General features: G+C 40.5%; 6 protein-coding genes and 1 pseudogene across 7 annotated transcripts; 2 read left to right on the forward strand and 5 right to left on the reverse strand.

Moving 5' to 3' along the window:
* Positions 1–5,544: 5,544 nt before the first annotated feature.
* LOC147327124 (lysosomal alpha-mannosidase-like) lies at positions 5,545–17,003 on the forward strand (annotated as a pseudogene). The gene is made up of 20 exons (XR_015130000.1): positions 5,545–5,655; positions 6,417–6,519; positions 7,501–7,671; positions 7,748–7,941; positions 8,378–8,510; positions 8,616–8,761; positions 9,299–9,498; positions 9,629–9,749; positions 10,246–10,325; positions 10,655–10,764; positions 10,930–11,073; positions 11,660–11,997; positions 12,202–12,320; positions 12,785–12,886; positions 13,079–13,166; positions 13,277–13,357; positions 13,463–13,687; positions 14,862–15,011; positions 15,153–15,255; positions 16,297–17,003. The product of XR_015130000.1 is annotated as a lysosomal alpha-mannosidase-like (transcript).
* A 6,587-nt stretch (positions 17,004–23,590) lies between these two features.
* LOC147327125 (kinesin-like protein KIF1B) lies at positions 23,591–27,707 on the reverse strand. Its single transcript, XM_086297362.1, has 5 exons — positions 27,695–27,707; positions 27,289–27,397; positions 27,104–27,170; positions 26,872–26,956; positions 23,591–24,015 (listed from the first exon to the last, which is right to left on the reverse strand). The coding sequence occupies exons 1-5, from the start codon at positions 27,705–27,707 to the stop codon at positions 23,780–23,782; spliced, it is 510 nt and encodes a 169-aa protein (XP_086153488.1). The 3' UTR covers positions 23,591–23,779.
* Positions 27,708–31,303: 3,596 nt separating this feature from the next.
* LOC147327126 (glutathione synthetase-like) lies at positions 31,304–33,756 on the forward strand. Its single transcript, XM_086297475.1, has 4 exons — positions 31,304–31,330; positions 32,123–32,317; positions 32,461–32,542; positions 33,545–33,756. Exons 1-4 carry the CDS (start codon positions 31,304–31,306, stop codon positions 33,562–33,564), a joined length of 324 nt encoding a protein of 107 aa, XP_086153601.1. The 3' UTR covers positions 33,565–33,756.
* A 5,755-nt stretch (positions 33,757–39,511) lies between these two features.
* Positions 39,512–45,014, reverse strand: LOC147327127 (B-cell receptor CD22-like; the record flags this gene model as incomplete). The annotated part of the gene is made up of 8 exons (XM_086297363.1): positions 39,512–41,038; positions 41,167–41,224; positions 41,345–41,432; positions 41,521–41,781; positions 41,882–42,142; positions 42,808–43,068; positions 44,257–44,517; positions 44,600–45,014. Coding segments are annotated over 8 exons (1,710 nt in total), but the record flags the coding sequence as incomplete, so codon positions are not given.
* Positions 45,015–61,265: 16,251 nt separating this feature from the next.
* LOC147327128 (hemicentin-1-like) lies at positions 61,266–87,486 on the reverse strand. Its single transcript, XM_086297364.1, has 21 exons — positions 87,311–87,486; positions 87,128–87,207; positions 85,879–86,232; positions 85,584–85,793; positions 85,199–85,459; positions 84,334–84,591; positions 83,959–84,219; positions 83,559–83,819; positions 82,452–82,715; positions 81,356–81,616; positions 81,128–81,209; positions 80,973–81,036; positions 78,951–79,011; positions 69,559–69,888; positions 67,030–67,245; positions 66,610–66,870; positions 64,525–64,785; positions 64,168–64,446; positions 61,759–61,837; positions 61,612–61,672; positions 61,266–61,454 (listed from the first exon to the last, which is right to left on the reverse strand). Exons 2-21 carry the CDS (start codon positions 87,186–87,188, stop codon positions 61,266–61,268), a joined length of 4,074 nt encoding a protein of 1,357 aa, XP_086153490.1. The 5' UTR covers positions 87,189–87,207; positions 87,311–87,486.
* A 2,187-nt stretch (positions 87,487–89,673) lies between these two features.
* On the reverse strand, positions 89,674–113,246 carry LOC147327129 (basement membrane-specific heparan sulfate proteoglycan core protein-like). The gene is made up of 22 exons (XM_086294765.1): positions 113,174–113,246; positions 110,764–111,117; positions 110,391–110,600; positions 110,022–110,282; positions 109,286–109,546; positions 108,728–108,988; positions 108,097–108,354; positions 106,956–107,216; positions 106,476–106,730; positions 103,387–103,647; positions 102,906–103,163; positions 102,352–102,612; positions 101,489–101,743; positions 100,956–101,216; positions 100,478–100,735; positions 99,954–100,214; positions 99,539–99,793; positions 98,257–98,517; positions 96,956–97,213; positions 96,403–96,663; positions 91,572–91,832; positions 89,674–90,569 (listed from the first exon to the last, which is right to left on the reverse strand). Exons 1-22 carry the CDS (start codon positions 113,244–113,246, stop codon positions 90,544–90,546), a joined length of 5,331 nt encoding a protein of 1,776 aa, XP_086150891.1. The 3' UTR covers positions 89,674–90,543.
* Positions 113,247–117,874: 4,628 nt separating this feature from the next.
* LOC147327130 (cell adhesion molecule CEACAM5-like) lies at positions 117,875–124,544 on the reverse strand. The gene is made up of 13 exons (XM_086297365.1): positions 124,472–124,544; positions 123,392–123,745; positions 123,019–123,228; positions 122,650–122,910; positions 121,750–122,010; positions 121,285–121,545; positions 120,462–120,716; positions 119,443–119,703; positions 118,992–119,252; positions 118,576–118,657; positions 118,412–118,475; positions 118,051–118,220; positions 117,875–117,968 (listed from the first exon to the last, which is right to left on the reverse strand). The coding sequence occupies exons 1-13, from the start codon at positions 124,542–124,544 to the stop codon at positions 117,875–117,877; spliced, it is 2,607 nt and encodes an 868-aa protein (XP_086153491.1).
* Positions 124,545–138,116: the final 13,572 nt, after the last annotated feature.

Genomic DNA, 138,116 nt, shown 5'->3' on the forward strand with positions numbered 1-138,116 from the left:
CACTTAATATAAACACTGTATGTTTATTTGAAAATTAAGAATTAAAAACACTCCTTGTAATGCCAACTTTTGTTTTCAAATATAAATAAAGTATATCAACTAACATACTGGACACTGTTCTGCTGAACAACACACATATTACCAATATTGTAGCTGGTGTTTTTTAGTAATTTATTATTTTATTTGTCATACAATTTAAAACATTAATAACCTTTTCAATAAAACAAAGTATCAGATGTAATTATTCTGAAACTAAGTCTAAGCTTCCCATAACTTTTTATTGCAAGTTACATTACTGACATAATAAACATAAAATGTTTGTATTGTTCATCCACAAGTCCAGTCTCTGGCTCAAACAACACAGAAGCTTGGTGTGTTTGTTTCTCAGTCCAGGCATTACTGCTTGAATGCCTGTCATGAATTTAGGTAATTCAAATGCAATTGCCTAAAGAAAGTCTTTTACATTGTCCCAACTTCCCTTAAGTACAGTGGCTGGAGATGCAATGAAAGTAAAGAAGAGAAAACAATGTACAACGAGGGAAAAAAATAACCAACTATATACATGGTGTATGCGTAAGAAACATTGAAACAGAAACATTGTGGGTGTATACAAGGACAGTTATATAATAAAATAAATAGGGGTGAAATGGTAAATGGCCTGTATTTGTATAGCGCTTTTCTAGTCCCTAAGGACCCCAAAGCGCTTTACACATCCAGTCATCCACCCATTCACACACTGGTGATGGCAAGCTACATTGTAGCCACAGCCACCCTGGGGCGCACTGACAGAGGCGAGGCTGCCGGACACTGGCGCCACCGGGCCTTCTGACCACCACCAGTAGGCAACAGATGAAGTGTCTCGCCCAAGGACACAACGACCGCACCTGTCCAAGCCAGGGCTCGAACCAGCAAACTTCCGATTACAAGGCGACCTCCCAACTCTTGAGCCACGATCGTTGGCTGGATGGAGTGGCTATGGTCGTTTAGGGTGGTAATGCCACTGAGATACCACTGAGACCAAAATATTGCACAGGACCATAAATATTGCACACACTAAAGATATGGCACATGAGCCAAAAATATTGCACAAAACATGGAAAGATAAGATAAGATAAGATAAGATAACCTTTATTAGTCCCACACGTGGGAAATTTGTTTTGTCACAGCAGGAAGTGGACAGTGCAAAAGTTATGAGGCAAAAATTAGAATACAATAAGAATAAATACAGTACACAACTGTACAGAATAGAATAAAATAAAATACTATATACAGTAGAATAAAATAAAATAAATATACAATAAGATAAAAATAGAATACAAATACAAATACTATATACAACTGAGTAAAAATACAACGATGACAGAAAGGATTATTGCACTTAGTATTATTGCATATGTATGGATGTGTGTGCTTGATCAGTTAAAGTCTTTATTATGGAGTCTGACAGCAGTGGGGAGGAAAGACCTGCGAAATCTCTCCGTCCCACACCGTGGGTGCCGCAGTCTCCCACTGAAGGAGCTGCTCAGTGCTGTCACAGTCTGCTGCATGGGGTGGGAGATGTTGTCCATCAGGGATGACAGCTTAGCCGCCGTTCTCCTGTCACTCACCACCTCCACTGGGTCCAGAGGGCATCCTAGAACAGAGCTGGCCCTTCGGATCACCCTGTTCAGTCTCTTCCTGTCCCCAGCAGAGATGCTGCCGCCCCAGCAGACCACGCCATAAAAGATAGCAGAAGCCACAACAGAGTCATAGAATTTCTTCAGGAGTGGGCCCTCCACTCCAAACGACCTGAGTCTCCGCAGCAGGTACAGCCTGCTCTGCCCTTTCCTGTAGAGGGCGTCTGAGTTATGAGTCCAGTCCAGTCTATTGTTCAGATGAACACCAAGGTACCTGTAGCTGTCCACAGCCTCAATGTCCATACCTTGGATGTTCAGTGGTTGCAGTGGAGAATGCTTGTGCCTGCGGAAGTCTACCACCAGTTCCTTGGTTTTACTGGCGTTGATCTGGAGGTAGTTCAGCTGGCACCAGTCCACAAAGTCTTGGGTCAGACCTCTGTACTCCTTGTCGTCCCCATCAGTGATGAGGCCGACTATTGCAGAGTCATCAGAGAACTTCTGCAGGAAGCACTGGGTGGAATTGTGGGAGAAGTCTGCAGTGTAGATGGTGAAGAGGAACGGAGCCAGAACCGTTCCCTGTGGGGCCCCCGTACTGCAGACGACCCTGTCCGACACAAAGCCCTGAGTCCTCACATACTGTGGTCGGTCGGTGAGGTAGTCCAGGATCCAGGTAGTGAGGTGATGGTCCACTCCAGAGTTCACCAGCTTGTCCTTTAGAACCGAGGGAAGAATGGTGTTGAAGGCACTGGAGAAATCAAAGAACATGATTCTCACAGTGCTTCCAGCGGTCTCCAGGTGAGCGAGGGAACGATGTAGGAGGTGAATGACGGCATCATCCGCTCCAATGCCAGGCTGGTAGGCAAACTGAAGTGGGTCCAGTGATGAGCTTATTAGGCGCCGAAGCTGAGCCAGGACCAACCGCTCCAGGGTCTTCATCAGGTGGGATGTCAGAGCCACCGGCCTGTAGCTGTTGAGGTCCTTGGGGCGTGAAGTCTTTGGCACTGGTACAACACAGGAGGTCCAGGAAAGACTGAGATATTGCACATAGCTAATCAATAGCAGCATCAGAGTGGATGCACTGGGGAAGTCAGTTCATACTTTTAGTTTGCATTAAGAGTTCTGACAGCCCATGGGAAGAAGCTGTTCTTATTTTCTTCAATCAGTAATGAATAGTAAGATGTTCTAGCTTTATGGAGGGCTTTTTTAATAAAGCAGGCTAAATGATGATCTACTACATTTTTGCACACCATTTCATCTCCAGCTTACGAGTTATCTGTTAAATGTTCAGTTTCTATGTCGTATGTTAAAACAAGATCTAGAGTGTGATTAAAGTGGTGGGGGGGTTATTTTACTTTTTGAGAGAAGCCAGTTGAATCTGGTAACAGATTACACAGTGTCATTTTGAGCAGTACAAATAATAAAACATTTTAACTGTCAGATAATTTCAAATGCAACAAACATCAGTATCATTATTTCATATTCTGTATAGTTTTTCATATTTATATCCTGTTCATAGCCTGTACATAGCTTGTACTCACTACAGCCTGTACATACTTATAGTTATAGAATATTCACAACATACTTCATACCGTGTACATTATAACATACCATAATAGACCAATTTCTGTAATATACTTACATATCTATATTATTGCTATTATATATTGTAATATATCTATATCACTAAAGCACTTCTGGATGGATGCAAACTGCATTTCGTTGCCCTGTGCATGTGCAATGACAATAAAGTTGAATTCTAATTCTAATTCTAAACACGAGCCCCACCCCACCCCCCACCCCCATCCCTATGTGATTGTGGAATATATATGCAGATGATGTTGTTTTGGTCCTGTCAAATCCTGAGCGATCTGTTCCTGTACTATTAGATCTGGTGAGGTTGTTTGTTATACAATTAACTGGTAGAAGAGTGAGTTTGTGGTTTTAACTGCAAACCTGGATGTTGATTTCTTGAAAACTTTGCTTTTTAAAATTACAGACAATAATAATTAAATGCACTTAAGAACAGGACGCAGCAACACTACATATGAGCGGGTGGAGGGAGGTTTGGGGTCTTCACTCACCCCCATTCTGTTAACCGTCTGGGCAGGGGGACTGGGAGGAGGTGCTGGCCGTCAGATTGGGGTCTGAGATGCGGGGCCTCCCTGCTTTTTGCGGTTTGCTTTCCTCCATCCCAGAGAGAAGGGTTACATCTCCTGGGTCCGGTTTGCCCCTCTGAGGGCGGAGGTACCTGGACCTGAGATATAGAGTTAGACTCTTTGTGTCTGTCTCCACGTCGGGTGAGTTTGTGTATATGGGGGTGGGAATGCACCGTCTGTGTCTATATGTCAGCTTGGGTCTTAGACTCCACCTCTCTGGGAACATCTCAGGCTCTCTGAGGTTTGGAGGCCTATCTTCCCTCACTGCACTCCCTGCCAGTGGCTGATGCCCTCAGACATTGGTGTGTTGGTGGTTCTTGGTGTCTGGTGCTGAGCGCCCATGTATGTGCCGACTCACTCCTGGTGGCCGATTGGCAGGGCCTGGCGCCCGTGGCCCGGCTGGGCCCCTTCCAGGAGGTGGGGTGCACTCAGGCCTCTAGCCTCTGGGCCTGAGGCCTAATTCTCTCTGGCAATTGGGCAGATCCCGCAGGCACGCCACTGCAACTCCCTCTGGCCTCTGCTCTGTGGCTGCTGGGTGATCTCTCATTTAGGGCTCTCCTCAGCTCTTCCCAGGAGGGTGGCACGGTTGCCCCCCTGGTGGTCCTCCTTGGGTCCTCGTATTCTGGGGCCTCTGGATGTCTGGGGCCTGGATCTCCTCCATACATGCTTCATGCCCTGGGGGACGGGGCTATGGCTCCCCACACTCCCTAGCAGATCGTTACATGGAGAAACCTTTTGAATACAAGCATGCTGATCCACACAGGTGTGCACACAGGCGGACACACGGGTTTTCACAGACACAAACCTTTCTTGGCTGCTACCTCAAAGCACATTGTGCGCTGTCGATCTTGCGTACCTTTCTTCTCCCCTCTATTTTTCTTTCTCCCCCTCTCTTTCTTTCATTCTTTCTCCCTGTCTTATCACCCAGTCATGTCTGTCCTGTCTGTTACAACCGGAAATCAAATCAAATAAATACATATTTATAATTTAAAAAGAAAGAAAGAAAGAAAATTACAGACAGACTTAAATACCTTGGTGTTCTTTTGCCCAATGATCCTAAATTGATCTTTAAGTTGAATTATCTTGAACAAGTTGAAAAAACTGTAAAAGGACATTGAGAAATGGAGGGCTCTCCCTGTTTGCATGATGAGTCGCATAAATGCAATCAAAATGGTTTCTCTCCCTAAATTCTTATGTCTGTTTTTAAACGTACCTATCTTTTTGAATAAGCAATTTTTCAAATGATCGAGTCAGTAGTATTACCATTTGTTTGGGGCTATAAAAATCATAGGATATCAAAAGTTCATCTATCTAAGTCTAAACTTGAGGGTGGATTTAGTCTGCCATGTTTTTAGTTTTATTATTGGGCTGCAAATGCTAGAACTCTTGCTTAGTGTCAGGAAGGGTACAAAAAGGTCATGTCTGCAAATTAATTGATATATATTTAACTAACTTAATTTTTACCTTTCTTTGTTTATTATCACTGTTCTGTTTATTATCATATAAACAGTACAGTGATTACATACATTATATACAGTGATATATATATATAAAAAAAATACATATATATATATATATATATATATATATATATATATATATATATATATTTATATGTGTGTGTGTGTGTGTGTGTGTGTGTGTGTGTGTGTGTGTCCAGAAGAGCGCATTCCGCGGTTTGTCGCTTACTTTTCCCCAGTGCCTTCAAGTCAGATGCGGTAGACAGGGTGACGGTCACGTGACCCACCTCAACATAAACAGATGTCACATGATTTTCGGGTTGTTTTCCAACATGGCGGGCAGCTCTCCTGTTTATCCTCAGCGTGGTTTTAAGTTTTCCTCTCGGCGAGAAGAAAACAGACGTTCCAACCTGCGGATACGAGGTTAGCTACTTTATGTCGCGCTTTTGTATTTTATTTACATGTGTTAGGGTTAAGGTACATGTCAAAAAGCTCAGTGGAGCTGTTAGCGCTACTTTCTGTTTCACTCACATGACTGTGCTCACATACATTGAAGTGCTGGTGTTGTGCCAAAAAAGTGCCCGCCTGCCAAAAACTGATTTCCAATGTCTACCTGTGTTTTTATGTGTAATATCTTTACCTATGTTGGCAAATAGACTTCGGTCAACAGGCTTTACAAAGGGGCTAGATATAACATTTTAAAGTTACATCTTTTTCAACTCTGTCTTATTGCACTTACATTACAACCAATTCCATCATTTTTTTCCACTTAAAATATGTTTACAGAACTATTGTTAGATGTCTTTCAATATCTGCTGTCCTCTTGGCCAGATTCTTCTTTAAAACACGTTTTTAATGTCAACAAGCTTCTTTTAACTACATAAATAAAGGATATATAAAAGTCACTGCCAAAAACTGATTACAGCTTCTACTTTGTTACAGGAATGTTGTTTGTGGCTCAAGATGACTTGTATCATTCATGAGGGATACATTTGATATAGGTTTCACATATTATAGACTAACAAGTTATGTATAGCAGTTTAAATGCGAGCAATCCTTTTTTGGTAAATACCAGAAATCAGTTTTTGGCAGACGATCACTTTTTGGAGTGAATATTTGTCGACATTATGACTCTTCCGACAGAGCAGTACAGCTGTATTCATAGAGTGTGTGTCTGTGTGCAGTCATGTCATGCCACCAAGCCGGGCATGTTGAATGTCCACCTGGTCCCGCACACACATGATGACGTTGGCTGGCTCAAGACTGTGGACCAGTACTACTATGGAGGTCAGTGTGACACATACAGAAAAAACACTGTGAAGCTATTAGCCAACCTCCTGCTCTGTGTTTACTCTCACACTCGCACAAGAGACCAAGGAAGACAACAGAGGGGCAGCTGTGCCACTGTCCCAGAAAGAGCTGAGGAGAGTCCCAGATGAGGGCTCACTCAGCAGCTGCGGAGCAGAAGCCAGGGGGAGTTGCAGTGACGCGCCCGGGAGCTCCGCCGGCAGCCAGCTGCGCCAGAGTGACCGAGCCCCAGGCCGAGAGGCCGAGGGCACCCCACCCCCGAAGTGGCCCGAGCTACTGTTGAAATGTATCAGAAGACGATATTAAAACACCTTTGTTTCATTTTATACTCTGTCGTGTATTTCACGCTGCCTCATAATGTACTGTTTACTGCAACAGTTTACTTCTTCATTGCTTTAGAGTTTTATGCTTTTAGTGCAATTGATTGTCGAGCTTGCTTATTTTAATGTCACATGTTGTTTATAGTAAGTTGTAAGGCCAGGTGTTGTGCAGGTGACCATCATCTGGTGGTGGTCAGAGGGCCCGGTGGCGCCAGTGTCCGGCAGCCTCGCCTCTGTCAGTGTGCCCCAGGGCAGCTGTGGCTACAATGTAGCTTGCCATCGCCAGTGTGTGAATGTGTGTGTGAATGGGTGAATGACTGAATGTAGTGTGAAGCGCTTTGGGGTCCTTAGGGACTAGAAAAGCGCTATACAAATGCAGGCCATTTACCATCTGATATTGATTTCCAGTCTGGGTTAATATGTAAGCAGAACTCATCTGCACTGAGGGTGGTTTGTTTGGGCATATGCATGAATGCAGATGAGCACATATACTTTCTTGCTGTTAAGATACGTTAGTGCAAATAAATATTTTTCAAACTGTGACACACAGCAACTAAATTCTGACCACTTCTTGAAGCATTGACTGTGTTACAAAATAACGTCTCTTTTGTCCTAAATCTGTGCACATTTGTGTGCGTAGATCGTAATGACATCCAGCACGCTGGTCAGTACATCCTGGACTCAGTTGTGGATCAGTTGTTGAAGAATCAAGACAGGAGGTTCATCTATGTGGAGACGGCCTTTTTCTACCGCTGGTGGAAGAGTCAGAGCTCCAGCGTGCAGCAGACAGTCAAACAGCTGGTTAATGAAGGTAAATACCCATTCAGTACTATACAGCTGCGTTAAGTGTTTCAGTGCATCCTTACCAAAAGCTGCTCCTCCCGCAGGCCGTCTGGAATTTGTGAATGGTGGTTGGTGTATGAGCGACGAGGCTGCCACACACTACAGCGCCGTCATTGACCAGATGACCATTGGTCTGAGGTTCCTTAATGAGACTTTTGGAGCCTTTGGCCGTCCCCGCGTCACCTGGCACATCGACCCCTTTGGCCACGCCCGGGAACACGCCTCCATGTTTGCACAGGTAGCATAGCTCTTTATGTTTATTCTTCGAGTTTTGCACGAGTCACACTTCAGAATTGCTCAGCTCATTCACTGTCACACTTTCAAACGTTGGCCATGTTTAATATCAGCAGTATAGGGCAGAATAGAAGGATGAGCATAATTGGTCACCTTAAGGAAGGCCTGATTTCTAGTGAGACTTAAAATGGGAGAATTTATCAGTTAAAGAAGAGAGTTGAGGCTAATTAGAGTTAGAAGGTTGCACTCACGTCGAAAAAGACTCTCCGTTTTCTCATTACAAATTTTTGGCTGTATCGTCATTATCAGATTTGCTGCTCTGCAATGAATCAAATGGGCTTATTTCCAGAATGCTGCATTATTACATGAAGGCACAATTTAGTTCACTGGCTTTCCATTTGAATTTCCTTTAACCATTAACTTTCTGTCTTTTGCTGCAGATGGGATTCGATGGCTTCTTCTTTGGTCGTCTAGACTATCAAGACCGGGCTCGCAGGATGAGGAATAAGGAGCAGGAGCTTCTATGGAGAGCCTCCGACAGCCTCACTCCTCCAATGGCTGACCTCTTTACTGGTATGCAAAGTTTCTTTCTTCATCCCTTTATGTTAATGACTTCTGGACTCAGCAACAGGACGGTGTCACATTATTTTTTAACCGTTTGCCCCCGTTAACCAACAGGGATCCTTCCTAATGGCTACAACCCTCCTGAGGGCTTCTGTTGGGACCAGCTCTGCAGTGACCCGCCTATCAGAGACGATCCTGATCTTGAAGACTATAATGTTGATGATGTGGTGGGACGCTTCCTCGTCATCGCCAACAGTCAGGTTGGACACAACTCCACACTGGCGCACAGAGACACTGATTTATCAGTCACGTGGTGTTCTTAACACCGCATGTTTAACTAACACTATGAAAAAAATGCTCATGTTAAATCAAAAGACATCAAACAACGCTTTCTGATTTAGAAAAAGAGGAAGCAGAAGGGATGCTGTGCTTTTTATCCCAGCCCATATACAGCTGTGACTAGCTAACATGACATGTAAAATTTCAGTAGGAACCTCTTGTTTCAAGTAATGTCAGCATATCTTCATGCAGGTCCCCATAAATCTTTTCTCAACCTGTCTGGTTTTATTTTATGAACCTGTCATGATCATAATAATAAAGACATCTACAGATAGTGTAATGCAATGTCCTCCTTTAATAATCCACATTCACCACTTTAGCCATCATATAAATGTGCTTTGAATAGTGTGAGGTGTGTGTGATTGAAGAGATGTGTGAATTGTTTAATTTCACTCTTCCCTTTTCTTCCTTTTTGTTTAGTTTAATCTGTTAAGCATTATTTCCTCTTCCTTTTTTAGTCTACGGTCTATAAGACCAACCACATCATCATGACCATGGGCTCAGACTTTCAATATGAGAATGCCAACCTGTGGTACAAGAACCTGGACAAGCTGATCCACTATGTAAATGCCCGGCAGGCAAATGGCAGCAAAGTCAACGTGCTCTACTCTACACCGTCCTGTTACCTGCAGGAGCTGCACCGAGCAAACCTCACCTGGTACTGTGAACTTTAAAGGGGCAGGATAATGTTTTCTTGTTCTAGCAGCACTGTTGGTGTTAAACTCTATTGTAAAAAGTGTCGTCTTGTGCATTTTAATGTCAGCTAAATCCATTGGTTTTCTATCCAGGCCATTGAAGACAGATGATTTCTTCCCCTATGCAGACGACGCTCATGATTTCTGGACTGGCTACTTTACAAGCAGACCAGCGCTGAAGCGATATGAGAGGATCAGCAACAGCAACCTGCAGGTACTCTGAGATTTACTTTGTGCGGGGCGATTTTACAGTGTGCTCGGCATTACACTTTGTGTCGACGACATCACAACATTCAAACTTCTGCTTTTCTAGAATTACCTCTGTAACTGTAAGTCCTGTCCCACTACTTTAGAGCTTTCAGAAAAATTTAATTGTTTTAGTGTAGATGGTAGTTTGCATGCTAACATTCAAACTTTAAGAATGTTAGCATGACATATGCTAGATAAGTATAACATTGTCACATTACACTAACAAGCTTTAAATTTTGTTCTGTGAAAACAAAGTTTATCTAACTCTTAACATGAACTGTAAGCAAATAAATGCTAATATATAGCATGAAGCACACTGTTAGCTGGCACTTAATAAAGCTATCACTGGTATCCTGCGTCTATAGAACTACCTTAAGATGTGGAAATATAGGTTTAATGGTGGAAAATTTATACCTGTGTGACTTTTTAAATTGTGTTTACATTTTTTTCCCTCTTAATAGACTTGTAACCAGCTGGAGGTATTTGGTGGTCCAGCTTCCAGGAAAAGGACCCTTTGGGGAAGGTGAAAGCCAGACCATGAGTAAGATTTGATTGAATCTTTTTTGTGTCTCCTTAGTGGGTTCTGCATAGGCATACTGTAGGTACTCTGGCTTCCTGCCACAGTCTAAAGATTTACGTATTAGGTTAACATGTAATAGCATGACCATAAATGGTTGACTGTCTTCAAGTGCTACTCCTGTGATGGACCTGTCCAGGATGTAGGAGAGCTGGGATGGGCTCCAGCCTCCCCACAACAGTGAATTGGTGAACCGGTAGAGAATATGGATACCCTTTAAAAGTTGTATTTGTGTTACTAAGACCAATTGGATGTCAGACAAGAGATTGAGTGACGGCTGCTTTCATTGGTAGAGAAAGCCATGGCTGTGGCTCAGCACCATGACGCTGTGTCGGGCACAGAAAAGCAACACGTAGCAAATGACTACGCCAGGAAGCTTGCTAACGGCTGGCAACACTGTCGGGTACTCCAGGCTTCACAGTACATTATCTTACCCAACAGAAGTTACTTGTGCTAAATTTGTCATTTTCTGTACAGGAAAATATATTATCATGTCTTTAGCAGAAAGTGTTCTTCAGTCCAAACTTTCTTGCACAGGTTTCTTGTCTAACTGTTGTCTCTCTTTCAGGTTTTAGTCAGTAACAGTCTGGCTGCTCTCAGCGGCTTGTCTGCTGAGCGAATCTACTGTGATAACCTCAACGGCCTTCATGATGTGATGTTCTTCTACTTCCCTGGCCGCTGTGTCTGTTGTAGCGTCCTGATGACACTCAGTTTGTGCTCCAGTGGATGATGAGAGTCAAACCTTAAATACTCACCCGTGAGCATTTGTTTACAGTACACATCAACTTTAAATGTCCCCCTTTACTGGTGTAAATCTCACAGTCTAAGAAGGCTAACCTGCCATAACCTCCCAGGTGAACCTAATGTGATGGTCCACCCAGTTAATGTGATCAGTGAAACCTGCGGTCAGCTGAAACGGAAGAAGTCACTTGGATGAGTGACGAAATGTTTCTCCCACTGAAAACTCTACGTCCAGATGAACAGAATTAATTTTTAAAAGTTCCTTACCTGGATGACTGACGATACATCAAGACATTTGAACAGCAAGTGGGTAGAGTCACAGCTGCGTGCCCGAGTCACTATCCTGTCTGAAAGTGAGCATTTAAAATCTGAAGGTTTGGCTCATAAGTCTTACTTGTACATGTACTGATCCTGTCATTTAAACCATGTTTAACAACCATCCACCGGTAACATAATAAAAAAACCCACAATATGTCATCTTAAATGTAATTCTGAACACTCTGACCCTCTGAGATTTATCCTCGGAACAAACAGTGTATTCAAGGTGTACAGCCTAAAAAACCTGGGCTACAGTTATTGTAAATACATTCTGTGTAATTACAGATAAGACTGAATGCTCACGCTGCCTTTCTCTCGCTTGTCTTTTTGTCTGTCATTCAGTTCTCAATGTGTACAACCCTCTCGCTCGGCCCGTCACTTGGCCCGTCAGGCTGCCGGTCAATGGAACAGCGTACAGCGTGTCAGATGCTAGTGGCAAAGCGGTGGACTGCCAGGTCAGTATGTGTGCCAGCAGCAAGTATGAGAGAGCAGGCAGCCTTCTGGAGCCTACATCTTCAGACCCAACTCTTCCACACCTTTCGTCATCAGCCGGACGGCCAAGACGGAGATCATTAAGGTAGAGATGTTTGCTCGTATCCAGACGTAGATTCCTCATAGCAAAGCTTTGTTTTTACACTGTTATTCAGTTTACTTCTAAATTATAGGCTGCTGTCATTTTATATGTGTGGGTGTCAGAATGAACATGCCAACATGTTTTACCTCCCTGTTTAGAGGCTAATATGCAGCGTCTAATTTTGTACTGCAATGCTCTCATCCTCAGACGTCAGTGGTGCAGGAGGTGAGGCAGTGGTTTGCTCCCTGGGTGTCTCAGGTGGTTCGTCTCTATGCTGACAGCAGAGCTCTGGAGCTCGAGTGGACTGTGGGACCTGTGCCGATAGAGTGAGTTTAACACGTGCACACTACATATGTAATGGAGATGTTTTTAGAGATAAGTGGTTGTTGAAATTTCTGTTCTCTTCAACCTTTCTAAAAGCTCAGTGCCTTAATGTCAACTGATCTTTCAGGGGAGAAAAACCTCATATGGGGCAATATTGTAGCAGAGCTTTGCCCTTCTAAATATTTCCTCATATCATAGCAAGTGATTGGCTTAGATCGCCGTTATCTTTTTCCCCATGTCAGATTATAAATTCATGGAAAGAGAGAATTTTAGACCATAAGATTCCATGCACACCCACTGGGGAATAGATTTAGCTCATAATTTCAGGTCTATTTTAGCCATTTATTTATTTTTTTATTTGTGAGCGAGAGAAATAAATTCAAGGAAAAGTGAGGAATCTTTGCCAAAATGCTCCCCACACCACCCACCTTTAACCCACGTCACACTTGCTGTCTTGACCTTTCAGTGACAGCCTGGGGAAGGAGGTGATCACTCGTCTGGACACCAGCATCAAAACCTCTGAATATTTCTACACTGATTCCAACGGCAGAGAAGTTCTGCAGAGGAAGTAAGAGTTTGCTTTTTGTTTTTTGATGATGGAAAATGCATTTTAACCTTTTAAAGTTGTTGCAGTTGTTTTGGATGGTATTTTACAGATTATATACAAAGTAAGACAGCTGTACAGTTATGTGATAGTTTTACATTAAAAGAATCCAATTCTGTACACTTAGTGTGTGTGTGTCCCGTCCCCCCCAAACAGGAAAGACTTCTGGCCCACCTGGAACCTGAAACAGTCAGAGCCCATTGCTGGAAACTACTACCCAATCAACTCTTGTGCTTATATCAAGGTTTGTGTGTTTGTTAGCTTCCATTTGGAGAGACAAGCAACAAAGAGCATTCACTGTCAGTTCATTGAATTATCACAAGTGATGTTTTCCTTTCACTTGTGTGTCTTCAGGATGATGTGGACCAACTCACTGTGGTAACGGATCGCTCTCAGGGTGGAGGCAGCATCCAGAATGGTTCACTGGAGATCATGGTGAGGCAAAAAGTCGTAGCTCATCACCATTAGCATGTTGACCCCATCTAAGCGCACACAAGGAGTTCTTATTAAAGTCTCTCTATCCAACCTCCTCACCCTCAGCTCCACCACCGGCTGCTCCACTATGATTTCCGTGGTGTTGGTGAACCTCTCAACGAGATCTCTGGCATCTTCCCAGACGGGCTGGTGGTCCGCGGCCGCCTCCTGCTCACCCTCGATCCCCTGCCGACTGCTGCCGACACGCACCGCCCCCTCGCAGAGGGGATGGTGTTGCAGCCGCTGCTTACGTTTACTGCTGGAGATCTGAAGCCAAACACTCAGCTGGAGGTATGTAAATGATAAACGGACTGGTACTTGTATAGTGCCTTTCTACTCATTCACCCAATCACATGCACATTCGTACAGTACTTGTACAAATACTGCATGTATTTTAAAGACATGTTATTAACACACTTCACTAATCGGGTTTCAGAAGTCACGGTGATCAGAATCAGAATCAGAATCAGAATACTTTATTCATCCCGAGGGAAATTAGGGGTTACAGCAGGCAGCACGCTAATGGCGCATGCGCACTCACAAAGGAACCTTCTGACCAACTTTACACAAACATCACATTGGGCAGACATGTCAGAAGGTAGGCTGATAGGAAAAAAACAACGAAAATACACTACATGAGGTAAGAGGAGGAGAAAAAAAACTCCACTCAGACTGAGCTCCTAGTGGGAGAACAGTTTGATAAAAGAAAAAACACCTCAGCACAAAAGCACATGACTATCAATACACCATAGAAACACGAGACAAGCAACAGGGGCGGGTAAAGGGTAAGAGAGAGCCGGCGTAGACAGCGCATCCGGTCCTGCAGCATCTGTGCTGGTCCAGTTGACTGCTATCATCCCCGGTAGGGCACAAGCATCGAAGGCGTTGGAAAGGGAGGGGGGATGAGTGAGTGCTTATCAGTGTAAGTGTGTGTGTGTGCGTGTCCATAGTTTAGCTGGGACAGTGTCCTTCGGCCTATCAGGCTAAGTAAACAGTGTGATCTGTGTTTGAAATATTAGCAGTGCAAGAACCAGCTGGCCTCCATCTTGCAGGTTCCTGTTCAAACACCTTAAACTCCTGTATGTAAGCTTAAGAAAAGCTTTGTACAGTGCTGTGACCTGCACTGTACAAACTGCAGGCTGTTCCTGTGAGAGTCTGCTGCTTGTTTTGAGTCATTGTCTCCAACTGTCTATGCTGCTGGTTATAACCCATTTCTGTCCTGCTGTGTACATATTTGCATTTTTTAGACATGGTTTCACTCGCTCTCAGGGGAACTGAGCTAAGCTGTGTTGCCTTTAGTGGCAACTGCTGCTGACATGTTTTCAGAGCCAGTAATTGGTCGAAATTCATATCAACTTTATGTAGTAATTTTATAGAAAATGTGGTTGGAATACATTAAATAATCTTTTTTTTTTTTTTTTTTTAAAGGCATGGTTTCTGTGAGTGAGGGGTCTTTGTCTTTTAGTTCTCAGGGCTCCTGGCTGCACTGCCCCCTGCTGTCCACCTGCTGACACTCAGTCAGTGGGATGAAGACTCAGTGCTGCTGAGACTGGAGCATCAGTACCAGAGCTCAGAGAGCAAAGTGAGCTCTCAGCCAGTCACAGTCAACCTGCAGGTCAGACATTCAGAAACAATTTAAACCTTGTTACACTCAAACCGACCGTACGGTCATCTGTCATTCAGTCGTTTCTCGTTTGCAATGCAGTGGAATGTCGTTTTGCTGTAACTAATCCCATCGTCTTTCCTGTCTGTGCAGAAGCTGTTTTCAACTCTGGAGGTTCTGGGTGTGGCTGAGTTGAACCTGTCGGCCAATCAGTGGAAAGATGAAATGAAACGTTTTGACTGGACTCCTGAGAAAGGTACAGGACACCAGTGTTGTGTCAGTTAGTTCACCACTGCAGTTTTGAACGTCACCCTAGATTCAAAGCTGGATGTGTTCTCCAGTCTGACTCGATTTAAACTTGGCTAAATTTCAATGAATGTCGTCTCCTCGGGCGTTTTTTAATATGGATTCCAACTCAGCTGCTTTGAGCTTTGTGCATTTTGGAGGTCGGTGGTAAAATCTCAGAGACCAGGTATGAACTTCTGTGGAAATCACTTTGGTTCGTTGTCAGATCAAAGTGAAAATAATTTAATAGATTAAATGATGCGTGTTCTGTGCACTCGTAGCTGCAGTTCCAGCTGTGTGAAAGAAATGTAGCAGCAGCAAAATAAAGTATATAAACATTTACACATTTTCTGCATCACCAACTGAATACATTTATAATCCAGTGACAATGAAGTGCACAGTCTGCGCTTCAGTCAGTGTTCTTTTTTTTTTTTTTTTTTTTTAATGTATGGCTTCAATACGAAACTTATTTGCAAACATATACGGCACTTAACATAATTCAGTAATCCGTTATTCTGGCTTTGTAGTACACTGCTCTTCAATCACACTTCCATAGTGAGGATTCCCTGATATTTGCAGATTTTGGCCTTTGTTTACTGTTGTCACAATTTCATTACATTATTTATAATATTTTATATAGTAATATAAAGACTGGCAACATCTGGATTTTTCAACATCTGGCAGGTGACCATGCACTGAAGGAGCGCTGGGCTGATAGAAATCTGCTGATGCCTTTTAAATCTCTGATTGTAGTCATCGACTTAACAGTTTCCCTGCAGGTGCTAATTAAGCCAGCAGGGAGCCATAAAGAGTCATAAACAGATTGATATGCTTCATAATGTAATGTATACTACAAGGTGTTTCTGGAGCTCAACATGTTATTTTGTTCCTTGTGAGGAGACTTGGTTGCTGGTCACTGACCCGTGTCACTGCTGGTGTGTTTAAAGATTAACCAACCAAAAACACTTTGCGTCGTTTGTGGTTGTGCTCACATAATGTGTCTGTTTTCCAGGAGAAAAGCCGCTGCTGAAGACATTTCAAGACCCGTCCACGTGGGAGTGACCTTAAGGCCAATGGAGATCCGAACGTTCCTTCTCAAAGTCAACCTTAGATAGCCAATCACACATGAGATTTTATAGGATGAATTATCGTATATTGACATTCCTGTGGCTTGTTTACGTTGCTGGTTTAATAAAGTGAGGATTTTTAGGGGGAAAAAAGATGAATGAGAAGTTGTATTCACGCTGCCTACGACTTAAAATCGGATCACAGCTGTAGCCCGGACTGACCTGGGCAAAAGTCATTTCAGGATGCCTTCAGTCTTTGATACAGAATGTCTGAATAAGATTGAATTTGTTAAAGCTGCCTTTAACATTTTTGAGAACATTTATATTTGTGGGGTTTTTTTGTGCTGTTGCAGTAACAGAATATCGTCTCCCACAAAGTGATATGTGCAATAAAGTATAATCTTTGCATTTCTGCCATGTTGTGTATACTTAGATTTTTCTACTTACCAAGAAGCAGCTAATAATAAAAATCAATCCTCCCTTACTGTCCTGCCCTCGTGTTTGTGCCACAAATCTTGTGTATAATCAGTGAAGCAGCATTTAACTTCTGATAATCTGACATTAGAACAGATGTTGTGCTGTTGCTGCTGCAGACCTTTTCCAGTGACAGTTATCTGTTCCTGCTGTCTCCAGCGTGTCTTCAACCACGCAGCGATGTGAAGCCTCGGATGATCAAAAACGTTTTTTTCCCTGAAAGACAAAAATAAAGAAATACTCATGAAAGCTGTTTGATTCTGATGTAGTAACGTCTGAACAGCCAGCAGTATGTTTTGGCTGTGGCTGCCGAGGCAGCGCTCAGCTTCTCTCTGGCAGGAAACCAGCAGTGTGTGGCGACCTGCCAAAGCAACCTATGGAGAAGACTAATTCGTCAGCACGAGTCTGCCGTTTCATTTTCCGCCCAGGACATCGAGACTTTACGGGACTAATTAGTATTTAGGTAATTGCCTGCCTTTAATTCAGAGGGACTTGTGTGTGCCAACAGTATGATAAAGAACCCGACGTGCTGAAGCGATCCTCACCTGCAGCAACTCCGTCAGCTGCTGCAACAGTAACGATGCTTTCTGCTCTTCCTCTCACTTTACTGTGCTGTGCACAAACATAGTTCTAAATGTTAAGCAGGCAGAAACCCTTTTCACGTACTCCTAGTTTGTGAGAAAATAATTTATTTATGTTTTTTGTTTCTTTTAAACAACAGTCACCTCATGACGTTTTACATGGCAAGGTAAAGATCCTACAGCAATACAGAGAAAACCCCTCTGAGCAGAACCATGCCTGGGGTGGGCAGCCTTTTGCACAGATGGCCTCTTAGCTTTAAATGCCCAGCAGCCACAAGAACAGCATCATTTTGGTCTCCACCAAGTCATTACCAAAATGTTATGCTATGTTCACCAGCTAGTCACCATCTTCACCTTCAGTTGAGTGGGATGCAGGTAAAAGCGCTATTTAAGAGTTTTTAATGTTAAAAAAAATGGTGTATTTAGGTTGTGTTTAGTAAATCTGACCTGTTTGAACTTCTTGCAGGGGAAGGTCTTGAGCTGAGAAGAGTCTGTGATCTGGTTCTTTCTCTTGTTCTGGAACTTTTTCCTCTTGTCTTGCAGGTCAGCAGAGATTCCACCACTGAAGGAGAGAACAAATGAGGAGAAAGATTAACAGGAAACCAGAGAAAAGAGAATAAAAAAATAAATAAGTGGAGATGATAGAAGGAGCAACATGTGCAAGAAACAAAGAACACTGGAAGAACATGGACACAGCTTTTTTTTTCTCTCCAAAGAGAAACTCAGGACTACTTTAAGTAACTAAACTAATTCAGGGTATTTAAGGTTTGGGGTTTTTTCCTACGAGGGCAATCTCAAAAGTAAGGTCACCTATCGTTTTAGAAATATTTACATCATTTTAAAGGTTGAAGAATTATTTATTTTTCTACATAATCACCATTTCACTCGCTGCATTTTTGCAGATGCTGTGGCAGTTTTACAATGCCCATGTCGTACCCGCTTGCTGGCGCCACACAATCACCTTCTGGACAAATATTCTTTCAACTTTAGGAACAGGTGAGAGTCACTGTTGGAGGCGTGGTCCTGCTCCTGAAATTCCGATACATAATCTCCAATAACTGGCTAAAAGAGTTCACTTCCAAATTTTAGGTCGTAGGTCTTGGAAAATTCTTATTATTATTATTAACTTGTAATTTAAATTTTGATTGAAAATGTACCGAAAACCACTACTTTAAGTGAAAGCCAATTTTAAGATAAAAGTAATGGATTTAATAGATAAAACAAATTGAATTTTCTTTGTGGTCTTGAGTCAGTATCATGAGGTTTGAGTGTGCTCTTGTGGCCTCTGGTGTTGCAGCTACAGATTTTCATTCCCAGTGCTCACTTTATTATCCATTCATCAGTGGATTCCCATTCATTTTCTATGGTGGTCCTTTTGACCGGGAACACCACAGATGTAACAAGGTTGATTAAAACATACAAAATTCAATGAAAGCGGTGATCATCACGTTTATATGTTCAAGTGCATAGTGTCCAGGATATCATCATCATCATCATCATCATCATCATCATCATCGTTTATTGATATAGCACTTTAAAAAATGCGCCAGGCAGACCAAAGTGCTGAACAATACAGAAACAAAGAAAAGCAAAACAGAGTATAAAATAATAAGGAAGGATGTCAGTTTCCCGCCGAGGTAAAAGCCAATCTGGACTTAAAGACCTGCACTGAAGACGCTGGTCTAATATGAAGAGGAAGGTTGTTCCAAAGCATCGGAGCCCAGGATATCATAATACCTTGAGGCAATCACATGTAAAACACAATATTTATGAGTGTTTTAAGTTGTAAATCATTCAGATTTGACCCAAACATGACAGGAAGGCTAGCAATCTAGGGAAACAGAACAAAGGAGCACACAGCATTGAGAGTGGATGTGACAAATGACAAGCAGCGACTCGGATAATAAACAAACACCTGGTAATGAGGGAAGGAAGTGGCACAAAATACAAAGCAACAGAGACAAGAGACCATTGAAATAAAACAGGAAATGACAAACACAGAGACACAAACACAAACCTAATGACTAAGCAAATAACTAGCATTTAAAATAAGAGAGACTAAAGAAAAGACACTGATAAACAAAAGTCCATAAATGCTGTCAGGAAAAGCAGGACTCAACTGCAGGACTTCTTAATCAAATCAAAGACAGTGAGATTATTTACAAGGTGCAATAAAAACAGTTTCATAATGTGACATCCACATTTGTGTTAATCCCACTCTAACGCCCACACCGGCTCGGACAGTCTCGGTCGTTGTGTCCTTGGACAAGACACTTCACCTACCGCCTACTGGTGATGGCCAGAGGGGCCGATGGCGCGATATGGCAGCCTGGCTTCTGTCAGTCTGCCAAAGGGCAGCTGTGGCTACAACTGTAGCTGCCTCCACCAGTGTGTGAATGTGAGAGTGAATGAATAGTGGAATTGTAAAGTGCTTTGAGGGTCTCCAAAAAGCACTATATAAATGCAATCCATTATCATTATTATTAAACTCTCTCTGCAACTTTACCCCCAAATATTTACAAAGAGGTGTCTGTGCTGTCTTCAAAACTGCTTCACAGGTTTCCTGGACAGAAAGGAGAACATCTTCCAAAGAACAAAACGGTCTTTAACTTGTGAAACAGGGTTTCACCAGTGTTTGTCATACAACAATCATATGGACAATGACAAATAGAGAACTAGAAATTAATCCTCTCAAAGCCCAGGGACCATGGCATGGTTTTCCAACAATGTTATTGTTCCATCAGCTTTAATATATGATCCTGAAGCCTACATTTCCGGTCTCGCGTTCACTTCTTTTAACACATTAAGAAGATTACAGATAAGCATTGAAGCAATTAATTTGTATTGATAATTTTTAATAATCAAATTATTTGAACATCAATGGCACTGCTTGCTTGAGAGTAATCAGAATCTCTTGCAACATCGCCTCTTCTTAGAAAGCCATCCTTCTAGGTGTCACTTCTGGTTACAGCGTTTATGGGTCTTTGAGTTTAGTTCCTTTTCTGACTCTGAGTTTATTTATATTTCTGGTTCATGATTTCTTGCCTGTCTCACCTTGTGAGGCTCTGTCATGTTCTGTGCATATGTTTAACCACTCATATCTCTGTTAATTCGATATTCACCTGTCGTGGCAGCTCCCCTCTATGTCATGCTTTTTAATCAGGGCTAGTTTTTAGAGGTCTGGACAGTTAACCCCAAGGGACTGTTAATTTAAAAGACGGGAGTAACCTGTAGGTGCTATTTGCACTAAACTAACTGAATACTCAGAGTTATCCTTTTACTGTTTAACAGTGGGTTAAACAAGTGAATGTCCACAATTTCGACTTTAATTGCAGGAGATTATTTTAAAGCAGTTTTGGAGGAGAAAAGCAAAAGCAGAATCAACAACAACAACAACAACAACAACAATAATAACGATTAGCTTGAGGTTGGAGATGAGCCTGTGTTTTATCTCAGTGTTCCATGTTAAAACCAGTCTAACCACCATATCACCATCTCTCTATTTCTTTTAACACTAATAATTCCATTACATTTTAACATTCAGTCACATATGAAAGGGTTTCACTTCACATTTCATTAAATTCAGATTCATTAGCACACTCACTTTAGCATAATCCCTTTTAATCCAAATACACTTTCCTATTAAAGTTCTGTGTTTCTCAATCACAGTTTACTCAGTACTTTCTTTTTGCTTTTTGCTAAATCATATAGTGTCAAACCCCGCCTCTCATCCTATGACAAAAGGGATATGTTGGAAGAGAATGGATGGATATAGTTTTAAAGTCAGACGTTCAGAGATCAAAGTACCCTGTGTCTGCTCTCATTCCTTTTCTTACACACACACACACACACACACACACACACACACACACACACACACACACACACACACACACACACACACGAGCATAATTAACTAAAGGTAAAATCACATATAAATCATAATTCTGGGTTTAGCCATTACACACGATTCTTCTCATTCACAATCATGTCAAGATGATAATAGATTGGTGACACAGTTTTTTGTGTGTGCAGACATGTTCCATCATGTCTACATACAAAAAAAATCTTGACATTACAACAGACATATTCACTATTTAGACTTCATTTCTCTGTTGACGTATTGATCAGACTTCTCAATCATCCAGGTAAGGAAATCCCAAAAAGTGTCATGGCTGGGGCAGCAGTCGTGTTGTGTATCGAGAAAAGGATCCAAAATGCAGGTACTGGCTGGGGTGCGAGTGAAACAAAGAAACAAACAAGTGATAAAGAGGCAAAAACACAGGAAGAGCAGAGCAGGGAGCAAACAAACCTAAACTGAGGGAAACTAAAGAACTAATCTGAAACCAAACACACTCAGCTCAGTCTCCAGTGTCAGCTGGAGAGATGCGAAATGTGAGTGAGGCATCTTAATATAAAGAACACAAATGAAGTTCTTTAAGAGTAATGAGTTAAGAGTATCTATGAGAGTTAACAGTATCTATCCATCGATACAAAATGCATGTATTTTTTTTTGTCCAAAACTTTCAAAGTAATACTTTTTAGGGTTATAGGAGTGATTTTGATTTGACTTTTTTACATGTTTCCTAGATGGTCCAAGGCTTCCCACTGTGTCAGTGAGCCCCTCTGCTGAGATAGTGGAGGGCAGTTCAATCACTCTGACCTGTAGCAGTGATGCTAACCCAGCAGCTAACTACACCTTGTACAAGGAGGATGGAAATTTACCGAAAGCATTTGGACAGAACTTCACCGTCACCAAGTTCAGACCTGAACACAGTGGGCATTATTACTGTGAAGCCCAGAACAAGCTGGGACGTCATAACTCCACCTTACAGCAGACCATTGTGCCAGGTAATCATTTATATTTACATACTGGATACACTCAGAAAGGAGTGCAGTTAAAAAGTCAGGCACAATCTACATTCATGCACTATGGCTAATTATTGGATGGCACTAGAATTTATAATAACAGATCACCTTCAAAATACCTCAGCACAGATAGAACTGTATTACTACCTAAATGTACACATGTACAAGTATTTATTTTGCCAAAACGTTTCCCCTTCAGTGTTGTATGGACTCATAGTGTTGCTACAGATAATTAAACCAGAGCTGATTTTAAATACGTTGCTCTTTTGAATCTACACTAATCCATCATCATCTTTAAAAGCATATGTTTGTATGGTGTCTGTCCTGTGAGGGCCAAATATCTCAAAATAATCATTAATGAGTTCAGAAAACCAGGCCTGCAACTTGATTTACAAAGATAATTTAAATATATTAAAAATAAAATACTGGCTGCACCTGTAACTGTTCAACTTGCCTGTGTGGTTAAACAGAATATGGCAGGAGTCCCACTGTCTGCTGTCAAGGCTTTCCTTATTCATGTGCTAAAGAGTCCTAAGAATCAACATTGTAACTTATCTATCACGATGACAAGAACCATGTTTATTGCTAATGCTAGTCCTGTTTCCATGCAAAAAGCAGATTGTAACTGATCTCAGAATACTGAAAGCAGAGCCAGTGACATTTTAACCTCCTGTTAAAAACCAGGGATTTATCCATAATGCCCATGTGCACCCAGCCAGATAAAGCTGCAGGCCACTCAGCTTGAAGTGATTTTTAATCGAATGCAGACGAGGCTATGAAATTAAGATGTGCTACAGTTTTCAGTGGAATAAGGGGCGCGCCCAGTTAACCCTGTTTTCAGAGACAATAGCCAACTGCTGCCACTGTTTATTGTAGGCTTTTTAATTTACAGTATAAAGTGCATTGAGACAACTGAAATGAGACCTCTAAAAGTTGATTCTGTTCATCTGGACGTAGCGTTTTGTGGGAGAAATGTTTCGTCACTCATCCAAGTGACTTCTTCAGTCTCAGCTGACTACAGGTTTCCCCAACCTTATAAACAGTACATTTGCATAATGACTGAAACCAGCCCACTGAAGGAACAATGGGCTGGGAGGTCAGTTCTTTAATCTTAATTATGCAAACTCTCATGACCATTCATCAACAACCACTGACCAAAACCCACTGATCAATGGCCATGAATACCATTCACAGAGATTTGGGGAATGGCTGCAATCACAGCATTGTAAGATGCTGACAGATGAACCCTTAGGCCCCCTCCTCGATTCAGAGATGGTCTTTTCCTTTTCATGTAAATGTCCTCCTTGACTCCGCGCTCAAACCAGTGTTCCTCCCTGTCCAGGATGTTACATCCTCATCATTGAAAGAGTGTCCACTGGCCTGTAGGTGTAAATAGACTGCAGAGTCCTGGCCTGACGAGGTAGCTCTTCCGTGTTCGCCAGAGGTTGTTTGGTTTCCCCGATGTATAAATCCTTGCAATCCTCCTGGCACTTAACAGCGTACACTATGTTAATCTGTTTGTGTCGGGGGACCCGATCCTTGGGGTGGACCAATTCTTTTTGGCACAGCGTGTTTTGGGATTTACTGTATATCTTTCCCAGGACTTTGTCCACAGAACCAGTGTTGATAGCTCTTGACTCGGTGGACCTCGGGGGATTTTTTTCTGTAAAATATCATTGAGCTCTGTACAGCTGACAACCTCAGTCTCTGCACAGTGAAGAGAGGGTGATTCACCAGGTTCTAGAAAAAAGGGACAATTAGTTCAGCTTAAAGCACTTTTTTAAAAAATGATGCAGATTTGTATTTTATGCAGAAAGAAATAAAATGGTCTGAGCTCACGATTTGTCGATTTATCGATAAAAATTGATTCTGGCTTGGATAACGTGATATCGATTCATTAAAATCCTGAATCGATTTTTTAATATTAATTTATTTTGCCCAAAACGCCAGAATCTCAGGTTAAACCTCACAAAATTTCAAGAACCACCAAACAGCTAAAACAGTAAATGAGAGCAGGTACACGGATTCTACACAAAGACGTAAACACACAGCGCGGACCCGCGGATCAGAATCAGTGAGATGTCGCCTTTCTCACCTGACGGCACGGACACGGTCGGGGCTGAAAGGCGACAGCTCCTGATTCCGATGTTTCGGCGGCTCCGCACTTTGTGTTTACACCCTTTTTGCGCTGATTCTAAAGCTGTTAGTTTGATCTCTCTCCAAACAATATTGACCGAACCACCTCCAGCTGAACGTCAGCAAGACCAAGGAGCTGGTGGTGGACTTCAGAAGGGGTCAGCACAGAGACTACAAGCCCATCATCATCAATGGAGCTCCAGTGGAGAGGGTGCAGTCCTTCAAGTATCTTGGTTTCCACATCTCCTCAGACCTGACATGGGCTGCCCACATTCAGGTCCAGACCAAAAAGGCTAGGCAGCGCCTGTATCACCTACGACAACTGAGGAAGTTCAGGGTCTCTCCAAAGATCCTCAGGATTTTCTATACAGGCGCTGTGGAGAGCATCCTCACACAGAACATGACATCGTGGTTTGGGAACAGCTGTGTGAAGGACCAAAAAGCTCTCCAGAGAGTGATCCGTACAGCAGAACGCTGCTGCAGGATTGCTCTCCCCCCGCTTCAGGACACCTACACCAGGAGATGCCGGACTAGAGCAGCGCAGATACTGAAGGACCCGTCCCATCCTGGCAACAAACTGTTCCAACTTCTGCAATCTGGTAGAAGGTTCCGCATCTTCCGGGCAAGGACAGAGAGACTCAAGAGGAGCTTCTATCCCCAAGCCATCCGTGCCCTAAACACACACACCCGCCCTCTCACATCATCTATAATTGACTGAGACAGGACTCTTCCAGACACTCTAAACCCAGGCACAATGTACATTTCAAATTCCTTTAATTTTAAATATGTTTATATTGTCTATCCTGTAAAATAGTCAGATGTCTATTCATATTAATGTACAGAATTCACCTGCTTGCTGCTACTACTGCACATTCACCCAGTGTATATACTATATGTATGTACATATATATATATATAATGTTCTTCCTCTACACCCCCCCCCCCCAATTTTTGCACATGTCGAGGAGCGTGTCAGGCTACATTTCACTGTGTGTTATACTTGTATAACTATGCATGTGACAAATAAAGAACCTTGAACCTTGAACCAGCAGCAAAAGAAGATCCAAACTAAGCTTCACAAAAACATCGTCATGAATTCACTCTGACTTTTGCTGTTTTGCTTCCACCACACTTCATGCACAGCTCTCTCTCTCTCTCTCTCTCTCTCACACACACACACAGTACACTTCAAGAACAGTTTCCAGTCCAAAAATCTGTTTTCTACATTATTCGCTTGCTTGTTACGCACAAGTCTACCGTTGTTTACAGGCTGTCGGCTGATGTTTTTTTTCCTTTTACTTACTTCCGAAAAGAAAACCTAATTTCTGCTGTTCAATAGGCTTCTGAACAAATGTAAACTTTTTAAAATTATGCAAAATGCTGTGTCTGTAATAAAACCGTTGTAACTTCAGAGGTAATGTTCATGTGTTGATTAATGGTTTTCTTTCGTTTTTGATGTACTGCAGAATATTTTTATAAAATCCCAGGCCAGGAAAATCACCTTCTGTGTTTTATCTTCAGCTACTTCGACACAAAGGCATCTGCTGTGATGCTCACATGTTTGACAAAGTCTTGCGAGTGTCAGCTTCCTTTTTATAGATACAAAAAATATGTAAATGTACTGATCTGAATTATAATATTTCTGACTGTCTGAGGCAAAATTTCCCAGATTTAAATCGAATCTAATTGAATCAAAACGTGGATCGAATTGATTCGGGACCTTGTGAATCTGAATCGATTCTAGAAATCAGTGACGATACCCAGCCCTAGTTACACTGTTCCTGTTATTAACAGCAGGGGGCACTATCAACCACAGACTGAGAGCCAGACACGCTCTGCTGGTGCCTCATTGGCCTCATTTCTACAGAGGAAAGACTCTATAGTGAGAAACAGCTTAGGGGGAAAATGCTGATCTGGAGACGTCTGAGTGTTACAGAGGATATACATAGCACTGTGGTTCAGTGTCACACAATCACAAACAAATACAGCAAAGTACTAAAAAGGGTGCTGCCTCCAAAGATTGCTTTTACTGGTTTGGAGCTTAGGAGGCTTAATAACAACAGGCATGAATGAAGACAGATCAGAACAGCTGTTTGATCACAGCATCCAGTACCAACACAATCATCCACACTCAAGAGCCTGTTGGCTTCAGAGTCAGCAGCTGAATGTCTAAAATATCAAATGTCATTTTTGGTCCATCAGCTACAGCATGAACTGCTTAAAGTGAGAAGCAGCCTAAAGCCCGACAGATTCATCTTTCCAGACTGAAAAAATCTCAGAGTGAACCGAGTGTTGCGTTTTCAGTGTGATCTCACAAAGTCAAGTCCCTTTAATGATGTTCTGTCCTGTCTTCCTCTATCAAAAGCACACAAACACTATAAAACATTGTTTCTGTGCTTTGGGTTTTTGTTTTCTACACAGAGGTATAGTACGACTAGACCCTAAAGGTAGGCTGCTCACCTACAACGAGCTCATGAACATCTTTCCAATGGAGCTCGCTGCCCTTCTCGTGGATGAGGGTCACTGTCATCCTCCGCTGGATCCCCTGCAGCAAACATAACAGGAGCTCAGGATCACAGTGAGCACAGCTAGAGAAACATTACGCTTTAAAAGAAGATATTCAACTGTGTACAAAGGAAGCAGTTACCACTGTGTGAGTAATAAGGAAACAACATGTGCACCAATCCTGTACCTGGTGCAGCAGGTAGGTACCATGACAGGGCAGGCCTCCACTGTGATCCACGATGGCTGGGATGTACCTGTGCATGGAGGGAGGAGGTGACACAACATCCCAACTTATAATGTTCTTCCTGGAGATAATTTTTATGGTTCCTTTAAAGCTTGTGCGTGAATATAACACTCCAGGTGGATAGTCACTCTCCAGTGGGCTCCAGCTCGCTGATCTCAAACCAGACCAGCAGGTCGTACTTGCTGACACACTGACCCAGGTTGGATTTGGTGTTGGTGTTCAACTTGGTGGCTGCAACTGACACACACACACACACACAGCTCAACGTTAACAACTGGGAATTTGTCTGAATTTAAGAGAAGATGAATAAAAGTGAGGAGTATTTACTTCATGCTTTGGGTGACTAAATGGAGGATGGATAGGTGACATGAAAACACTACTGACCCTTTATACTGAGCCAATAGCTCACACACTTCTATTAAATCTGTCTGTAGAGCCAGTAATCACAGAGGATAGATACTGGAAGCAAACTGAAATGTTAGGAGGAACTAAATCACACATTACAACACCAATGGCAGCACCCTGCTGTCTCACACATCAGGATCATGGTCCTGTTGAAACGGGCTAATCGCTAAAGCTCACAGTTGCATTCGTCTATACTCAATATGATCGAAAAAACAATTTTAACAAACAATTAAAAAAAGAACAAGTAAAAGATCTACTATAGCCAAAAGAAGGCCATTTACAGACTATAGCGCTGTGAAAAAGTATTTGCCTCCTTTCTGATTTCGTATCTTATTCCATATTTGTCACACTTACACGTTTCAGATCAATCCATTTATAACATTAGACAACAATGTCTAATATTAAACGGCAGTTTTCAAGGGCAAAAAGCTATCCAAACATACACGGTCCTATATGAAAAAGTAATCTCAATGTCACCTCTGACACCAACAACTGCAGCAAGCGTTTGGTGCTAGAGGTCACATTTGGACTCTGGACCTCTTTGGAGTGTGCACATGATCTCATTACTGTCTAAAAATCCAAGGAGTGCTGAACCATTGAAAAATACACAGTAACAGGTGTGCAGCAACAAGCCGCTAACACAGTGTGTGTATGCTAGCGGCTAATCTAGCAAACAAATGAACAGAGTGCTTTTAGGTGTTGCACAAGGATACGATGATAAGCTGTGTGTCTTTTTTGTAATGACCTGCTTGAATTTACCTTAATCCAAGGAGTGGTCAGTGTGGGGAAATCTGCCATGAGCAGATAAAGTGGATGAGTGGGACTAGGTAGGTGTGCCGAAAAGAGGCAACAAAGCTGAAGCTGAAGAGTGTGGTGAGAACATAGTGGCGCCGCCAGCAGGTTTCCGGGTGTTGTGCCAAAAAGTGATTGCCTGCCAAAAAGTGATTTCCAATGTTTCCGTGTATTTTTTATGTGTAATATCTTTACGTATGTTGGTAAATAGACTTCGGTGAACAGCGTTTACAAAGGGGTTATATATAGAATTAAAAGATTATCTGTTTTTTCAAGTATCTTTATAACTCTGTGTTATTGTACTCACATTATAACCAATCCGGTCCTTTTCCCCCACTTACAATATTTTTACAGAACTATTGTAATATTTGCTGCCATTTCTGCTGTCTTACTCTTACAAAAGACATTTTTAATGTTAATGAGATTTTTTTTAACTGCATAAATAAAGGTTCTATAAAAGTCGCTGCCAAAAACTGATTGCGGCTTCTACCTTGTTACACGAATGTTGTTTGTGGCTCAATATGACTTTGTGTCATCCATGAGGGATGCATTTGACATATGTTTCACATATTATAGGCCAACAAGTTACTTATAGCAGTTTAAATACGAGCAATCAGTTTTTGGCAAATACCGGAAATCAGTTTTTGGCAGACAATCACTTTTTGGCACAACACTGGCTAGCAGGAAGACTTTGGCAGTAACACCTACAACATTGGCAGTCCCATTTTGTGAAAGCCAATAAAAAATAGCTAGGTTTCCTTGTGTCATTTGTGTGGAACAATACTGCACAAGAAGCTAAATAGATTTAGAAAAACGAAAAAAAAATTGTTGAAGAACAAAAGATAAATGTCCTTTTTTTTATAGCATTAACTGGCCGGCTGTGTGGTGCGCAGCGTTAAGAGGCCAGCATTCAGACCCCAGAGTTTAACGACCAAGTTCGAGTCTCTGACGGTTCGTCTGCTACTGCAGGGTAGGCCGAGCGAAAGACGAAGCTCCGGGCTCCTCCTTTTTTTCGCTTTTTTAAATTCACATTTATTTCGATTTATTTAGATTTCAAGCCACAAGTAAAAGCTCAGGGAAACACTTTTAAGGTACCCTATATATGTCCTTTCACATCTTATCACTTCATACAGTGGGCCAGTCTACACCTGCTACTTCCTGCACAAGCTTTTATCACACACGACCCACTGTTTACAGGTAAGAAATCCAGCAAACATCTGCCTGCTATACAGGTGAAAATAGAGCAACAGGACCGCTGAGTCTTTCATTTTATTTATTTTCTGCTGTGTTTCACTTGCATTTATTTGAAAGACTGAGTGTAAACACACACACAAAAAAATATTTTATGTGCTGGAATGTGCAGAAAATAGGTTTAAATGTTAAACAAATTTCTTCTAGTCAGAATGTTGCATATAATTACATTTTTGCTTGATGCATAAAGTTAAAAGATTAAAACTAATAAAACAAGTTTTAAAAACAGACTTTTCCATTTGATTACATTTTGTATGATGGATTATGCAGAAAAAGTAGAATTGGGCTGAAAGATCTATCGTTTTATCACCTATTCAGGTTGTAAATCATGTTTTTAAAAAGTAACTAAGTAATTAATTACTTTTGAAAATAAGTAATCAGTAACAAAACGGGATTACTTTTTGGGGGAAGTAATCAGTAATAGTTACTGGTTTACTTTTTTCAAGTAATTTGACCAATACTGCTAGTTAAGTTACTACCATAGTTAATACAGTTACGGGTAACATGACAGTGCTAACCCATAACCCCGAACTCTGTAATACTGTAAATGATGAGTGATTTAAGTTAACACTAAACATTAAACAGTGTCTCCTGAACATTTATAATCAGGTGTGAGTCTGGCTGCATTGACTTTTGAAGATGCAAATTTAGCATGATGGCTGATGGTGCGTTTATTTTTTTTAAAGTATGTTTATTGAGATTTTTTGATATAAGAAAAAAAAGACCCCCCCCCCCCCCAAAAAAAAGAAGAAACAAGCAAAAAACCCAATAAAACAAAACAGACAACACAACAGCACGGGCAAAAACACACAGATAAAGCAAAATATTATGCAGCAACAACAAAAATACTACTTAAGCACCGGCAATAAACAGAAATAAAATGCCACACATCAAAGAAATGACTAAGTTTGTCCGCTGATGTGTACCTAATCCTCTCCACGTGCAACAGAGCAGTCAGTTCTGTTAGCCACATTTTGAATTGAGCTACAATATCCGACTTCCAGAGAGTCAAGATCATTTTCTTAGCAATTACCATTCCGAACAAAAATGTAGTTTGTGCAGCAGAGCTGAGGTGTAAAAGGGAAGAGGAAGATCCAAACAATGCAGTTATTGGGTCCGGCTCTAATGTGCAATTGTAGATATCAGAAAAACATTTAAAACTGTCCAACCAATAGTTATGCAATTTGGGGCAAGTCCAAAATAAATGAGTGAGAGAGGCTTCTCCAAGTTTACAACGATCATATGTGGGACTAATAGAAGGAAAAATGATGGCGTTTTTGTTGCTGAAGACAGCAAAATGTCTGCATTTGTTGACACTTTACAGAAGGCAGTGAAAAATGCAAGTTTAGGTGATTTTGTTTTTCATTTTGGTTAATTTGACATAATAGTTTTTACTATAGTAACCAAACGACTGTCTTCTGCAAGATGACTACTGTTAAATTAGAGTAAATGGAAAATCTTGTCATTTACTTTATAATTCTTGCTATTTTTTTATATTTGTTACATGTCATAGACATGGGGAAAAGGCACATGTGGGGATTCCCAGTGGACAGCAGCACGAGAGACTTCAAGGAAGGCCTCCAAACTGGATGAAGAGGAGATGGAGGTCGCTGTGTGTCGACATGGATTAATGTGTCTTTTGTGTCACTTTCACTTCAGGGACGGCAAACTGTGGTGTATTTCAGGAACGGTTACATGCCTGACAACTACACTTCTGAACAGGTCCAACTTTTGATTTGCACTCAGAATGACTACATCAAAGAGTTTAGTTAAAAACACTAAATTGAAACCTGCAGACTTGCTTAAAGTGATTCGTATTCATGAGAAACTGGAGCGTCATTATCATTGAGTTTATTTCTTTCCCTGCTAAGCAACACCAAGTCTAGCCCTGATTGGCTGATATAAGTGACCACAGACCTGTCGCTGTGTCAGTTTGAATGGGTGATTAGAGACCAGCACATGTTTGTTGCTGCTCCATGTTTTCTGCAACATTGTGTGTAGTTACTGCAGCTGTGTGTGCATTCTGCTGGCAGGAACAGGAAACAAGTGAAAGAAAACTGGCGAGCATCCTGGAAGGAAAACTTAATCGGACATAACAAGTTAAAACAGTTTGCAAGTTTCAAGCCAAATTGCTGAATCTACCGTCCAGGTTCTCCTTGATAGCGTGACTCTGTGTTGTTCTCCTTCATTCTTCTGTCTCTGTCTGTCAAATCTCAGCGTATTATAAACCAACTGTTGTCACCCTCTGCTGCTCAGTGTGCTGGCTGTTTTCTCAGGAATCTCAACCACGAGAAAGTTTATACGAACGAAGCTAAAAAACCTGTGACAGTTTGTGAAACGTCATTAGCAGCAGTGAAATAAGATTCCAAAAGTTAGTGAAATGATAGAGGCTCTTTTATGCTGGAAAAATTGTTCTAGCACAAAGTGGCCCAATAAACGGAATTTTTTTAATACAGAAATACATCTAATGATAAAAAGACAAGCAGAGAATTCATTGTCTGTTTTCAATTGCAGAGCTGGGATGCTCGTCTCCTCATGGAGCGCTCTCGAGCTGTGAAGTGTCCAGATATCAGCGCTCACCTGGCTGGTACCAAGAAGGTTCAGCAAGTGCTCCCCAGACCTGGAGTCCTGGACAGATTCTTCCCAGACCAGCCTCAAGCTGTGCAGCAGATCCGAGCGACATTGGCTGACCTTAACACTCTAGACACGGTGAGAAAAAGGGCACGTTTTTTTCATTGTTTGGAAAATTTGCCATTAGATAATCCTCACCTGGGTGTTGCTGTTCAGTGTAAGCAATATCATTTGCATTTTATTCCTCTGATTTATTTCTCTGTGGTTGCGCGCGTCTACAGGGTCCAGAGAGGGACAAAACAGTATCAGTGGCCTTGTCAGCAGCAGAACGGTTTGTCTTGAAGTCTCAGCGAGAAGGAGGAGGTACAGCGGGGGGATAGAAGCATCTTTAAAAATGTTGAAAACTTCTGTTTATTGCTCACCATTTATTAAACTAGGGAAGTTTAAGCAGTGCATGTGTGGATCTGCACACACATGCAGCATTTGCTTGCATTCCATGTATGAGCCAGTCAAAACAGTGACGACACATACATGACTGCCTGCTGTTTTGCGTTACTTTGTATCTACTGTGATTCATGCATGCTGTACTGTGACTGAGATAATAGTGTATATGAGACACACTTGACAACAACATTGATCAGGATGTGAAAAAGCTACCAGATACAAGTTGTCAGCAGGTTATGGCTGACTAACCACCCTGCCTTACATCACTCTGGGCTAATACTGTAAAAAGCAATCATTAGTTTTCTTTGTAATATCAGATCATTTGTTTTGATAAATACATAGTCCAGTATCAGGGTTCATATGAGCTATTTTAGCAGTAATTTCACACCTCCACTATGATAGTATTTAGCTGTTAATCATGTTAGCAAGGAAGCTCGGGTTTGCAATTCATTCTTAATTTAGCCACGCTGCATGAATTTGGATGATACGATTTTTGAAAATGGCAGTTTCATTTATGGGGCGTATATAAAATCGTAGTTCTTAGGCTGGCTTTTAAGGAAGGAAAAAGGTATGTATCAGTTGGCTGGGAAGAAAGATGGAGGTGGAAAGGATGTGCGAGCTATGGGACAAAGTTGCTGAGACTAGGTTAAAAAGAGGTGAGGATCAGTGAGCAGGAATGTGGCTTTGTGCTGAAAAGAGCACAACAGATTGTCTGGAGAGAAGGTGAAGGAAAGTCAGCTGAAGCAAGACAGTTTGTGGAGTTTGTGTTGGACTGTATGTTATGCTGGGAGCCTGGGGATTAGTGGACTTTGATTCCAAGTTAATACTAGCTAGTGTTTCTCACTGGTTTTTGGGTGGTGGAGTAAAAGGGATTGGTTGGTGGCTGTTTCTAATGTTAGCCTTTTCTTGGTTTTCTTACAGGCAGGGTAAAGACATGGTGATGAATGAGTGTGTGGGCCGTCTGCTGAGGACCAAGAGCTCAGGACAGTCAGACGGGGGCGTCGCAGCAGGAGTCACCGTGCTCGACAATCCTCTGCTGTTCTGAGATGTCACACTCCTGCCTGCACATACAAACCACAGTGAAGTCAAAGTTCCACCTGCACCTCCACCTGTTCTTGCAAAAGCATGAAAACTGACAGAGGTGAGACAGCAGAAAAGTCTTTGTTTATTTTTGTAATAAGTTAAGGAATTAAGTTAAGAAGAGTGATTAAATAAATAGTTTCTTGCATTTTTGATTTAATGATTGTGTTTAGGATTATTTCAGAAACATGTTTAGAGGATCTTTGTAAGCCTGTATTTACTTTAAAAGAAGGGAAGCACTTCTTCATTCTACAGAAAAGGTGACACATTACAGATGAGTTCATAAAACGTGTCTCTGTCACTCTTTCAAGGCTCTGTCACTTTTTCTTTTTTACTTGAACAGCATGGTAACGTAGGCCTAGGCTGCCATCTTGTGGCAGTGTGTTGTTACTACAACATATGAAATTGTGTTTCTATTGGAAATATAATTCAGCACCACTGAGCCGCTCTCTCAGTTACAAACTGAACCTGTTTTTTAGACATAAATCACTAAGTACAGTGAAGCTTTTGGTTTTGTAAAAGTGTTTCTTATTCTAAATGCATGTTGATTTTTATAAGGGTGAAGAGCAGTTAGCAGTGCATTCACGGACATCTTTAAACTATTAATTGAAGAATCTTTGGTCATGATGGCATGAACTAGAAACGTGCGCTCCAGGTGAGACTGCACAGAAGAACAAGTGTCCTTAAACTGCATCAACTGATGACTTCTTACAATTTTATTCCACTGTGTGTTTTTATCATTGAACGTTTCTGTCTTCAGGTTTCTCTCAGATCAAGATTGAATGTGATGACAAGGGTGATGGATGGTGTGACATGTGCTGCTGGCCCACAGAACCAGGTGAGTATGCTGTCCATGTGCTCTGCAACAATGAGGACATCCAACACTCTCAGTTAAGATTAGTTTTCATGATTGTTGCCTCAAGACCTGAGATCATGGTGGTGGGCTTGTGATGGACACACTTTTCATGGCTGAAACCTCTCCTGTAGAGGCTAAGCCTAGGCTTGAAGCCACTGGGGTGTTCGTTGGCGGGGTGACGCGATGTGCCTCATCTTGTCCTTCAGATTCTTTATTTCCAGGATTTAACAGCAGCGCAGCGGTCACAAACTGTTTGCTTCCTCCCGATCAACAACACAGCTGCCGCTAATTACGTGTGTCTACCTTAAATATCTATTATATATATATATAATATCTTAAATATATATTGAAATAAACTGAATAGCGTTTAGAGGATAAAATGCCTGTGTTCATGAGAAGCTGAGTATCGCACTAGAGAGGAAATCGTAGGACGGAAGGCTGAAAGAAACACATGATTTTTGTAAAAAGGTGGCAAAGGTTAGAAGTAAAAATGGTTAATTTGTTTTTGATTTCTTTTACTAAAATAAGTGGTTATTTTTATTTTCATATACGCATTGCAAATGTGCTCATAATGAGTTGGCACTCAGTCTTTAGAAGGTCATAAGCTTCGTTCGGCGTGATGGTCCGGACTGATATATTGCAGGTATTGACTTTGAGTGCAGAGGGCTAAATGCAAACACGCTTACACACACATAGATTATGATTAGAATAAGTCCCTGGGCCAGAGAGTCCTGAACATTCTGAATATTCTAAACCAATCACTCGAGGAACAATGAATAACAACATTGGATTATTAAGGCTAGGCAGAGAGGTGTTTTGGTTTTCTGCCTTACAGAGAAAGGAACTGACACCAGACGAGGTCACGGAGATATGAGGATCCTTCGCAGCAGAGATAGACGTGGAGACTGCCGAGACAGCAACTGGGGCCAAGGGTCATGCAGTTTGGGCTCTAGTTAGTCACCTCAAAAGGATGGATCCCATAAACACAGCAATAACCATGAAGGGGTTGGCAAAAAACCAGGAACACCAGACCAACGAGGTTCGAGAGGCTCTTGATAAAAAGGGGGACACGGCTGTGACCCCAGAATACACAGATCGTTGTTTGAAAATCGGGGCAGAATAATCCCCTGATCTGTGCAACGACTGAAGGGTGGTCTAACCCCTGAGGTCGAAGAAAGAAGAGCAGAGAATCACTCGACTGGAAGACACTGATAGCTGCAGCAATAAAGTAAAGGTTAAAAGCTCCTTGGACAGAGGTTCTAGTCTGAGTACGTTTGAAAGGTACAAGGTGGCACCAAAATGAGGTTGGGGAAACTGGAGCACCAAGATAAAGCTGTGGGAGAACTGGAGAGCGATGGGAGTGTCATAGTTTTTCTTGCATCTGAACTGCACAATCACAGAGGTCGTCCAATATGGTCCACTCGTTAAACGGGGACACAGGGCCTCAGGACTAAGAAGAAGAAATGGACCTCGCAAACCTGGATGCTAGGGTGTAAGTGATCACTTTTAAAAGAGATCAAAGGGGGACTGTGATATTATTATATTATCTTATGCCACGTTATGCCCCTGATTAATGATTGTGAAGCTATTATGTAGTTTTAGTTTGCATTATTCTCCTGAATTAGAAGAAGGTGAAACTACATGGAGTGCAGAATTATTAGGCAAGTTGTATTTGAGGAATAATTTTATTATTGAACAACAACCATGTTCTCAATGAACCCAAAAAACTCATTAATATCAAAGCTGAATGTTTTTGGAAGTAGTTTTTAGTTTGTTTTTAGTTTTAGCTATTTTAGGGGGATATCTGTGTGTGCAGGTGACTATTACTGTGCATAATTATTAGGCAACTTAACAAAAAACAAATATATACCCATTTCAATTATTTATTTTTACCAGTGAAACCAATATAACATCTCCACATTCACAAATATACATTTCTGACATTCAAAAACAAAACAAAAACAAATCAGCGACCAATATAGCCACCTTTCTTTGCAAGGACACTCAAAAGCCTGCCATCCATGGATTCTGTCAGTGTTTTGATCTGTTCACCATCAACATTGCGTGCAGCAGCAACCACAGCCTCCCAGACACTGTTCAGAGAGGTGTACTGTTTTCCCTCCTTGTAAATCTCACATTTGATGATGGACCACAGGTTCTCAATGGGGTTTGTTAAGGTTCAAAATATTGGGGATGGAGACAAGAGAAAAAACCACAATAACAACACTGGTCCGGCCGGGTTGAGTCAAACGATGATTTAATGATCACACACGTGGGAGATGGACACTGATGCAGACAGCCTCAAAATCTCAAAATGGTGGAGCATTGCTCAAACTTTTATAGCCTCTGGTGCCTCCACCTTATCATAAAAAGCCTAAACATTCACATGCTCTCTCTCACACAGCGCCTGAGCTACGACCTTGGCTCCCTGTTTATCTGCTCCTGCTGAAATGGGGCAGAAAACTCCAGCACACTCTATTCTCTTCTACTCAGACAAATTAGACAATAACCTTCTGCGAACAGTATTTCTTATAACTCAGCAATATAATGCATCATAAAACAATATCATTCATTCACAACAAGTCAGCAATTTAATGTAATGCAAATCAGTTTAACTAATGCAATAGTTATCAGCTTCTTCTAATTCAGGAGAATAATGCAAACTAAAACTACATAATAATTCACAATCTTTAATTAGGGGTATAACATGGCATAAAATAATATAATTTTACAGGTTCAGATCAGGTGAACAAGGAGGCCATGTCATTAGTTTCTCTTCTTTTATACCCTTTCTTGCCAGCCACGCTGTGGAGTACTTGGACGCGTGTGATGGAGCATTGTCCTGCATGAAAATCATGTTTTTCTTGAAGGATGCAGACTTCTTCCTGTACCACTGCTTGAAGAAGGTGTCTTCCAGAAACTGGCAGTAGGACTGGGAGTTGAGCTTGACTCCATCCTCAACCCGAAAAGGCCCCACAAGCTCATCTTTGATGATACCAGCCCAAACCAGTACTCCACCTCCACCTTGCTGGCGTCTGAGTCGGACTGGAGCTCTCTGCCCTTTACCAATCCAGCCACGGGCCCATCCATCTGGCCCATCAAGACTCACTCTCATTTCATCAGTCCATAAAACCTTAGAAAAACCAGTCTTGAGATATTTCTTGGCCCAGTCTTGACGTTTCAGCTTGTGTGTCTTGTTCAGTGGTGGTCGTCTTTCAGCCTTTCTTACCTTGGCCATGTCTCTGAGTATTGCACACCTTGTGCTTTTGGGCACTCCAGTGATGTTGCAGCTCTGAAATATGGCCAAACTGGTGGCAAGTGGCATCTTGGCAGCTGCACGCTTGACTTTTCTCAGTTCATGGGCAGTTATTTTGCGCCTTGGTTTTTCCACACGCTTCTTGCGACCCTGTTGACTATTTTGAATGAAACGCTTGATTGTTCGATGATCACGCTTCAGAAGCTTTGCAATTTTGAGACTGCTGCATCCCTCTGCAAGATATCTCACTATTTTTGACTTTTCTGAACCTGTCAAGTCCTTCTTTTGACCCATTTTGCCAAAGGAAAGGACGTTGCCTAATAATTATGCACACCTGATATAGGGTGTTGATGTCATTAGACCACACCCCTTCTCATTACAGAGATGCACATCACCTAATATGCTTAATTGGTAGTAGGCTTTCGAGCCTATACAGCTTGGAGTAAGACAACATGCATGAAGAGGATGATGTGGACAAAATACTAATTTGCCTAATAATTCTGCACTCTCGAAAGGATTTTACATAACAACAGACTTTGGCACACAAAGAACAAAACAGAGCTTAGAGAGGTGGCAGCTTTTATACACAACTGGAAACCTCAGGACAGTCTCATAGGCATCGCTACTGTTCTTCTGTGGAAAAACTCCACAATAGCCTTTACCTTGTCCACGGTTGTTTTCCCTACCTTCAGGGAATCTTTAAATCATCAGGTTTAATGTATGTGCCAGACATGGATGGTGAGTCCGCTTCAGAATTTTTTATGGCTTTGGTGATGTTTGCAGCATTATCACTCACACAGTACACCACTTTGTCCTGTCTTGCCACTCATTTGCCACTCTTAATAGCTCCTGTACCAGGTTTTCTGCAGTGTTTCTGTCAGTGAAGTCAAAGCAGTCCAGCTGGAAAGATGTCATCTTGTAAATTTCAATAAAGTGGCAAGTGACAGGCATGAAAGAGCAGGTGGTTCTAGAGGTCCAGCAGTCAGTTGTCAGGCAAACTGATGGAAGTTTTTTCACCCTGTCTTGCTATAATGCACGTTCTGTGTCATATAGTTTTGGGATTATTGTTAGGGACGGTGTTTTTCTACTAGGTAGAGTGTACATGGGATTTAAGCCCTTTAAAAGTTCTAAAATGGACAATGCTATGAAAATAGATCTAATGATTTCATCCTGTCATGGGTTGAGTCCGATAAGTATGATGATCTAAAGGCAGATACACAAAGGCTGACTGGAATGAACTAAAAGCAAGTCATTTATTTGGCTGATTGCACAAATATATACATGAAAAAAATGAAAACTATTAACTACTAAAACCAAAACTTGAACCCACATTCAGCATAAGGTGCCCTGGAGAAGATACGCAGGCATTCTGACATAAGATATGGGGGACAGTGAAAATGTATACACAGACGGCTAATTAGGGGAAGTGAAACGAGCTGGAGAGAACAAGACACAGGTGGACTAAATCACAAGAGATGAGACAAACAAAGCAAAGCACAAGGACAACGACTCTCAAAGCAAAACAGGGAGTTACATAACTAAATGAAACATGAATGAAGAGGAAAGGACACCCTCAGGGAGGAATTAACACTAATGAGCCATGTGGACTTATTAAAGGACCCAAAACGCAGGCAAAGAACAGCTGATATGAGTGAATGTTTATTTTCAAAGTGGCAAAATGACACCAACAGGGAGATTAACGCAGACGAACCGGCAACATGCAGAAGAACACACAGCAGTAATCAAGGGATGGGAGACACGCCTGGGAGAAATCACAGCTGACGAGACAGAGGAAACGTAAACTGAACACACTCACATGAGATAGAGACCTTCAGAATAAAACAGGAAACTAGCAGGCACAGAGAACCAGACAAGACACTGAACTTAGACAGATTCACGAGCAGACACAGTGACACCATGGACAGACAGAGGGGACACAGGCAGGCATGAAACAAAACCCTAACACATAGCAAACCTAAACAAAAGACAGAATAAACAAGAACAAGAAATATAAAGAAACACAAAACACTAAGTCGTCAGACTCAGGACCATGACAAAAATAGCTGAGAACTGAAAAAAAAAACAGCACTGGTGACAGTGTTGAGATGTGAGGAGACAGGAGCTTCATCTTAATATTATTTCTTTGGAACCATTTTTATTTTACATGTTTAGCCCTGTTTAATATATCAAAGATATATCAGAGATTTTATTCAAGAAGTGCTTATGGAGGAAATATACAAATATATGTGATTTAATGCAAATAGAGTGATCAGATAAACATCAGAGCTGGATGACTATACCTGCTACAGCATTAGGTTATCACCTCTCTTCTGATTGACATCAACTATTTTATGCAACAAATGTATATGAATTTATAATTTACATCTGCACAAAGCCTCGCTGGTTTCAAAAATGTACATAGCACACAGTGTCTCTGGATAAATTAATCTTTCTGTTGACAAAACAGAAGGATTCAGAAGAAAAAAATACATGTAAACTGTATTTGTCTTTAATATAGGAGAATGCAATCTGAAAATAAACGTTAGATCAATCTAAAGCTAAATTGAAAAAAAGAAAACTTTCTACAAACCTTCACCCTGCATTTAGAGAAAACCGAAATGATGCTACAACTTCAGTTGAAGAAGTTGCTGTTGTTTACAAGGAGGGGAGATACATGGTGTGAGTTTGATGTAAAAAAGACTTTACATTTTGTATTTACAAAAACATCAGAAGTATACAACAGAAGGCTGAAACTGTTTCCCACAGTTTATCTCACAGTTTAACAGCAAACAAAAGCTCACTGATCTAAAGGGCAAATAAAGTAGAAAGCAAAACGTCTTACAAATATCTCATTAGCTCTGTGAAGCATCACATCATCATGCGGTAGCAATAAAATTAATACAAAATTTGTTTTGAAATGTGTTGCTAAATTTAAGAAAAAGAAAAAAGCTTAAGTTTAATGTGTCCACTTCATTCCCGCCTCACCTCAGTCTCCTGTACTACTTTAGGGATGACAATTCTCTCTTTAAATCATTTTTAATCTGGTTCAACAAGTAAATAATATTTACGAGGTACATGGATTTCAGTTCATTATGTTTCTTCCATGCAGGACTCTCAGCTAGTTGGACTTCACTCCAGATCTTCCTGCACCTTCTTGTCTGTCTGTGCTTGCTGCGAAGGCCTTTAAGGCTGAAAGGTTCTCATAAACAGAATGAGAATCTAACTGATGGAGAGACATTAAAATAATGATAAGACTAAAAGAGCTTCTTTAAACATATATTGCATTGTGGTAAAATTATTACTGGCTCTAATTCATATTGCAAAAACTGTCTGTTGTGTAGCACTTCTTACCTGGATCATATCAGCAGGTCCACCTGCTCCAGTATGTAAGTTTGCCTGTTTCTTCTTCCTGGATAAATTCCAATAACAAATCAATTTTTATTGAAACTGAATCAGCAGCTTTAAAGATAAAGTTGGGGGGAAAAGAAAAGTAATGGAACTGATGATTTTATATATACATATATATTACCTTATCTGTATACTCAACAAAAACAAAGGAATCAGCATCAGAACCACCAGACTCAACCTGATGATGTTCGCGATTATTACTGATTTCACTAAAAAGAAGACAAACAAACAGGATGCAAGTCTGAGCTGCACATCTAGTTTCACAGATCATTCAACTGTGAGGAGCATCAAACTGACCTGCCACAACATCCAGCTGTAAGATGGAGTTCTGATGTCCTCTTGAGTTCTGGGCAACACAGTAATAACTCCCACTGTGTTCAGGTTGGATGTCAGTGATGGTGAAGTTCTGTCCTGATGCCTTTGGTGACTCATCATCCTCCTTGTACCAGGTGTAATTAGCTGCTGGGTTAGCATCACTGCTACAGGTCAGAGTGACTGAACTGCCCTCCACTATCTCAGCAGAGGGGCTCACTGACACAGAGGGAAGTCTCGGAGGATCTAGTAAACAGTAAATTAAACACTGTGTAAATTTATATTCAAATTCTGTTAAGATTCTTAAAAAGTATTTTGAACGTTTAGACTGACAAAAAACACTCACATTGTACATCCACTGATAGAGAGGTAGAGTTGGCCTCTCCATGCACATTCTCAGACTTGCAGGAATAATCCCCACTGTCCTCCAACCTGATGGAGATAAAGTGATAAACACCCTGTTGTCCTACTGACAGTACTTTGTTGTCTTTGTACCAGGTGTAATTAGCTGCTGGGTTAGCATCACTGCTGCAGATCAGATTTACAGGGCTGCCTTCCACTATCTCATCAGAGGGACTCACTGATAGAGACAGAAACTTTGGAGCATCTGAAAGAGAAGGTAAAGACACAGAGAGTTTGCCTGTCCATTGATGACTTAAGCATGTTCATGTAGTGTGATCGTTGGATTAGGTAATTGGATTTACATAATCCTTTGGTTGCCAATCAGGTCTCTCTCGTGACATGTAAGAGTCTAATTTCTGTCCTTCAACCACTCAAATCAATACAAAGGATGTAAATATAGGAAAGTCTTCTACTTATCATTCTGAAAGTCAAATGAAACCAAACCCAACCAAAAGAAACCTACAGATTCAACCAGAATCACAAAAAATATGTTCAAAGCAGAAACAAATCTGTGCTGTTGTGGAGGGTTTTGTGGCATTCAGACAATTACAGTACCACCCATCCATCCATCCATCCATCCATCCATCCATCCATCCATCCATCCATCCTCTTATCTTTGTAAGGGTCACGGAGGGGCTGGAGCCTATGCCAGCTGCCATAGGGCAGGAGGCAGGTGTTGCAGGGACAGACAGATAGCCATTCACACTCACAATCACACCTATGGACAATTTAGAATGACCAGACCCAACCCCACTAACTGCATGTCTTACTGATGGTTTACATCTCAGGGATGTATATCCAGAAGCCATTTGGAATCCAGAGTGCTTTACTGAAGCTGCACAGTGAACAACTAACCATGTTTTTACTTACATTTTACATCAAGAAGTTTGTTCCTAGACGTCTTCATCCCCAGCTTGTTTCTGGCTTTACAGTAATACACTCCAGAGTCAGAGGACTGAATGGAGCTGAACCCAAGCTGGAAGCTCTCACTGAGAGGTTTGCGATCATTGTTCTTGTACCAGGTGTAGTTAGCTGCTGGGTTAGCATCACTGCTACAGGTCAGAGTCACTGAACTGCCCTCCACTATCTCAGCAAAGGGACTCACTGACACAGAGGGAAGCTTTGGAGCATCTGGAGGAGGAAACATGAACATATTTAATGTTTAATTACACATTATGATTGAGTTTTCATAGTAGAAGATAAAACTACATGCCCCGCCCAATAACACTACAGCTCACATTAAACAAACACTCATGGGTCATTCTTTAATGCTTTCTTTAGACCAAAGATGGTCTGAATCTCCTGATTTATGAGCCCCAGAGTTAGGTTTGAAAATGGGTCTGACGATTTTATCCAGCAGTGAATATATCATTCGCTAACACGTGGAGATCAGGCACATTACTATGAAAAAGTATTTGCCCCCTTACAGATTTCTTTTTAAAAATGTTACTAATTTATCACACCTCTAGAACTTTTGAATAAAGATATCACTTGAATCGATAGCTGGATAGCTTTTAAACCCTAACCTAAACCAGGGGTGGGCAACTCCAGGCCTCGAGGACCAGTGTCCTGCATGTTTTAATTGTAGTCTTGATCTAACACAGCTGATTCAGATGGTTAAAGGGTTAAATGAAATGAAATCAATTAAAACACTATTTAAAAGCTGCATTTTGCATTCGTCTAATGGTAAAATGTGTTTGATGACCACAAACAAACAAGTGGCAAAAATGCAAAATAAGAAATCAAGGAGGCAGATATTTTACATAAATATTACAAGCAGCAAATCCAAACTCTGTCACATGTGCTCAGTGTGAATTCTCGTCAGGTCTCATCACCAGTGGTGGACCTGCCAGTTCTGGTGTTATCTTATTAAAGCCAGTGCATCTGCACAGTGCTAGGCTGTGATTACAAGTCTGACTAAAGGATTTCCTACTCCACCCTGATGCAGTCTGTTTCTGACAGTTTGTCCGTTAACATAAACATGCACGTGAGTATTTCACTCAGGTTCATTTTATAGCTCTCTGGCAATGTTGGTCCTCTTCCTCCAGACACTCTTTGATGCTCTTTTATCACCTTCATCTCATGCATCCATCAGATACGAGAACACTAACATGAAGGATTCACAGAGGTTGCTTTTTCCTAAATGTACCAAAGTCCCTGCAGTTTGACTTTGTGTTAATTGAGCAGTACATGTCTTTAAGCCAATAGAATAAAGTGAATAAAATAATAATCTACTGAAGCTACTGAATGAACTACAGTACCAGAATATCAATATATGAAGAAATGTATTTTTTAAAATATTAATGGTCTTTTACACACAATTCACAATGATGATGTTGTGTCCAGTCCTTTTTGTCCCCAGGTCGTTTACAGCTGTGCAGTAATACTCTCCAGCATCAGAAGACTGAATGGAGCTGAAGATGAGCTGGGAGTCTTTACTGAGAGGTTTCTGATCATCCTCCTTGTACCAGGTGTAATTAGCTGCTGGCTTAGCATCACTGCTACAGGTCAGAGTCACAGAGCTGCCCTCCACTATCTCACCCGAGAGAGTCACTGACACAGAGTGGCGTATTGGAGCATCTGGAGGAAGAAAAAACCCATAAACATGTGTAATGCAACAGTTACAGATACATAGAAACATCAATGTTAATTTTTTTTTTACCTGTAACAAGCAAAGTGACTCCAGGAGAGCCAGTATAACGTCCACTACGATAGTTTGTCTCAAACCTGAACTTGTATTGAGCTGAGTCGCTCTCTCTCAGGTCTGTGATTCTCAGAGTGCTGTTGTTCCGAAAAAAATAATACTCCACTCGAGCGTCATAGTTTGGATCAGTTTTTAGATCCACAGGTACATCTTGTTGCAATTTAGTAAACCATAATCTTTTCTGAACTTCAATAGTTTCATTATTTATTCTGGGTGGGTATGTGTAGGTGCAGCGTATCTCCACCGATGATCCTTTTACAGCACAGATCTGAGTAGAAGTGTAAGTCACTCCCCAGCCATTCTGACTCTGTACCACTGTAACACAGAGCACATCAGAAAACACAATAACACATGTGCTATTGTATCTGGAGTAAATGAATTTGTTTTAGTGCAATGACAGCAGAATTCCAAAATGGTTTTGCATCGGTTGATCAACATTTTGTGTTATTATATCACTGACTCACTTGTCATTTCAACCACCTGTTTGTTTTCAGAGCAAAAAGATCAAATGGTCTTATCTGTAGACATACAGTACCTGACACAGAAAGCAGCACGATAAAAACTCCTCTGAGTGCTGCAGTTAAACTCATAGCCGCTCCTGTCATCTGTCTGTGTGACTTCAGAGAAGAAAAGAAATGTTAGCAGGTAAATAATGTATCCAGGAATTAGACACATCAAAAAACAATTCTCACTCTGTCTCTTAAGATGCCTTTCTGATGTGGTCTGCAGGCAGAAAACTGAGTTCAGGTTAGTAAAAGCGCCCTTCCTTCCTTTTCACACCTCTAATACACGCAGTGATGCAAATGTGTCAGTTTTTCATTGTCACAATTCAATCCTAATTTATAATATGTGTGAGAACATAATAAAAGTTCATGTGTCTGGTTTGTTAGGAGTAAACTAATAATAAAACAGCTTTTTAAAAATTATTATTTATTTTGTGTTTTCTGTTTTTTTGCACTCAGATACCTTTGTGGGTTTCTGCTCTCTAAGTCACTAATAAAAGCCACAACACGCAGCGACTGGCACCCACCATCACATCCGGTTTAGTTGAGTTATTTTTTTACTTTGAACAACCAACACTGCAGAAATGCATGTGACCAAAACAATTCAGTAAAACCATACAGCCTGTGTGTGGGCTTCCTCTTCTGTCTTTATTTTAAGACAATTTATGTCTTTAAAAGACTTTTTACAGTAGCTCTCTTTAGAAGGCTTCACTGAGAGGTCTGAGAGGGTCATGCTGTTCTGTAATGCATGAGGGTTAAAACTACTCATAAGCATAAGATGTATAAATGGATCTTGTAGCTATATGCCACAGTGGCTGATGAAGAGGTGATCATTGTGATCAACATATCACAAAAAGGTTAATTTGAGAAAATCTAAATTAGCTGTATGTAAGCGGCAATACATGAAAAACCACAGGACCCATCATACAAGCTGGTTTAGAGGTGATTCTTACAAAAAAACATGTCTATGCAAACTCCCAAACCCTAACAACACAACTGCTTTAAGAATTAAACTTTTATCCCACCAGATTTTAATACTTACAGTTAAAATTGTACTCCTCTCTCACTTTATCTCTCACTTCGACCGCCATTGTTACAAGAACAAAATTCTCCAGTATGGATCGCAATGAATCCTGGGATAGGGTGGGCCATAAAGGATACACCCAAACCATCCTTCAAATCCAGGGAAATGGTGGATGCATTTGTGGGCCGCATTTGGATCAGCCTTCGAATTTGGGCAGCCTTCATCACCTGACTGTGATTTAATCAGCCTACAAATGCAGTTTCTGAAGGATGCCTCTGAATTTGGACACAGCCACTGTGGAACCATCCTTTCTTCTACTCAGCAGCGTACCAAGATCCTGCGTGATGAACCAAAGATTTTGAATTTTCATTTATTAGTCCATAATACCTTCTTCCAGTCTTCAGTAGTCCAATGTGTTATCCCAGGCAAGCCTCTTAGGTAGAGCAGGTCATTTGACAATGAGAAGGTTGTTTTTGATTGACTGGCTTCTCCAGTCTGCATGCCAAAGTATCCTTGGGCATGATACTGAACGTCAGGTTACTCCCTGATGTCTTTACAGCGGGGTGGCTGTAGCTCAGGTGGCAGAGCAGGTCAGCCACTAATCAGAATGGTCGGTGGTTCGATCCCAGGCTGCCTCCTGGCGGCATGCCAAATATCCTTGGGCAAGATACTAACTCTGTGTTTGCCTACTGGTGGTGGTCAGAGGGCCCGGTGGCGCCAGTGTCCGGCAGCCTCGCCTCTGTCAGTGCACCCCAGGGTGGCTGTGGCTACAATGTAGCTTGCCATCGTGAATGTGTGTGTGAATGGGTGAATGACTGAATGTAGTGTGAAGCGCTTTGGGGTCCTTAGGGACTAGAAAAGCGCTATACAAATGCAGGTCATTTATCAGAGCATGAATGTGATTGTTTGATAGAAAACTTGTTTTTCTTATTTTTTATGTCCATCCATCCATTCACTTCCGCTTATCCTTTTCAGGGTCGCGGGGGGCGCTGGAGCCTATCCCAGTTGTCATAGGGCGAGAGGCGGGGTACACCCTGGACAGGTCGCCAGTCTGTCGCAGGGCCAACACACAGGGACAGACAACCATTCGCACTCACATTCATTCACACATTCACACCTAGTGGCAATTTGGATTATCCAATTAACCTATCCCCACAAGCTGCATGTCTTGTGTTTTTATTATTATTTAGTTTTCTTTATAGAACATTGTAGTGCCTTAGGGAGGGGGGCCACTAACCCAAAGTCTCATGGGACGTTCATGCAGACATTCATGAGTAGAGTCACAGTGTTAATAAGAGCTATTTCAGTTATCCTGTGTGCATTTATCATTGCTATTGTTAATTTGTCATGTGAATTGCAGCTATTTGTTTAGTACTGAGTAATGGCCATCATGACTGAGACTGCTGTGCCATTTAATGATCTGTGGTCACTGTTGCTGATTGGGGGTGTTATGCTAATAGAGCTGCATTCCTGTAGTTGAGCAGTTAATGAAACAGCAGGACTGCAAATAAAGATTGAGATATCTGTTTACTCACCACAATAACTTTATTATTTTTATTGTATGATGATCACCTGTAGCAGCAGGCGCTTCAGTTCACAATGCAACAGATCACTAGTATGATAATGGTACTATAAACTGTGCGCGTGGTTTTCAAATGTGGATCAAAGAGCAAAGAGCTGCATCAACAAGGGAGCTTAAAAGAGGCTGAAACTGTTGTGTTGGTGATAAACATCAGATATTTATCACCAACTCAACAGTACAGATTAAATCAGGAAGTTCATTTTTTCTTGTATTGGCTCGTTGTGCGCATGAAAGCTGTGAAGAGGAAGTAAGCTGACATATTTCAGAAGTGTGATTTCTGTCTTTTGCCTGCACACCAGAGCGTAAACGACTCTTTAGAGATGATGATCTTCCCTTCACCTTTGAAATGGTAAATGGCCTGTATTTGTATAGCGCTTTACTTAGACCCTAAGGACCCCAAAGCACTTTACACATTCAGTAATCAACCTATTCACACACAGGTGATGGCAAGCTACATTGGAGCCACCCTGGGGCGCACTGACATAGGTGAGGCTGCAGGACACTGGCGCCACGACCACCACCAGTAGGCAACGGGTGAAGTGTCTTGCCCAAGGATACAACGACCGAGACGGTCGTTGTATCGAACGGGGCTCGAACTGACAACTTTCCGATTACAATACGAACTCCCAAAAATCTTGAGCCACGATCGCCCAAAGTAGAATTGTTTATTAGTGTGTACATGTGGTCACATTATTTACTTGCTGCCATGTTTTACTGCTTCTGAAGTCACATAGACAGATGACCGGAGCATTATGAGTTTAACTGAGTGCAGTGGGAGGATTTGTTTTGGTCCTTCTCTCTGTATCGAGTGCAGTATGTCTGCATTTAGCTTCAGAAATGAAGGAAATGTGGACAGTTTAATTAATTTTATGAACATGCACCAGAGGTGACATTTTTGTTACCTATTCCGTTGCTGTAAATAGTTTGTCACGCCTTAAGTCTATTATTGGTTTCCTGTGGTTTTCACACTGACAGAAACTCAACATGAACCTGACTGCAGTGTGATCAGAGTGGAAACTAACAAATGCATTAACAGTCTGTTCCTGTTCTACTTATTAAACTGCATCACAGGATAATTATTGTTATCTACAAGCACCAGGTTCCGTATGGACATATTTCTGTTTGATAGCACACACCGATAACTCAGACTTACCAAACACATCAGTACAGTGAGAGTTATTATTGTGAAGCCAAGAACAGCAGAAGATGTCATTACTGCACCCTACATCTGTTTGCTTTAGCAGGTGAGCCATAAACTCTCAGGATCTGATCAAATCATTATAAATATTCACACACTTTTTGTAACTGTGTTAAGAAAAGAAACTCCATTATATCGTATGTTGATAGAATAGAATAGAAATAGAATGTCACGTACAAGTACAAGGCAAAGAATTGCAGTTTGCATCCAGCCAGAAGGTGCTTTAGCCATGATATAGATATATTACAGAAATTATAGGTATGAAGGTACAAAATATGGGTCTATTATGGGTATGTTACAATGTACACGGTATGAAGTATGTTATGAATATGCTATGACTATAAGTATGTACAGGCTGTAGTGAGTGTTCAAGCTATATACAGGCTATGAACAGCATATAAATATGAAAACTCTACAGAAATATGAACTATGCAAGTCATAAACTGTTCTAAAAAGTTGTAGAAGTATAATTATCGTATTGTACAGAATGATTGTTGATACAGCATTTACAGTAGTGCAGTTGATGGCACCAAACACATAAATGATCACTCTATAAATTAATCTCTTAACCTAATCTTTCTGCTTGGACGTATCTCCTGTTTGTTTCCTGTATGGAAACCTGTACTAATGATCAATATCATCAGACTGACTCTGGTGGTCCTGAAGCTGATTCTTCTAGAACCCTACACCTCTTCTCGCAGTCTGAGATCTTCTAGGCAAAGGCTGTTAATGGTCCCACAAACTCATTTTTCTGATTTCTGTTTTTACACCGCGTTCCAAATTATTATGCAGATGATATTTTTCTCTGATTTCCCTAAATATTTGATGCAAATGACAGTCAGCATAATATTTGAGTATAATTCAAATCTCCAAAAGTTGATTCTGTTCATCTGAACGTAGCGTTTTGTGGGAGAAACGTTTCGTCACTCATCCGAGTGACTTCTTCAGTCTCAGCTGACTGCAGGTTTCCCCAAATCTTATAAACAGTTGTTGCGTTCTTAGTCTAGGCGAGTATTGAATGCAACAAGAAGTTGGCCCACTCCCACTCCACCAAAGCAAGAACACAAACAACAATGTCTTTTTAAAGTGCTAAGCAGCCATTTATTTTCTTCAGCAGTGAGCAGTGCCAAAAATAACAAACAAAACTCCCTAATGGTCCCTATGCTTTCCTATACAAATGAAAACCAAGCAAAAGACAATTCACTTACCTAACTTTCTAAATGAAAAACGAGAAAACTCAAACAAAAATGGCTTCTCACGCCTACTAGGCTGCTGCAGTAAAGAATATATACAAGGTGAACAAAATACACGATTGCTACTTGACAAAACTATTTACAGCTATTTACAAAATGGAGGTACTAACGCCACACACACACAAGGTTATACTTGCAAATTAATTTGGCAAAGACACTCTACACAGCAACGAATCACAAACACAGGTTCTTTGTTGGATGGTGGAGGTTATGAGAGAGGGGGCCAGGTGGCTGTCATCTGGTAGTTAAGTACTGGAGGTGATTAGCCAATTATCCAATCCAAGGACAGGAAGAAACTCCACCCAACTACTCAGCAGGCATGCCCAGGTATCCACCTCCTAAGAGAGTGGGGAAAAAACCCACAGCCATCCTCTGGTGGGAGGAGTCACACATAAAACAAACACTGCCAACATTAGATCATAATCAAACATTTAACCCCAAATGAAATGTTTGATTCATGACCTAGAGAGGGTATCAGCCATGACGTTCTCTAAGCCCTTTTTGTACCGGATTTCAATGTTGAAGTCCTGAGAAGTAAGGACCAGCGCATAAGGCGCTGGTTGTTGTTCTGCATTCGAGTTAGGAACTGGAGAGGCTTGTGGTCAGAGAACACAACGGTTGGAACGGGACTGGACCCAAGTTACACTTCAAAGTGCTGCAGGCTCGCAATAAGGCTAAGGCTTCATTTTCAATCGTGCTGTAATGCAATTGGTGTTTTAGGAATTTTTTGGAAAAGAAACAGACCGGATGTTTAATGCCATTTTCATCCTCCTGCAAAAGCACTGCACCAGCCCCCATAACCTGCAATGCCTAGAAAACGCCGCAGCTCCCAACGCATCTGCGGAGCTGGGAAGTTTAATATTGCCTGCACTTTCACAGCAACAGGGAGGACTTGACCCTGTCCTACTTGTTTCACTAGGTAGGTTACAACAGCCTTTCCAAAATCACACTTAGCCAAGTTTAGTGTCAGAGAGGCATCACGCAAACGGTCAAATATTTCACTGAGAGTTTTGAGGTGTTCAGTCCAGGTAGATGAATAGGCCACTATATCATCCAGATACACTTTGCCGTTTATGACACCATGTAACTCAGTGTTCATCAGTCGTTGGAATGTGACGGGAGCATTTCTTAACCCGAACAGCATGACGGTGTATTGCAAAAAATGATCGGGTGTAACAAAGGCACTGATTTCTGATGCGCGTTTGGTTAATGGGACTTGCCAGTATCCTTTTAGGAGGTCAAGTTTGGTCACAAAGTTTGCCAAGCCCACACGATGGATCAGGTCATCCATGCGTGGGAGTGGAAAAGAGTGGTTTTGTAGCAGCATTTACCTTTCGGTAATCGTTACAGAAACGGGAGGTTTGATCGGGTTTTGGAACGAGTAATGATGGTGAGCTCCAAGAACTATTACTGGGAAGGGCAAAACCATGGTCAAGAAGATACTGGACTTCTTGCTGCATTACGGCACGCTTAGTGGGATTTACTCTGTAGGCATGTTGCTTTATTGGTTTGTGATCACCCATGTCGATATCATGACTTAGCACGTGTGTTTGAGTGGGGATATCACCAAAAAGAGTTGGGTAATTGTTAATGAGCTCTCGGACATCAGATTTGGCAGGATCAGACAGATGTGCTAAATAGACATCTAAGTCAGCCAAAATTTCAGAGTTCCTCAGACGTGCACCGGAAACAGAGCTGTGCCTGTCATCCAACCCATCATCCCAGGGACTATATAAGGGTCGAGAGACAGACACTGACACAATAGGTGACACAGCAGGCAACGGACCAGAGCGTTCACGACCAACATACTCCTTCAGCATGTTGATGTGACAGACGCGACTTTTCTTCTTACGGTCAGGGGTTAACACGACGTAATCGGTTTCACTCAGTTTACGCTCAATGACATACGGACTGGAAAACTTTTCCTGCAGGGGAGAACCAACGACAGGCAAGAAAACCAACACACGATCACCTGACTGGAACATCCATGCTACTGACTTTTTATCAAAATGGGTTTTCATTCTGACCTGAGCCTTTGCTAGCGCATCACGAGCAAAATTGCAGGCATTATCCAGCCTCTCTCTAAACGAACTAACATAGTCCAGAATGTTTTCTCTGGGACGATGCCTATCTGAGAGAAATTTCACTTTCAAAAGACGTAGCGGACCACGCACAGTGTGGCCAAAAACTAAATCAGCTGGACTGAACCCCAAAGACTCCTGGCATGTCTCCCTGACGGCGAACAACAGTAGTGGCAACCCCTCATCCCACTCACGGCTTGACTCAGTGCAAAATTTGCGAAGCATGTCTTTCAGAGTTTGGTGGAACCTTTCTAAGGCACCCTGACTCTCTGGGTGATACGCGCTGGAAGTGTGATGGTTAACACCGAGCTTTGTCATGACCTGGGCAAAAACTTTAGACATAAAATTTGTGCCCTGATCTGTTTGGATGTGTTTAGGTAGTCCAAAGGTAGAAAAGAACTTAACAAGTGCTTTCACAATCCCACGGGTTTTTAATGAGCGCAACGGAATGGCCTCAGGATAACGGGTGGCAGTACACATCATGGTGAGGAGGTATTGGTTCCCGGACTTTGTTTTTTTGGAAAAGGAGCAACACAATCAACAATGACATGCTCAAATGGTTCCCCAACAACTGGGATGGGTTTTAATGGAGCTACCGGAATTACCTGATTTGGTTTACCACCAAGCTGACATGTATGGCACGAGCGGCAGAATGTTACTACATCAGATTTGAGACCAGGCCAGAAGTAGTAACGGAGGACACTGTTGTATGTTTTTGTGATTCCCAAGTGACCGGACATGATATGGTCATGTGCTAAGCTTAGGACCTGGGAACGAAATGACTGCAGAACAACAATTTGCTGCACTCCCTCATGTGTGCAGCCAGAACTGGGAGTCCAGTAGCGCATCAGCACCCCATCCTCAATGAGGTAAGACTCAGATTTCCTACACTTAGGTTTCTTCACATAAGCCCAACAGGATGACAAGCTTTTATCATTTTTCTGGGCTTCTATAAGCTTGTCTTTATCTACTGAGAGTGTCATAGCTTCCTCATCAGGCTGAAGCTCTACTGAAACAGGGGTACTTTCACATTCGGGTGGCTTGTTGGATCTGAATCACTTAGGAAAGAGTCGCTAAGATCCATCAAGTCTCCATGTTTGCGTGCCTGCGCACGGGTCACAGCACACACAGGAAATAAAGGAACAGAGTTCGGTGCAGCAAGATCAAAACCACTAGTGTCTGCAATGGGTGTTTTGACTACCTCAGGCAACGGAAAAACTTTGCAGCCAGCTAGATTGTTTCCAAGGATGATGTCAATGCCTGCAACCGGTAACTGGGGTCACACACCAAGTTTAACCTCACCCGACACAAACTGAGACGAGAGCTGCACAAAGTGCAAAGGCACACGCATTACACACATTCTAACTCCCCACGCTAACACATCGGCACCACAATAGGATTGAGCTGAGAACGGTAAGACACCCTCACGAATGAGTGACTGCTTTGCACCAGTGTCCCGCGAAATACTAACAGGAACCCTCTTTTCTTCTCCCATCAATGAAACAAAACCTTTTGACAAAAAGGGCTTGAACTCTTCATCTACTTTATCACTTTGAATTACAGTCACATCTTCTAAGGCATGAGGTTTAGTCTGTAGAAGGTTTATTGGGGAGGGAGATTTACCCTTCCTGGTCTGTTCCTTTCTTTTGAGAATGGGACAAACAGCAATGAGGGGTCCCTGCTCATGGCAATAATAACACTCTCTATTTTCAATGGATGAGGTGGTGGTACGACGGGTGTTCTTTGGAGACCAGATTTTAGGGCTAACAGAGGTCGGTGGGCTGTGAACAGGAGATGAAAACACCCCTTTGTGTGTCAACACAAACTCATCAGCCTGTACAGCAGCAATGGCAAGAGTTGTAACTTTCTGTTCGTTTAAGTAGGTTACCACTTTTTCTGGGAGTTGACTTTTGAACTCTTCTAACAACACCAACTCACGCAAGTCATCTAAGGTTTTTACTTTTGTAGCGTGACACCATTTATCAAACAGAGTTTTCTTTTCTCTGGCAAACTCCACATAAGTCTGGGTGGCAGATTTTTTCACATTCCTAAATCTTTGCCTATAAGCCTCTGGCACAAGCTCGTATGCACGCAGGACAGCAGCTTTCAAAATGTCATAGTCCAAACTGTCCTCAAGTGAAAGAGCTGTGCATACCTCTTGAGCTTTCCCCACCAATTTGCATTGAAGTAAAAGAGACCATACATTCTTTGGCCAGTGTAGTGCACCTGCAATGCGCTCAAACACTGTGAAATAAGAGTCTACCTCAGTTTCTCTAAATGCTGGGACTAATTTGATGTGCCTACTTACATCAAAGCTGTCTTCTGGCTTAGGGGATGGTGACTGCGGGGATGGTGACTGCGGAGCTGACCGAGGTGTAGGAGGACTGGCAGATACAGAGGCTTCCCTCTCTATCTCCAGAGCCCTCTCCAGAAGGCGGATCATAGCTTCCACCTTCAACTGCTGCTTTTTTAACTCCACTTCCTTTATGCGCAGCTTTAACTGCAGCTCTTCCGCAGAAGGGCCAGGTTGAGAAGGGAGATTTTTCAGTGGGGCAGGAATACCAGCAACAGCTCCCAGCTTGACGCCCTCTGCAGGACCTGGCTCACCAAACAATCCCCTTTCATACAGTTTAACCTCTGGGGGGTCCTAGAAAAATGCATACACTATCGGGCTTAAAGCCACAAATCGACCACGCCCTAAAAAGCGCTGTAAAAAATTTATATATTAATATTTTTTTCCACTTTAAATTAGCCAATCTTTTAGACCTACTTCTCCTTGAAATATTCATGTCAAGTTTTAATTACATTTCGCGGATTTTAACCCTTTTAATCGCAGTTTAATTACATGAGCGCACCGTTTTTTTTAGCCCCCCAAAACAAAACGAAATATTTAAAAAAAAAAACATTTGAAGTAATATTTGATTGTTATTATAATTAGGCCTTTAGATGGACTAAAGATTGGCACCAACCTTCATTTCGATCGCCTTTTATTTTTTTTTTCAGGACCAGAAAATGGTCTCCAGGCGGCAAATGCTCCTCCTCTAGGCCGAAATCAGTGCATCCTCCCGGGTTAACTCCCGACGATGACCGGGGCATGTTGCGTCGGACCCCTTTTTCCAACACACACGTCCGGTACCACGTCACAACAAATACGTCATTTCCTGTTGATTAAAAAAAAAAAAGCACCCTCAAACGGTCCTAGGGGCCGAAAATGGTCCCGCCCGATCAGCGGGCGAAGCCGCTGCTGCACGCCGGAAATGAGGCTTCGTTTCCCACAGGTCTGTTTAAGCAGCCCGCTGTTTTCCAGCCCGGGGTCAAATGTGGAGCAAGGGCGCCACCCGGTGGACAAATAAAAAAATTACAACTCTAAGGCCAGTACTGCAAACGGAAACGGAAACATAACCGATCACGATCTATTTGACCGTAATTTTTTTGCCGTGAAAAATAGCGTTTATAATGGGTTTCAATGGGGCACAAATCGACCACTAGGACCGATAGTGTAAGTTTGTCTGTAGCTTAGCCACTGAAGCTAATTTCCGGAAGTCATACTGAAATTTTAACAGTAAATGTGACCGAACCTTTTTTTGCAGACTTTCGCTATATTCCATTCAACACAGTGCAAATGGCGTGTAAATGAACAATGAAAAATGGCACAAATCGACCCAAGACCACCCAGAGGTTAATACACAGGAGCTCTTTAAGCTCTTTTTTCTTTGCATTCAATGGCACAGTCACATCTAAGAAATTGGCAATAAGAATGAGGTCATCCTTTTTACATCTGTCCAACTTTTCTTCAGTTGGGCCTAAAGTGAAATCCTCCAATTTAAATTCCATACTCCCACACAAGAAAAAACTGCCAACCAGAAAAAGCAGAGCTAACCCAGAACACAGGTAACCCACCTGCAACAACGGCAATGAACAAAGAACGAAAGAGCCTACTCACCAAAAGACCCAACAAGAAAAAAGGAAAAGAATGGACAAGCCCCCAATTTATGTTACGTTCTTAGTCTAGGCGAGTATTGAACCCACTGGCCCACTCCCGCTCCACCAAAGCAAGAACACAAACAACAATATCTTTTTAAAGTGCTAAGCAGCCATTTATTTTCTTCAGCAGTGAGCAGTGCCAAAAATAACAAACAAAACTCCCTAATGGTCCCTATGCTTTCCTATACAAATGAAAACCAAACAAAAGACAATTCACTTACCTAACTTTCTAAATGAAAAACGAGAAAACTCAATCAACAAAAATGGCTTCTCACACCTAGGCTGCTGCAGTAAAGAATATATACAAGGTGAACAAAATACACGATTGCTACTTGACAAAACTATTTACAGTAGTGATGGCCCGCTTGAAGCTGAAGCTCCGGTGTGTGTGTTAAAAAAAATCAACACACTGCTTCAGAAGCACTGTGTCGAAGCTTGATTCGTTTGGCCAGAGCCACGTGATCAGTGACGTCCGAAGCTTCACTTAGAACCTAACTGCTTCGGTGTCTGATTCAATGGTTTATAAGGAAATGAATCATTTGCGGGATTTGTGGAGTGTTTTGATGGTGACAGATAGCGAACCACTGATCATTTCACTGAGAGATTTGGAGTCAGCGAGGAATAGGAGGTTCTGTTGTGTGGGAGAATTTTGAGTTGATTTTGGTGAATCTGGTGGGTTTTCCAGCTTTTTGTTCTGGCTGTTTGCTTTTGTTTTGTGCGTGTTTATTTTATCTGAAAACGGGAAAAAGGTAAAATGTCAAAAATCTGCTTCCATAATATAAATATCATTAAATAACTTTAGAAAAACTTCCACTTGACTCTTTACATGTAATGTTGTAAAAATATATATTTTATTGTTTAATTAATCTTAAACTGCTAGTCTGCCAAATGTGCAGCAATTGAATTTATTTATTCTCTTTATCTGATGGTTTGGTAGACCCAGGTAGACTGTATAACTGCATCTCTACCAGTTTCTCTGCACTCCAGCCTCCTCTTTTCCATGTGAAGGGATTTTCGATAAGGCAGGAGAAATTATCTCCACGAAAAGGAACAGGTTTGGCCATCGCACACTAGAACAAATTCTCTTCTTAAATAAAAATGAAAAAGGGCTACTTTAAATGCATCATGTTTTTAATTTGCAAGTTCATAAGCATTTTCCCTTTCCAGTTCACAATCAGTTCTACCCCCAGGTCAGAAATATGTCTTGGAAAATTTCCCTAATATAATATTATTTATAAATATGCCCATCTAGTGGTTAATTGCATAAGTGCATGGAGGCAGGACCTGATTTGGATGGGTGAGTGAATACTCATGGCGATACAGTGTATCTGCAGAATTTTTCTTCGCTTCCAAATAAGTGAAGCAAAGTTTGGCATCCTCAATGCACTGCCTTGTACCATGTATCATAACAAAAACAGAGTGGGTTGGTTTCTGCATTGCAGTTTCTAATTCTGGTTCATATATTTTTGGAGTGCTTTGTTGACGCCGCTCTACAGGGTAGCTGGATCCTCCTCAGTTTTTTGGTTTTTGTTACTGAAAGGAAAGGATATATAAATTAAAATAAATCAAATGTTTAAAATAGTGTCAATAACTGTTTAAGTTATGCATTCACACTGTTAGTCTTTTTGTGTGTATGTATGCATGTATTTGTTTGTTTGTTTATAACATCGGCTGGCCAGTTATTCTGATTGTACATTCATGCTAAACTTGGTAACTAGTTACCAAGTTTCCTTGTTTATTATTGGAATGTTAAATAGTTTACAGTGACAAAAATGCACCCATCTGTCATTCTAAGGGTTCATAACTCTAGATCCATTCACCTCTATCACCGCCCAGTCATGATTTGTAGAAACCAAAATAGGTTTTTATCAGGCTGTCGATTTCTTTCTTTCTTTCTTTCTTTCTTTCTTTCTTTCTTTCTTTCTTTCTTTCTTTCTTTCTTTCTTTCTTTCTTTCTTTCTTTCTTTCTTTCTTTCTTTCTTCTTCATCAGAATTATTGTGTAAAGGCCAAGAAAGATGTCTAGCGGGTTTACTGTACCAAGTGGCTCATTATGGTCTTGACATATTGGTCCATTTGATTGACCTTTATTATTATTATTATTGTTATGTATTTATTTTATTTTCAGTTGTTACAGATGGGACAGGCATGACTTGGGGATAGGACAGGGAGAAAGAAAGAATGAGAGAAAGAAAAACCGAGGGGAGAAGAGATAGTGAGAAAGGGGTTGAATAAAAAGATCATCTGGATCACCTGTCGAGAGAAGAAAAAACAAACAAGAGAGCAACATTATAAACACAACACCATCACAATAAACTAGCTAACAGTAAATAACAGTAGATACTAAATATTAAATGTTATTGTGCAGCACACAATGTGCTTTGAAGTAGCAGGCAAGAAAGGTGTAGTTTGTGTCTATGAACAGTGAACACCCGTGTGCACGCCTGTGTGGATCAACACGCTTGTATTCAAAAGGTTTCTCCATGTAATGATCTGCTAGGGCGTGTGGGGAGCCATAGCCCCGTCCCTCAGGGCATGAAGCAGGTATGGGGGAGATTGAGGCCCCAAAGTACGAGAACCCAAGGACGACCATCAGAGGGGCAACAGTGCCACCTGCCTGGGAAGAGCTGAGGAGAGCCTCAGACGCAGGGTCACCCAGCAGCCAGACGGGGCTGCAGTGATGTGTTCGCGGGCACTGCTGGCAGCCAGCAGTACCAGAGAGGACCGAGCCCCAGGCCCAGAGGACAGAGGCCTGAGGGCCCCCTAATCCCCGAAGGGGCCCAACTGGGCCACAGTTGTCAGGCCCCGCCAAGCGGCCACCAGGAGTGAGGTGGTACATACATGAGCGCCCAGCCCCAGCCCCAGATGCCAAGAACCACCAACGCATGTCTGACGGCATCAGCAACCGGCAGGTAGGGGAGATAGGCCTCCATACCTTGGAGGACCTGAGATGTTCCCAGAGAGGTGGCGTCTGATACCTGACCTGACATACAGTATAGACACCGACGAACAGGCGCACACAGACACAAATGTGCATTCCCTCATATGCACATAAACAAGTGTTGTGATATTTTGATACCATGGTAGCATTTACAGGATATTGTTTTGTAGTGATATTATACAGAAAAGAGTTACTCAATAAGGCCCGTTTACTAGTTGTTTTTCTCTTTCTCTGTGACCCAAGAATTGATGTGTAAGAATCACAGGCTGGTACCCCAAGGTCGAAAATACCACAGAGACGAGACCACTTCCTTACTCCCATCCTCCCTTCCTTATCTTTTATAAAAGAGCTTGTTAAAAGCCAGGTGGTTCGTTTCAGAATTCACTAATGAAAGAACTCTGTATTCTATGTCTAGGAGTGTATTTTGCTGGGATGATCATAAATTGTAGCTGAACTGATAAACTACACACAGGATACTTCTTTGCTCAGAAGGCAGGAAGACGTTTCCTTATTTGGTCTGTACCGGTTTGAACTGAGAACCTGCTGACACACGAACCTTTTTTTCCTCTATATAAGCTGTTTTGTACTAAATAAACCTTTGAGTTGGTTTGGGAAGGCAACCTGAAGCAGTCTGTGTTTCCTTGTTCTCCCAAGCTACTCCCGGCGCTGTAACTAACCCGCTGAACGGCATACCTGAGCGTTACTTTGAATAATTAGGAATCTTATAAGGAAAGGACAAAACTCTGCTTATCGGTGCTCACGCCTTGGAGGGAAACCGGGACGGAGATTTTCTCTTCAACAAGTACTCACCCGACATGGAGACAGACACAAATAGACACTGTACATACAATCACACTTCCCAAACATACTCTATACCTCAGGTGCAGGTACCCTTTCTCCAAGAGAGGCAAACCACACCTAGACCCATGAGATGTAACCCTTTTCCCTGGGGTGGACGCAAGCAGACCGCCCCCATATCTGCAGTAGCAGGGACGCCCCGCATCCTGAACCCCAATCGGACGGCCAATACCTCCCAGCCCCGGCGGTCAACAGAGAATGGAGGTGAGTGAAGACCCCAAACCTCCCTCCGCCCGCTCATATGTAGTGTTGCTGCATGCTGTTCTAAAGTGCATTTAAAACATGATGCTTCCTACCAGAGAGCAGCACGGCTGATCCCGAAAACCCTCAGTGTCTATATGCATTTAAAATTGAGGGTAGAGCACCAGCGCCAGAGGTGGGTTTGAATACACAGACCATCCTCTGGACGCTGTATAACCCGCCCACCCCCAAAGCCATGTTTATTTCTGATTTAAAACTTGATACTTTAACATGGAATTGGCTTTCAGACTCAACCTCAATGGCTAAGTCTCATGACTATTTATTTTGCCTGGGAAATAATGCAAGGCAAAGTAGACAGGCAAATCAGTCTTATGGTTTGAATGTGTTCAGTGGAATCATAGGCAAATAACTAGGGAGGGAAAAAACCCCAACATGACTGGGCTGACAACCAACTCATTATCTACTCAACAGTGTGAAGTAAGTCATGTTTTAGACTGTATGAACAGGATTTACATTAAGCATGAAAACTAAAAACAGATGAGTACACAGACAAACAGATTGTTTGCAGAAGTGGAAGTGAAATACTCTCCCTGCAACACTGAGCGCATCATATTTGATATATGATACACTACCTCATACAGCAAAATTTTAAACCCTGATCCTCTTGTATGTTTTTGCTTAAGATGAGCAAATTATGAGTAATATGTTACACAAAAACGTTGCACAAATTAAAACTCATCTGCAAAATGACCTTTAATTTCTTTTTTAATTGCCAGAAGATTCAATGAACGCTCCAGTTTTCTAGAAAAAATTTGAATGTTCTGGCAAATTTTTCATTGTTAATGCTTTACAGGGCGAGGAAATCTGATGTGTATATCGTGTGATATTAAATGTTCAAATCTATGAAAACAAAAGAAGAAGTGGTGATGCATGACTGTCCTGCCAAGTTCCTCTCAAAAACAAAACTTTATCCTACAGCAATGATAATGTCTATGTGTTGCTTACCTTGGTGCTCTACTGGAACTGGCAAACTTGACAGTAGCATAATGGATTTTGTTTTCCTCTTCTTCTTCTTTCTTGTGCTTCTGGGCCTGAGCTGGGTTGATGTTGGAATAGAGAGGATCTGTCTGCTTCTTAGAAAACTGAATGCTGGCATACTGAAGGCTGCACTTCTGCTCTACTGGTTGCTTCTGTAGACACGACACATTTGTGATTCTCAGTACAACTGTGAGCCTAAGCCTGATGCAGTTCTCATGAATCATCAGTCAGTTTTCTGTAACTGTAGCCTTTCAGCTTTAGTCTGCGAAATGTGAAACCACCTTTTGTACATGTATTGATCTTCCTGACCTGTGCACTTGTGCCTGGGCTCTCTGTAGGCTCAGGGAGCTTTCTTGGGATCTGCTTTTTCCTAGTTGGAGGAAGAAATAAAGGTTTAGATTGCTTAAACTAACTGAAAAGCTTTAAGTAAAATAATTAAAATGATATGGTACTCACCATATCGATAATAAAATCCACATGAGTATGACAACAAGAAGAATGCCAATCACTGTTCCAGCAATGATTTTCCACATTTCTGAGTAAGGGGGATAACATGAAAACTCTGTTACATACACTGTTATATATTATGTTTCCAACTTCTGGCACCATAGAATAACAAAGTGTTACTGCCCTTCAGACTAAGTGTAAAGCCAAGTTTCACCTTGTATAACTCATGAATACGTGTACTTTTACAACACACAATGGAAGAACTGTTTCCTTCCAAAGTAGCTACCTAATGATAGATCAAATACATATACATATTTTCAGAACTTAGCTGGAAATCCTACACCTTTGCCCACCTACTTTTCTCCAAACCCTCTCCTCTTTCAGCTTCAGTGTGGGGATTCAAACTGGATTCAGACTGCAACAGCAATGATCAAGTCTGTCATGGTCCTGCGTCTGTGACCCAGGGTTTTGAGTTTTGGGAATGTTTAGCAAGTTTTTTTTTATCTTTATATTATAGTTCTGTATTTGATATGTATTATCATTCAGGCTTTTATTATTATATGGCTAAGTTCATGTTCCAGGTTTTGGTTCTTTATTGTCATTCCGTTATGCACAGTGTTTGTATTTTATGGTCTTAGGTCTGTACGTTACTGTTATCATGCCTCCCTGTGTTCCATTTAACAAGTTCAGTCTTTCCTGTCTTTATTCACTGGTCCCTGTGTCAAGTCTACGTATCTGAGTCTCAGTGTTCCTGTTTTATTCTAGTCTCCTGCCAGAAAAAAACTTGACCCCTGTTTCAATCCAGGGGCTCAATGTTGACATTGTGGATTATACATAAATAACACATAGACAATATACTGGACTGGGCTAAAAACACTACTGCACTTTACAGGAACGGTCAGGGTCGTCTCTATTTTTTGAGGCGGCTGAGGTCCTTCAACATCTGTCAAACAATGCTCAGGATGTTCTACTAGTCTGTTGTTGCCACTGCTATCCTCTATGCCTGCTATGCATGCTGGAGGAGCAGATTGAGAGTTGCTGATGCTAACAGACTCAATATATGGATCCACAAGGGGATGGAGCTTGTGGGGATGTTGTGGGGATGGAGCTGGACTGTCTTAAGGTGGTGTCAGAGAGGCGAATGTTCTCCAAGATAAACACAATGTTAGTAATAATAATAATAATAATTCCTCCCACTCACTCCATGACATGCTGGCTAGCCACAGGAGCACGTTCAGTGAGAGACTGAGATTACCAAAAAACACCACTGAATGACACAGGAAATCATTCCTGCCTGTGGCCATGTCCCTGTACAACTCCTCCACCTAACACACTGTATACACTGCAATAGCTACACCCTTTTTGCACATGCTCTTCTTTCTTATTCAGATATTTATTAGTAAGTGACTTATGTGTATGTGTCCCACAGGTCTGGCCCGGATCTGGTATCAAGCTCGCACTGCTGGCTGACTTCTGGCATGATAAGATGTATGTCATCCAGATATGAGCCAGGGCTGGCATAGATGGCACTGTCTGTGTGATGGCATGCCACATCTGGCTCGATATAGCTCACATACTGCAAAGAATGACGGCTCTTTGGTGGCCCAGATCAGGTTTGCCAGAGGTAATCCACACACATGGGCCAGCACAGGACCACCACTGTGTCTGCAACTGGCCTTGTGCTCGCCCATGAGTGGGACACCGCTGGCAAACCAGATCTGGGCCACCAAAGGGCCGTCATTCTTTGTGGTATCTGGGCCATATGTAAGCACATTGTGTGGGCCAGATCGGCACCATACCAATTTTGCTATGTCGGATATATATGTATATATTGTGCTGTTTCTTATTTCTTGTATTGCCTTTTTGTTACTGTTTTTACTGGAGCACTGTAACCCACATAGTTTTCCCTAGGGATCAATAGAGTATTCTGATTCTCATTTTGAAACTTGTGTCAAAAAAGTTCACTGAACTTGGTATGTACAGAATGTTTTCCTTCATTGTGTGGTTGTGTGCATGAACCTAGCACAGTAGGATTTATTTCTAATGGTCACACGAATGTACGTCACAGCACGCTGCTGTGAAAGTTCAACTGGTATGCACAATTACGTCTCACTTCCAAGAATGCCGTGCTATAATGGGAAACTGAATTTGCACAGCACAAGCAATAGAAATAAGAGCGTTTCAGACCGCAGCAATCGGCATGCAGCGTCCTATGTGAAAGGGCCTTAAAGCTGTCTTTAAAATACGATGGAGGCTCTGTGGTAGTTTGGGGTGGCTTTTCAGCCAGTGTTGTTCAGGATTTTGTCACAGTATTTGGAATTATGAATGCAGACAAGTGTACTCTGATCCACCATGCAATACCATCTGTAAAGCATCTGATTGGCAACAACTTGATTTTCAGTAAGTAAAAGGGCGTACCAGTGCCATTCCCACTTAACCGTACAGCAGCCAAGAGAAAGGTCAAGCTATGATGTCCTCTGTTGTTCTGGACTTTACACTGGTAAGCCCCACTGTGTGCAGGACTAAACTTGTCAATGGTGAAGGTTTGTCCATGTGCCTTTGGTGAGTCTTCTTTCTCCTTGTACCAGGTGTAATTAGCTGCTGGGTTAGCATCACTGCTACATGTCAGAGTCACTGAACTGCCTTCAGCTATCTCTCCAGACGGAGTCACTGACACAGAGGGAAGTTTTGGAGCATCTGGGAAATTATAAAGATTATTCATTTATATTAGCATGCAAAGTATAGAGAAGCCTTTGGACAATGAAGAATACTTACACTGAACATTTATAAAGACATATGATGAGTTGATCTGTCCATACTGATTCTCTGATTTGCAGAAGTAGTTTCCTCTGTCCTCAGAGCTGATGGAGGTGAAATGATGACTGCCCTCTGGTCCTAGAGGCAGTGCTTTATTCTCCTTGTACCAGGTGTAATTAGCTGCTGGGTTAGCATCACTGCTACAGGTCAGAGTGACTGAACTGCCCTCCGCTATCTGAGCAGAGGGACTCACTGACACAAAGGGAAGCTTTGGAGCATCTGGAGGACAGTTTATAAAGCCTTTTATTACACTAACAAATATAGCAAGGCAAATATTTGCTTAGTGTGTGTAACTCATGAAAGCAAATGATGACCCTTAAGCCATGAATCATGTTACAGAATAATGTTCTATTACTTTGTCATAAAGGACAACATATTATTTCTACAAATCCACTGATGTTGTTTTGCCCAATAACTAAATAAACTGAGACTGAGTGTGCCACTTTAATTTGAGGGTAAATTGAAATTGTGGAAATCCTGTACTTTACTGTTTCCACAGTATTTACTTAAAATTGATTCCAGCACACTAAATACTCTCCTGCTACATTTATTCCTGCATAGATTTGTGTAAAATGAGGGCCTGGTGTGTTAGTTAAATAGTTGTTTTGTAACATTTTTTTCCTACCTTTGTGCAGATCAAGCAATAAAGAGGATTTAAGAATATTATTAAACTAAAACCATAGTCTAATTTCATAAATTTCCCTATGTGTCTACAGTGAATTAACACAAAAAGAAACTTTGGAGCATCTGAGTGATAACATTTCAAGACACTTCATGATCTCTCAGTAATTACATATTCAGATTATCTAGGGTTAGAGGTAGTGCTAGGGCACAGTTTATCACTAATGATGATTTAGGTATCATAGGGTTAAATTGCACTTTTCTACTTACACTGGACATTTATAAACACACGTGAAGAGTTGATCTGTCCATACTGATTCTCTGACTTGCAGGAGTAGTTTCCTCTGTTCTCAGAGCTGATCGAGGTGAAATGATGAACGCCCACTCGTGGCCAAGTCAGGAATAGCTCCTCCTTGTACCAGGTGTAGTTAGCTGCTGGGTTAGCATCACTGCTACAGGTCAGAGTGACTGAACTGCCCTCCACTATCTCAGCAGAGGGACTCACTGACACAGAGGGAAGCTTTGGAGCATCTGGAGGAAATATGCTAACATATGTCAACTGTAAATTAGGTCCTACTTGTTGTAGAACTTGATTGTTCTATGTAAAGCACCATATACAATCTTTAAACTTCTGCTTATTTCCTGTACAAGAAGAGCATCAGAAATTAGCTATAAAGAGAGGACTGTGTTAGGGTCACATAACATTAATTAACTAGGTGAGCCAGGATTGGCTGATCCTGGTTAGGCTGTGGTTGGTTAGTTAACTATGATCATAGAAATCTTTTTTTTTCATTCATCGGGAAACAGATTTCTTACAAAGGCTATTAGAAAAAAGCAAATGGAAGAATAATATAAAATCATATCTGAATAAGATTAAGAGAAGCTGGTCAGGATAATAACATTTCAAATTCAGTCATTCTTTAGGGTGTAATCTATTCGTCTAGTTCATAATTGTTCAGGGGAGGTGTTCATACAGAGAAGAGTCCATAGACATCTGTCTTCTAAACTGTGGTTCTAAAAAGTGACATATGTGAATTATGCTGTCCTTAATGAAGCAGTGCCTCTATAAATATTGTGAGACAGGATATGCTAGATGATCGTGCTGACCTGTAATGCTCTTTTTACTTAGTTGGAGTCAAGGCATTCACGACAACTGGCTCCACCAGTTTAGTCACTGAATAAACCTACTCCCAGGCAGGTTTGTCCTTACAGATATGTAAGCGGGAGGGGGGAGTTCTTGGCAAATTGTCAACAATTTGATTTGGCTGAAACTTAAATCCACTGACAGAGTGAGTTGAATTGCTCATTATGGAGCAATAATATTATTTAGGTTAGAGTCATGTGTAAAGTCTTGTGTAAAGTATGCACTGTTTTTTGGTAACTTACAAGAAGAAGGCTCCAAATATCAGCAGTTTCACTCACATTTTACATTTATACGAAGATGTTTGGATTTCCTGATTCCCAGCTCATTTTCTGCTGTGCAGTTATAAACTCCAGAGTCAGATGGCCGGATGGACGGGAGGCTGAGCTGTTTTGTAGTGGACAGGGGTGTTTGCCCACCTTCCTTGTACCAGGTGTAATTAGCAGCTGGGTTAGCATCACTGCTACAAATCAGAATCACTGAAATGTTCTCCACTATCTCACCAGATGGACTCACTGTCACAGAGGGAAGCTTTGGAGCATCTGGAGGAACAATAATCATTTGTTTAATAGATAGAAATAAGTATATTCACAAAAAGCCGAATGCTTACATAAAATTAGAAAAAAAAATCAAGCTGGGGGAAGTTCCTCTTAAAAAACTCCACCCTTTGTGTTAGAGTTTGTCAGTTACACTGCACTTACACAGTGAAGCCGAGCAGTAATCTTCTTGTCCTTTCAAAGCACAGCAGATGCTGTCATTAAACCGAAGGCTGGTTATGTGAGGATTTTCTTCTGTGACCTTCTCTCCATTCTTGAGCCAGACATAAGAAACATCCCCGGTGCAGCTGCTCTTACACTTCAGCTCCGCCTTGGTACAGGACTCATTTACTCTTATTTTGGTCACCTCCACCTGCAGAGCTGGACAAGTGAAAAAAGTCCCAAAATAACACTGGTGTTCATAAAGAAATAAAAACAAAAGATTCACTCATTGTAAATGACTCATTAGCTACGACAAGGGCGTAACCCATCCAGGACTACCTAGGAATGTCCACACAAGGTGGCCCTAGAGTAGGTGGCTACTAGGTTAGCCTCAGGATGACAGTCTACACTCAGCCTTCGATCAAGTAATAAAAATTGATGATCAGGTGGTGTACCCTGAATCTGACATTCCCGTATTTTGTATTGATTATATTGGCAGATTGTATTGAGAGAGTGGCGACACTCTCATGCAGGACAACCACACACAGTTGCTGGTGCATAAAAGCCACCAGGAAATGATTTTCCAGGTGGCTCAATATAACCCAATGGCTGGTGACATGCGTTTTGACAAAACTCTGGAGCAAATAATGTCCCGAATTTATCGTCCGGGCATTCAGGGGAGATGTGTGCCAGTGGTGGGTACCCTGTCTGTCAGCAGGTCATCAAGCGACTTTGTGCCCTTTACCTTTAATGCAGATCCCTGGGCGCATCGTTCATGTCTTGCACAATCACAGTTTGTAGGTGTTATAATAATAACACACAAACTGTATGAATTACTTGGCATTAAATCTTTCGGGACTAGCGTCTATCACCCTCATATTGATGGGCTGGTGGAGCAGCTGAATAACACCATGATTCGCAGTTTCATCGCTGGTTAGACCCTATGTTGTTTGCTGTGTGGGAGATGCTCCAAGCCTTCACTGGATTTTCTCCACTTGAGCTACTGTTTGGCAGAATTTTGTAGGGGGTGTTGGACCTGATTAAAGAAAACTGGAGAGAACATCTGAGCCTGGCGAAAGATGAGATTCTATATTTTCTGGACCTAAGAGCAAAGCTGCACACGTTGGGGAGGTTGTCATGAGAAAGAGATGAGTTGGGGCCGTAGGTGCCAAATTCCACCATTCTCGCATTGTGATAACCATCACAGACAGGCCAGAGAGAGGATGTTGCCGCATTGCAACAGCTGTTGGCAGATGTGTTCTCCCCCCTGCCAGCTTTACAAATCTTAAAGAGGGCCATTTTGAAACCGAGCCTGGCATGATGGTGCATTTACAGCCCTACAGGTTACCTAAGCAGAAAGAAATGGCTGAAATGCTGAAACAGAACAGAAGAGTCGCACAGCTTGTGGTTTATACCTTTAGTTCTTTTTTAAAGAAAGATTGGTATATATGGTTCTGTGTTGACTAATGCAAAGTGAATGAGGTGTCATGGTTTGATGATTACCCCATGCCTTTTCCACTCCGTACAGTTTGCACCAATTTGTTGCACTTCAATTCATCTTGGTCAGGGGCCCCCCCACCTTGCGATGCCTCAAAAACTGGGTGCTGTGGCTGCAAGCTTCATGTGCTGTCACCTATTTGGATACTGTTATTATCCACAGTGACACTTGGGTGGAGCATGTGCAGTGGGCTGCTGTGATCCTGGAGTGCCTGGACCCACAAATTTCCCAAAGATGTGTGTGGTTGTACGAAGGGAGGTATGGTATCTGGAATACCACTTGGGAGGTGGGCAGGTGCATCCATAGATGGACAAAACTGCAGCAATTGCATCCTGCCCGTGCCCCAAGACCAAAAAGGAGGTTAGGCAGTTCCTGGGGCAAGCTGGAGACTCCCGCCACAGCTTACCAGCTCCTTGACTGACCTCACCTGGAAGGTTGTACCAGATCTGGTCCAGTGGACGCAGGTTAACAAGGCTTTCTGTGGGGAACCCCTACTTCACACACCTAGATGTTCCTGTGTTTTTTTATTCTGCAGACTGATGACTTGGACATGGAGCTGTTTTGCCCCAATTGTTAAGGTGGGGGGGGGGGGGGACCGCCCAGTTGTGTAAATCAGGAAACTGTGAGAGTGGAAGGCCAGGTACAGCACCATAGAGAAGGAGATCCTAGCCATCTGATGGGTGGTCAGCTCTCTTCGCTATTACCTCCTTGGCTGCTCCCTCTGTTTGGATCACACTCCACTGCAGTGGATGTGGTTGGTGGCTCTGCTGCAGGGGAGGGGTGGAGCAGCGGGTTCAGGATATTGTTTCAGGGAATGCTGATTATTGCAGCTGGTAAGCATCATCTAATCATGCCTTCCCTACTTCAATAGAGGCAGAAGCCAACATTGGAATGTGCGAGCAAACTAAAAAAAAAATAAGTCAAACTAAACATCTGGGTTGTGCCTGGTCCTTGTGGTCTACACATTGTAAACATAAATATGCTACCTTTTGCAGAAAAAGAAAAAGGGAAAAAAGATCTTTAGATAATTTTACCAGTGACAGACAAAGTGATTCCAGGTATACCAGTATATTTTCCATCAGATTTGTCTGTTATGAAACGGAACCTGTATTCACGGGAATCTGTCCATTTCAAGTCTGCCATTTTCATAGTGCATCTCTCCTTAGTACAGTTGTACTGAATCCGATCTTTGTAATCTGAGTTGACTTTGAGGTTCTTGTTGTCTTGAAAACACCAGAATTCTTCTGTAACAGTATACCCTGCAGGATATGTGTAGGTGCATTTCATTTCCACTGTTGATCCATTGGAGGCACATATCTTATCTGCAGCGTATGTCACTCCCCAGTTAGCCTTATTCTGCACCACTGTAACACAAATCAGAAAAATAACACCAGAGAACAGGATTTAATATTTTGCCAGGTAATGTTTGAGGGACTGGAAACGCAAGCCATGAATTTACCTTTAATCCAGTATGTGTTGTTATTCTGTATAACAACATTAATGAAGTGTACTCTTTGAATTTGAGTTGTATTGGTGGGCACTTTTCCAGCAACCAGCTTATCTAACAACTCTGACTTTGTTAACCTATCATAAAATAAGGTTTACAGATGAACACAGATTGCTGTTTACGGAAAAACAATGCCAAAGAAAGAGATATGTACATATGCACAGTGAGGAACATAAGTATTTGAACACTCTGTGATTTTGCAAGTTCTCCCACTTAGAAAGTGCAATACAAATAAATGCTGTAAAAATCATACAATGTGATTTCCTGAATTGTTTTTTAAAAGGTGTCTCTCAAAGTAGGAATGCACCTACAATATGAATTTCAGACCACTCCATGATTTCTAAGTGGGAGAACTTGCAAAATCACAGGGTGTTCAAATACTTATGTTCTCACTGTAGTAGACTGCAAATTAAGAAATTAAGAATTTTGGATTAATGTAGATTAATCCAAAATTCCAGGAACAACCAGGGAACTGAACCACAGACGATTGAGCCGGAGAAATTCAAATGCTGAGAGAAACACAGAACAGGCACATACAGATTTGGAGGACACACAGCTACAAGTGTTCTTTTAACAATCAGACAGGGGAAAATGAGACAATAACATACAGTATAGTACATTTTGTCTGCTGGAGACAACAGACAAAACGAGAAATGGCCATGTCTCATGACATTAAACTCAATCAAAAAAACAACCATTATAAAACAGGAAGTGTGACACAAAAGAACAGGGGAAAAGGATTAACGTGACACAAAGGGAAGATAGGTGTTAGGATGCCTGGGTCGTTGACCCAGGGGTTTTGAGTTTATTATATTATTTATACTTTCTAGTCTTTGGTTTCTTTGAGTTCTGTCTTATAGTTTATGTCTCTGTCTTCTCTAGCTGCTCTGTCTCCCCTGTCAGCTGTATCCCCTTGTCTAGTTCGCGTCTCTGTGTGTCCTTAGTGGCTATATCCCCGTGTCCAGTCAGTGTTTGTGTCTGCCCTAGTCCCACGTCTCTGTTCCCTCTGTTGCAGTGCGTGCGAGTCTGTGTCTTTGTTCAGTCTGTGTTATGTGTTTCCTGTTTTACTTTGAAAGTCCATGTCTGATGTTAATGTGTCTGGTTTTGCTTCCCCTTGTCTCGTTAGGCCTGATTTGCCCCAGCTGTGTTTCCCTCCTGTTACCCATTCCCTGATTGCTCCCTCTGTGTATTTAAGCCCTGTGTTTCTCTGTGTCCGTGTCGCGATCTACCGTTTTCCTAGCTGTGTGTTCTGTCATTCCTCCAGTTTAAGTTTGTTTTGAGTCTTTTCAGTTATGTTATATTTTGAGTACCAAATTAAAGCCTTTTTGAGTTCACGACTGTCTCCGGAGTCTGCACCTTGGGTCCTATTCCTGTCTGCACACAGCCACATCTAACAATAGGAGGATTTGAGACCTGCACTATAATGTGTGTGTGTAATGGTATTTTCCAACGGTTCTGAGATGGATTCTCAGAAATTTAGAACAGTTGCATTTTTTGGTTTGTGGAAACACGCCGTGTTCCTCCACCATATTTGGTTACACTCGCCAGGAAAAATGTTTCCCTTCTGACTAATGCTGATTTACATATGTGGCTAGAGAACAGCCACACATGTTGTATGCCAAAGGTGGAGGAGAAGGGGCATTGTAGACATTCATGTGCTCAAATTGGTGCCTAGAGTTGATATTGTCTCAGTTACTTAAGCATACAAACCTCCCTTCTCTGGATGCCTGAGAAGGGCAATTTGAATGCCTAAGAGGGAGTAAAACAAAAACAGCTGGTAGCAAGTTACTTTACATCATGCCAGCTAATCTTAGGTTTCACTGTCCAGTTTGATCACATTGTCACATCGTATGAGAGTTTAGTCACTTTTAGTCACTCCATTTATGCATTGCGTTCAGTCAGAAGTGATTTTCTCTCACTCATTGACTCGTATCGGACTCCTTTCATAAAAGGCACTGCAAGTTTTATAGTTTCACAGCATCTTCCAGATCTGGTCCAACATCAGTAGAACAGAAGTAAAACTGTATTTTTAATCTGTACTGACACTGTTGTGTATGTCTGACATGCTAAGACACACGCAGAGCAGAGCAGGCTCTATTCACAAATTGGGGGGTTTGTGCATAAAAAAAGAAGTATATTAAAAATAAGTGTTATGCCATATTACACCTGAATTATACCTGAATGGCGGTGGGGTAACAATAGCAGCAACAACTCAGAAACCCGACTCAAGGATAATGTAAAATGGAGGATTTTAAATAAATGTTAAATACAAAAAGACCATTGGAAAGGAAATAATAAACCAGACCAAGAATTAATATAAAACAAAAAAAGAACACAACTTGAATATACTGTAACATAACAACACTTGACAAAAACATAATAGTGAACAAAAAACTCAAGAGTTCAAGATCAACAAAGCATGCCACAAAGTAATAACAGAAAGCCAAAAGCTTATTATCAGACAGTTTTTATTATAATCAGTTCTGTGTACTTTGTTTTTACTTTACATAAGGCTACAGATAACATTCTGCAAAAGTCCATAAAAAACTAATAGTGTTTGCTAAGTGTCATGTAACGGTTTACCTATTAGGTAAAGGACAACCTGAATGTACTTTCAGCATTTGCTTTGCAATGAGGCCCAAATGAAATTAAAAATTATTAGGTCCAATTCTATGCAGCAGAATAACTAAACCCAGATCTTTCAGGTTCATAAAACGTGTATCCTCACATATTGTAAGGACTAAAACAAAGAAATAGAGATACTTGAGCATTTTTAGAGTATGAAAAGCATCATGTAGTCCTACTCTCTTCTTTTTTTTCAGGAAGAACATCCCAATTTTATATATAATGATGAGTAAGAAAAAGTATAGGCGAGAGGGAAGCCAGTATATAGAAAATTATCATTATAACACCTACAAACGGAATTGTATATTGTACAGAAAAGAAGTATTAAATTAGAAAAATCTAATTTTTGCTTTCAGTATTTTTTCAGGGATTTGTTAAAAATAAGCCTAGTAAATAGGCAGTTTCTATTTTATGACAATTGTTCATTAAAATATATACAGAAAGATGGAAACTGAAAGGTACCATCAGCAGACCACTGGTCACTAGTTTTAAAGCTGTTGTTACTGTATTTTAATATGACCCAGCAGCATCATAACATATGGATGGAGTCACATATACCATCTTTCAACATAATTGTCTGACATGGGAAACAACAATAAAACTAATATATATATAAATATGTAAACATTACCTTGAACAGAGAAAAAAAGGGCAAAAAGAAGATGGGCGACTGCTGCTGCTGAAGCCATTGCTGCTCCTCTTGCCTCTCTGTCTGTTATGACAGTAACACTCCAGCAGATGAGTAAAGTGCATGAGAATAAAACAGTCACATAATAACAGGAACAGAGGCTGCTGTGCTCATGAAAAGCATAATTTGCTTTTTAACAACCGTACAACAGCTTATAAAAGCAGCTTCCCTAACGTCCTTCCTTTTCAAAATAGTGATACACAGTTCTCTCTTTTGCATTTCAAGCAAGAATGTCTGCTGTGTGATTCAGGGCAGCAGCGCTTTTTTGCTTTTCCAAATTTAAAGGTTAGCTACAAAGAGAAGGAAGAAAGAAACAACATCAAAAACTTACTGTGGTCAAGTCTGAGTTAACTGACAAACTCATCAGCCACACATTCCTTGTTGTAATAGACTGTGACCTCTAAATAAAAACAGCTTTTAAGTTAAACTTTATTCACTGGCTTGCTTTTACTCAAACGTTTAAAATGTCATATCCCAAACAGGGTTCAGTAACCTTTAAGTGGCACTGCAGAATTCACTGCAGATATTGTTTCTGTCTTTATTTTTTGTTTTTAATATTGACCATAAAAGGTTTTAGATGGGAGAATTTTTTTTAATTCAAAATAAATTATTGATTTAAAAAAATAAATACATATTTTTTTTTATTATTTTTTTTAATAAAAACAATTTAAGGCCCTTTAAGGCCAGAGGCCTGGGAGCTTGAGGGTCGTGTGCATTATCTTAGCTGTTCCTAGGACTGCACTCTTCTGCACAGAAATCTCCAATGTTGTTCCTGGGATTTCCTGGAGCCACTCGCCTAGCTTGGGAGTCGCCGCACCTGGTGCTCCGATTATCACTGGGACCACCGTTACCTTCACCCTCCACATCTTCTTGATATTTCTCTGAGCTCTTGGTATTTCTCCAGCTTCTCATGTTCCTTCTTCCTCATGTTCCTGTCATTTGGTATTGCTACATCTATCAGTATGGCCGTCTTCTCCTGCTTGACCACCACCACCACTGTGTCCAGTTGGTTAGCCACCACCATTTATCTCTGGAAGTCCCACATGATCGTTCAGTCATTCTCCACCACCCTAGAAGGGCTGCAGGGAGCTGGATTGTCTCAGGGGCATCTTTACACAGTCTGCACCTGGGGTCTTGAGTATTGTGATAGACCCCAGCCTCTATAGATCTTGGGCTCAGAGCTTGTTCCTGTGCTGCCATGATTAGTGCCTCTGTGCTGTCTTTAAGTCCAGCTTTGTCCAGCCACCGGTAGGACATCTGGATGTCAGCCACCTCCACTAGTGGTACATACCGTGTAGGGGCCTGTCCTTCCATGATGGTTCCTCCTCTGCCTTGGGTTTCTGTTGCCTGAAGTATTCACTGAGCACGTGGTTGGTTGGGGCCATCTTCCTGATGTATTCATGGATGTTCATTGCCTCATCCTGGACTGTTTTTAGTGACACTTAGCATGCAGTCTCAGGATGCTGGACTTAGGTTAGGAGCTTCCTTTTTTTTTTTCCATTTCATTTCATTTCATTTCATTAAAACTCTTTTGATCCCGAAGGCTGTTAAGGCTGCTGGCATTCCAGAGCCATCTTACCATTACAACCACAAATATATTACACAAACATAACAGGCAGAACAATGGACATACATAATATGATGAAAGAAGAGCAGAAAAAAGAACTCCCCCCAGACTGAGCTCCTAAAGGGAGATCAGTTTGAGAACAAAAAAAAACAAACCCCACCTCATCACATACACATGATTATCACATTTCACAACATAAAAAGACATAAGCACGTTGGAGGTGTTTGAAAGGGGGAGGGGTGGGATGACTGTATATTGGTGTGTGTGTGCATATGTGTGTCCATATGTGTGTATCCTGTATCCAACTCGTGAAACAGTCTCCTTTTGCCCAGTTAAGCAAAAGTCAGCAATCCCTAAGCCAACACCGGTGGCCTTGTGGAAGTAGAAGATATAGGGCAGAGAGTCTACACAGTCTTGTAGTCTGGGAGAGTATTTGTCCCAGTTTCAGCCTTCGAGCTTCCGGCTGGTGAAGGAAGGCCAAATGAACATAGTGATTGATTGATTGATCGATAGAGAGAGTGTCTGTCACTGGTCCCAATTCTACAACTGTGAGCTTCTCCATGATTTAGTCCATATTGCATTCAACAATCACAGTCTGATTGCTCGTGGCTCTACCCACCGTCAATCATGCCGGGCAGCCTTGGGGGATTTTGAGCAGCTGTAACCGCTTTGTCGATAAGCCAGGGCTGTGCCAGTTCCAATCAGCAGGAACGCTGTTATCAAGGTTCTGAAAAATTTCCTTCAACGTCCTCCATTGAGAGCGTTACTAGGCACGCGAGATGCCACTTGTTCCAGCGAAAGATGGTCGTGTATCTGGCAGCCAACGTTCCTGCAGGACGATCAGGCTCCTCCACGCCCAGATTTCTCAGGTGTCAAGAAGCGTTTAGAGACCAGTTGATCAAATCCATAATTCCTTGATTTTTAAAGAACAAGGCAAAGAGAGTCTATGACAGTTAGACGAAACGAGACAAAGACAATACAAGCCAAGCAGGAAGATAAGGGAGGGAGAGGAGACAGGAGAAAATGCAACCATCTCTGCCGTAAGCCAAGAGAAGTATGTCAGTCTTGATGCCAGTTGCTCTATCGCTGCCTTTGGCCAGGTTATTATACCAGCAGGGTACCTGATCACGGGCAGGGTGTAGGTGTTAACAGCCCAGAATTTTCTTGCCGTTCAGCTGACTCCTCATGACTTGCCTGACGATCTGTAGATACTTGGTAGTTGCAGCTTTCCTAGCGGCCTCTTCATGGTTCCCATTTGTCTGTGGGATCCCCAGGTACTTGCAGCTGTCCTCAGTGTCTGCAATGTTGCCTTCTGGTAGTGCAATCTCCTGGGTTCTAACTACTTTTCCTCTCTTTGTTACCATCTTACTACACTTCTCAAAACCAAACAACATTCTGATGTCATTGCTGTATATCCTGGTATCCTGGCTGTGTGGATCAGGAAATCAATGCCCCATTCACTCTTGGCATAACACTTGATGTCATCCATTTGCAGGAGGCGGCTGATTATTGCTCCATTATGTAGTCGGTATCTGTAGCCATCAGAATCAGAATCAGAATACTTTATTAATCCCGAAGGAAATTAGGGTTACAGCAGGCAGCACGCTAATAGCGCATGCGCACTTACAAAGGAACCTTCTGACCAACTTTACACAAACATCACATTGGGGAGACATGTCAGAAAGGTAGGCTGATAGGAAAAAAACAACGAAAATACATAACACAAGGTAAGAGGAGGAGAAAAAAAACTCCACTCAGACTGAGCTCCTAGTGGGAGAACAGTTTGATAACTGTTCTCAGCACAAAAAGCACATGATTATCAATACACCATAGAAACACATACATATATGTATGTATATATAGGATGTGGAGGGTGAAGGTAACGGTGGTCCCCGTGGTAATCGGAGCACTAGGTACGGTGACTCCCAAGCTAGGCGAGTGGCTCCAGCAGATCCTGGGAATAACATCGGAGATCTCTGTCCAGAAGAGCGCAGTCCTGGGAACAGCTAAGATACTGCGCAGGACCCTCAAGCTCCCAGGCCTCTGGTAGAAGACCCGAGCTTGAAGGATAAACCGCCCGCAGGGTGTTTCAAATATATATATATATATATATATATGTATATATATATATATATATATTAAAAAAAAATATATATATATACATATAAAAACACCCAGCACGCCCCTGCGGGCGGTTTATCCTACACAGTGCACGCTACTCTGTTTTTTGTCAGACTTGAAATTGCCGAAATACTTTCACATCACGGAACTTCTTTGGCTCTTCCGTTCGACAATCTCTCCGGCATTGGAACCATCATCTGTTTTCTCTTCGGTAACCTTCGGTCACGCTCGGTTGATTTTTCTAGTCGGCACACTCATTTCCTCCATTACCCGGGCGGTACGGTGGCTGGCTGCTTCACAAACAAATACACATGTGCGGCTTGGCACTTGTGCTGTACGTAACAAGTCACGCGACGTGACGCTGCGGCTGTGATTGGTTCGGCTCTGCGCTACTTAGTTTCGGTTCAATATCGATACGAATATCGTTGCACCCCGTATATATATATTAGGGGTGCAACGATACTCGTATCGATATTGAACCGTTCGATACAGTGCTTTCGGTTCGGTACGCATATGTATTGAACAAAACAAAATCTTTAATTTATTTTATCAACTTTTCTTCTGACGATGCTGTCTGTGTTGAGAGCTCAGTGGATCTGCGTTCGACTACTCCGCCTAGGCTGCACTGTCGAGCGCAGATCCACTGAGCGCAGCACAAACTAGCAAGACAGAAGCTAAGCTCGTTGCAACATGGCAAATTGAACCTCCCCCACCCTCATTCAGATCTGGCCTTTGAAACTATTTTGGTCTTCATGTGACGTATGACCCTGAAGGTAAGCGCGTCATGGACAAAAGTAAAACAGTATGTTGGATGTGCCACGCAATGCTCAATTACATGGATGGGAACTACTGCGTTAGCACAGTTTGCTCGTTAACGTGTTGGCCGTCCAGCCCCACGCATGGAGCTCGTTAACGGAGATTTGCCGTGCTGTGGCGTTACGTCATTTTAACAAGATTAACGCTGACAGCACTAGTGGGAACACAACGAATATGACTGCACATTTACGTCGACATCATCCTAGTGCAAAGACAAGTGGAAGCAGACAAAAACAACAAGCACGCATGCTACAAACTTTACCTGAGTCATTTAGACAGCCGTTAGCACATGATTCTCCTTATGGGGACCTGATATGTTTAATATGCTGCTGAGAATATAGCCCAGAAGAAGCGTATAGTATAGCTTTTATTTTGGAAAGAGCCATTTCTCTGTAATAAACTCTCTTTTCCAAAGATGAGTGATTTCTCGATCAGATAGAATTTTTTTTTTATTACTTTGTTGTTTCAGCAACATTAAATTTAAAAACTGTACTTTTGAGTTAAAATATATATTTATAATTTTAATAAATGACAAATTAAAAGAGCATGAACATTTTTTTTGTATCAAAAAAATACCAAACCGTGACACCAAATTATCGAACCGAACCGAACCGTGAATTTTGTGTATTGTTGCACCCCTAATATATATATATATATATATATATATATATATATATATGCTCTGATATGATTTCATTCTAAATTTGCTCACTACTGTTTGAGCCTGACGTGCTCTCCGTGAGGTTTAATTATTGTCACATTTGTGTTAAAATATTGTGTTTACATATACATATATATTTTTCTCAACTGTGCAGGACAGTTGAGTTTGGCTTTTTATTCTTGTCTGCGGTCTATTAGTTGCAAGACTGACACATTTTGTAGAGTTATATTGGAATGTGAGAAAGGGAATGGAATGTCAATGAGGAGAGATGGTTAGGATGAACTGAACACTATTTATTCATGAACTGAATTCCTTCAAGCAATCTGGTGACTGGACTCTGATGGCCGGTCAAGGCTGAACAGATTCCCAGCGGTGACAGGAATTAGGCAGGACCCTCCAGAGTCTAGAGGCTGGTGGTGGTGATGAAGATGCAGGCTTGACTGGAGCTCTGAGTAACATGGGAGAGGCAGAGATGGGGCGGAGGTGGGTTGCACGAAGGAGTCTGCAAGGGAGAATGACAGATTAGCAGTGAGATTTTAAGAAACGTGGAGTGGATGGTAATTGGCTTGAAGAAAGCAACCAGAGAGATACTTTGACTAGACCTGTGATGTCAGCAATGAGCTTGACAGTGTGGGAAAGTGGAAGGAATGAAAAATGGAAACTAACAACCAAGCACTCTGGAAGCGGACAGATACAGTGGGGCGAAAAAGTATTTAGTCAGCCACCGATTGTGCAAGTTCCCCCACCTAAAATGATGACAGAGGTCAGTAATTTGCACCAGAGGTACACTTCAACTGTGAGAGACAGAATGTGAAAAAAAAATCCATGAATCCACATGGTAGGATTTGTAAAGAATTTATTCGTAAATCAGGGTGGAAAATAAGTATTTGGTCACCTCAAACAAGGAAAATCTCTGGCTCTCACAGACCTGTAACGTCTTCTGTAAGAAGCTTTTCTGTCCCCCACTCGTTACCTGTATGAATGGCACCTGTTTGAACTCATCATCTGTATAAAAGACACCTGTCCACAGCCTCAAACAGTCAGACTCCAAACTCCGCCATGGCCAAGACCAAAGAGCTTTCGAAGGACACCAGGAAAAGTATTGTAGACCTGCACCAGACTGGGAAGAGTGAATCTACAATAGGCAAGCAGCTTGGTGTGAAAAAATCAACTGTGGGAGCAATCATCAGAAAATGGAAGACATACAAGACCACTGATAATCTCCCTCGATCTGGGGCTCCACGCAAGATCTCATCCCGTGGGGTCAAAATGATCATGAGAACGGTGAGCAAAGATCCCAGAACCACACGGGGGGACCTGGTGAATGACCTGCAGAGAGCTGGGACCAAAGTAACAAAGGTCACCATCAGTAACACACTACAACGGCAGGGAATCAAATCCCGCAGTGCCAGACGTGTTCCGCTGCTGAAGCCAGTGCATGTCCAGGCCCGTCTGAAGTTTGCCAGAGAGCACATGGATGATACAGCAGAGGATTGGGAGAATGTCATGTGGTCAGATGAAACCAAAGTAGAACTTTTTGGTATAAACTCAACTCGTCGTGTTTGGAGGAAGAAGAATACTGAGTTGCATCCCAAGAACACCATACCTACTGTGAAGCATGGGGGTGGAAACATCATGCTATGGGGCTGTTTTTCTGCCAAGGGGACAGGACGACTGATCCGTGTTAAGGACAGAATGAATGGGGCCATGTATCGTGAGATTTTGAGCCAAAACCTCCTTCCATCAGTGAGAACTTTGAAGATGAAACGAGGCTGGGTCTTCCAACATGACAATGATCCAAAACACACCGCCCGGGCAACAAAGGAGTGGCTCCGTAAGAAGCATTTGAAAGTCCTGGAGTGGCCTAGCCAGTCTCCAGACCTCAACCCCATAGAAAATCTGTGGCGGGAGTTGAAAGTCCGTGTTGCTCGGCGACAGCCCCAAAACATCACTGCTCTCGAGAAGATCTGCATGGAGGAATGGGCCAAAATACCAGCTACTGGGTGTGCAAACCTGGTAAAGACCTATAGTAAACGTTTGACCTCTGTTATTGCCAACAAAGGTTATGTTACAAAGTATTGAGTTGTATTTTTGTTATTGACCAAATACTTATTTTCCACCCTAATTTACGAATAAATTCTTTACAAATCCTACCATGTGGATTCATGGATTTTTTTTTCACATTCTGTCTCTCACAGTTGAAGTGTACCTCTGGTGCAAATTACTGACCTCTGTCATCATTTTAGGTGGGGGAACTTGCACAATCGGTGGCTGACTAAATACTTTTTTGCCCCACTGTATGTGTTTACAGATGTCATCTAAGCTTATTTTACCATAAGTTCTATTTTACGTCTTAGAACTTAAAAGCTATTCCACACAAGGTTTTCCAGAAAGCTTCCGGAAACTTTTTACAGAAAGTGAAGCAGCAGCATTTACTTTAAAGCAAGTAATATTTCCTGTCACCTGTTCACTGGTATCCAGTTCCTCTCTAGGCTCAGGCTGCTGCTGCTTTGAGGATCTGTTTTTTCTAGTTGGGATAATGATTAAATGAAAGTGTTAAAGAAATTACAAACTTAGCGAAATGACAATACAATAAATGGCACATAAGTTCCACTCACATGATCCATAGGATGACCGAGTATAAGAGTATAAGACCCAGAAGAATAGCAGGGACTATGACAGCTGTTAATTTCCATGCTCCTAAAAAAGTGATCAAGTGAATTAGGGTGGCACTTTTAAATCCTAATAACTAAGCCTGAACTAAAATGAACCATAACCAAACTCAACCAAATGAATAGAATACACAACTACAGGATCAGATATGAGACAAATCAGATTTAACTTACTTGATACAACAGTCAGCTGTAAGGTGGAGTAATGATGCCCTCTGGTGTTCTGTGCAACACAGTAATAACTCCCGCTGTGTTCAGGTCTGAAGTCAGTGATGGTAAAGTTCTGTCCAGAAGTTTTAGGTGACTCTTCATCGTCCTTGTACCAGGTGTAATTAGCTGCTGGGTTAGCATCACTGCTACAGGTCAGAGTCACTGAACTGCCCTCCACTATCTCAGCAGAGGGACTCACTGACACAGAGGGAAGCTTTGGAGCATCTGGAGGAGAACACAGAGCGGACCTGTACTTTTAACAATACAGTTTCAACCCACTTTTTCCACACACGATGCATGACAATAATATTGGGAGCTGATTGTGATTGTTAAGTAAACAGGAAAGCTGATGTTGTTCAGGTCATTAGTTCTGTTTCGCTTTGTCTTTCTAATTTTTTTGTAAGCTGTACAAAGTTGCCTCTTGCTTCAGTAACTGCTGTTATGAACTTTACTCATATATTAAAATATATTATTTTAAAATATGAATATTAAAATATTAAAATATTAAAATCACGAGAAAGTGTTACACTCTGTCCTTTGCACTAAGTGGTCACAAAAGCTTTATTTTATTAAGAATTTCTTCCCTGGAAGGCTGTATTTTGCTACCTGTTTGTCTACCTGTCTTGATTTATCAGTATGTAAATCACCAATTCCATCTGACTTTTTCATATTATAAAATAACTAAAATTACATTAAAATAGAATCACTTTTAAAATGAATTCAGTAATTTGACATCATTTTATTGCTTACTCCCGTGATATGTTGCTCACACAGAAACTCCCTTTTGATCATGTAGTGGAGTAAGCAACAAAGCTGATGGAAGACCAAGTAAAGCAAATGTTAACATAATTTAAAGCACCAAGTGAAAGTTTTCTACCCTGCTTTCTAAAACTGGGACTCTCCAACATTTTGACCTTAGAACTGAAGAAGCCTCTTGGATGAGGGGTGAAACGTCTTCAAGCAACTTAAAGAAGTCCAGATGCTTTTCTTTCCAAGCTCCTTAGACTACGATGACCTGGATCACTGAGAACCTTCACAGAAATAAGCCTGTTTCACTCACATGTCACATTAATGGAGATGTTGTATGTTGGCGATGAGACCCCCAGCTTGTTCTCAGCTGTACAGTGATATTCCCCAGAGTCAGAGGACTGGATGGAGCTGAAGATGAGCTGTGGTTCTTTAATGAGAGGGGTTTGATTGTTCGTCTTATACCAGGTGTATTTAGCTGCTGGGTTAGCATCACTGCTACAAGTCAGAGTTACTGAATTGCCCTCCACTATCTCACCAGAGGGACTCACTGACATAGAGAGAGGCCTTGGAGCATCTGGTAGAGAAAGAACATAGATTATATGCATGTTATTAGGTTCTGCAAAGGTTTATTATTGATTATTGATCAAATCAAACAAATCTGTGAACCTAATGGTTACACTAGTGTACACTAGTGTTTTTCACGCTGTTTTATGTGTAAACAGAGAGCTAATATGATAATTTAGTTTAAAGTTGCTTAATATTTAAGGTTGTGGCTTGTGTCTATAAAAAAAATGAATGGGGTCTGCCTTGATATAATACAATAATACAAATCTCTGTATGAGACTTGTACACAGCTATCAAGCAAACCATTGATTGGGTAATGTCATCTATCATCTGCCATTCTTAAGCGCTTATCTAACCACTGGAGATGGTCCCAATTCAAACTGGGTAAGAGAACATCATCATCAGAGAGGGAGTACAGTTGTACAGCCCTCACATGCACCCATACCTTCAATTTAGAATTGCCTGTTAACGCAACAAGTGTGTCATTGTACTCTGGGAAAACATGTAAACTCTGCAGGAAGGTCCAAGCTGGGCAAAGGTGCGAACCCAGAACCTCCCTGCAGTGTCTAACAGAACAGAACATAAACTATCTTAGTCACTGAACTGCTACCTCGCCACAACACAGAATCATCCCAGACAAATGTATGATCATAAATTGAAGTCAGTGATGATAATGATATTAAAATGTTATTAAAATGTTATATTAAAATAAATTTACTTTATTTAGGTCAGCTGCTGAACTGTAATTATAAAGCAGTTTGAGCTGCAAACTGATAATATTGGCAAATTCATAATGAGATAAAATATTGACAATAACTAGCTGAATGTTGCTTTTAAACACTGTCTGACTTACATGCCACATGGATAGAGATGTATTTAGGCGTGGAAGTATTCACTTTGTTTACAGCTTGGCAGTAATATTCTCCAGAATCAGTGGGCTGTATGGAGATAAAGGAGAGCTGTGGTTCTACAACGAGAGGTGTTTGGCTATTCTCCTTGTACCAGGTGTAGTTAGCTGCTGGGTTAGCATCACTGCTACAGGTCAGATTCACTGAATTGCCCTCCTGGATTTCACCAGAGGGACTGAACAACACAGAGAGAGACTTTGGAGCATCTGAGGGAGAAAAAAAGAGAGGTTAGTATTAGTTCCTGCAAAGACTGAGTTATTCACTAAATCAACTCCATGACTGCTCAACAAGCTGCTCAGTGAGGAGATTTGGATGGTTATGCATAAAGGTGAGTGAAGAACTTACATATCACAACAATAAAGATGGATTCAGATGTCGTCCTCCCCAGGTGGTTCTCAGCTGCACAGACATACTCTCCAGAGTCAAAGGACTGGATGGAGGTGATGGAGAGCTGCCGTTCATTAATGAGAGGTGTCTGATCACCATCCTTGTACCAGAAGTGGTTAGCTGTTGGTTTAGCATCACTGCTACAAGTGAGAGTTACTGAGCTCCCCTCACTGATTTCATTAGAAGGACTCACTGATACTGAGACAAACTTTGGGGGATCTGAGAGAAAGAAAATGATTCAATTTGTTAGTATTTCAGGGAAATAATGAGGAAGTAATGCTCTCAGTGAGAGAGATTTCTGGACCATCTGATGTATAAATTAGTTTCACTCACATTTCACATGAATAGAGATGGTGTCAGATGTCGCCCCCACGCTGTTGTAAGCTCTGCAGCGATACTGTCCAGACTCTGATCGCTGGATTGAGGTGAAGACAAGCTGTGTGTCTACACTTTGAGGTTTATTGTTATTCCCCTTATACCAGGTGTATTTAGCTGCTGGGTTAGCATCACTGCTACAAGTCAGAGTTACTGAATTGCCCTCCACTATCTCACCAGAGGGAGTCACTGACACATTAACGGGTTTTGGAGCATCTGAAGGAGAAGATATGAGGATGAATCAACTTCACGGTGTTTGAATCTAAATCTGTTCCTCATGCAAAAACTTTCAGGTCAACAAATGTGATTTCTGTGATGCAGATATATTCCACTGTGGATTTCAAATATGATGGCAATTAAAGGGAAATCTTATAACACGCAAAGATACATTTGTGTTGTATTGAATGCAGTATGTTGCATAACTATGACTAAAAGCTCTGTAGTTTGTTTTGTGTATGCTCAGTTTGGCAGTGAAAACATTGCTGCCTCTATGTGTTTTGCGTAGATCACTAATGACAGATCATGCCAGAAACAGAAACAAGAAAACCGATGTGAGCAAAAAGCAAAATGAGCTGGTTCCTTTTTTTTTAATTCTTATGGTAAATGTTTTGTTGCTTTCATAAAGCATAGAGACATTTGACCAGAAACCCTTCAGTAACTGAATCATTCAGATGAAATATTAATGGGTTGTACAGTAGGTTTACACAGCAATCGCCTTTCAATGAATTGAATGTTTAATATTTGATGATAGAAAAACAACTCAGGAGAGATGGAATAAAGTAAACGGGTTCAAGCAAACTGTTATTAAAGTTGATTTACTCACATTTCACGTTAATAAAGATGGACTGAGATGCACTCCTCCCCAGCTCATTCTCAGCTGTGCAGTAATATTCTCCAGAGTCAGAGGGCTGGATAGACGAAAAGTCGAGGACCGTTCCTTCACTGATACGTGTTTGGATGTTTCCCTTGTACCAGCTGTAATTAGCTGCTGGGTTAGCATTAAAGCCACAGTTTAGAGACACTGAAGTTCCTTCCTCTGCTTCAGCAGAAGGATTCACTAACACATAGTAAAGCTTTGGAGAAACTGGAGGATAAGAGAAAGTTTAAAAAGAGGGCTTTAAACATAAGGTGGTCTTTTTTTATTTTAAATCTTGACATGTTTTGTATGATTTTAGGATTTTTATAGTGACACTGTGGAGTAAACTCACACACTGCAGCAGAGCGATAACCCTCATGTCCTTTAACAGCACAGGAATAGCTGCTGTCATCACCTCCAACAGAGACTCGCAGAGATGTTTCTTCCTCTATTTTCTGTCCATTTTTGTACCAAACATATGATGGAGGATCAATTACATCACAGCTGCTGTGACACTGCAGCTCTGTGTGGCTTAACAATCTTCTCACCTTCACCTGTAAATCTGGATTTGTAAGGAAGAAACAAATAATCCTCATTTTAAACTAAACCACCAAACAAAACAGTAGAATTTTCAATGAAAATCTTACCTGTGACAGTCAAAGTGACTCCAGGTGAACCAGTATAACTTCCATCAGGCTGATTTGTTACGAATCTGAACTTGTACTCATCAGAGTCTCTCTCTCTCAGGTCTGTGATCCTCAGAGTGCAGTCGTTCTCATGAAAGCGGTACTCCGCTCGGCGCGAGTACGGCGCGTATGTTTTCAGATCCAACGGTTCATCCTTGTTTTTTATAAACCAAAGTCTTTTTTGAACTGCAGTATTCATATTGTGTCTTGTAGAAGGGTAACTGTAGCTGCAGCCTATGTCCACTGTTGATTTTTTCAAGGCGCAGATGTGAGTGGAAGTGTAAGTCACTGACCAACCATTCTGACCCAGTACCGCTGTAACACAGAGCACATCAGACACTACAGACACAATCACAGTGACATTAATAATGGAAACGTTTGTACGAAGTGTCTTTAAAATGAAATGCAAGTCATTGAGACAAAGCTTTCTCTATATGAAATTTAATATTTTATTATGCACTTTGACTGCCATGTTATTATTTATGTTCAACACTTTAATAATTAAGTTTTATATTGATGTACACACAACTGTGTGCTTTTCTGTAGTTTTGTATATATTTATAATTGTTTGTTATTTCTCCCTGCTGTCTTACTATTTATATTTTATTCATGCACAGTTGCCATGACAATAAAGGACTATTCTATTTTATTCTGTTCTATTCTAACAAAGAAAAGGTGTTGACTAAGAAAGGCATCTGTAATTTTAACCTAAATTCAGATTTAATGTGCATCTTAATTATTGTTAGTGTGTTAAAATGCTCGTGTTTCAAACAGTTTACTGTGCAATGAGACTGATGATAAGTTTCATAGTAAACTTTATAAAATGCAGAACAGAAGTGCTGCTGCGTTTGCAGATCTCTGAGAGCTGCTTTACTAGAAACCAAAAGGAGAATAGAAATTGAAGAAATTGAAGTGAAGATGTTTGGTTCCTGTTTTGTTTTAGTATAGAGACACCGTAACTAAATACTTCAAATATACTACTATCAGACCCACTTAGAGTTATTTCAAACAGCAATGCAGTTTTTATGCAGTCATACACAACAGAGACATGTCGAGATAAAAACATCCTGAGATGCTGATGGTGGGAACATTTTAATAATCTGTGGAAATGTCATGATAAACACACTATAACTTTTAATATCATATTATAACTTTAAAACAAATGTCACTCTTTTAGCTTCCTTCATTGTAAAAGTTAGTTATTCAGTACCCGATGCAGTGAGAAGCAGTACAAATACAAATTCAATCCTTGCTGCTGCAGTTGCACTCATGGCTGCTCCTCTCTTCTGTCTGCGTGACAGAAAATTGTATCAGCAAAGAGTTTAAATATTGTATTTTCCAGTCTGCAAAAACACAATAAAAATAAAGATATAAAATAGTAACTTCTACTTACCATAGAAAAAGATGTTGTCTTTAAAAATCATGTCCCTGTTGGGAAGCACAAGACCGAAAAGTAAAACTGTCACACTTCCTTCTTTTTCATGTGATTTTTTCAGCATGAAGCATGAATAAGGATGAAGCCATTACATCTGGGACTGAATGCTGTTGTTTTCAAAACCACATACAGCCCTCTAAATGTGTTATATTAAAGCCTGAGGAACTAATTTTGTGGTGTTTTAATACCAAAAGTAGCACAAGAAGTATGGGGGTGTGCTCATGCATCTAATGGCTAGCTTAATCACATGTGCTCCACCCCCTTGTGTCATAGGTCGAATGTAATCATTGAGACACGCCTCCGGTCCCTCTGTTCCCCCACCTTTTTCCAACAGTGTCAGCACCATTTTTAATTTTTTGATTCGCATCATACTGTTTATGAAGAAGAAAGATAACTGTGGAGGAGCACTAAAGGTGTAGGTGCTAAAGCTGATAAATCCATCCATTTTCCTCTAGTTATCTGAGGTCGGCATGTGGGGTCAGCAGCCTCAGCAGAAAAACCCAGGCCTCCTTCTCCCCAGACACCTCCTCCAGCTTATCAGCCGGAGGCCACCACCTGATGAAGCCAGCAGTAACACATATCTACACAAAGCAGAGATGAGATTCTGAGGTTCCACCACTTTCTACACCTGTAAACTCTGCTCATAAAAATGATGAACAAAGGGCCACAATGGCACTACTAACCAAAGGTGTTTTTGTTATTAATTGGGGGAAATGGCAAGATAAAAATATGGTCACAGCAGCAGTTCATCGATGGAGTTGCTGGTACCTGGCTTTTTAAAATTTCTGATGCTATTATTTTAATAAAAGTTTGCAGTCACCTAGGATTTGTTCAAATTTTACTTTTTTTAAATTTTGATATAAATTATTCAATTATTAGAGGTGTGCAAACACTCTAAAGAGAGGAAAGAAGAAGACAGAGAAACAACAAAATAACAGTAAACACAAAGGCAAGCAAAGAGCCACAGAAATGCATGAGAAGGGAAAGTGAGGATGAATGAGGGATGGTCACTGTGTCAGATTAGAGCAACAACAGCATGACCCCTGAAATGCACCAGGTCTGTGGTGTATTCTCATGTCCGAGATATTGCAACCCCCGCACTATTTTTTCAGTTAAAGAAGACCAGAAGTGTTTCATAGTCAAGGTGTATAATCTGCACCGGGTCCTTTATTTTGAAAATCAGCTGGTCTGACTGGGCCCTCCAGTCACATTTGGTACAATTAAGGATGAACTATAACTAAATTATGACTTACTTATCAGCCTTTCTCTTGACTTAACTATTAAATTTGAACTGGTTTGCTAGAGGAGCCCATGTTTACATACAATATTGGAATAATGTGGTGCTATGAGGTCTTTTAAAAAGATATGGGGTCTGATCATTCAGGATATAGAATTTATAGAATCACAATTTTGAATCCAAGAAAGAAAGAAATACAGGAAGCCAAAGATGAGATGCTAATATAGGTGGTCTAGTAACTGTAGTACTCTAGTTTGAAATGTTTTGGATCAGCTTAATGTAAACTTAAGAGTAAACATGAGGGGAACAAAGCTGAACCTAATACTATAAAAACAGACATGGAGAGTAAACTGAAAACTAAACACACAGGTCACCAAAACTGAACAACAAATAACCAAACAAAGGGAACACAGCTGATGCAGACTTGATGCAAAAGGGCATAACATAATCTGAGTATACACACTCATGACTAACCTTGAGCTGCAGTGACTGTATTTTAAAGTCTGTGCACACCTGGTGAACTGCAGCGTGGCAGACTCATCTAACCCACAAATGATCATTATTAAAATACTTTCCATCCTCCCAAGCTGTGGTGGGACATGTGGAACATTGACTTTGTCACTGATATTAAGTTATTTTTTCAAGAAAGTGGCACATGCACTGAATAGTCAAACTACTCCAACAATGACTCACATGAATGAGATATTTGTTGTGTTTCAGCTGGATTGCACAGCATTTGGAAGACCTGCATGTGAGAACATTTTCAATAACATAACAACATTACCATTAACTCACTGGAATAAGGCATTTATTTCAGTTCTGTTTATCTGTTTATATTTCCCATTTTATTTCTTGACCTCAGTCCTTTTGTCCCTCCCATCCAAGACATGAGGAGGTCACTGTATTCTGCTCACTTATATGCTTTTACCCACAGTCACACACTGACAATATGATAACACAGAGATGATTGGATAATCAAGTATTACTCGGATATAAGTCCTCTAAATTTGTGTTTATTTGTTTTCCTTTAATGACAGTAAAACATGACAGTGGCAGTCAGAGGAAGCTGGTTAGGTTTTACATGTACATTTACACTAAAGTTCAGCAAAATGACAGATGAATCCCTTTACTGTGGTTTTACATGACAAAGAAAAAAAAGGTGATATTCGCTAATTCTAAACTAACAACATTTTGCTTCAATGTAATCACAGAAGGAACTCCGTAAAGGTCTTCCTTATATGAATATCTGCAGTTCAGAATACAAAACATAAAGAAGGGTGACTCGATTCAGTTTTATGTTTGATTAATTGGTTTCTTTGTATTAATTTGAATTATGATGTCAGTAATGTATTTGCAGAGCACAAAGAGAGCTTTAAACACAACCTATGGGTTAAAGGAAATGTAAATACAAAAACACCTAAAACAATAATTTGTTTTCCAATTATTAGATAATTGCAATAATCCAGAGAAATGGAATGAAAAAGCAAAAATCAATAAGTTATATCTGATCAATATTCCAGGAGAAGTAGTGATTCTTATCAATTGTGGACAGACGAATGGACAAGATGAACTAATAAGAATGAAATATATAACAATATATTTTTAATGTGCAATTGAGCAGAAAAGCAGTTCAGATAATGTGTTAGCACAAATAAAAATAACAGATACAATGATAATTGTATATATAATAAGAATGTGGTGAGATTCGAGTGTATGTAATAAGTTTCTGTATATATTTTGACACCTCACGTGTTAATTAAGTAAACATGAAGCATTTTTCTCTCAACCTGATTCTCTCATGTTTCACATCAATAGAAACGTGTTTAGGTGTTGACGGCACAAATTTGTTCTCAGCTACACAGTCATGCTCTCCAGAATCAGCAGACCGGGTTAGCATCACTGCCACAGGTCAGAGTCACTGAAATGTTCTCCTGGGTTTACCAGACAGATTTACTCACACTGAGGGAGACTTTGGAGCATCTGGGGGGAAACACAGGAAGGTAATTGTAGTTTTTGAACAAAATCAAACATCTTTGTAAGTGTAAATGACAGGATGGATGTTGTTAGTCTACTCTAGGACTCAAAGTACTTTACACAGCATGACTCTTTCACGCATTCACACAAACACTTTTTTCTATGCACATATTCACACCCTGATGGATGCATCAGGGAGCAAATTGGCATTGGTATCTTGCCCAAGGATATTTGCCATGCAGACTGGAGCAGCAAGGGATTGAATCACCAACCTGAGCTACAGCCACTCCAGCAGGATTTAGCAGGAATACTGATGTCCACAGAGACATTATGACTGACCAGTCTGATCAAATTATAGTTTCTTAGTGAACATGAATGGCAGTTCAAACTTTCCACTTTACTTGCCTCTTTTCTGTAGCAGTAAAAGAAAAGTTTGCACATCATCTTGAAACCATGGACAGATATGTTGGAGAGTTGGTTCAATAATTTCTTATTGGAAAAAACAGTAAGCTTTACTGCATTTTTGGGTGGTTTGAGCCTACCCCAGCTATGATGACATGTCAAAGAATAACAATAATGGATTGCATTTATATAGCACTTTTAGGTGGGTGAAGTGTCTTGCCCAAGGACAAAACAACCGAGACTGTCCGGGCCGGGGCTCAAACTGCCAATCTTCCGATTACAAGACAAACTGCCAACTCTTGAGCCACGATCGCTCCATGGTGGCGCGATCATGCCAGAATCCCAAAGAATTCCTCACTAGTCGCTCACAGGACAAATGCAGACTCACATTTTAAACACAATTAGTCAGAAGTCTTTGCAAATGATGGGGAATTGACAAAATGTATCAACTAGAGGTATACGTTTGTTGAACTACTGTGAGCAAAACCTTATTGACAATTGATACAGATGATCAAAAATCAAATGAAAGTCTCTAAAGAGAGATAAAATCGATCAGTGAGAAGAAAAATTGTTGAATCTGAGAAAAATGAAATTATTTCCACTCACATTTCACATCGATAGAAGTATATTCAGATGTCTTCCTTCCCAATGTATTTCCAGCTATACAGTAATACTGTCCAGAGTCAGAGGGCTCGATGGATCTGAAGGCAAGCTCGGGTTCTTTACTAAGAGGTGTTCTTCCATTTGTCTTGTACCAGACATACGTAGCTGCTGGGTTAGCATCACTGCTGCAGGTCAGAGTCACTGATCCGCCCTCCTTGATTTCACCAGAGGGACGCACTGACACAGAGGGAGGCTTTGGAGCATCTGGAGGAGGAAACAAAGGGAAATAAATACATGGAATTATTTCCTTCAAAGGCTGAAAAATTGACCAAATCAAAAACCTCAATGAATCTAATGCAGGGGCTTCTCAGTGAGTAGATGGCTTTAGTAGAGAGATGTTCTCAGCCACATTATCACTTTATGATCAGATCTAGACAAACGACACTATTTAAACAACCCCATTTCCTAAAAGAAACTGGCCAGATGTTTACCAATCTGCAAAACGTCTAACCTCTAATGTCTGCAAAGTGTCTAAAAACTGTGAAAACATTTCAGAAAAATATTTTTTCATATAAAATTGTCAAGACTTTGAAGACATCATCGTGTACAGTACATCAAATCATCAAAAGATTCTGAGAATTTTGAGAAATCCTCCGCTTAAGGGATGAGGCCAAAAATCCATATTAGATGCCTGTGAGCTTTGGTCCCCCAGACATTCAGGTAACATTCTGCCATTTAGATCACTGCACGGGCTCAGGAACACAGTTCACTGCACCATTCGCAAGTGCAGATTAAAGCTCAATGATGTAATGAAGAAGCCATATATATACAGGTGTATACAGGCATATAATAATAATAATAATAATAATAATAATAATAATAATAATAATGATAAATTTTATTTATGAGCGCTTTTCAAGTCACCCAAGGACACTTTACAATAGGATAAAACACTTAGTAAAACAATGGCAGAATAAGAACAATAAAATAAAAGCACAAGATAAAATTAACAAACAGTGGATTCACAGTGAATATGCAGATTTGAACAGATGAGTTTTGAGTTGGGATTTAAACTGGGGGAGAGAACCAATGTTTCTTATTTCTGGGGGCAGAGAGTTCCACAGCCTGGGAGCAGAGCAGCTGAAAGCTCTGCTTCCCATGGTGGTGAGGCGGAAGGAAGGTACAGCAAGCTGGATAGAAGAAGAAGAACGAAGTGAACGGGCAGAACAAGTGGTGGTTAACAGGTCAGAAAGGTAAGAAGGAGCGAGGTTATGAATGGCCTTGAAGGTGAGCAGAAGAAGTTTGAAAATTATCCGGAATTTCACAGGGAGCCAGTGAAGTTCCTGAAGAACAGGGGTGATGTGCTGGTAGGAGGGGGTTCTGGTGATAATGCGAGCAGCAGAGTTCTGAACTAGTTGAAGCTTATGGAGGGATTTTTGGGGGTGTTAGGGAGTTTTTATTGTTTTATTTGCTTATGCTTCAAAAGTTATGTTATACATATTTCACCAGACACAGTTTTCTGTAGAAACAGGAAGCTGACCCTGTGACACTGACATTTACCGAGACCAGTACAGAAATACATATCCGCAGAAGTTGACTTGCATTATATTATTCTTAGAAATTGACTTGCAACACACATACTTTGTGACACACACACACACACATACACACACAGCTTACACACAGACAGCATCAGGACCTGCGTAACAGGAAATGTGATTATATTTGCATATTGACGATGTAACCTATAAAAATAAACGAATACTGCAGTTCGGTGTGATTGCTCTCTGAGTAGTTCACCCGTGCAGCACGTTAATTATCTCGAGTGTCTCAGTGTTGATTATTCACCTGACTGTTTGTTAACTGTAAATCTCTGACAGGGGGAGACCATGCAAAAGAGAATTGCAGTAGTCAGTACGGGAGGTAACAAGACAAGAATGGACGTAGACTGGGTGGAAAGAGAAGGAAGCAATCTGTTAATGTTACGTAGATGGAAGTAGGCAGAATGGGTGAGATTATTGATGTGAGATTTATAGGAAAGTGAACTGTCTAGGATGACACCAAGGCTCTTAACCTGAGGAGAAGGGAAAACTGTGGAGTTATCGATGGTGAGTGAGAAATGGTTTGCCTTCAAAAGGTTCGATTTGGTGCCAATAAGGAGGATCTTAGTTTTATCCTAATTGAGCTTTAGAAAATTAGAGGTAAACCAGGATTTTAACTTGGATAGACATTCTGTAAGGGAAGAAGGTGGGAGGGAGGAATCAGGTTTGCAAGAGATATATATCTGGGTGTCATCAGCAAAACAGTGAAACTGAAGATCAAATTTGCGGAAGATGGTACCTAAAGAGAAGAGGGCCTAAAACTGAGCCTTGGGGTACACCAGAGGTGACGGGGAATAGACGAATGATCTTAGTTGAATAAACTGGGAATGGTTGAGGAGATATGATTGAAACCAGGCGAGGGGTGTGTCAGAGATGCCGAGAGAGGAAAGTCTGCTTAGAAGGACAGAGTGAGAAATGGTGTCAAAGGCTGAGCTCAGATCTAAAAGGACGAGAATGGTGAGAAGACCAGAGTCAGCTCTGATTAGAAGATCGTTAGTGACTTTAAGTAGAGCAGTTTCGGTACTGTGACATGAGCGAAAACCAGATTGAAATCTCTCGTAGATGTTATTATTAACCAGGTGTAAATGAAGTTGAGCTGCAACCACTTTTTCGAGTATCTTAGAAATGAAGAGTAGATTGGAAATCGGACGGAGGTTGTTAAAGTTGTTAGGATCTAAGGAAGGTTTTTTCAGTATAGGAGTGACTAGAGCAGTCTTCAATAAGGGGGGAATGATACCGGTGGTGAGAGAAGAGTGAATGATAGCAGAAATGAGTGGGAGTAAAGAAGAGAGGCAGGATTTCACAAGCCCCGTGGGCATGGGGTCAAGATGACATGTGGCAGGCTTTGATTTACATATGAACTCAGAAATATCAGATAAATCAGGAAGATGAAAAGTGGGAAAACGGCTCAAAAAGGAGAAAAGGTTCTGGAGAGGGCGTAGACACAACATTTGATCTGAGTTGCTGGTGGATGTTATTGATTTTCGTAGTCCAGAACAGCATCAAGGAGTTGCAGGTTTCAGAGGAATAGAAGTGCGGTGGTAAAGCGTTGGGGGGTTGAATTAGTTTGTTGAGAACTGAAAACAGAGTCCTTGCATTACCCTCATAAGAACTGATAATACCAGAGTAGAAGCTTTGTTTGGCCTCGTTGATGGAGTCTTTATACTGAAGTACATGGTATTTATAGATTTCTGAATCAACAGTTAAACCAGATTTCTTATATTTACGCTCTAGCTGCCGAGCTCTGGCCTTCAGAGCTCGGAGGTCAGAGGTAAACCAGGGAGCAGAGCGAGCGAAGGAAACAGAGTGGGTTTTTACAGGAGCCAGAGAATCAAGGACCGTGCGTAGACAATTATTATAATATAACAACAAATCATCAGGATTAGAATAGAAGTCCGGAATCTGAACATTGTCCAAACTGGTAGTGAGAATGTCCATATCAATGTTCTTGATGTTGCGGAACGAGATGAGACGGGTTGGCTTGGTAGAAGAGCAGCAGAGAGTGAGATTAAATGAAAGGAGGAAGTGGTCAGTTATGGGGATTTCAGTAGCAGAAAGATTCGAGGGAGTATATACAGGTATATACAGGTATATACGGGTGTATACAGGTATATACAGGTATATACGGGTGTATACAGGTATATTTGGGTGTATACAGGTATATACAGGTATATACGGGTGTATACAGGCATATACAGGTATATACAGGTGTATACAGGTATATACAGGTATATATGGGTGTATACAAGTATATACAGGCATATACAGGTATATACGGGTGTATACAGGCATATACAGGTATATACAGGTGTATACAGGTATATACAGGTATATACAGGTGTATACAGCTTTGACATCATTCTCCTACACAGTTACTGATGTAAGGCCTTTTACCAGTGGGTGTTGAAAGGCGTTCCAATTGGAGGGTAATGCTAAACCACATACTTAATTTATTAGTTGATAGTGAAAGAGTCCAGGTGCTGAATTGAACTGTAAGACATCATTATACAAAAGCAATACAATAAAGATAACATCAGGACCAATGAGCAGCTAGAATCCTACATCAGAAGAGAATGAGACAACAGTCTCTTTCCAAAAGTCCAGCAACTTGTCTCCTCAATTCCCAGATGATTATGATTATTAAAAGAAGAAGAAACGTTACACAAAAAAAAATCAGGGCCATGATCCAAGGTTTGGAGACATCCTGCCATCAAATTTAAAATGAGGGAGTGTTTTTCTCATTTTAGTTAGATTTAGATTTCTTTATATGTTCTATTGTAAATGAAATATGGCTTTGTGAGACTTTCAAATTATGCATTATGTTATTATGTACATTTTACTCCCAGCGTTTTTAGATCTGGGGCTGAACTTCATGGTAGTGGTGCACCAGGAAAAAACGTCAGATCGTCTAAACCATGAACATGATACAGCAAATGTGGATGTGCACTGAAATGTTTACATAGTGTCATGAGAGAAAACATTTATTGTTTAGATTTATCATTTATCATGGCAACCAAATGGAAGTCAATGATCATGATTAGCTGACATGTGAAACTGTTTTATGTCTTAATTTTAGATGGAATGCATAGCATATAAAGATAATGACAGCAGCTGAAATGAATTATGAAGCAGACAGAGATTAACAAAGCAGATGTTTGAGGTTAATTAATTTTGATTAGACATGAAGGGAATTTTCAAAAGTTGTTCTTAAAAAAACTAACATGTTCACCCACATTTGACATCAATGGAGGTATATTCAGATTTCTTCCTCCCCACTTTGTTCTGAGCTCTACAGTAATACTCTCCAGAGTCAGAGGACTGGATGGAGCTGAAGGAGAGCTGCTGTTCATTACTGAGAGGTTTTTGACCATTCTTCTTGTACCAGGAGTATTGAGCTGCTGGATTAGCATCACTGCTACAGATCAGAGTCACTGATCCGCCCTCCCTGAATTCATTAGAAGGGCTCACCATCACTGACACAAACTTTGGAGCATCTGTGAGAAAAAACAATTGTGCAAATTATCACTAATTTGTTAAAATGATGAGGAATTTATAAAGTGTAACAGCTTGAAGTTTTGTACAGTAGTTGACCCTATTTTTTTTCTTCTAAACAAAGGTATAAGGCTGTAGAATTACTATAGAAATGTGACAAAGTTTTATGAAAGTTGATGCAGTATATAAAAAATTAAATAAAAATAAATCTTCTGAAGAGAGATTAAATCTCACTGTCATAGAGAGAAGTTATTGATGGATCTGAGAGAAATATATGAAATTATTTCCACTCACAGTTCACATTAATAGAAATATATTCAGATGTCGTCCCCACTGTATTAGCAGCTATACAGTAATACTGTCCAGAGTCAGAGGGCTCGATGGATCTGAAGACAAGCTGTGGTTCTTTACTGAGAGGTGTCCTTCCATTTGTCTTGTACCAGACAAACGTAGCTGCTGGGTTAGCATCACTGCTACAGGTCAGAGTGACTGAAGTGCCCTCTTTGATTTCACCAGAGGGACGCACTGACACAGAGGGAGGCTTTGGACCATCTGCAGGAGAAAGCAAAGAAAAATGACAGCATTGTATCTTTTTTTTAAAGATCCCCTCCGCATATCACTACCTTATGGTGGTAGAGGGGTTTATGTGTCCCAGGGAACCCAGGGGCTATGTTGTCCAGGGGCTTCTGCCCCCTGGTAGGGTCTCCCATGGCAAAATGGTCCTTGGTGAAGGACTAGACAAAGAGCGATTTAGAAGTTCACCCTGCCCAGTATAGGGTTACCGGGGCCCCGTCCTGGAGCCAGGCCTGGGGAAGCTGCCCAAAGGCGAGTGTATGGTGGCCGGGCCTTAGTCCACAGGGCTGAGCCGGGCACAGCCCAAAAGAGAGACATGGGCCCATCCTCCTGCAGGCCCACCACCTGCAGGAGACGCCGTAGGGGTCGGGTGCATTTTGTGCCAGCAGCAGCCAGGAGCAGAGGTCCTGGCAGACCGATCCACTGGGAATGCTGGACATCGGCCCCAGTCCACGAGATCTTCAACACACAGAGCTCTACTTGCATTGAGTGAAGCGCTGCTGACTTGAACTGAGAAAATTGTTGGGTGGTGGAAGGAATACTTCGAGGACCTCCTTAATCCCACTGGCACGTCTTTTGTTGAGGAAGCAGAGTCTGGGAATGAGGGGGATGACTCGCCAATCTCTATGGGCAAGATAACTGAGGCAGTTAAACAACTCCTCGGTGGCAGAGCCCCTGCAGTAAATGAAGTCTTCCCTGAGTTCCTAAAGGCTCTGGATGCTGTCCAGGGCTGTCCAGGTTGACACGTCTCTACAATGTTGCATGGAGGTTGGATTGACAGACTGGGGTGGTGGTTCCCATCTTCAAGAAAGGGGACCGGAGGGTGTGATGGTTGAATTATTGATCAGATTAAAGACAAAAGCTTAGCCACATTATGATTTGATGAAAAAATGAAACAAATTACCACAATATCTAAAAAAGGGTCTATGGACAATGTGAATCAAAATGAATGTAATGATTTGCAAATCTCAAACACTGACACTCATGAGCTGAAGGTTTCCTAAATGCCCTGTTTTACTCACATTTCACATCAACAGAAATGTTTGTAGGTGTTGATGTTCCCAGCCTGTTCTCAGCTGTACAGTAATACTCTCCAGAGTCAGCAGGCTGGATGGACTTGAAGGAGAGCTGTGAATCTGTACTGACAGGTGTTTGATTGTTCATCTTGTACCAGACATATGTAGCTGCTGGGTTAGCTTCACTGACACAGGTCAGAGTCACTGAAGTGCCCTCTTTGATTTCACCAGACGGACTCACTGACACAGAGGGAGGCTTTGGAGCATCTGGAGGAGAAAACACAGGGAGGTAACTGTAGTTTGAATTTCTGACCAAATCAAATAACTGTGTAAGTGTACAATGACACAAGTAAAGAGTTCTGGATGGTGTTAGCAGGAACGTCAACATCCTCATTATGATATTTCCATACTAATGGTAAACAAGAAATTACAAGATCAAAAATACAGATACTGAAAATAATAATGATTGCCTTATACTGGAGTTTTTATTGACCAGACATAACTGAGTGACAAGCAGGATACAGGCAAAGTCTATCACGGCACAAATACAGACTGAAACATTGTCATCTGAATCACCAGTTAAACTAACAAGCAGGTTTTTGGACAGACTTCACAGAAAGGCTTTGACTGACCAGGAAGTTTCAGCCCAGAACCTTCTTATAATAAGTCGACAATGATGACCACTGTATCAACCTGATTCCACCATAAGTACTGACATTTATTTCTTCTCGAGAAAGAGGAATCACAGAAAACTTTCTGGAAAACTGCAGTCCTCAAAGGATGAAAATGTTAAAAAATATATTTTACAAATTTTGATTGAAAAATGTACCTTAGAGGAAATCTTACTATCAGAGTCCTAAATGTCAATTTGTTTTCTTAGTGAGGAAGATAATATAGGTCATATTATGTTTTTAAACGTCATGGAGCCAAGATGAGGTTTTACTTATCAATAGTCACTGAATCACCAGCACAGAGTCAAAGTCGGGCTCTCCTCTAAGTGACCTGTGATAAGTTTATAACCATAAATAGAAGACAAGATGAAGATGAAAAGTACCTTTCATATTTCTGATTGACTGACCAGAACAGCACAGTAACACTGTGTGCTAAAAATGTAACACAAAAAAGAAAAATAACGTTTTATCTTAATTTGCTCTGCTCAGGGAGAGACAGCAGTTGTCTGCAATCATGAAGCAGGCAGACCCAAAGAAAGATGATATTATAGACCAACATATGTAGAAATACTGACAGACATGTTGAAACCTGCTTTTGTGAAAATTGTTTGACTTACATTTCACAACAATAGTGATGGATTTAAATGTTGACCCCAGCTTGTTCACAGCTCTGCAGTAATACTCTCCAGAGTCAGAGGACTGGATGGAGTTGAAGATGAGCTGTGGGTTTTTGCCGAGTGCTTGGCTGTTCCTCTTGTACCAGACAAACGTAGCTGCTGGGTTAGCATCACTGCTACAGGTCAGAGTCACTGCAGTGCCCTCTGTGATTTCACCAGACGGACTCACTGACACAGAGGGAGGCTTTGGATCATCTGGAGGAAACACAGGCAGACAACAGCATGTTTATTAGTTCCTTCAAAAGTTGAATTATTAAACAGATCAAACAACTCAACGAATCTAATGCTACAGGAGCTTCTCAGTGAGGAGACATGAAGGGAATTTTCAAACATTTTTCTTAAAAAATGTACCCACATTTGACATCAATGGAGGTATATTCAGATTTCTTCCTCCCCACTTTGTTCTGAACTGTACAGTAATACTCTCCAGAGTCAGAGGGCTGGATGGAGTTGAAGGAGAGCTGCTGTTCACTACTGAGAGGCTTTTGTCCATTCTTCTTGTACCAGGAGTATTGAGCTGCTGGATTAGCATCACTGCTACAGGTCAGAGTCACTGATCCGCCCTCCCTGAATTCATTAGAAGGGCTCACCATCACTGACACAAACTTTGGAGCATCTGCGAGAAAAAACATCATTGTTGAAATGTTGTGAAATTGACATAATGTAACAGCCAAAAGTGTAACATTTAAACATATTTTTTTCTGCAGAGAAGGAGTTTAAGGCTGTAGAATTGCTAAAGGAATGAAGTTTTATGACAACTCATGCAGTATATAAAAAATAAAATAAAATAAAAATATCTGAAGGGAGATTAAATCTCACTATCACAGAGAGAAGTTATTGATGGATTTCAAAGAAATATATGACATTTTTTCCACTCACAGTTCACTTTAATAGAAATATATTCAGATGTTGTCCCCACTGTATTAGCAGCTATACAGTAATACTGTCCAGAGTCAGAGGGCTCGATGGATCTGAAGACAAGCTGTGGTTCTTTACTGAGAGGTGTCCTTCCATTTGTCTTGTACCAGACAAACGTAGCTGCTGGGTTAGCATCACTGCTACAGGTCAGAGTGACTGAAGTGCCCTCTTTGATTTCACCAGAGGGACGCACTGACACAGAGGGAGGCTTTGGACCATCTGCAGGAGAAAGCAAAGGGAAATAATAGCAAGGTATTGTTTTGATCAAAGCTCAAATTATTGATTAGATCAAAGACAAAATCTAAGCCGACTCATTGAATTGATGATATGAATAAATGGCATTATTTACCACAATATCTGAAATGGGATACTATACACAATGTGAATCAAAACACTGACATCTCAAACACTGACAACCATGACGCCCTGTTTTACTCACATTTCACATCAACAGAAATGTTTGTAGGTGTTGATGTTCCCAGCCTGTTCTCAGCTGTACAGTAATACTCTCCAGAGTCAGCAGGCTGGATGGACTTGAAGGAGAGCTGTGAATCTGTACTGACAGGTGTTTGATTGTTCATCTTGTACCAGACATACGTAGCTGCTGGGTTAGCATCACTGCTACAGGTCAGAGTCACTGAAGTGCCCTCTGTGATTTCACCAGAAGGACTCACTGACACAGAGGGAGGCTTTGGAGCATCTGCAGGAGAAAACACAGGGAGGTAACTGCAGTTTGAATTTCTGATCAAATCAACTAACTGTGTAAGTGTACCTAGACAGGACAGAAGAGTTCTGGATGGTGTTAGCACGAATGTTAACGTCCTCAGACTGGTAAGTTGCGAAGTCTTTGTTGTCGAGTCTGACAGCAGACTTATGGCATTTCCATAACTTATATCACAGTTTACTTCACTAATTGTAAACAAGAAATTATGAGAACAAAAAAAATGCTGTTATGAAAATTGTTTGACCTACATTTCACATCAATAGTGATGGATTTAAGTGTTGACCCCAGCTTGTTCACAGCTCTACAGTAATACTCTCCAGAGTCAGAGGACTGGATGGAGCTGAAGATGAGCTGTGGGTTTTTGCCGAGTGGTTGGCTGTTCCTCTTGTACCAGACATACGTAGCTGCTGGGTTAGCATCACTGCTACAGGTCAGAGTCACTGCAGTGCCCTCTGTGATTTCACCAGACGGACTCACTGACACAGAGGGAGGCTTTGGATCATCTGGAGGAAACACAGGGAGACAAAAGCATGTTATTAGTTCCTTCAAAGGTTGAATTATTAAACAGATCAAACAACTCAATGAACCTGATGCTACAGAAGTTCTCAGTGAGGAGATTTGGATGGTGTTATCAGAGAGATGTTCCCATCTACACTATGACTTTAAGATTTGATGAAATTGGACTATTTACATGATTCAGCAGATGTGGATGTGCACTGAAATGTTTATAAGTTGGCATGCAAGAAAAAAACTAATGAAGAAAATTGAATTTATCCTTTTTAAAGAAGTTACATCTGTAAAAGGTGTAAAAGGTTAATATACTGAAAGGTACATTTTGAAAAATCACAACGTTTTTATCATTTCACTACTTGATGGAAGTCAATGATCATGATTACCTGATATGTGAAATAGTTTTGTGCATTGATTTCAAAGGGAATATGTGGCATATAAAAATGCAATAAATGGAGCAGTTCAGTGATCGACAGTAGCTGAAATGAATTATGAAACAGACAGAGATTAACAAAGCAAATGTTTGAGGTTAATCAATTTTAATTATACACGAAGGGATTTTAGAAAGTTTTTCTTAAAACAAATAAACTTGTTCACCCACATTTGACATCAATGGAGGTATATTCAGATTTCTTCCTCCCCACTTTGTTCTGAGCTCTACAGTAATACTCTCCAGAGTCAGAGGGCTGGATGGAGCTGAAGGAGAGCTGCTGTTCATTACTGAGAGGTTTTTGACCATTCTTCTTGTACCAGGAGTATTGAGCTGCTGGATTAGCATCACTGCTACAGATCAGAGTCACTGATCCGCCCTCCCTGAATTCATTAGAAGGGTTCACCATCACTGACAGAAACTTTGGAGCATCTGTGTGAAAAACAGTTGTGCAAATGATCAGTAATTTGTTAAAATGATGAGGAATTTAAACACTGTAACAGCTCGAAGTCTTGTGCAGTAGTTGAATCTATTTATTTTCTTCTTAGCAAAGATATAAAGTTGTAGAATTACTACAGAAATGAGCCGAAGTTTTATGACAACCTATGCAGTATATAAAAAACTTTAAAAAAAAATTTATCCTCTGAAGGGAGATTAAATCTCACTGTCATAGAGAGAAGTTATTGATGGATCTGAGAGAAATATATGAAATTATTTCCACTCACAGTTCACATTAATAGAAATATATTCAGATGTCGTCCCCACTGTATTAGCAGCTATACAGTAATACTGTCCAGAGTCAGAGGGCTCGATGGATCTGAAGACAAGCTGTGGTTCTTTACTGAGAGGTGTCCTTCCATTTGTCTTGTACCAGACAAACGTAGCTGCTGGGTTAGCTTCACTGCTACAGGTCAGAGTGACTGAAGTGCCCTCTTTGATTTCACCAGAGGGACGCACTGAGACAGAGGGAGGCTTTGGAGCATCTGCAGGAGAAAACAAAGGGATTCAATATCCTATAATTTCCTTCAAAGTTTGAATTATTGATCAGATAATGATGAAATTTCAGCCACATCATTTAGTTGATTAGCAAACAACATTATTTACCCCAGCATCTTAAATAGAATACTATAGACAATGTGAATCAAAATGAATATCATGATTTGAAAATCTCAAACACTGACAACCATGACGCCCTGTTTTACTCACATTTCACATCAACAGAAATGTTTGTAGGTGTTGATGTTCCCAGCCTGTTCTCAGCTGTACAGTAATACTCTCCAGAGTCAGCAGGCTGGATGGACTTGAAGGAGAGCTGTGAATCTGTACTGACAGGTGTTTGATTGTTCATCTTGTACCAGACATACGTAGCTGCTGGGTTAGCATCACTGCTACAGGTCAGAGTCACTGAAGTGCCCTCTGTGATTTCACCAGAAGGACTCACTGACACAGAGGGAGGCTTTGGAGCATCTGCAGGAGAAAACACAGAGAGGTAACTGCAGTTTGAATTTCTGACCAAATCAACTAACTGTGTAAGTTTACAATGAGAGGAGTGAAGAGTTCTGGATGGTGTTAGCAGGAACACATGAAGATATTCCCATAACATATATTATCAGAGTTTGCCTTACTAATGATAAACAACAAACTATTGGAACAAATATCCAATTCTGAAAACAATAATGATTGCCTTATAATGGAGGTTTTATTGACCAGATGTAACTGGGTAAGAAGCAGGATACAGGCAATACAGACAGAGCCTATCACAGCACAAATTTACACTCAAACATCTGCATCTTTATCAACAGTTCAACTAACAAGCAGGTTTTTGAACTCTGACAAATCTATGTAGATTTCACAGAAAGGCTTTGACTGACCAGGAAGTTTCAACCCAGAACCTTCTGCAGATACAGCCTCTTCGCATTTCCTGCTCTTAGCCAGGTCAGCTAGCTGCCAGCTGCTAGGACTCTCCCCTTCTTCTCTTGGGGCATATCTATTTTCCACTATGAACACTCAATTGCAGAGTGTCATTGAAAGATGGCACTTCCTTCACAAATGTTTGACTTAGATAATCACCTATAAAAGTACCTAAATGCTTGCTCAAAGATAGTCTTGGATTATTGTGATTTTCTTAGTGCTTTTGTAGGGTCTTTAACTTTTGCAGTGTAAAATGCCTTAATGGTCAAACTGACTGCAATCACCAAAAGTATTTCCAGCAAATAGTTCTTCATTCATGCATTTCAATCTTATCAAATAAAGAGATCAAATTAAAAATTAAATTAAATAACTTAAAGAAATTTCAGTCTTCCTCAAAGATCCAAAACCAGATGTGGAGGTTATGTCTGCCACTATTACAACAACATTCTTCAGTTTTGTTTGCTGGGTTGTTACTTGTTCAGACTTTTGTTTATACTATGAACATGTCTTATATTTTTCTGTTAGGCTACAACTGTTAGATTTATGCTTCATATTTCTTTAAACTCTGATATTTGTCCGAAGGTTTTGAGCCGCCCATCACTTATCTGAATTTTGCATAAGAGAGGACAGACTTTCACCTACTGCATGTTTCTAAAGTGCTCTCCAGGTTTTATGAAGGTGTTTCAATGTTGTTCTTTGGACATTGGTTGTTTTTTTTAATCATCTTCAGTCCGGTCCTAGTATCTGAAGGGGAATTTTTTTTCAAGCTGTGTTATGACCTTGCAACCGTGGTGGAAATTAAAGTCTATTAGTGCCAGTGCTTTGGGTCCCTCTCCCACAGCAGCATTTCACTGACCTTGTTAATCACTCAAAGTGTTTAGAACAGAGCCAGACATATTTCTGGCATATTTCTTTAGACCAGAATACACACGCACATGGATGTTGTTGAGCAATCAGAGTGTTTCTGTCTGCGCATATTCTGCGGATATTCCAGGATCCAGCAATTTAATACTTTCATGTTTAGAAACTTAAGTCAGCAATAACCATCGAGTGCAAGTATCACTTTCTGTCTTCTACCTTGCTTTTCTTGGTGTATGTTATGGCCCTAGCAGGGCCTCCTGACACGGTTGATCTGATATCCTCGTGTTGGTGTTGTTCCCAGATCATCATACTAAATGTTGTTCCAGGATCAACATTGCAAGTGACCAATCAGAATGTTGTGACGTCATACTTTTGCGACTTCGGGTAAAACCGGCGTAAAACAAAAAACTGTACTTAAGCTGCGAGAAACCGCCTCTGTCCGCCGATCAACGGACCCTGACCCTAAACCTAACCCTAACCGTAACCCTTTAATAAACAGTAAGCAGAATTGATATTGTCCTTGCAACATTGGAATTTCATAAATGCACGAATGGCTTGGTGCGCAAAATAATAACGTCACAACAATGTGATTGGTCACTTGCAATGTTGAACCTGGAACAACATTTTCATGATGGTCTGGGAACAACACCAACACGAGGATATCAGATCATCCTCCTGAAACTGTCCTTGTGTGGGTGTGGTGGTGTTCTCTCTCCGCCTCCTCCTCTCTTGCTCCACCCCTCTGTCTCTCTCTCACTCTTCTCTCTCCCCAGGACACAGCTCTTGTTCATTGGCCTCGTTTACCACCTGGGCTCAGTCAGCAATCACTTCTCTGAGGTTATATAAGCTGGAGATGAACTGTATGTGTGGTGGTTTTTCCCCTGTGGCTCTACACCAGTTCTCTAGGTGTTGGAAAGGGTCCTTTGTGTGTCTGTCATGCCTGTGTTGAGGAGTTAAGTTGAGTGAGTAGACGGGCTTGTGGGCCCCAGAAGTGTCTCCTTTATTTGTTAGGTGGTTTTTTCCTTTGTTGCTGCAACTGCTTCCTTTGTTTCTTTGCATTATTGATAAAACGGTGTTGCTGGCTCTTTTGGTCAAGATTATTTGTAATAAAGCTATATTATATATTGACTGTCTGGTTTCCTTTTCATTCCATTCTGGACCCACTTGTTACCGATCCCCACACTCACATCCCTAGACCTCTTAGTGGTGACGTAACAGTGTACACAGCCTCTATTTGCTGCAAGCAAATATCTATATATGAGTATTCAATTGAAATGTTCAATATTAAGATTCTTTCAGAATTAGAGTCCCTGAACAATTTAAAAGATAAGAAGTTTAAGTGTAACAAGCCTGTAAATGAATGTTCCCCCACACAATAAGAAATATACATGATTATAAACTTCAGGGAGCCTAGATTACCCTTTATTTATCAACAGTTATTGAATCACTGGCTCAAAGTCAGGCTCTGAACTAAGTGACCTGTGACGAATGTTGAAAGTCTTTGTGAAAATCGTGTGACTTACATTTCACATCAATAGTGATGGATTTAAGTTTTGACCCCAGCTTGTTCACAGCTCTACAGTAATACTCTTCAGAGTCAGAGGACTGGATGGAGCTGAAGATGAGCTGTGGGTTTTTGCTGAGTGGTTGGCTGTTCCTCTTGTACCAGACATACGTAGCAGCTGGGTTAGCATCACTGCTACAGGTCAGAGTCACTGCAGTGCCCTCTGTGATTTCACCAGATGGACTCACTGACACAGAGGGAGACTTTGGGTTGTCTGGAGGAAACACAGGGAGACAAAAGCATGTTATTAGTTCCTTCAAAGGTTGAATTATTAAACAGATCAAACAACTCAATGAACCTGATGCTACTGGAGCTTCTCAGTAATGAGATTTGGATGGTGTTATCAGAGAGATGTTCTCAGTCCCATTGTAACTTTATGATCTGAATAAATGGCAAAATGTTCTAAACAAAACAAGGCTAAAAAAGCTGTTTTACTCACATTTCACATCAACAGAAATGTTTGTAGGTGTTGATGTTCCCAGCCTGTTCTCAGCTGTACAGTAATACTCTCCAGAGTCAGCAGGCTGGATGGACTTGAAGGAGAGCTGTGAATCTGTACTGACAGGTGTTTGATTGTTCATCTTGTACCAGACATATGCAGCTGCTGGGTTAGCATCACTGCTACAGGTCAGAGTCACTGAAACGTTCTCCTTGATTTCACCAGAAGGACTCACTGACACAGAGGGAGGCTTTGGAGCATCTGGAAGAGAAAACTCAGGAAAATAACTGTAGTTTGAATTTCTGACCAAATCAACTAACTGTGTAAGTGTACAATAACAGGAGTGAAGGGTTCTGGATGTTGTTAGCAGCAATGTCGTCATCCTCAGACATACTGTGACTGAATGAGTGGATCAAATTACAGTTCATTTCTGGGAACATGAAGGCCAGTTCAAACTTTCCACCATCACTGTGTCAGTAAAGGAAAGATTTGCAGATTGTCTAGAAACCACAGACAGATGTGTTTTACAGAAGCTTCGATAATTTTACTTCTAATTGGAAAAAACAATATGCTTAACAGCATGTGTGGCTTTGTGACATATTTCTCTTTTAGTTTGCATTTCTAGGCATACATCAGGGTTTGGTTTGATTATGTAAACAACAAATGAGAAGAACAAAAATACACAAACTAAATAAAGACTGCTTTATACTGGAGATCTTCTGGACCAGCTACTGTAGTTAAAAACACTGAAATCAGTTTTATGTAGTAAAGTTCAGGTCTTCAAGTATGTGTTGTGAGTAAAACAGAGAGAGAGCACTGTGGTATGAAACTGTTCCAGCCGCCAGGGGACACCATGTTTCATCTTTGACAGATGCAGTTTTCTGGCATTCAGTACAGATCATCTACAGATGGAGAACAGATGATCATATATGTTTTTAAACTTGATAGATCCTAGACTTTCCCTTCATTTTTAGCAGCTGTTGAATCACCAGTCACAGCCGCGCTCTGCTCTATCTGACCTGTGCTAAATGTAACAGCAGCTGACTGTAAACATGAAGCAGACAGACCAGAAGAAAAATGATATTATAGACAAGCATGTAGAAATATTTACAGACATTTTTGTGAAAATTATTTGACTTACATTTCACATCAATAGCGATGGATTTAAGTTTTGACCCCAGCTTGTTCACAGCTGTACAGTAATACTGTCCAGAGTCAGAGGACTGGATGGAGCTGAAGGAGAGCTGCTGTTCATTACTGAGAGGTTTTTGTCCATTCTTCTTGTACCAGGAGTATTGAGCTGCTGGGTTAGCATCACTGCTACAGGTCAGAGTCACTCCAGTGCCCTCCTTGATTTCACCAGAAGGACTCACTGACACAGAGGGAAGCTTTGGATCATCTGGAGGAAACACAGGCAGACAACAGCATGTTTATTAGTTCCTTCAAAGGTTGAATTATTAAACAGATCAAACAACACAGAAAGTATTTATCATTTTCACAACTAAATGGAAGTCAATGATCATGATCGGCTGACATGTGAAATCGTTTTATGTCTTAATTTTAAAGGATATATGCAAATATATCCTTTAAAATTAAGACATAAAACGATTTCACAAAGATGTTGCATATAAACATAGAAGAAATGGAGCAGTTCAGGGATCGACAGCAGCTGAAATGAATTATGAAGTGGAGAGAGAAGAACAAAGCAGATGTTTGAGGACAAATATTTTTTCAAAATACATGAATACATTTTTGGAAACTTGTTCACCCACATTTGACATCAATGGAGGTATATTCAGATTTCTTCCTCCCCACTTTGTTCTGAGCTGTACAGTAATACTCTCCAGAGTCAGATGGCTGAATGGAGTTGAAGGAGAGCTGCTGTTCACTACTGAGAGGCTTTTGTCCATTCTTCTTGTACCAGGAGTATTGAGCTGCTGGATTAGCATCACTGCTACAGGTCAGAGTCACTGATCCGCCCTCCCTGAATTCATTAGAAGGGCTCACCATCACTGACACAAACTTTGGAGCATCTGCGAGACAAACCACCATTGGGCAAATGATGTGGAATTAAAAAGATTTTAACAACTGGAACTCTAGTGTTTTATTATCAAATTTTACATCAGAGGTACAGTATAAGATTGCAGATTTACTAGTCATCACTCAAAGACTTATGACATCTGATGCAGTACATGAAAAAGAAAAATAACATTTTTAAAAAGAGAAAATAATAAGTAAATACAATCTTGAAAAGAAGAGAAAAATCTCACTATCATAGAGAGAAGTTTTTGGTGGATTTGAGAAAAATGTATAAAAAGTGTTCCACTCACATTTCCCATCAATAGAAATATATTCAGATGTCCTCCTCCCTAATTTATTAACAGCTATACAGTAATACTGTCCAGAGTCAGAGGGCTGGATGGATCTGAAGACAAGCTGTCGTTCTTCACTAAGAGGTGTTCTTCCACTTATCTTGTACCAGACATACGTAGCTGCTGGGTTAGCTTCACTGCTACAGGTCAGAGTCACTGATCCGCCCTCTTTGATTTCACCAGAAGGACGCACTGACACAGAGGGAGGCTTTGGAGCATCTGCAGGCGATATTATCAAAATCAATTAATGTTAATAAGAACACTGAATATAAGTATTGTGGCTGTCTGTATGTTGTCGGGATACATGAGCAGACCCCATCATGGTTATTGTGAGTCCTTACAAAATTATGTAAAATGATTTTGTTATGTAGTCGTCATTCCTGTATGTGAGGTGTAGATCACTGATGACAGATTATACAACACAGGAACATCACAGTGATGTCAATAAACAGTAAAAAGTTTTTTGTGTTCTTGGTGCTTTTTTGTTGCTGTCAAAAAAAGTTTAAACAATATAGACATTTGCATAAAATACAGTTACCTAATGCTTCAGAAGAATTATTGACATATTTTACAGTTAGTTTAGACATCACTGCACTTTAACTAGGGAAATGTTAAATATGCAACAAATAATGACATAAGGAAGGAAGTGAAACTGTTCAAGAGAAATTAATGTTATTAAAGTTGATTTACTGACATTTCACGTCGATTAAAACAGATTCAGATGTCCTCTTCCCCAGGTCATTCTCAGCTGTACAGTAATACTGTCCAGAGTCAGAGGGCTGGATGGAGCTGAAGGAGAGCCACCACTCCTTACTCAGAGGTGTTTGACCATCCTCCTTGTACCAGGTGTAATTAGCTGCTGGGTTAGCATCACTGCTACAGGTCAGAGTCACTGAACTGCCCTCCACTATCTCAGCAGAGGGACTCACTGACACAGAGGGAAGCTTTGGAACATCTGGAGGAGATGAAAATCTTTAAATTGTGATTTTTTTTCCCCTAATATTGAAGGTTTTATTTCACATGTTACATGACATTTCATAGTGACACTGTGGAGTAAACTCACACACTGCAGCAGAGCGGTAACCCTCATGTCCTTTAACAGCACAGGAATAGCTGCTGTCATCACCTCCAACAGAGACTCGCAGAGATGTTTCTTCCTCTATTTTCTGTCCATTTTTGTACCAAACATATGATGGAGGATCAATTACATCACAGCTGCTGTGACACTGCAGCTCTGTGTGGGCTGATGATTTTCTTCTCTTCACCTGCAGGTCTGAATATGGAAGGAAAGAACAAATCGTCTTCATTTTAACTAAACCATCAAAGTGAATGAACACGGAAAAACAAACCTTCAGAGCAGGTTGAATGTAAGCAACATGGCTAAAAGCAAGTGACTGAAAGACAAACACAATATTTATTTTCAATGAAAATCTTACCTGTGACAGTCAAAGTGACTCCAGGTGAGCCAGTATAACTTCCACCATACTGGTTTGTCATGAATCTGAACTTGTACTCAGCTGAGTCACTCTCTCTCAGGTCTGTGATCCTCAGAGTGCAGTCCTTCTCATGAAACTGGTGCTCAACCCGCCCTGTGTAGTCTGGGTCTGTTCTCAAATCCACTGGCCCATAATACTCATTTCTAATAAACCATAATCTTTCCCGAAACATAATTCCACGGTTCCTATTGTTTGGGTAACTGTAGCTGCAGCCTATGTCCACTGTTGATCCTTTTAATGCGCAGATGTGAGTGGAAGTGTAAGTCACTGACCAACCAGTCTGACCCAGTACCGCTGTAACACAGAGCACATCAGACACTACAGACACAATCACAGTTGCATTAATAATGAAAACATTTGTTTACATTTTCTTTAACATGAAAAGCAACATAAATAATAAAAAAGCTTTGCATGTTATTATAAAAGCAGAGCGTTCCTTCCTTTTTTAAATAGCATTATTATTTATGATTAAATTGTTAAGCTGTAGTGAACAAAGGAATTACAAGAGTAAACGTAATGTTAATTGACAAATAGGATTTTTTTACCTAAGTTAGTCAAAAACATTTCATCTGATACTGTTTTCTCTCTAATGAGACTGTGAGTCTGACAGAGCAGTTCATAAAAATGCAGAACAGAAGTTCTGCATGCCTGGCTGCTGCTGTACACTGTAAACAATGCAAATGTAAAAAATATAAATACATTAACACGCCTAATGTAAATAAACTCAGAAACCTGTGGCTGCAATTAAACATGATTTTTATTTGTATTTATTTATTTATTACTAAATTTACAACTTTGCATACGTTCCATGTTTATTGAAAACGTAAAACAGCTAAATGCAGTTTACTGCTGTAAATCCATATTTAAAATTTGGTGCACAGATTTAAAGTGACACTAAAAAATTAAAGTAAAATAAATATAGATTTTGTAAGTTTACATGGATTTATTCATTTCTTTACATGTTGTGTAATTAAAGTTTTAAAAATGGTGGGGAAACTTTTTACAAATGAGTGCACAGTTTTTTAAGTGAGTACATAACATCTGCGACTTTTATTAAACTGTCAACAGGTATATGGTCATTTCACAAGTGGTGCATTTATATTACCAAAATTGGTAATAATAATAAAAATAATAAAAAGTAATAAAAACAGAAACGTAAATTCTGTTTTGTTATTCTTAAGAGATCGTCATATTTATTGATTGTTATGTAAATGTTAGATTCCTTAAATTATTGTTTGTACTTAAAATAAAGTGTCTAACACTAACAGTATCAAAATATTTTTGGAATTACTTTTTTATATATTAAAAAGTGAAAGGGTTAAATCAGCACCAATCAGATTTTGTATTTTAGTTCTGAACAAGGGGTGTAGGTCGAACCTCAACAGTATTTCATTTTATGAGCAGAGACATAGGATGAAAATTAACTTTACACAGGGAGACCACTGCAGGTTACAGGGTTTTATGGATTATACCACAGTGGCTTTATGCCACTTTGTCACTAAATCTCTATTACCAATTGTATTGCACTATTTTATTACATTAATAAAAAAAAAAAGACTTTTCACATCAAATTACATTATAAAACCCCCACTAATAACAGTACTTTTCTGCAATTATAAGTCTCATTCATTTTATCAGACAGTTTGACCATGCTATTAGGTAAATCAAGTTTTTTAATTTAATATTTAATTTTTTATAAGAATCTGCAAGATTTAATGTAAATGCAAAGCTAAAATGGAATTCAATTTTAATTTCAATTTTATTTATGCAAAGCCAAATCTCAACAGCAGTTGCCTGCAAAACAACTGCATTTTAATTTACCATTGTCTGTATTTTCATGCAGAAAAAGATTTTAATGTGATGGTAAATTTCCTTTATTTTATTTTACTATTTTTGGTATCCAAGTGGCAGTTATTGGTTGTTGTTTTTTGTTGTTGTTGTTTTTACAAACTTTTTATAGTGTATTTTTTGGTCTCTAAGGGCTGATTTGCTAGTAACCAACACAGAATAGAAAGTTATGAAAATGCAGTGATGAGGTTTGGTTCCTTTTTTTCCTTTTCCTTTTTTTTTTCTTTTTCTCGTGCAGAGTCAGTTTCCTTCGGATAAAGTAGACCCAGACCCAGATGTTGTGCTGCACATTTCAAACAGTCCTATCCATGTCTATCCTTCTTAAAAGACTGAAAGTTGCTGAATATGTCAACATTTTTACCAAATCTTATTACCAAAACAATAATATAACTCAATAAAGAATGCATGGTAATGGGAAGTGATGCATTTGTAATTTTTTAAATATATCTCTTTTAGTTTCATCTGAAAAGGCCCTTCATTGTAGAGGTTAGGTATTCAGTACCTGGCACAGTGAGAAGCAGGACAATAAATCCACTCAATGCTGCTGCAGTTACACTCATGGCTGCTCCTCTCATCTCTCTGTGTGATTTCAAAGAAAATTACATCAGTAAAGAATTGAGTTAGTGCATTTCACTGTGCAATAAAATAAGAATGTAAACAAAGTCTTCTTACCATAGAGAAAGATGTTGTCTTCTAATGACAATGTTCTCATATGATCAGTTCAGTAAGCAGAAGGCAGAACTGTAGCTATTAGACCAAGCACACTTCCTTCCTCTTCGAGTTATTATTGGGAATGAAGTCAGTACATCTGGGACTGCTGTGGTTTTCCAATCCATATACAGCACTCTTAATATTTCCTATAAAGTCTTGAGGGAATAATTTGTGGTGTTCTAATGCCAAACCACAGCTCACCAAGGCCACTTTTAGAGAGAAAGAGAAATTCTCAGTTTTACAACTTTTATTTATCACAAGGAAAGGCATTTTCAAAGTACTTTATATTGCATAGACTGACAGTGGGGCCCATGTAGGATCCATACCGATTTTGTCTTTATGGGCCCACAAAAGGTAATCCTGTGGGCAACATATATGGGCTCCACCACAGAGAACCCATTATACTAAAGGGATCCCCAAAAAACAACTGCTCCACTCCCTTTGTGGGAGTTGGGGGATGGTATAAATGTGGACTGTATACTATACTACTACTGTAGACTGTTCACATATTTATAATACAGAAATGCCATAGACATCTTATTATTATATTTCAAGAGAAGATGTGAAAGTTTTCAGGCCAGATTCCATTTTCTATGACAGACTGAGCTTTTTGAGGATTTTATGGTGTTTTTTAAATTGTTTTTTATATTTTTTTATTTCAGTGAGTTGATCCATAGTAGTTTAGAGATTTGGTAATAAGTAAATAATTCTTTAGTCTGGAAGAACACACGTATTCCTTGGGTGTTTCAGGAAAGCCATAATTAAAATCCACTAAATTAAATGAGTGATGAAACCTGAAAATGGGTGTAGTTGAAAATAACTACTCGACTAACAAAGCAGCATTACCTGACGAAGACCCCACTCAACCCATAGCTGGGTAGCTATGGGATTGTTCACCTGATACTGATGTAAGCTTTATAAAAAAAAGAAAATCTGAAGCATGATTTCAAACATGGTTCCTGAGAGGAGTCTAACAAATTATGATCCTTTCTGCCATTCCACTTCAAGAAACTGAATTTTGCTGCTCTCTAGTGTTTCAGCATGAGAGCCAGATATATTCTTTTGACAGCTCAAAAATTGCCTTCATGATCAAACTGCTGCAGTGAAGCATTTTAAGGTGAGGTGAAGCAGTATTAAATTCTAACCTGACTCTGTTTTTCTAAGAATTCATTAATAAACTCAGAGTGTTTGACAAAGGCTCAAATCTGTACACAGCAGCTCAAAGGTAAACGGAGAGAGGCAGGCTTTTCTGTAGACTTTTGGATATAGCTGATGCATGTTGGCTAAAGCAACACAAACACATTATTTTTCAGTCTGAAATGAAGTAATATAACTAATACTGGGAAACTCAAGAAGTTTCTTTTATATGGATTTCAGAGTTTAATTTCCAACTGTCTGTCAGTTTTTTAAACCCAGATTTCACCTTTAACAGAGACATCAATCAATAATCAGTCAATCAATATTTAATTTGTATAGCACATTTAAAAAGGACAAAGTGCTTCACACAAGGTAGCAAAGCAGATTACAACAAAGGCAACAAAAACAGTTAAAAACAATTAAAAACAGTTATAGTTACAGTTACATAGCACAACTGCAGACCAGGGCCCTATTTCAGGAAGCCGGTTTAGAAAACTCAGAGTGAAAAACGATACTCAGGGTTGAGTAACCCCGAACTGTCCAACTCGGAATATTCGGTTTCAGAAAGGCTGATAACAAGTAGTTCAGTCAACGCGGAGTTGCTTTAACCCCAAGTTAAGCGCGCGCACGAGGATACATAAAGCCCTGATTAGTGGAGCACAGATTAAGCGAGTCACCATGGAGACGGAGGGAAAGAAGGCGCGGTCAATGCATTTTACAGCGCTTGAGGCCGAAATTCTGATGGCAGCATATGCCGATAACATGCAAATTCCGCGGAAAAAAAGTAACACAGCCTCAGCTGCAAAACAAAGGGAGCATGCATGGCAAAACATAGCCGACAGAGTCAATGCGTGAGTGTTAATTTAAACATTGATCTAGGGATTTCCACCCATTTAACACGTTATTTTATTTTATTTTATTTTTTATTTTATACATTTGATTTTGTGATGTGATGTGAGCGCAGGTGCAACCCAACAGGCCCCAAACGTTCCTGGCAGCAAGTAAAAATGAAATATAAAAATATAGTCCAAACAGGTAAGGTGTAATTGTATTATGAGCCATAGTGCTTGGTCTGTTTGTCCGATGTAAATTAATTGCAGTTAGAGGCTACATTAATTTCCCCTCTGTAAGCACTTATTGAAATTATCTGAGCACATTACAAGTACATATTTGCTTACTCTGTATGCTCAAATGTGACCCGTTATAGCCAACAGAAAAAAAGCAGAGGCCCGAAAAACAGGTGGGGGTCCTCCACCACCACCACTCACAGAGGCTGAGCAGTTGGCTTCCACATTTGTGATAATGTTGGCAGCATCACATATGATCTTCACAGTGCAGAGAACACAAATTAGCATCCATTACTATAATGAAATAATTTGTTAGTTTGAAATGCTACAGGCAACTATGTACCTGTACATTAATGCTGTGGAAAGACTTCCTGTTCACATAGTCTCCTTCATTTACTGAAGGAGCAATGATTGGAATGTGAGTGCCATCTATACAGCCAATCACGCCTGGGAACCCTGAAAATAAATGTAAAATTTAAGTAGTAGTTCAAATATCACCACATCATGAATTAAGTTTTGTTCATCCTGATACCTGCAATTTTGTGGCATCCCTCTTTGATAAATCTTGTGGGTCTATGACCGGGGAACACCACAAACGAGTACAGGAGACGTTTCAGTGCAACTGTAACATTCCTGACTGCCCGACAGACCTTGGAAACGTGCTCAGCGTCACCAATATTATACAGAAAGCTCCCGTTTGCAAAAAACCGAAGTGCAATACAAATAATATGTACAGAACTGAGAGGATGTCCGCGATGTGTCACATGAGCAATATTAGGCCTGAGGATGTTATTCAAATGAATTATAGATTGTGCTGAAAAACGGTAACGTTCACACAGAAAATCATCAGGAAATGATAAAATGTCCGAACGCGCTCTAATCACTCTCTCCCGGCGGAGAGCTCTGCAGAGAATTTGGGCTTCAACATCTACTGGCTCTTCAAGGAAGGGACACGCCATGTCTGACACTTCCTACAGTCAGGTTTCTGACAAAGAGGCGGAGAAGGTCAGGGTTAGTTGAAGTAAACCTGCTAGGGGGCAGGTTAGCTTCACGGAGTGTGTCGTCATAGTAACTCACTCAGAATTAATCTAAACTCGCTTTGTGAAACCGAAAACCCAGAGTTTTCGTTAACTCAGGGTATACTTACTCAGAGTTTGCACTAAACCGGCTTCCTGAAATAGGGCCCAGGTGGAAGTCTAATTTGCTTCAAAAGGTGAGTTTTTAAGTGTGATTTAAACGATTGAATGGAATCTGACATGCGAACATCGATAGGAAGATTGTTCCAGAGTTTGGGTGCTGCAATTGCAAAAGCTTGGTCCCCTCTGGTCTTTCGTCAGGGCCTTTGTTGCACTAAGAGCAGTTGGTTAGAGGATCTGAGTGCTCTCTTGGGGTTATACACGCCAAGAAGGTCTGTTAGGTAACTGGGCACCAGGTTATTTAAAAATTTAAAAGTATACAGAAAGATTTTAAAAACGATACGGTATTTAACAGGGAGCCAGTGTAGATTGGCTACAACTGGGGTGATGTGATCATGCCTTCTGGTGCCAGTTAAGAGGTGTGTTGAGGCATTTTTGAACTAATTGCAAACGCTGGAGGAGACAGAATTGGAGGCCCATGTACAGAGAATTGCAATATATCTTAGAATCTTACAAACCAAATCATGAAATAAGGAGGGGTGAGGCAGGGACAGAGGCTTTATTCTTTGCTGCCAAAAACAAAACAAAAATAATGTTAGGAAATACATTTAGAGGGACCTATAAGTATATTTTTGATTAAGTGGCTCCTTATTGCTAATAATTGTGAAGTTAGTGATGTATTAATACATCACAGAAAGTATTTTACATACGGGTAAAAGAAAAAAAATTACAATCATTTTTGGTGTTGAATAATTACAGTAAAAACCAAAATAATCCAGAGCACAGGGAAACAAAAGAAACAAGAAAATATTATTAATTATGTCATTAGCACATCTGGATCAAGAGTCATCACTATTAATAAGTTACTGTAACATGTATATGTTTCATTAATATCTGACCAATAACTCAGGAAGAGTAGCGATTCTTGTGACAATGGAAAAGTGCCCATAAAATGATAGAAATGACCTTAAACACAATGCTGCTCAATTTCATACAGGTTAGTTATGACATCTGTGTGAAGAAGTTGGAGAGAGAACTCAAAAAGGTCAGTCAAATTTGAAATTGTCTTTGATGTAACTGTATTCAGGAGTGCTGGATGCATACTTAGGACTTCATAAAGATTTTAAAACATTACCGTGGATAAAAAGTCTGCTAGAGAGATGGTTTTCCATGTCTGGGAAGTCTGTTGACTGTGCTGTACAGAGCAGCTGGATCCTCTGCATCTTCTGGAGTTGTGGTCTGGATTCTGCTGAACAGATATCACAAAAAGCTCAAAACAGACTGAATTAAGTTGTTTTATTTCTGTAAACACACGAGAAGCCACTGACCTAGGGGAAGTACTAGCACTTCTGAAAGTGACAGCGGAGTAGACGACCCTCTCGTCTTCTTCCTTGTGTTTTTTGGCCTGGGCTGGTCTGATGTTGGCTTGGACCGTATTTGCCTTGTGTTTGACAAAGCGGAGAGCAGTATAGACGACTTCGCCATCTGCAGATTGCAGCTGTAGACATAAGAAATGTACAATTCATAAAAGATTAAAATCAGTGCTTTAACTTTGACTACAAAGAAGAGTAGAGAGAACTTTTTTTTTTGTCTTTTTTTTGTTGGAACCTACAGAGTGCTGCACTTTAATGCTAGAATGTGTTTTTGTTTCTTTTGTACCAACATAGTTCACCTCCTCTCTCCTCTCACCTGTTCAATAGTGTCCGGTCTCTCTCCAGGCTCAGGCTGTTGTTGCTTGGGGGATCTCTTTTTTCTGGTCAGGATAATTCATTTTTAATGGTTAGTTCAAAGTGCTAAGTGCACTGATATTACAAACTCAACTACACAATAAATGACACTTAGCATCTGCTCACATGATCCATAGGATGACAGAGACGAGTAGGAGAGCCAGGAGAATAGCAGAGACTCCTGATATAACTGTTGGTTTCCATGCTCCTAACAAAGAAAAGTGGTCAAATCATTTAGAGTTAAGGGTGTGACCCCAATTTTAGACATCACCACTGTAAGTCAATGGCTTTATAAAACTTAATCTCACTTAATTACTTAAACTTAAGCAAACCAAAAATCCCCAGTCTGATTAAAAATAGAAAGCTGCATGAGACAACTACATGTGTCGCTTATGACTCACGTACACAAACAGAGAACAGTATAGTTTCCCCCAAACAGAAATAATTTAACAAGAGCAGTGCCCTTTGAATGGAAGGCACACCAGGTCCAGATGGTGAGTTATAACTTTCAGTGTTTAATCAACATTTCTGGTTTCACTTACTTGATGCAACAGTCAGCTGTAAGGTGGAGTAATGATGTCCTCTGTTGTTCTGGGCCACACAGGAATAACTCCCACTGTGTTCAGGTGTGATGTCAGTGATGGTGAAGTTCTGTCCTGATGCTTTTGGTGAGTCTTCATCCTCCTTGTACCAGGTGTATTTAGCTGCTGGGTTAGCATCACTGCTACAGGTCAGAGTGACTGAACTGCCCTCCACTATATCAGCAGAGGGACTCACTGACACAGAGGGAAGTTTTGGAGCATCTGGAGGAAAAAACATTTGTAACTGTGTATTTGAACTTTTATATAGCACAGTTTAACAGCATAGTCTGAGCTACTAAATGATACATCCTTTACATCATCCAGTGCAGCTGCTCATTGATCTGTAGCAGCTGACTGTTAATGTTAACAAACGCTGAGTAATCAGCTTAAAGAAACAACCAGTTTTACTCACATTTCACATCAACGGAAAGTTTTTTAGGTGTTGATGCTCCCAGCCTGTTCTCAGCTGTACAGTAATACTCTCCAGAGTCGGCGGACTGGACGGAGTTGAAGGAGAGCTGTGAATCTGTACTGAGAGGTGTTCGATTGTTTGCCTTGTACCAGGTGTAACCAGCTGCTGGGTTAGCATCACTGCTACAGGTCAGAGTCACTGAAATGTTCTCCTTGATTTCACCAGACGGACTCAGTGACACAGAGGGAAGCTTTGGAGCATCTGGAGGAGAAAACAAAGGGAAATAAATACATGGTATTATTTCCTTCAAAGGCTGAAAACTTGACCAAATCAAAAACCTCAATGTTTGAATTTTTGACCACATCAAACAAGTCTGTAAGTGTCGAGTTCTGGAGTTCAACATCCTCAGACACAATATAAGCTGATCAAATGACAGTTTATTATTGTTAACTCCACAACTGTCTGTTCTTTCAGTAAAATGAGCATGTTTGCTGTTATTAACATTCACACCAGCAGAATATGAAGGTGTGACACTCTGTCCAGTCTCAAAAGGTTCATTTCATTGAGAATTTTTCTGGAACTTTGTGTTTTTCTGCCAATGCTTGGATGTTGTTATTCTCATCTAAGTCATTGTCACTATCATCTATTTTCTCACACTCGTCAATACACCCTGAACAGCTTTTAAACCTCTCGCAGGGCTAGATCATCTATCCATACATTTTTAACCACTTTTCAAGCTTGGCATAAAACGTTCTTACAGTATCATCAGTTTAAAATGTAAACTTTCTCAGTAATGAAGAGAAGTTGAGCAATATGCATGTTTTTAAAACCTCATGCAGCCTTGAATTTCCTTTAAGAGTTATTATTATTAAATCACCAGCAGAATCACTGCCGTGCTCTCCTCTGTCTGACCTGTGATAAATGTCACTGCAGACTGTAATCATGAAATAGACAGAGGAGAAGAAAGATGATATTATACATATTTTCACTTACTATAGCCTATACATAGTTTCACTCACATTTCACATCAATAGTGATGGATTTAAGTTTTGACCCCAGCTTGTTCACAGCTCTACAGTAATACTGTCCAGAGTCAGAGGACTGGATGGAGCTGAAGATGAGCTGTGGGTTTTTGCTGAGTGGTTGGCTGTTCTTCTTGTACCAGACATACGTAGCTGCTGGGTTAGCATCACTGCTACAGGTCAGAGTCACTGCAGTGCCCTCTGTGATTTCACCAGACAGACTCACTGACACAGAGGGAGGCTTTGGAGCATCTGCAGGAAACACAGGGAGACAAAAGCATGTTATTAGTTCCTTCAAAGGTTGAATTATTGATCAAATCAAACAACTCAATGAATCTAATGCTACAGGAGCTTCTCAGTGAGGAGATCTGGATGGTGCTAGCAGAGATGTGTTCTCAGCCACATCATGACTTCATCAGCCAATCGATTTAATGTTTACACTATATTTACATAACCCTATTACCTAAAGTGTCAGTGGGGACACTGATTTGATAATCTCATAATCTTATGTTATGTTTCAAAATAGAGCATAGAGAAAAGATCAAATGTCTGAGGAAAAAGTATCATTTTAAGAAAAGAATAATGGTAAAAAAAAAAAATTAGCTTGGTTGGGTACAAAAAATCTTATCTGTAAATTGTGGAACAACTTCAGAAAAATGTTCCTCAATGTAAAATTGTGAAGACTTTCAATACATGATCATCTGCAGTACATGATATCATCAAAAGATTCTGGAAATCTTGAGATGGGGCCCAAAATCTATATTGGATAGCATCGGAAACAAGCAAGTGATCGAGTAAAACGGTAAACTTGTTCACCTACATTTGACATCAATGGAGGTATATTCAGATTTCTTCCTCCCCACTTTGTTCTGAGCTCTACAGTAATACTCTCCAGAGTCAGAGGGCTGGATGGAGCTGAAGGAGAGCTGCTGTTCATTACTGAGAGGTTTTTGACCATTCTTCTTGTACCAGGAGTATTGAGCTGCTGGATTAGCATCACTGCTACAGATCAGAGTCACTGATCCGCCCTCCCTGAATTCATTAGAAGGGTTCACCATCACTGACACAAACTTTGGAGCATCTGGAAAAGAAAATATATTTATACAATCATTTAGTATTTTGGGAAAATGATAAAATATTGGCATAATGTAACATCGGAAAGTCTAGTATTTCAATCTCAAATTAATCTTCATGTTAAAAAATATTTAAAAGGACAGAAAAAAAACATCTCACTATGAAAGACAGAAGTGTGATGGGTGAAATATATGAAATTATTACCACTCACATTTCACATTAATAGAAACATATTCAGATGTCCTACTTCCCACTGTATTAGCAGCTATACAGTAATACTGTCCAGAGTCAGAGGGCTGGATGGAGCTGAAGAAGAGCTGCCGTTCTTTACTGAGAGGTGTTCTTCCATTTATCTTGTACCAGACATACGTAGCTGCTGGGTTAGCTTCACTGCTACAGGTCAGAGTCACTGCAGTGCCCTCCTTGATTTCACCAGAGGGACGCACTGACACAGAGGGAGGCTTTGGAGCATCTGGAGGAGATATCAAGATTTATTAAAATTAACAAGATAACCAAATATCAGTGTGTGTGTGTGTGTGTTTACCGATGTGAGTTGTAGGGATATGTAGTACTGTGTGAAGACTCCTTCAAATTTAAATTCTACTCTCCAGCCAAAAATCCATATCATTTTAACAGTCTCTCTCTATATTTCCGTTTCTATAAAAGAAAATATATTTTTTTATGACTTGTGGTGCATACCTGAGTGCAGCACCATTTTAGAATATGGAGTCTTGTTTTTTTTTTTTTAAAGAATGAATCTATTGCAGTTAAATTCTATTTTTTCTGTTATTCACACCCAGTGATATAGTTATAGTTGTTGTTCCTGTGTTATGTGTAGATCACTGATGACAGATTTCAAAACAAGTAGTAAGTAGTAAGTAGAAATAATGGTTTCTTTTTTGTGTTCTTGGTGAATGTTTTGTTGTCTGTCAGGAAAAGTTAGAACAACACAGACATTTGTTGATAAGATCCCTCCTACAGATTAAACAGTGCCAGATTATTAGGCACAGTGTGAGTGAATGAGAAATATAGAAGAAACAAAAGGACTAAGGACATTTGAAAGGTAGTGAATGCATTTAAGAAAACCTATTACTGAAGCAGATTCACTCACATTTCACATCAATAAAGATGGATTCAGATGTCCTCTTCCCCAGGTCATTCTCAGCAGTACAGTAATACTGTCCAGAGTCAGAGGGCTGGATGGAGCTGAAGGAGAGCCACGACTCCTTACTCAGAGGTGTTTGACCATCCTCCTTGTACCAGGTGTAACTAGCTGCTGGGTTAGCATCACTGCTACAGGTCAGAGTGACTGAACTGCCCTCCACTATCTCAGCAGAGGGACTCACTGACACAGAGGGAAGCTTTGGATCATCTGGAGGAGATGAAAATCTTTAAATTGTGATTTTTTTTCCCCTAATATTGAAGATTTTATTTCACATGTTACATGACATTTCATAGTGACACTGTGGAGTAAACTCACACACTGCAGCAGAGCGGTAACCCTCATGTCCTTTAACAGCACAGGAATAGCTGCTGTCATCACCTCCAACAGAGACTCGCAGAGATGTTTCTTCCTCTATTTTCTGTCCATTTTTGTACCAAACATATGATGGAGGATCAATTACATCACAGCTGCTGTGACACTGCAGCTCTGTGTGGGCTGATGATTTTCTTCTCTTCACCTGCAGGTCTGAATATGGAAGGAAAGAACAAATCGTCTTCATTTTAACTAAACCATCAAAGTGAATGAACACGGAAAAACAAACCTTCAGAGCAGGTTGAATGTAAGCAACATGGCTAAAAGCAAGTGACTGAAAGACAAACACAATATTTATTTTCAATGAAAATCTTACCTGTGACAGTCAAAGTGACTCCAGGTGAGCCAGTATAACTTCCACCATACTGGTTTGTCATGAATCTGAACTTGTACTCAGCTGAGTCACTCTCTCTCAGGTCTGTGATCCTCAGAGTGCAGTCCTTCTCATGAAACTGGTGCTCAACCCGCCCTGTGTAGTCTGGGTCTGTTCTCAAATCCACTGGCCCATAATACTCATTTCTAATAAACCAAAATCTTTCCTGAACCATGATTCCACGGTTCCTATTGTTTAGGTAACTGTAGCTGCAGCCTATGTCCACTGTTGATCCTTTTAATGCGCAAATGTGAGTGGAAGTGTAAGTCACTGACCAACCAGTCTGACCCAGTACCGCTGTAACACAGAGCACATCAGACACTACAGACACAATCACAGTGACATTAATAATGGAAACACTTGTATAAGGTTTCTTTATTCTAAGAAAACATGGAAACCAAAAAAGATGTGTTACTATGAAAGTAGAGCTCTCTCTTTTTCATCACACTGTCACACTTTATGTTCATGAGTTGGGATTTCTTCATGTATTAAGCTATAGTGAACAAAGAGACTGCAAGCCTGTAGGAGGAGATAAATAGGACTTTGTAACCTAAACGCTGTTTTTGTGAGTCCCAGATGTTCATCTTTTACTTCTCTTCTCTCTAATGAGTCTGATGATGAGTTTTACATAAAACAGAAGTGCTTCATGCTCCTGTTGCTGTATTCGTAGGTCTCTAACGGCTCATTTACAAGTAGCTAAATACAGAATGGAAAGTTATGAAAATTAATTTATGAGGTTTGGTTCCCTTTTTTAGTACAGACACTCATCACTGAATCCTTCAGATAAACTACTATCAGACCCACAGAAAGTTATATCAAACAGTCCTATGTCTACATGTCTATGTATTTATAAAGCTAATGAGAGATGCTGAATATGTGAAAATCTTTATCTGTGGAGACCAGTTCATTGGCACAATAATATCCCTCTTTAATGAACACAATAATTTTAAACATCATATTTGTAAACTTTTAAAGTAAATGTAACTCGCTTAGCCTTTGTTGTAAAATTTAGGTATTCAGTACCTGACACAGTGAGAAGCAGTCCAACAAATCCACTCACTGCTGCTGCAGTTACACTCATGGCTGCTCCTCTCATCTTTCTCTGCTACTTCAAAGAAAATTACATCAGTAAAAAATTGAGTTATTGCATTTTACTGTAAAAAAATCGATCAAATAACTACATTAAAACATGAACCTCGACTTACCATAGAGAAAGGTGCTGTCTTTTAACGGTAATGTTTTTCAGTGATCAGTTCAGTAAGTAGAAGACAGAAGTCAAGCTGTTAAACTAATCACACTTCCTTCCTCTTCCCATTAATAATCAGTATGATGCCAGTAAACCCGGGACGCTCTGGTTTCTGTGCACATGTAGCCCCTTAATATTTTCTATTAAGTCTTAAAGGGCTATTTTACTGCGTTCTAATTCCAAACCTCAGCTCAACACAACCAAAGACATTTATAGAGAGACGAAGAACTAGTTTTACAACTTTTATTTATGTAACACGACATCTCAACAAATTCAGTTTTACCTTCTTGGACCTGGGGCCTGTTCTTCGTACCTCGCTAAGTAGGTTAGCTGGATTTGATTGTTGACGATTTCGCGTGATCTTGGATCGTTCGGTTCCCCGAAGCTCATCCGGGACTTGCTGCCATAGCAACAGTGCCGTAAGCGTAAACCTGCTCGGGAGCAGGTTTACTTTATGTAAACAAGATTAGATCGCGGCCACGCAGGTATGTCCGCTTCATTTATACGAAAGCAACAGCGATATTCCACCACTGTTTCACCATAAATAAATATTATCAATGTAACTAAAGATAATGCAGCACCTGATCCATTTATTGATGTCACACAGATACATACAGGTCATTTCCTAAAAAAGGGAAATGTACTATTAACATTCTATTACATGTATGTGATTATTACAGATGTAATTCATATTTCAGAGTAGTAATTGCAAATTACTTCGTGTAATCAAGATGAGAGACCACGGCTATAAAAGCGAAGGTGGATTTGGGAAGCCTGTCGCAGCCATGTCCTGTCCGTATACGCGAGCAGCCCATTGCGGAAGGTGCAAGATTGATAAGGAGAGTTTTCAGAATTCAGCGTATATTGCGGGATAGACAGGATCCTTTAGCTCAGCGCGACAGTGTGCTCATAGAGAGATATCGATTTTCCCGTGAGGATATTATTCACTTAACCAACTTGTTGACGAGGGGGTGCAGGACCACCACCTGTCTTTTTTTGCTCTGCCCTTTTCTTGGTTGCTGTTATAAACAAACAAACAGATTATTTCAGGGTCTCTTTCCAAGAGACGAAAAGCAATATAAGTGATAAATATTACCATTCTGTAGAATATTCTTATATTTCACTTTTACTTGTTCCCATGTTCTAGTGGGTCCTGTTGTGGCTCTAATGTGAAAGGGGATATAATATAACATATTATAATATAATGTAATATAATATTGGATAATATAGTGTGATATGATAAATTTACCCTACCGCCTACTGGTGTTGGCCAGAGGGGCCGATGGCGCGATATGGCAGCCTGGCTTCTGTCAGTCTGCCCCAGGGCAGCTGTGGCTACAACCGTAGCTGCCTCCACCAGTGTGTGAATGTGAGAGTGACTGAATAGTGGCATTGTCATGTGCTTTGGGTGCCTTGAAAAGCGCTATATAGATTCACTCCATTATTATTATTATTATTATTATTAAATTACTTACGAGTTTAATTTGTCAGCAACTTTCTGCCAGCCCTCTCTCCTTGCTTTTGCAGCCTTTGCAGTGTTCCCTTGCGTTTTAATTAAACTCTGAAACTCCTGAAATCCCTCAATCAAGAGTTCTTGCTCTGCTGCCGAAAAATACTGAGCGCGCTCCTTCGACATTTTCGCCGACCAATCAAAGGGTTGCCGATCAATGTTTCTACTATCGATGCGTAGCCCCTGTTAAGCCACCCAGTGATCTCACATTACTTCATCCAGCTATACTAATCGTCAACAACAGGTGTGTTCGGAGAACCGGAATAGCGAACTCAAAGTTGGCGCGATGTTTTGATCTTGGATGTGTCATTTGATCTCGGATGTAGTAAGCGAGGTACGAAGAACGGACCCCTGGAGTCCACATATGTGGACATCACATTTTGGGACGTCTAGACCAAAATACTTAATTTTTCTCTACAAGGGCCTGATATCCACTTACAAGGACATTATACTGCCACTGTTCTATCAAAATTTGAAACAAATGTCATATGTGGATCTCATTTTTCTCAAAAACAAAAGTTAGGTAAAAAAACAAACAAACTGTTAATTCTTTGTTTTTACATTTCTTTTATTTTTACATTCACCCCCAGTCAACCCAGAAAAGAAAAATTAAAAATGCATGCCATGAAAGAGTTCGGGTCTTAGGAGGTTAAGGTAATTCATATTGGGAAACCTAAATGTACAACAACATACAAACTAGGTGGAGTGAGAGCTATCGCTTATCGATTGAATGGAATCAAAGTATTGATCTGAGTGGGTCAGATCAGCTCCAAACGAAAGGGTTAAGGAAGGAAATCGAGAAGCAGTTCTTGTGGAAGTGGCAGTGCGGTCATGGGAGTGTTACCTAAATGTTGCAACGCAGCCAGTTAAAGAATGTTAGCTACCGCTCACCGCTGGTCTGCAGGCTTTATTTAAATGGAAAACTTCCACAACAGGCAAAAAAAAAGAAGCTTTTTGCTAAAAAAAAAAGATTTAGAGCAGAAGTTTTTTGCACTGCATTTTAAAATGAAAACATATTGCATTTATTTACAATTAAAGACACAGAGCAGAAAGTGTGTTACTGTTTTACATCCACAGACACACAAGAAAAGAAGCAGGCAACATGAAGTCAAGTTATGGCAATTTTATTTGTGTATTTCAGTACATGTATTTAGATTAGAGTTTTAAAAAAACAAACAAACGTCCCAAGAAGAAGGATGGGGTGAAAGAAAGGTGGAGAGAGGGGGAAGGAGGAAGAAACTATTGATGTCCTCAAACTTGATGCTGCTGGGTCAGTTCTTTCTCAGCAGTCTGCTCCAGAATCCCCTCCTGTCCTCGGCTTTCTTTTCTTTTGCCTTCAGTTCGTTTAAGGTTTTGTTGAGCTGCTCCTCGGCATCTTTAAATTTTTCTTTCAGCTGCTGTTTGGCCAGTTTCACTTTCTGTTTGAGGAGCTCTTTAGCTTCCTTTTTGTGCTTTTGTATTTCTTTGAGTGCGTCTTTGCAGTCTTTCTTGGTCACCGTCATTTCTTTCTTCAATACCTTCACCTCAATTTTCTCTTCTGCAAGTTCTTCTTGCACTTTCATCAGTTCCTTCTTCATGTTTTGAGTGTAACTCTTTGTATCTTCCATTTCTTTCTTTGCTTCCTGTATTTTAATTTTCTCTTCCTCCAACACTTTTTGCGCTTCCAACAATTCTTTCTTCAAATTTTCAATCTCATTTTCTGCCTCATGTTTACGTTTTTTCTCCTCTTCAAGTTGTTGCTTTACATGCAGTAATTCCTTACTTAGTGTTTCAGCTTCAGCCGTTACATTTACAGCTTCTTGTGTTGCCAACTGCATTTTCCTTTTTTCCTCGTCAAAAGCTTCCTGCACCTCCTGTAATTCCTGCATCACATTTCCTGCCTCCTTCTTTGCAGTTTGATATTTATTTTTGGCTTCTTGTGCTGTGGTTTTCTCTTCCTCCAATGCTTTTTGAGCTTCCAACAGTTCTTTCTTCATCTTTTCATTCTCCTTTTCTGCCTGTTGTTTTCCCATTTTCTCTCCTTTAAGTTTGAGACCCACATGCAGTAATTCCTGCAATACTACTTCAGTTTCAAACTTTGAATTTTTAGCTTCTCCTCTTGATTTTTCTGCCTCTTCTTTTAATTTGACATTTTCAGCCTGTATCATTTGAAATTCGTCTTGCAGGTTAATCAGCTGTACTGTATTGTGAGGTGAAGCACTCGCCGATCCTCTTCTCGTTCTCCCTCGATTCATTTTGGCCTTTTAAACAAAGGAGCCAACGTTTTGTAGAGGAGTGAAGTGAAGTTTTCGATGTTTTCTTCGTCAACTGTCGTTTGTCCTGCACAGAGATGCTGTCTCTAGCTGTGTCTGGATACAATGAAACATGCTGTAACTAAGTGCTTGTGTTGCACAGTTCTACTGAACATTCCATTCCATGCATGCTCCGCCCACATGGTCAGGAATGTCAGGTGCTGCATCTCCAAATGCTGCTCCCGTTGCCTAGCAATAACAGCTGTTTACTTTTTGGGGTCTGGTTCATTGTTTAATAAAGAAAACATGTCCAAGTATTTGGTGCTGAGGCTCAGCGCATATTCTAGCCTGCTGTGTGGGTGGGCAGCTAGAAATCACTGGTGGGCAACATGAGTGAGGAGAAAACTGGAGCAGCCAAGCAGGGAGCTGCAGGTTGCTGGTTTGAGTCTCTGTTCAGATGCTGGTGTCTCCTCTCTCTGAGCTTTTAGTAAAGTCCCACACCCAGCTGCTCAAGCCAGGCAATTTTGTAAAAAAACAGTTCAATGAGCTGTCATCAGAAACAAATGCCGTGGCAACCACTGTGAAGAAAACACTGCAGGCTCTCTGACTGACTTTACAGCCAAAAACAGGGGCCCCAAAAGGTGGAGAAAAGTGCTGACGATTCTAAGGGCCCATGACTGACAGAGGCCCGAGAAAACAGAACAGTCAATACTTTTTTTTTAAAAGAATATTTCTAACTAGTTACAATAACATTATATTTGCTTCACAAAGTACTTATAATTGTGTATATTTCCTAGCATTAGGTTTTTGGGGGGCAATGATGAATAAAATCCAAATTTGCCTCTGATCCCGCCTCCCCACTCCTTATGATTTGGTTTGGTCCAGGTGGATGCAATCAGGTGATGGTGATGAGTGAGATAGCACTGATTTTCTTTCCGATGTGATACCAAGTAAAATTCAGGCTGTTACTGATCCAATACTGATACTTTGTACAAAAAGTATTTACCTTCAGAATGAATACAAGACAACTCTGAGTTGGATTATTTTTTTTCTACACGTACATACATAAATACATGCATACATAGCAAGTAAGGGAGGAAGAGAAAGACCAAAGGCAGACGTGTACCTGAAGGACAGAGGGCCATGACAGAACAGGTCAAAATCCACTAATGTAAGAAGCTGAGAGTCAGAGGAGAGAGAGGAAACAAAGACAGAAAAGGATTCATTCAAATAGGAGCTAAATGAGGTTCTAAAATGTACTGAATCATGTGATATTTTTAGTTTTTTGCGCCATTTAGGTTGCTATTTTTACCATTTTCTTCTTGGAGCAACTGTAACCCACATAATTTCCTTAGGGTTAATAAAGTATTCTGATTCTGATTGTTTCAGGATGACCTGCCATTATCCAATGACACATCTGCTTACCTGTATCTGTTGCTCGTTTCTCCTCCTCTTCTTTTCTCTTTTTTCTAAACTGAGGACCTGATGGATTTGAACTTTTCTTGTCCATCTTACATTGGTTTTAATTTTGCACTCCAGTATGAACAGTCATCCCTCAACCCAAGGATCAGCACAACATAACCTAACAGACCTACACCTTAGTTCACAGATTCACTTTGTCTAAGGTTTATTTCTGAGATTTCGCACAACCCAGGATTCAAATCATGAATAAATAATGGGCTTGGATTTACAACATTATAAATGAAATGTGCTCTATATGGAAGCAGCCGGCCCCCCTCCCCTTTCGAAGGGTTGTGTGTGAGACTTTAAATAATCAAACTTTAAATTTTAAATTGTTATTGAGCCCTTTACCCCGAGTCCTAAAGTGTATATTTATTTTCTTACTCTTCTTATATATATTGTTTGTTTACTTGCACTGCTGTAACTGGAGCCTCGTTGTCTCGTCTCTCCATATACTGGACTGTAGCGGAGATGACAATAAAGTTTACTTTGACTTCAGCAGCGAGCAGGCGCACCGAGGGCTCTCGCGCTCACTTTTCGTGTATAGAATTTTGAAAAAGAACATCGGTGCAGATTATAAGTCTGTATCATGATGTCTGGTGTTTTTGTGTTTGTTGGTTTCTTTTTATTCTGTTTTATTTTGCGAGTTATTAGACGCTGCTCCAGACAGCCCTCTCCTCCCTGTTCCGCAAGCAGCAAGCTCACCTCGCAAACGGAGGGCGCCCTTACTCCCAGCAAATGGGCGATAGAAAACCAATCGGTGCCTGTACCATTCCCAATATGCGCTGGCTGACGTCGGGGCAGCATGAGTACGAGCATTTTTTTTTTTTTTTTGCCGATGCCCGTGATGCCGCCCCCCACCACGATGTCGCCCCGGGGCGATACGGGCGACACCGCCCATGTCGCCCGTATCTAAAACCGCTACTGGTTGCGAGTATCATCATCATCATCATCATCATCATTTATTTATATAGCACTTTAAAAACACACCTGGTAGACCGAAGTGCTATACAATACTAATATGCACACAGTAATAAAACCAGACATAGCAATAAAATAAAAAATAAAAAAACGTGTGTGAGAGAGAGACCGCATGTGTGTGTGTGTGTGTGTGTGTGTGTGTGTGTGTGTGTGTGGGTGTGGTGTTGGGGGGCCTTGCATACACGTAAGCTTATACACAGTCAGTGTACACTACTTCTACTACTACTACTAATAATATTAGTAATTAAAGCAGAAAATGTAAAAAAAAAAGAAGAAAAAAGTTAGAAATGATTACAAGACTCATTTTATTCAGTCAGAGTTAAAACCTGCATAATAGTATTAATCAATAGAGTTAGGTGTCAGTGCACAAACTGTGTGTGTATGAGAGAGAGAAATGTCTTTATAGCCTTCATTTTTAAATAATGCTACGAGTAGACTTGGTGTCCAGTTTAGAGGTATTTTAGCCTGCCTTGAAGTTACAGTTTGCAGGCGTTACAGTTATTATCATGTAATATTTTAAAACATATTTAAAACTGTGCTTTACTAAAATGCAGGATCTATCATTGATAGGTAACCAGAGAAATAACACTAGTGAAATTAACAGTCCATATATCCTCTGGTATGTCATGTGTGCTTTTGCATGTGGTAGAAATAATCATAGTGGGCCACCAGGGCATATTTTGGTCCCAGTCCAGCCCTGGTCACTGTATAGTAGGAATAAATTATTTCATTATTTACAAACACCTGCTGGCAGCAAAAGGAAACTACTATTTGATTAGCAAAAAAATACTCAACTCTTTAGATTATATGTCATTTATTTTTCTTTTTTCTTTGTCAAGTAGAAACTTTTATAAGCATGTTAGCTACTGTTTATAGAGCCACTATATGTTTTTAGCTTGCACACAAATGCTTGTGTCTACTAATGCTATGTGCACAAACATTTCAGATGCACATTGTTGCTATAAAATGGCATCCTTTGGCCTCACATCTAACTTTAACAGTAGAAGACAAAAAGCATGCAATAAACTGCTAAACCTTGCATTCACTGACAGATCTGGATTAATCTACATTAATCTAAGAACTAATTGAAAAATCTATAGCCATGTTTAGATGTGCTTCACAGTCAGAAGAATTTGTGCTTTAAACCTTAAATCAGGGGACTTTTCTAAATGCATCAAGCATTTGAACAGACTAAATCATAGGCAGATTCACCCAGAAATAGTAAAAGAAAAAGTTGTGATTTTCGATGGAAACAAACGCCCTTTATCATCACCTTTCTACATGCCACTGATTTTGGTTTGTCTCCTCTCTCTTTTGGGACTTTTGTATCATTTTTCTTCTCCCATATTAATTGTGTGTATGCTGGTGTCTTTAATGAAGCTACAAGCCCAGCAGTACATACTTCTCTCTCCTTTAGGAGGTAACACATGCATGCAGAATAAGGATAATTTTACCCCAAACATCAGGAAAGGTGTTTCCATGCACACCAATCACATTAATAAACAGTATAAGCCACCTGTTTTGATCAGAAAGAAATTGTGATGTGAACGAGCTTGATTGGGTTAGAATCATCCAATTGGCATGAAGCATTTTTATTTCGGTCACATTCTTAATTGATTTACTTGTGTCCATGTAAACATGGCTTGCGATACATACAAAATGATCCTCAAATATATAGAAACATAATCATTGATTGTTCATGATAATATAATGTTCATCACTGATTAATGACGAACGTGTACAATCTGTAAGCTGCAGACAGTTATATCATAGTATTCTGCATTTAGAGTTGACAGGATAAGATAAAGATAGTTTTGCAGAAATACAATTTGTACCCCATGAGGTGGCCTTGGCTGCTACACCAATGTTCTCTGATTCTATGCAAAATAAAATATTATTATTATCATTGTCATTTTTGTGTGCTCCAAAACACAAACGCAGCACAATATACCAGAAATATCTATAATGTATGGAAATTGAGGGGGTGGTCAGCACATCACAGAGATGTGGGTTTTAAGGTTCTGGTTACTCAAGCAGAAACAATGATTGGTATGATTATCCAGGAAGTTGGTGATTGATGTTGCTCAACTCCAAATTAATTTGTTGTGATATCTGCAGGCAGACGGGTAGAAGAGACACAAGAAAAAAAAAAGTGTCAGTCAGATTTTAAAATTGTCTTTAAAATTATGATGTAAGCGTATTTCTGGACAAACTTACCAGTAAAAATATAATACAAAAACCATTTATTAGATCACTACCCAATGTAAGGTTTACGCCACAGCTGCCTAATCAATAATAATATATGTTTTAGTTAGTTTTTGGCAGATTTCTGCATGATTTGTTTCTTTTTGTTTTTATGATAGATGGTCTAATAAATGTGTTAAGCACTGTGCATGCGTGCATTATATTCACACTTATCTCTTTTTAAAAAGATATTAAAACATTACCATGGAAAAATTAGCTTACGACTTGGCTTTCCAAGTCGGGTTTGTATCGTACAGAGGAGCTGGATCTGCTGCTGCTTCTTGGTTTCTGTAGGTATGATATTGATGTAATATGTATGTTGACCAGTGATCAAAAAAAGACAAACATTATTTAAAAAAACAACAAAAAAAATCTACTTTTAGTCAGATAGATGTTGTGTGAGAAGGAACTCACCCTGCACTCCTAAATGTGAGCATCTCTGCTTCTTCCTCCTTTTCCTTCCTGTGACTTTTGGTCAGAGATGGTCTAATTTGGGTGTGAACATGATCTGCCTGATGTTGGGAAAAGTGGACACTAGCATAGACAATGTCATTACCATGGAAAAATGGTAATGTTGGCCATAGCTGCAGACATTAGAAACATAACTATTTTACACGCATGGATTATATACAGAGAGAACTTAAGGTAAGTACAACTTATAAGGAAATTTTACTATTTTGATTTTTCTGAAGCAGAGAGACATATTGCACATTACAGTTATTGTTGGTTTATTTCCTGTTCATGTTAGCGTACCTGGGTCGTTGACCCAGTGTTTTGGTTTTTATGTGTTTTGGAGCCTTGTTTTACGTCCTGTGTATCTTTTATTTGCTAGTTTAGTTTGCTTATATTCTTGAGCTTATTCAGTATTTATGGTTTTGGTTGTCTGAGTGAGTAACTGGGCCTGTTTATATTTTGATCTCGTCCTCTCTCCTTTGTGTTTCCTCGCTCCCTCTCTCCTCTGCCCTTCCTCCACTCCTTTGTCAGGCTCATGTCAGTCTACGTCTCATGGTTTCCTGTTTTATTGTGACAGTCTTCCGTCCCATGTTCAGTGTGAATAGTTTAGCTTTGTCCATCTCTTTGTGTCTAATTTGTGTTCCCCATATGTTTTGCCTCCCCTCGCCATTCCATGTGTATGTAAACCCTCTGTTTCTCTAGCCAGGCTACCTGTTTAGTTCATGTGTTTTCCAGTGCGTTTGGTTATCCTGGACTAAATGTAAGAGAAAACGCATTTAAAATGAAACACAAAGAAGAGCATGGTTTGCTGTGAGATTGAAAAGTAATAAACAGTTACTGCCCAATCAGTTATTACTTTAAGACAAGCTGGAAAGTAGAGATTGCAGCAGTCACTTTGAAAGTGTTTTCTTTTTTTTCATTCATTCATTTATTTGTTCATTTCCAGGCACAACAAATACCTATATTGAACATAAAATGCACAAAACAAAAAACAAAAATTGCCTGAAAAAGGAGTGGGACGAAGAAAACTTATTAAATCCCACCCCTATACTCACTCATCAACAAAAAAACAAAAAAACAAAACAAAACAATATACTTCCCGCAGCTACGCCCATTATTGCATACAGTCCCATCAACAGCCCCGGGCGCATACAAGCATCTACAAGCAACAATTAGAGCCTTCATAACTGAATACAGAATATATAAATTATAAATTACATTACCACAGGTAACAGGCAGTAATAACTACAAGTAACAAACACACACATACACACATACATATACATACATATATATCTACACACACATGTACATATATGTACATACATACGCACAGTCTTTTTTTTTTTTGAATCCATACCAGCAATGGTAAGAGAACAGACATTACAGAGCACACTAAAAAACCATCATTGAGTATACTGTGACCAGACCAACTGTTTGTAGAGAAATTTAAATCTATGAATATTTTTGCATTGTTTCAGTTGTAAACTCAGACTGTTCCAGATTTTCACACCACATACAGACACACAAAAACCTTTACGGGTTGTTCGAGTTCTGGGTAATTTGAATTCTCCAAATCCTCTAACATTATAAACCTTTTCTCGAATTTCAAATCTAGTTTGTAAATTTGCCGGTAAAAGTTTAGTAAAAGCTTTATACAAAATTATGGATGTATTGTAATTAACCAGATCCTGGAATTTAAGTAACTTTGCCTGAAGAAAGAATTTGTGAGTATGATCTAGATAACCAGCCTTGTGAATTATACGCAGTGCTCGTTTCTGTACTGTGACTAATGGATTAGTTGTATTTTTATATGTGTTTCCCCACACTTCCACACAATATGTATGTATTCTTACTTAGAGTCTCACCTCTTCACTGTTATCTGGTGTCTCTACAGGCTCAGGAATCTGCTGCTTGGAGGCTCTGTCATGTTCATTCATTAAAATCCATTTTAAAAGACAAACAAAAGAACAAAACTCAAAGTTAAGATGAACAAATTTTAGACCACAGAATAATTGACACTAAAGATGCACTCACATGAACCACAGGATGAGAGATGAGTACGAGAGCCAGAAGAATAATGAGGAGACTAGCAGGAACCATAAGAGATGCCATTGTCCATGTTCCTAAAAAAAAGTGATCAAATGCAATTATTAAACCTATTAGAAGTCATTCATTAGCTGATCCCACGTCCTCATTTTAGGTTTGACAGTGTTTTTTTAGTAGATAAAGACGAATAACTTAAACATGAATTGAACTGTGGTTTGGGCCTTGGCGATGGCTCCTGGGCCTGGCAGATCCACGTGTACTAATGAGAAGTAAAGTGAAAGAAGTAAAAGAATTGAAAAAAAGGGAGGGAGTGTGGGGCACGAAAACGAGAATGAACAGCTTGTAGAACTGGGGGCTCAAATATGTATAAATAAGAACTGGAAGTGGTGTGTTTGGGGGCGTGGAAATTCAGAATTTATCTCCAACTAGTGTGTTATATATAAATATCAGCAGGATAAATCCATTACAGCATCTGTATTCCACTATTCATAGAACTTAATCTAAGCTAATTTTAATTACTGAGGATAAACCATTGACTGCTGTGGAAGCTCTTAGATATAATTCCCATTTTAAAATCATAAACAGAGCATTTCATGAGACAGCTACATGCATTTTATTACACTGAGACAATCAACATCAACATCTTCTCACCCCACACAGGAATTTAACAAGAACTGGCCATTATTAGAAAAACACAACCAGGTGATGGATGTGGTATGAGCTTAATCAACATGGCTGGTCTAACTTACCTGCTACAGCCTTCAGCTTTAAGGTGGAGTTGTGACGTCCTCTGGTGTTCTGCACTTCACAAAAATAACTCCCACTGTGCTCAGATCTGAAGTCAGTGATGGTGAAGCTCTGTCCGGATGCTTTAGGTGAGTCTTCATCCTCCTTATACCAGGTGTAATTAGCTGTGGGTTAGCATCACTGCTACAGGTCAGAGTCACTGAACTGCCCTCCACTATCTCAGCAGAGGGACTCACTGACACAGAGGGAAGCTTTGGAGCATCTGGGAAAGAAAACACAAGGAGGTATTAGCATGTTATTAATTTGTTTAATGCCATAGCAGCTGCTCAGTGAATTTGAATGATTTTAGTACAGCAGTCACTGTCCTCATCCATATTATGACTTCATGTTCCAGTGGCATCACAATTCATCTTTTAGAAAAGGAAAAAAAGGAATTTTAAAACTTTCATAGTGGTGCCACTAGGAGAATGTTAGCAACCTAGAAAACATGGACAAAGCTCAACACAAGTGTCGCTGGTGGCATTAGAGACAAGTTGATGAACAAATAATTCACAGTGTACCCTCACTGAATGTATTGCATGTATTCAAATAGCCAGTTGAGGTTTTTGAGTTTGCATGATGAAGATGTGATTCCATGTAATTGCAAATTTGTACCACAAGGTGGGGTAGTTAATCTACAGTAGTGTCAAGTCTCATCTTGATTTCAAGAGAAAAACGAGATCTTTGTGGACAGGCAGATGTGGACGGGACAGTGGCTCCTGTCAAAATGGCTACAGTAATGAATGTTGCACTTGATTAGTATTGCAGTTCTCCAACTAAGAAATAAGGGGACTAGAGCCTCTCCCAGCCACAGTGAGAGGCAGGATACACAATGAAAAGTTTGCCAGTGTGTCTCATAACCAGTGTTGGGTAAGTTACTTTAAAATAGTAACTTAGTTACATTACTAGTTACTTCTCTCAAAAGTAACTCAGTTACTTCAAGTTACTCGTTACTTTCAAAGTAACTAGTTACTAGGGAAAGTAACTTTGGTTTTACTCAGAATTCTCTTGTTAATGTGTTGCTTCCATAACTTTGCCAGTCTTCTAGCTTGCTTACTTGCCACAGTGCACTGTGCCACCTACCAATAGAAAGGAAAAGATAATGTGCATATTTCCAGGAGAGAAATCCCACGCCTGGACCGTTGTTGACCGCCGCCATGATTCTAGCCTACGTCACAGTGTCATGTGCGCCTTTTACATCCAACACAAAAACTGCAGTCGTGGTGCTTTCGATTGTACTCAGAACTCGGAAATTCTGCCTTCTGAATAGGAAGATGTAGGCAACACCAGACTGCAGATGAGCTGCATACAGGGCTGGACTGGGACAGAAAATTGGCCCGGGCATTTTGACTAGAGACCGGCCCACCATTATAGGAAAAATCATAAAGCCTTTGAATGAAAATAAACACTGTTGTGACAGTGATGTACACTGTTTTGATGGTATATATGCATCAATCTATCAATCGTTTGTTGTAAGATTCAGATAATTATTTTTTAAAAGCGAGACATTTTAAATGAGAATAAGAAAGAAAAGTATTTCTTTGTGCCCCCCTTTCCCTGTTAATGCCCTACATGGACCCCTGGCAACACTTTGCTAGACCCGCCCCTGCACAGTTACCAGCTGTCAGCTACTTAGAAAAGGATCCTGGTGTTATTTGTCTCTCAGAAACAGTTCATAACTTCCCTTCAACTCATTCATGTCACCTA

This window comes from Aulonocara sp. 'chitande type north' Nkhata Bay, linkage group LG6 (genome assembly GCF_057382095.1).
Source record: "Aulonocara sp. 'chitande type north' Nkhata Bay isolate Kocher_YH1m ecotype deep benthic linkage group LG6, A_spYH_male_GT1.1, whole genome shotgun sequence".
Lineage (NCBI taxonomy): Eukaryota > Metazoa > Chordata > Actinopteri > Cichliformes > Cichlidae > Aulonocara > Aulonocara sp. 'chitande type north' Nkhata Bay.

Coding starts and splice junctions, on each gene's coding strand:
- LOC147327129 (XM_086294765.1), bottom strand. CDS start 113,246: ATGAGAGGAGCAGCCATGAGTGTAACTGCAGCAGCATTGAGTGGATTT. Junction 110,283..110,390: donor TTACCGCTCTGCTGCAGTGT/GTGAGTTTACTC, acceptor CATCTCCTCCAG/ATGTTCCAAAGCTTCCCTCT. Junction 107,217..108,096: donor CATCGCTATTGATGTGAAAT/GTAAGTCAAATA, acceptor TTTCTCTTCCAG/ATGCTCCAAAGCCTCCCTCT.
- LOC147327125 (XM_086297362.1), bottom strand. Junction 27,171..27,288: donor GAGCTGGAGCCCACTGGAGA/GTGACTATCCAC, acceptor CTCCATGCACAG/GTACATCCCAGCCATCGTGG. Junction 24,016..26,871: donor TGTTCATGAGCTCGTTGTAG/GTGAGCAGCCTA, acceptor CCTTTTTTCTAG/AACCTGGTGAATCACCCTCT.
- LOC147327130 (XM_086297365.1), bottom strand. CDS start 124,544: ATGAGAGGAGCAGCCATGAGTGTAACTGCAGCAGCAGTGAGTGGATTT. Junction 120,717..121,284: donor TACCTCCATTGATGTCAAAT/GTAGGTGAACAA, acceptor TGTTTCCTGCAG/ATGCTCCAAAGCCTCCCTCT. Junction 119,704..120,461: donor CATCACTATTGATGTGAAAT/GTGAGTGAAACT, acceptor TTTCTCCTCCAG/ATGCTCCAAAGCTTCCCTCT.
- LOC147327128 (XM_086297364.1), bottom strand. CDS start 87,188: ATGAGTGCAACTGCAGCAGCAAGGATTGAATTTGTATTTGTACTGCTT. Junction 69,889..78,950: donor CCATGTTACTCAGAGCTCCA/GTCAAGCCTGCA, acceptor TTTGTGTTACAG/TGGTGCAGAATAAGGCTAAC. Junction 67,246..69,558: donor AATCACTTTGTCTGTCACTG/GTAAAATTATCT, acceptor TCACTTGTCCAG/CTCTGCAGGTGGAGGTGACC.
- LOC147327126 (XM_086297475.1), top strand. CDS start 31,304: ATGCCTGACAACTACACTTCTGAACAG. Junction 31,331..32,122: donor ACAACTACACTTCTGAACAG/GTCCAACTTTTG, acceptor TTTCAATTGCAG/AGCTGGGATGCTCGTCTCCT. Junction 32,543..33,544: donor GTCTCAGCGAGAAGGAGGAG/GTACAGCGGGGG, acceptor GTTTTCTTACAG/GCAGGGTAAAGACATGGTGA.